The sequence below is a fragment of the Mirounga leonina genome, unplaced genomic scaffold, assembly GCF_011800145.1.
Source record: "Mirounga leonina isolate KUSES-001 unplaced genomic scaffold, KU_Mleo_1.0 Mir_129, whole genome shotgun sequence".
Lineage (NCBI taxonomy): Eukaryota > Metazoa > Chordata > Mammalia > Carnivora > Phocidae > Mirounga > Mirounga leonina.
Window position 1 is genome coordinate 38,967,242 of NW_023270323.1, and position 144,179 is coordinate 39,111,420.

A 144,179-nucleotide genomic window follows, 5' to 3' on the forward strand; every position below is an offset into this window, starting at 1 on the left:
GGGAGTTGTGGCAGGAAACTGCATCTCTGGAATCCAGAGAATGTCAGTTTTGCTTCATGGCATGACTACAGTGGGTTTTCTTATTAAAAAAAAAAAAAAGCATCATTGGCTTCATATATTGGACTATATTTAAAGGGATTATGATAAGACACAAGGTTTGAATTTGGACATGTTTTGAAAATTCCTGTATTAAAGTGGGCAAAAATATTTGCAGTGTTTCTGTTGGGCTCCCTAAATTAGGAAAGTACAGACTCTGGTTCTCATCAAGACTAAAAAACTGACAAAAAGCGAGATTCAATTATTAGATAAACAGGCAGACACGCACTATAAATTCTCTATTCCAACCAGTGTTTTTATTTTTAGTTGTTTTGATTCGAGATTACTTTAGGTGACTAAGTGCTCCACTGGACACTCCGAGCTCCATTCTCTGAGTCGGGGTCAACGCCTTCGGGCCTCTGAGACATCCCTTGCGGGACCGCAACCCACTTCGTGGAGGGCGGGACCTCGCCGGCGGGAGCGCGCTCCCAAGGCGTCGGCGGCGGCGGGGGTCGGGGCGGGCGGAGGAAGGAAGCAAGGCGCCCTGGGAGCGCGCGAGGCCTCACGTGCGCGCTCCCGCCCGCCAGCCTGCGCACACCGGCGCCCACGCACCCGCCCGCACTCCTCCCGGGAAGTCTCGCGATGCCGTAGCCGGCTGCTCCCGCTGCGGGTGGCTCTGGCTGTTGCTGTGGTTGCCTGAGTTGCTGCTGCGGCGGCGGCGGCGGCGGCGGTGCTGGTGGAGGTGTCGGCCCTTGGGCGGATGTTGACATTGTGTTGTTGTTATTGCTGATGATAATGGCGGCGGCGGTGACGGCGACGGCCGGGACCCCATCTCCTCTGTAGCCGGAGCCGAGGCAGCCAAGATCGATCTCCGCGGCCTCTGAGCCCGCGGCAGCGACTCCCCTCAGCCTCCGCCTCCTCGCCAGCCCTTATCCCGGCCCCAGCCCCTGGAGTCAGGCCCCTTTGGGCAGGGGGCCTTGGAGGCTCAGGATGGCGGATTTCGACGAGATCTATGAGGAGGAGGAGGACGAAGAGCGGGCCCTGGAGGAGCAGCTGCTCAAGTACTCGCCGGACCCAGTGGTGGTCCGCGGCTCCGGTCACGTCACCGTGTAAGGCCCGGAGGAAGGGAGGGCGAGGACGGGAAGGTGCAGGGCTGGGGTGGGCCACCCTTCCCTTCCCCCTCCCCCCGTACTCCTGGGGAGCCCTCTATACCCGGTGTCCGTCTTGTGTCGAGGCCTTCGGGAAGAGTAGGCGACCAGGAAGTGAGAACTTGCTTTAATTTAATTTGTTTCGGTCTCTGAAGTGGGGACAGACACTGCCCTTCCTCCCCCCCCCCCACCCCATACCCCCTTTAGCGGGCCCTTTAGGCCTGGGCGACGTGACGGATCCCAGGAGGGAAGGTTTTTCTTTAGGGTCTGCCCTTTGGGCCACCCCTTCAGCTTCGGGGTGGAAGTACACATATTTATGAGGTGCCTCCCCCTTGTTTTCTTACCCAGTTACCCTGTGGTTCTCTCTCCTCGTCTGTGCCTTTGAGCCTATTGACATATGGCTCTGTGGCCAGATCTGGGCCATATGAGACCCCAGTGACATTTGGCATTGAGTGGTTCACTGTCGTGCCTGTGCCTTTCACACACACTCAGAGGTCTTCCCAGTTTCTTGCGGAGTCAATTTCTGCGGACGTAATGGAGGTTCCTGTAATTGTATATGATAAAAATGTATAGATGAACCTATATTTGAGATATGCAGAACGATACATGTTTACAACCAATTTTAAAAAGGAAATCTACGTGATGGACACACACTGCTCAGGTTACTGAGGGCTCTATGTAATCTAAGTCTCCTCTGGGCATGAACTCTGGGATGGTTTCTTCATTTGATAAGGGTTCCTGTAAATCTGATTTGCAACATTTAAAAGTCCGATAATCAGACAATAAGGAATGAGAGCTTTGTAAAGAGTCATGACTAATAAAGGAATGTGAAGACTTGAACCAAATAATGAGCTGTCCGGAAGCAGGAAGTTTTGTAATGTTTCTCTGAGAAGTCCAGAGTTTTGTACAACTTGAAGTATTTATATTCTTCATTTTAGATCTCCTGTTCAAATCCTAAGTCAAACTTCAATGCTTGTCAGGTATCTCCACACTTCACCTTTTTAGTAAAATAAAAGGGCCAGCAAGTCTGAGACTGTCTGGAACAGTTTCCATTATACTTTTGGTGTAGGGTGAGTGGGATGTGCAGTGAATAACTTTTAGTGAAACGGTAAGCCTTCTCCTTTGAGATTGTCAGCAAAATCCTTGCATTTCTCACTACGTGTTATGACCAGCCATATTGTTGTTTGGGTATGCTTATGTAATGCTTTGATTTCTTTAGCACCTGTTAGTTTATGTTCAGGTGACTTATAGGGTAAAAACACTGCATAATCACTTGTCCCAGCGCCATGGGAAGACAGTGGGATTTATCACCACAATAGCAGTTACTTAGTGTTTTAACTGTCATCTCCAGCAGAATTAAGAGATATCGTGGATATTAAATCTCTCTTTAACATATATCACAGAACTTTTTTAGTCTCATAGCCTGCCATGTAATTTTTTAGTTTGACTCTTAGGACCTTTTTACCTTGTTTTAAACCTGAGGAGTATATGGATGCTTAAAGAAGGGATTTTTCAATCTCTTTCATGCTGTCTGCCTTTCCTCCTATTTTCCTCTTGTCAAAGAAAAGCTGGCAAAGTTTTGTTATTTAAAAAGGTGCTAATATAGTTGTAATGTTTCTTCTGTTTAAGGAAAAAAAAAACTAAGCACTTTGTTGGGTAAATAGAATATAGAATAGATGAAGTGCTCAGAACCAAATAGGTGATTAGTAAATTTGATTGTAGTTGGGTACTTAGGTTAACAGGGTGGAGAAGAATTATTAGTGGTTTTCAGTCTTCCTGCCCTTTAGAATTACCTGGAGAGATTAAAAAAACAAACAAAAGAACAAAAGATGGTGCCTTCTCCCCAGGCCAGGTCAGTTGAACACCAGGTATCTGAGTGAGGGCCCCAGGCAAGGATAGGTTTTTTTTTTTTTTTTTTTTAAGCAAGTCCCACAGGTGACTAATGTGTAGCCAGGGATGAAAACCACTATTCCAGAGTATGAGGAGGAATTATGTGCGTCAGTAAGCAGTATGCCTGTCTACATTGGGAGTTAATTCTGTGATCTCTCTCAGTCACTTTATCTCTCTTCCCCATTACCTTGGTTCTAGGCTCTAGGTTCAAATCTACCCTCTGCCACTTGGGTAGATTATTTATGCCTCTTCAGTTAAGACAGGGATCATTATAGTTCTTAACTTCTAAGATTATTAACGATTAGACAATATATGCCAAGAATTCATCACATTATGTGATACTGTGCTCAATATTAACCTTCATTAATTATCCTCCACACTTACAGTGCTCCACTTTGAGAAACATAAGCATAAAGCACAGTACTAAGAAATCAGAACTGCCATTTTCAGACCTAACAGTGATTGACTTTAGTCCTGTTTTTCCATTTCTAAACAATTTATATATTTAAATTGCTATGTGAAGTACTTTGATGAAAATTAGTACAAATCTTTCTTTATTGAAAACCTAAACCTGTTTTGTGGTGACATAGATAAGTAGAGTAATAGTAATACGGAACTTTTTTTTACATGACTCTGTCATGCATAATTCACAGGCATGCTATGCCAATTGGTAGCCCAGTTAGTGCCTATAAAGGTTTTTGAAATTGGTGCTTATGGGTTACTTTAACTGTTGAGCATGTTCTGTTTTTCTTACCTCTAAATATAAATGGGAAGAACTAGTAAAACAGTTACGGTAAACCTGCCACCGCTCCCACCCCCCTGTTTAAAACTAAGGAGCTCTTTAGAGCAGTCTTCCCTTACTAGTTTGGATGTAAATGATACTGCAAACTGAATCAGCTGTAAACCAGATCAATCTGAAAAGATATAGATTCATCCACTTATGTTTTTCATAGATTTCACTTTTGAGTAGACCTTTATACTTTATAGTTGAATATTTTTGCTCTTTTTTCCCCTCCCCACTTCAGTGTATTGTATTATAGTATGACATGATTTGGTATGCCGTTATAGTGATGTGAGAAAGTAAGTTACTTTCCATTTTCTACTACACAAGGTCAGTTTGGGGGCATTATCAGATTTTGGGGATATAAGGATATGAAATAATAGTTTGTCTAAACAAAGTCTGCTTTAATGTGGTTTGTAATATAAATATATTCATTTTAGTTATTTATTTTTAAAGTAGGCTCACGCCAAGCGTGGAGCCCAACATGGGGTGTGAATTTACGACCCTGAGATCAAGACCTGAGCTGAGATCTAGAGTTGGACACTTTAACCGACTGAGCTACCCAGGCGCCTTGTAAATATTTTTATATTGACTGCAAATCAGACTTATACTTTGTACTTCCATCATGATCAGTATTCTTTTTTGACATCCTTCTGGATAAATTTAATAATTTTCTTCATTGTTAGATTTGCATGTAGCAGTATGGAACAACGTGGCAGTTCCAATAGGGAGATACACAGAAGTATGTTTTGAGGAAAAGTGGTACTTGAAAGAAGAGGGAAATAAGTTCCTTAATATTTATATATATGTAATTTAAAAGACTTGAGTTCACACTTCAGTTAAGTTTGTGTGTGTGTGTGAGAGAGAGAGAGAGAGGTGGGGAAGGGAGAGAGTGTCTTCTCATTATGTATGTAATGAAGATGAGGGGAAAAGTGATTAACTTATTAGGTGGTGTAGGCCAGGTTGGTTAATATTTTAAAATTATGAAGTTTTTTACCTCTCAGTAAATTTTGCAACATATAGTGATCATTGTTGAAGACTGATTTTTCACGATGATGATAGCGCTAAAGGATGTTAACCTAAAAATTAGAATTTAAATCTAGTTTTTAGGCCAGTATTCCCTAGCTGATCTATCGTATAACTGACATTATTTACTTCTGTATCACTTCGTGCCCTCCTATATCACAATCACACTTGGGGCTTTCCTAGGGCATAATCTTTGACTTCTAACTTAAGCCCTGTCATAGAGCCAAGTTATTTTGCTAAGGTTTGTTTCTAATAATGTTATTCTCTTTTAATTTCACTAAATTATTGTATCTTCATGTACTCTCTTCTGAGGTATAATCTTCCTACCATCTCCACAAATAATTCCTCATCCTTCAGCACCAGTTTTTACCAATGGCTGTGGAACTCACTCTCTTTGCTTGTCTTCATCTCAGGTATGCTGTGGAAAATTGAAAGATTTAGAAATGTGGCTTAAAATGAAAAAAACTTGGAAACTACTTTGGGGCACAATAAGATCTTTGCATAGGAGATATCACAAGAACACCTTGACCTTTCAAATGGTAGAGTTAATAAAAAATAGTCTATCTTGAAATGTATCAGTATTTCAAGACTGCTATCAGATGCTGTACTTGGCAACAGGAGATCTGAACATGATTTGCCCAAGTAACAATCATTTTGATTAAACAGTTTTTTTTAACTTTACTGTTTTCACCTCCTTTCTCCCACCCAGCATGATATATAAGGCATATTCCATTTTTAAAGATTAAAGTTTTTGAGATTTTTGAAGACCTTATTTTGATGTTTCTCCATAAAGCTATAAAGTTCTTTGAGGGCCGGAATTATGTTTATTGGTCTTATTTCTCCACTATTTAATACAGTGTCTGGAATATTATAAGTCCTAAAATGTTCTCTAAATAAATGAGGTAATTGCATACATCTTTGGACCTTGTCATAGTTGCCAAAGGAGTAACTGTTTTCCTCCCTTCTGAACCTCCTACTGAGGTAAACAATATTTTACAATAGAACTCTTATAAAATCATATTCAGAAGATAAACGGCTTCTCTTTTTTTAAACAAAATTTGATAATTATGGGGAAGTTATAAAATTAAGACATTTTTCCCCCAGAGATTTTTCTTATTCCTTATCATTTGAAAGGAAGTTAGTTTGATTTAGAATATAGCATTGAACATATCTTTTGAGAATGCAAAGGAAAAAAAATGCTAAATAATTGGACCAACTACTAAAACTTCTCAGTGGGTAAACTTTCTTGAAGAAATGAGGAATGTGGTAGTAAACTGAAGTTTCCAAAATTTTACTGTATTTGAGTTTGAAATTTACATGGTGTTTCAGTCCAAACAGTTCAGTGTTGGATTTCTGCCTATTAACAGATGTAAAATTGACTGGTGCTTAAAATTTTATGTGACTAGCTAAGTGGAATACAGGGACTAAATGGTGAAAAATAAGTTACATGAAATTATTTATGATGGTAATTACTCAAATACTATTATTCTAAATAACATTACTCTGAATAATAATATTTCTTTAAAGAATAGTATTTTTACTTTGAGAGCTGCTCTTGAACTCAAACTTGAGTTTATATTCCTAATAGGTTAAAGGCTCAGGATATTGGACCAACTGTACTCAGAAGGGGATCTTTTATGTCTCTCTCGTATCTGTGTCTAGTTTTGCTTTCTAATCTATAAAGCTACTTAAGATTTTATTCTCAATAAAATTAGACTTTTAAGTATAACATGTAGCAACAGATAACTTTTTAGTGTCCTTTGTTATCTTCTGTGTAAGATTTTTTGTGACTTTTCATAATTTGTTTCAGAATCCATTTATAAAATCAGATCTTAAACCAGACTTTCAGTGTTCAGGTAGTCTAGCTTAATCCCAGTGCAAGATTTCTTAAACTTGCCCGATTATCAGAATCACTAAGAGCATTTTAAAAGATACACATTTTAGGTTCTTAGCTCTGACATCCCCGGTCAGAATCTTTAAGAAGAGTTTAGGAATTGTTATTTTTAATAAGAGCTTAGGCGATTCTCATATCAGACACATTTATAAGCAATTGATGGTATGTGGAAAGAGTATGGTCTTTGCTGTTAAGCAGATTAGTTTTAATTCTCAGATATTTCCTAACTGTAACCTAACTGTAACCATTAACCTTTCTGAGCTTTAGTTTTCTCATCTGCAAAAGGGATAATGTCTACCTCAGGGATTAGATGTGGGAGTCAAAAATAATTTAATGTCATGGACCCACAGTAGACATTAAGCAAATTATTACTTATTACATAATTTTGGTGTTTATCCCTTCATGCACATTTTTTGGCTAATCTTTACCATTTTCTTGGAAATCCATCTAAAAGTTAACGTTTGCTTTCCTGCTTTTAAACAAGACCCTGAGCATAAATCAGAATTACTCGATTGAGTTGAAACATTTAATCAAAAGCAGATATTATCAGGTTGGTACCCAGTGATATTCTTAGGGGTCATTGAGGTATTTTGGGGTTTGAAGACCTCTAATTGGCGCTTCCTTTTAAATTCACAAGTGTGGGCTTTTCCTTTGTGTTTTACTTCTTCTGTCTATCTAATGGATGAACTGTAGGTTGGGAATGAGACAAGCAACATTATCAGAACTACGAATAAAGAGAAGTTTGTTCTGAGTAATGGATTTAGATGCTTGAATTTTAATACTTGGGTTTTAAGATACTTGTTTCCTCAGAGAATTTTTTTGCTTAAATCCTTCCTTATCAGCTGTCTTAATTGAGGTTTCCTGGTAAGTAATATAACAAGCGTTTATTAAATTTTATGGTAGGTATTATTTGAGACACTAGGTACATCGTTATGAATAAAACAAACCTAGTTACCCTGTCCTCACAGAGCTTATAGTTAAGAGACAGATTATGTCTGAGCAAATTGCTTTGAGGGAGCCCAGTAGAGTGCTGTGACTGAAAATAATGTGATTAGGGAGAAGCTCTCTGAGGGGTAACATTTAGGAACAATGAAAGTGTTCTGTGAAGAGCATCCCAGGTGTGGAGAACAGCAAAATTAAGTCTGGCTGACCTGAGGAACTGAAAGGCTACTTGTATGCTGTGGCCAGAATATAGTGAGTAAAGGGGATGGAGCCTTGACATGAGGATGGTGAGCTCAGTGGGGGCAGGAAAGGATTGTAGAGGGATTAGAGTAAAACTGGGAAGAATAGTTACGAGCTATTGAATGGTCTAGATGAGACAAGATCATGGTGATGGTCTCTAGATAAAAGAGATGTTTTGAGTTCTGTCTCTAAGTCATCAAATTTCATATGAGGTCTGGAAAGCCAGCGGTGGCTGCATGTGCCATCTCTTTCCCCATTTCCATCTCATTCTCATTCCCATCTCCTGTTTTGTTTTGTGTTTTTTGTTTTGGCTTTGTAAGGAGTCAGGTCAGAGAACTGTGGCTGCCCTTACTGTTGACTGGAGACTGTCTCGATGATATACCTGCATTTCCTGTTCTGCTACCACAGGGCAGTTAGCACGCAAGGGAACAGCATGTGCCGGAAGGAGAAAGGGGCTTTCCCACAAGATCAAAGATTTTTGAAGTGAGGAACTTTGTAAAGTCTTACCCTTTAGATACAAGATGTGTGGTGTTTGACAATGATCTGTTTATTAGATTTGAGGAAAGGACTGTGCTTTTTAAGTCTTTACACTTAAAACTAAATTGAATACACAAGGGCTGAAATTTTCTCACAAAGACCTGGACAAATGATTTTCTCCTTAAGCTCTTCTCCATTCTGCCATCTATGTAGGATCTTACCTTCTAAGTAGACCTAAACTTATTTAGGTTAGAGTTGGTTGGACTTTGGGATAACCTACCTTTTGTTTGTTTTGTTTGTTTTTTGGGTTTTTTTTTTGATTGTGTGTGTGTGTGTGTATGCTTCCTGCAAGACTTCCTTTTTTAATTGTCTTTGATCTTGTGTTGTAGTTATAGTGGAGTCCTTGGTTAGTCTAGTAAAGGAATTCCTGTGTACCCAGCCTTCTTTTTCTACTCTTTCTAAACTATTGTAAATGTCACTTGAAACTGATATTTTTGGTAGTTTATATTATAATCCAGTTCAACCATGTATTGTTTCTTAAATGAACATAGTTTATCATTATTGTGTTGCTCATAAGATTTATGTAAGTGTGAAGAATATTCTAACGTATGTATAAATTAGATAGTGGAGTTAGATTAGTTGAATTCGTATATCATCAGAGGTTACTACCCATGAAGTTTAATCAGTATAGATTTACATAACTTCCATTGTTTAACAACATACATAATCATCTGTAAATACTTGAAGATATAATCTTAATAATTGAGTAAAATTCTAATTAGAATATTATAGAATTATATAGTGATGAGGTTTATGATAGAGTGAATTAATAAATGATTTAAATAATTAAATCTTTGATTTTACTAGTTTATTAATAAGATTATATTTTCACAGAGCTGGATGAACCCATATATTCAGAATTTGGTCACACAGTTAAAATTTTTAGACGTGTTCTGAGATTCATATACATGTCTCTCAACTCCAGGGGTTCTGTATCTTCTGGGTAAACACAGTACACTTTCAGTTCTAGCCCTTCTTCCTTGAGCCACATCGATATTCAGATGTATATTGAGGCAGCCAGATGAATTTAAAGCGTGGCTTTTATGAATTAATATCTGTTAATTTCTTCTATAGTTGACTTCATCCCCCCAAATAGTGCAAAAGCTGATTCCATTGAGCTCAGAGTTCAACATTAGGCTATCTTCACTTGTCATCTGCAGAGCTGATGTTTTCAGTTTGAATCTGAAATATCTAGTTCATGTTTATAGGTCTTGTCACATCTATAGGAAGATAAAATCCTATGAGTCTAGATTTGTACAGATTGAGTGTCTCAGGATCCAAAATATCCAAAACTCATTTCATAATCTTTTCCCCAAATCAGTTTCAACTATAGCCTTTTTATTCTCAGTTGATGGCTGATCTGGCATCCTATTTGCTTAGACTAAAAACATCTTTGACACATCCTTAAGGTCTCTCTTTCTCTTTCACTGCATCCAGGGTGTCAACAAATCATCCATTGGGGACACCTGGGTGGCTCAGTCGGTCAAGCGTCTGCCTTCGGCTCAGGTCATGATCTCAGGGCCCTGGGATCAAGTCCCGTGTCAGGCTCCTTGCTCAACAGGAAGCCTGTTTCTCCCTCTGCCTGCCACTCCCCTTGCTTGTGTACTCTCTCTCTCTGACAAATAAATAAAATCTTAAAAAAAAGAAAAAAAAATCATCCATTGGCTCTGCTTTAAAATGTATCCAAGATTTGGCCACTTTTTATCATCTCCATTACTGGTGTGAGTTGTCATCTCTCTTCTGTACACTTAATTTTCCTTTTCCCTCCTTCCTTTGCCTCTCAACCTTTACAGTCTTCTTAGTACATCTCCCATAGTGATCCTTTTAAAATATAAATCAGATCCTGTCTCTTTTTTGTATCAAGCCTCCCCAAAGCTGCCCATTCTCAGAGTTCAGGTCCCTTTTAGTGGCCTACACGACCCTATGTGATCTGACCCATTGTTACTTTTCTGACTTCTTTTCTACTTTTCTTTCTTTTTTTTTCTTAAACAATTTTATTTATTTTAGAGAGAGAGTGTGAGAGAGAGAGAGAGTGAGAGAGCAGGGGAGGGGAGGGGAGGGGCAGAAGGAGATTGAGAGAGAGAAATTCAAACAGACTCCACACTGAGTGGGGAGCCTGAGGTGGGGCTGGATCCCAGGACCCCCTGAGATCATGACCTGAGTGGAAATCAAGTCAGATGCTCAACTGACTGAGCCACCCAGGCTCCCCTCTACTATTCTTTGATTGGTTTACCCGACTGTAGTCACACTATTCTTTCTATTCTCCAGGCACACTCCTGGCTTAGGGCTTTCGCACTGGCCGGTTCCACTTTCCGGTGTATTCCCTCCAGATACCCAAATGGCCAGTTCATTCACCTTCAGATCTTTCACACTTATTTTCTTTTTTCTTTTCACAGTTGTCGTCTTAATGACCCCCCATTGAAAATTAAAACTCATTCATTTCCCCCCTACTCTAAATATTTTTTATAATTGCTTTCTCAGTCAGAAAGTTGAGATCAGGCATACTTGAAAAAGAGTACAAACTTTTGACAACCTTCTCTTGAAAGGAGAAAAAAGAAGACTTTTTGACAAGAATAAAGTTTTAAACTTTCTTCCTATTTTACAGCAGCTGTCCCACCTGTAGTGTATTCAGAAAGCCTTGCTAATTTTTTTTTTAAATTTAAATTTAAAAACTTTGGTACACCATTTCACCTTTGGGCTATATATGACCCTGAGAGGCAGTTTGTCTTACCTGAAGCAAATAAAGTCAGAAGGGAGATTTGTTTTCCTAAGACAACATACCTAGTTGCTTTCTGAACCAGGATTAGAACTTGGGCCTGTGTCTCTCCATTGTATTGTTTTTCCATCTTTACCACAATAAGTTCTTTGTGCTTTTCAGCCTTTGTCTTACCTGCCTGGATTTCTGACCTGATGCTTGCCCATATTAGCTTGTGGAGTTTGTAACTCTTTAGTTGTGCCTGGCTTTCCTAAACTATCACCTCCCTGGGTACCCTATTTCCTTTATACTGTCCCCTGACCTTGAAGAGGTTGGCAAAAAGTTGGAAAATCTTTCACAGTTAACATTAGCTGATTTGATCATTGGCTATTCTATTTGGTAAGCTGTTTGAAGGGGATATTTGTGAAGTCATTGATATTTGGGCATTCTCTAATTTATCAAGTTATCCATAGTGGCTATTAAATGATACTGCCCACTTTACTAGAAGAATGATAACCATAATAAAAGCACACCAGACATTTATGTTGTTTTATTATAATAAAAGCAGTCACAACATACAGCGTTTATGCCATCCACTGTTGGTGCTTTATTATATTATTTAATGAGTTAGGCAGTATTATTCTCCCCAGTGTATGAATAAGGAAACTGAGGCTCAGAAAAGGTAACTTAGCTTGCTCAAAGTGACACATCTAGTCAATGGCAGTGTCAAGATTTCATTCCAGGCAGTCTGGCTGGCTCCAGAGTCTGTTTGCTTAATTGCTGCTTTTATTTTATTGAACCAAATCGACAAACTTATGCATTCTTTATATTATTCAACAACACAAACATTTATAAATCCTATATATTTTAGGATTTTAGGTACAAATGTGAAAAGCTGAGCAACATTTTATTTTTCTGGATCCATATGAGAATGTTAACATTTATTTTGTACTAGTTTTAATTTTATAATTTGTTTGATGGAAAAAGAACTTTTTCCCCTTCCAATTCTTATATATTTTCTCAACCTAGAAGTTTCTAGTTCAAGGAAATAAACATTTTCTTATGCCTACAGAGAGAGTTACTATAGAGTCATTGTCCTCTAGTAGAAATTGCCCCAGGCTTGGGTTCAGGAAAGTAAGGCTCTGGACTAGAGCCTATATATTATTACTTAATTTTTTTATCTTAAAATGAAATGTTTGGACTAAATGACAACTTTTTTTCCAGCTCTCAGATTCTGAGATTCTACTGTTGTGAATTAGAAATTATTTTTTTTCTCTTAAATTTCTAAATTCTTTACAATATACTTATGTATTTAAACTTACTTTAAAAATCCTAAAGAATATACTCTACAATATATTTTATTTATTTATTTATTTATTTATTTATTTATTTATTTATTTATTAAAAGATTTTATTTATTTGAGACAGAGAGAATGAGAGACAGAGAGCATGAGAGGGAGGAGGGTCAGAGGGAGAAGCAGACTCCCTGCCAAGCAGGGAGCCCGATGCGGGACTCGATCCAGGGACTCCAGGATCATGACCTGAGCCGAAGGCAGTCGCTTAACCAACTGAGCCACCCAGGCGCCCTATAATATATTTTAAAAGTAGAATTATTTTGAAATCTAGGCATGTCGACTGCACATGTATTTCCTTAGTCTGATTTAAAAACAAAAAACCCCTTTGGGGCGCCTGGCTGGCTCCGTCAGTGGAGCATGTGATTCTTAATCTTGGGGTTGTGAGTTCAAGCCCCATGTTGGGTGTAGAGATGACTTAAAAATAAAATCTTCAAAAACAAAACAGAGCCTCTTTAATCATCTATTTTTTTCTTTAGGTTTAATCCTCTTCGTTTTTTTTTTTTTTAAAGATTTTATTTATTTATTTGTCAGAGAGAAAGAGAGAGAGCACAAGCAGGGGGAGCGTCAGGCAGAGGGAGAAGCAGGCTTCCCACCAAGCAAGGACCCCAATGGGGGGACTCAATCCCAGGACCCTGAGATCATGACCTGAGCCAAAGGCAGATGGTTAACCGACTCAGCCCCCCAGGCATCCCTCCTTTTTCTTTTTTTAAAAAAAATCCTTTTTCGGGGCACCTGGGTGGCTCAGTCGGTTAAGCATCTGCCTTCAGCTCAGGTAATGATCCTGGAGTCCCAGGATCCAGCCCTGCTCGGGCTCCCTGCTCAGCAGAGAGTCTGCTTCTCCCTCCCTCCCTCTGCCCCTCACCCCACTCTAGTCTGCTTTTCTCTCTGCTCCTTACCCTGTTTGTGCTGTCTCTCAAATAAGTAAGTAAAATCTTTTTAAAAAAATCCTTTTTCTAATTATAATGAAAAAGATTATTTAAAAACTGGGAAATAGTATGTCTCGGTGAAGCAGAAAATAAACTGTCTATAATCACCAAGAGACTAAAGTCATTTAATATTTTGGTGTATTTGTTTTAAATTTTTCTTTCTAGGAATTTTTTTTAAAGATTGATTGATTGATTGATTGATTGATTGATTTTAGAGAGCAAGCGAGAGTGAGCCAGGGTGGGAGAGTGGGGGGGAGGAGCAGAGGGAGAGGGATAAGCAGACTCTTTGGTGAGCACAGGGCTCAATCCCACAACCCCGAGATCACCACCTGAGCTGAAATCAAGAGTTGGTCACTTGACTGAGCCACCAGGAGCCCCCGTTTAGTTTAAAATAGCAATATATGTTACAGGGACTTTAGAAAACATGGAAATATAGAAAATGAAATACTACCCATAAGCTTATTGCCTATGATTAACCATGATTAATATTTTGGTGGATTAACTTTTTAAATTTTTCTCTACATATATGTAAATATTTTTATTAAAAAATCGAGACCATACTTACTTTGTATTCTGTATTTTTCATTTAATATATTGGGAACATATGCCAGTATCATTATGAGTTCTTAAAGTATGAAATATAAGGCTCTATTAGATTGCAAAGAACAGAATCACTCAGGGGACCTTAAGCAGTGGAAGTTTATTATAAGAATGCATGGACACTAAGGAAGACAGGAAGCTTTGCCATTGTACAACCAGGCTTCAAGGAACCTGGGATGATACTGTTTTTGGATATAGTGCAGTCTGGTTATGAAGTTATTCTGTTGTTTTTCTCAACTGCTTGTGTCCTTTGCTCCCTGATCTAGTGGTCTGTCACGGTGACTTACCTACTTCCAGTTCCAGCTTTTTCTGTTGCAATGTGAACTGGCTGACTGCTTTTCCCCTCTGTCTCATAGTGTCTGCTTACTATTGGTTTCAGCTTATTCTTTACTTCTACTTATTCATGGCTTTACTGTATCTTGGCTTTAGTTTAAGTTTCCTGTTATCAACTATTGTCTCCTATTTAGATACCTCAAGAAAGAGGATCAGATTGAGTTAGTTAATGTTGTAAGTTGGGTGGTATTGTTGGGCCTTGCCATCCCATATGCTGCTAGCCAGCCCAGGGATTAGCTATTCTTAGATAAGAAGCCCATTTGTAGTCTAACTCACCAGAGTATAGGGGAGCTCCTAGTCAAGCATCCAGTAACAGGCTACTCTCTAATATACTTGGTTTTGAGTTGTACAGTGTCTTTTCAAATTGATGTATTATAATTAATATAATTGTAGGACATTTCTGTAACTGAGAAGAAAAATAAACACAAAGCAAAACAAGTTGAAGGAAATTCTTGCAGTTCTGTATTTAAAAGGTAAAATTCATCATGAGAGCAAAACATAATTCCACTCAAAATAACAATGCATTAGTGAATTATAAAAGGCATTAATAGGAGGAGATACGTGGAACGTGGAAGAATTAAAAATGAAGTAAAAAGGACTGGCGATTGTATGGTCTTGAATTGTAGAAAAGGTTGAAATACATTAGAAAAACTATTGATTAGTGAAACCAAACTCCCTGTTTATTTATGATAAATTACCTAATTAATAACAAATAATAGACTCATAGAGGATTATGATGGTGGTATTGTGTATTATAAAATGCTTTTAAAATATTTATTTAGCAACTACTGTACATCTGAAAATTAGATCTTAAGAAATAGCAAATAAAATGTGTAATACTCCCTTACCAAAATAACACTGTAGAAGACTTGATTATTCATTAACATATCTGTGCCAACTGTAACTGTTATCTTCTGTGGCAATATCGTAGCCAGTGAGGTTTATCCGAGGCGCGATTATTGCTAGTTACTCCATTTCTAGAAGTAGAATTGACCCAGTAGTACCTGGGTCAAAAGGTATGAATATTTTTTTGACTCTTATATATTATCAAATTGTACTTTGAAAGTTTCTGTTAATTTGTAAGTTCTTTTTCTTTACAGTTGAGATCACAGTGTATGTGCAGTTTTTTCTTTTTTACTTAATAGTATAACATGTATTTCCTGTGTTACTGGTTTGCAAACTTCATTTTTTTAAAGATTTATTTATTTATTTATTTGAGAGAGAGATTATTTTCTTGGCTAGATTCCTGACAGAAAAATTACTATAACAAAGGTCTAAATATTTGTAATGCCAAATTGATTTCTGGAATGGTTGTAATAATTAAAAGTTCCACTGACAGTGCGTGATATTTTCCATTGTAAGACCTCTTGCCAAATTTTTTTTTTTTTTAAGATTTTATTTATTTATTTGACAGAGACACAGTGAGAGAGGGAACACAAGCAGGGGAGTGGGAGAGGGAGAAACAGGGTTCCCGCAGAGCAGGGAGCCCGATGTGGGGCTCCATCCCAGGACCCTGGGATCATGACCTGAGCCGAAGGCAGATGCTTAACGACTGAGCCATCCAGGTGCCCCTCTTGACAAATATTTTTTAGTTTTATTTATAGATTAATCTTTGTAGATAACTGAATTAAGATTCCACCCACCTTGAATCATATCTTTTGAAATTATTAAATGCTACTTGCAGCTTTTTGGATTAATACAATGTTAGATTATTAGGTCTGAAGGGAATTCAGCTTCCTACCCTTTGCTCTTCTTTCAGGCATATCAAATTGTCATTTTATACGATAAGATTTGGCTTTTTTGGTCCTGTCCAGGGCTAATTGTACTTTGATTTAGAATAAAGGAAGTTATTTTTTGCCATATTTAAAAACTTTAAACTTATAGAGCATAATAGAAAAAACTAAGTAATTTATAATGTCAAATTAAGGTGAAACATGTATCTCATTTTCATTGCTAACAGACCCCACTTCCTGCCAAACTTAAAAAACAAAACAAAACACTCCCCAAAAGTGGAACTAAGGTGGTATCAAAACTAAGTAACCTATGTCACATCAAAACATTTAAGATGATATTTTGCAGTTACATTAACAAATATGAAGTGTGCCTTTTCTTATACATTTAATAAAATAAGATGATCTTAAAACTTTATCTGTATTTCTTTGGTTGGCCTAAAATTAAACAAACAAAAGCTCTCTCAATAAAATAAATCTTTAAAAAAAATGAAGTTTGCAAACTAATAACATAGGAGATACATATACTATACAAAAAGTCTGGCAGAAATCAAAGACATTGCACAGGAGTTACTTGCTGTATCCTGTGCCAAATAAAACATTCCCCACTCTAATACTCAAGCTCTTTGCTGGGAGAAAGCCTGCTCTAAGAAGGACGACTTGCTGAAAAGAGTTGTTTTCAACTACTCTGTTGAGTGGTCTCATCAGTAAAGAAATGTAGATTAAAGTCTGGATTGTAGTAGTTTGAATAATGAATGAAAGGTGAGATAAAGATAGTTAATGTGAGGACTCTTTCAGGATACTGGATGAAAAAGGAAAAGAGGTGGATGCTGTCATACATTAAGGGATAAGAAAATAGAGGTTCAGATTCTCAGACTGGGTAGACTTATGCAAGTTTGTAGGCTATGTGTAAGGAGCCAAAAGAGAGGGAGCAATACAGTGGATTGCAGAGGAGACTGGAGGAGATACAACCAGGAGCAAATGGTTAGCTTTTGGGAAGCTTCCCTCCATTGAGAAAGATGGTAAATACACTGAAGACCTAGGTAATTCTAATTGGGATGAAGACAAGGTCTAAACTGTCCTTAGAGAGTAGGAAGGTGTAGAGAAAAGAGTTAACATAGCAGGCTCCAGACTGCTGCCCTTAGAAATACTTGTTTGCAGTGTTGGCTCTTGGCTGGTGTCTGGGCACTTAGACTTTAGGAGGGTCCCCAGTATTCCCAAAATTGATAGGAAGGGTTCACTGAGCCTAAACTGTTTTGAACAAACAATGTGGTTTATACCAAACACCTGCTTTCCTTCTGGGAATCTGGAATTTTGGTATACTAAGTAGAGGGTGTATGTTTACCAGTTCCTGATAAAAACCTTGGGCACTGAGTGTCTAATGAGCATTTCCGGTAGACAATATTGTATACATGTTGTCAAAACTAGTTGCTGCAGGCATTAAGCACATCCTTGTGTCTTCACTGAGAAGAAACTCTTAAAAGTTTGCTCTTGGTTTCCTCTGGAATTTTCCCTATGTGCCTTTTCCTTTTGCTGATTTTGCTTTGTGTCCTTTTGCTGTGGGTACAACTATATACTGAGTCATGTGAGTCCTCCTAGTGAATCATCAAACCTGAGGGTAGTTTTGTGGACCTCTAGCACAGAGGGAGTGACCTGGAAGGCTGAAAATGATGGTTGAGATTTGGAACAGTGTGATAGAAACAGAAATCATGGGCATCAGAGGAAGAGAGAACAATGGTGTGAAAATTTGCAATGAAGAGTTAGTGGAGTGTAGACATATTTTCTGTTTTGGAAATTGATTATTAAGCAAGTATTTATTGAGTATTTATTTATCAGGCATTGTGCCAGACGTTTGGGGTATAAAGATAATTAAGATACCATACCTTCCCATAAACAACTCATTATTTATCAGAGTAGGGAGTTAGGCTTGTAAACATATTATAATAAGTATGATAAGGACTGCACAAGAGAGAATGTAGTCAGGTATTACGCGAACATGGAAGATGGAGTCTGGAAAGTGGACTTCAGGGAATGAGCTATAATTGAGAATTTCTGGGAAAGAGTCATTCTAAGAATTTTGGTTACACTGAAGAAGAAAAAAAACTTTTTTTTAAAGGGAAGATATAAGGAGGTATCTAGGTAGTAGATCAACAGATTAGGGGTACCAAAGTTAAATATTAAAAGGAATTTGGAAGGGAAGTGATCTATTAGGAAATGGAAATTCTTTTTTTTTTAAGATTTTATTTATTTGAGAGAGCATGAGTGGGGAGGGGCAGAAGGGAGGGAAAAAGAATCAAGTAGACTACACACTAAGTGTGGAGCCTGACGCGTGGCTTGATCCTAGGAACCTGAGATCATGACCTGAGCGGAAATCAAGAGTTGGACGCTTAACTGGCTTGAGCCACCCAGGCACCCCGGGAAAGGGAGATTCTGAATTAGATAAAAATGAGAGTGCAGGGTAACAGATTGGAGTGGCTTACACTTTGAGTTATAGCTATAGAATTGTAGGAATTGAGGTGACAGTGAAATGGAAGAAGGTGGGAGAGGTGTAAAAGAAGCCTGTTTGAAGATTCCATTTAGATTTAGGTGTAAATTTGCTGTTTCTCTACAAAGCTTTACTAGGTATATTACATGAACTTTCAAAACTACCTCAAATTACATAAAAGCAAAATTGGCCTTGTATATGGCTTTCTTTTTAAATTTTTAAAAAAGCGATACAAGTCTTCTATTGTAGGATCTTGTTATCATGAAGTATTACGTAGAAGATGTTCAGTGGTTGTGATTTGAATGAATTCTCTTTTCTTCAAGTACTGGTAGACTTGAAAACTTGTAATAGGTAAGAGTAAAATAGGTTAAGTTTAATGTATTTTGTCATATTTGTCATTCTTGGAAAAAAGTTTCAATCTTTTATCATTTCTGAAGCCATGAGTGTTTTAACCATAATTGAGGAAAGGATCTGTTAGGTAATAGGCATAGATGTAGATACAGCACACGTCTACATGTCTCCATTTACTTTTATACCATCTAATGGATTGACAGTAGGTTTTGAATGGTAAGTGAGATAACTGTTGGTAGCACTTTGTCAGTGCTTACTTTCTTCTTTTCTTCTTCTCTCCCTCTCCTACTTCTCCCTCCCCACTTTTCCTTACATTTTTCCTTCTGCTTTTATTGCTTGTATGTACCCTGGAGACCTGTTAAAATTAACAGCCATTGCTCATCTCCACCAGTAACATTCAAAGCTAGAAAAAAAAAAACAACTATTAAAATAATATGCTGGGCGCCTGGGTGGCTCAGTTGGTTAAGCGACTGCCTTCAGCTCAGGTCATGATCGACGGTCCTGGGATCGAGTCCTGCATCGGGCTCCCTGCTCTGTGGGGAGCCTGCTTCTCCCTCTCCCACTCCCCCTGCTTGTGTTCCCTCTCTCGCTGTGTCTCTCTCTGTCAAATAAATAAATAAAATCTTAAAAAAAAAAAAATATGCTTTGAGTTAGTTTTTAAGGTATAGGCGGTAGCTCAAATATTTTTAAATGAATAATTTTTTTCTTTTGTTTATGTAGTGCTGATTAGTTCACTTTCAGTCTCTTATTATTTATTTTTTATTTATGTTTAAAAAATTTTTAAAGATTTTATTTGAGAGAGGGAGAGCATGAGCAGTGGGGGGAGGGGTAGAGGGAGAGGGAGAAGCAGACTCCCTGATGGGCAGGGAACCCGATGTGGGGCTCCATCCTGGGACCCTGGGATCATGACCTGAGCTGAAGGCAGACGCTTAACTGACTGAGCCACCCAGGTGCCCTGTTGTTTAGAGATTTTAAAAGAGAAAGCAGAGTACAGTTGGGGTTCACTCCTGTGGGCCAGGGAGACTTCAAGGACTTTAAGCACAGCATTATCTTGACACTTGTTCCAGGTATTCTTGTTCAGTGGGTGGGAAATGTGAGCAAGGAAATGGAAAAATCATTAGCACCAAATTAATGGCTGGTAGAAAAGCTAAGCACTCTAGTATAGTGATAATCTTGTCACTGGGTAATCTTTCTTGGGACATTTTTTGGGGGGTGAGATGAAGGAAGAGGAAGGTTTACTATCTGTTCCTAAGATACAACTTAACAAAAAAGTATGACTGAAGAGGAACTGAGTGAATGTACTTGGAACTATAAATTCTTACTCTGAAGAATAACTAGCCTGACTTAAAAGGAGCCCTGACCTGCAGGAACAACAGGGCAATTAATTAGCTGGTTGTGCTCCCTGGGTAAAGAATTGCATGGCCAATAAGGAAATATTCAGGCTCTAGAAAGAAAGGAAATTAGGGTTTAAGCTCATCCTGGACTGCTCCCTCCAATTTAGCATATTACATGGCAGCAAACTATAGGTATTCAATAAAATAATTTAATCTGTGTTAAATGTCTTAATGGCTGGGATGAAAGGGGAAGACTTTTCTATTTAGGAGACTTGGAGGGGGGCTCCTGGGTGGGTTAGTTAAGTGTCGGACTCTTCTTTTTGGCTCAGGTCATGATTTCAGGGTCGTGAGATGGAGCCCCAGGTTGGACTTTGCACTCGCTGGGCATGGACCCTGCTTAAGATTCTTTCCCTCTGCCCTTCCCCCTCTTTGCGTGCCTGTGTTCTCTTTCTCTCTAAAAAAAACAAAAACAAAAAACAAAGGAGACTTGGAGGTATCTGGTTGTTGCTTTTCTAAAAAATTTCAGGCAGTTGGAAGGAGATGGTTAATTGCAATAATAAACATGGTTGAGGTGCGCCTGGGTGGCTCAGTTGGTTAAATGTCTGCCTTTGGCTTAGGTCATGATCCCAGGGTCCTGGGATTGAGTCCCACATCGGGCTCCCTGCTCAGCAGGGAGCCTGCTTCTCCCTCACCCTCTGCCCTACCCCCTTCCCCCCCCCCTCATGCTCGCGGTCTCTCTCTCTCAAATAAATAAGTTCTTTAAAAAAATAAACATGGTTGAAATGGAGATGATTCATAGAGAAAACCTTCAGACCAATGGAGATAATACTTGAGGAGATGGAAATTTATAATTTATACTCAATAAACATTTGTTGATTGTCCTCTTCCCTAAGGGAAATGGATAAAAAGGAGATACATTATCTAGAGACCTCACTGAGAGCTATCACCTAGCATTTCACATCTTTTCCTCATTTCAGGAGTTTTGAGGTTGGAAGTGAGTTATCTCTTGGGGCAAGTAGAACCATATTGCAGTGAGGCGTATAGACAGAAAATGAATTTAATTGAGTCTGTCAGTCTTAGAATGGCATTAATGCCAGAATTATGTAGAAAAATAACAGTTGCAGGTACATGTTTAGTATGAAAAGAATTTTGGCTTGGACTTAGGTAGTTGCATTGTGATCTTTTCCGTAAGTAGTATCCATTATTTATAAAGACAGATTAATGTCATTCAGTGCTATAAAATAATGTATAAAATTACTTAAGATGGTGATAAAATGGTCTCCAATGCCACCATCCACATGTAGGGAAGTCTAGATAGTGATGTAGACCACAACCTGGCCACTGAAGTGTTTTGTTTGCCTTGCACAGTATTTTAAAGATGGGAAAGTTTACATAGAAATCTGGTTTCCCAGCTCCTCTTAGAGAAAGAAAATCATACAATCTCTCAGACGTGGGCCTGCATTCTAATATGATAGTAATCAGCTGAATCTGACCCATGACGCCCGCCCCCCCGCCCCATTCTGTATACCCTCCACTTGGCCAGTCTCCACCATTCCTTACTGCTTTCACACAGCCCATGTTAATTCGATTTCCCTGTTTAGCTGTACTGATGGTTGAGTTGAAAGCCCCTGACCTGGCCAGCTGTTTGAGGCAGAGTATCTCAGAAGATCCCTCTTACTAGTGTAGACTACCTAAAGTGCAGTACGGTGTATTTATAAGGGTTGTTAAGACAGTGAATCTTAAGGGTTCTCATCATAGAAAAAAAATTTGTTAACTATGTGAGGAGATGGATGTTAACCAAACTTATCATGGTAATCATTTCACAATATAGACATGTATCAAATCATTACGTTGTATACCTTAAACCAATACAGTGTTATATGTCAAGTATATCTCAATAAAACTGAAAACAATTTTGGCTTCAGGATCCAACAAAAGTCCTATTTAAATATCTCAGTTTTTATTTCTAGGTGCAATCTGCCATTACCAATATGTTCATGAGTATTTTATTCTTTCCTAATAACTTACACAAAGAAATAGTCAAGTGCCCAATCAATCCTTATGATTTTTGCAGACATTTAAAAGCTTAAAGATACTAAAATGTACTACCTCAGTTCCATTTCTTTCCCCAAAGAATAGCAAGTGTTGTATTACTTGTAAGTTTAAGTAGGCAGGCAGCTATCACATTGTTCTAGGTGTTTTTTTTAGCATTTTCTGGCTGTAACAACAGTGTGGATATGCTGGCCTCAGAAAATGCTAACTGATCAACTTGCATTCTTAGACATGCTACTGCTTTTTTGAGTGTTAACACGTGCTTTTGACCTAAAGAATAATCCATAGCAGAGATCGTAGCTTTCTAGTACTTAGTTGGAAGAATCTCAGTAATTTTTACAAATTAGATAATTGTGTTGTTTTCTATTACATTAATATTTTGCTTACAAACAGAGCCCCAAAGAAGTCATTTCTTTTCTGTATTCTCAGCCTCTTATACAAAAGTTTTGATTCAGCTGCTAAGATTGCTTGTTACATTTCATAAATTGCTGATTACAGTGTGTCTCAAACTTCCATTGTTACTCTGTATATCAAGTTGCGCATCTATTTACTTGACCTTTGATTAAGTTAAATGGCTTTTTCTCAACAATGGCATGTAATAACATATTTTTCTCCTTTTTTTAAAAATAGATTTGGACTGAGCAACAAATTTGAATCAGAATTCCCTTCTTCATTAACTGGAAAAGTGAGTGTCTATCATTTACTTAGGTACTATTTTTTCCTAACAAATTATAGAAATAATTATGCAAATGAGACATGTTTATTGACATTAATATTACGGTATTGTTATTTCTTAAAATTTTTCTTTAGGTAGCTCCTGAAGAATTTAAAGCCAGCATCAACAGAGTTAACAGTTGTCTTAAGAAGAACCTTCCTGTTAATGTACGTTGGCTACTTTGTGGCTGCCTTTGTTGCTGCTGCACGTTAGGTTGCAGTATGTGGCCAGTTATTTGCCTCAGTAAAAGAGTAAGTTGAATTAATATATTTTAATTTAAATTTAGAAGTAGACAAGCAAGTCTTGCATTTATTTAGTTTTTATTTTTTGTATTGAATGAGTCACACCATGCCGAATACTATAAAAAATGATCTGGTCCAGTAGAGGAGTGATTAAGTAAAATTATGGTATGTCCACATGCTATTATATTAAATTTAATTATAAATTTCATTCATAATTTTCATGATCTAAGATATTACCCAAGAGTAGAATAGAATACAGCATTCTCTCTGTATATACATTTATGGTGGTATAGCATAGTGATTGAGAATGCTGGGTTCAGGTCTACCACTTATCTCTGTGACTCTAGGCAGGTTTCCTAACCTCTGTCATCTCTAGTTGGCTTATCTGTAAAATGGCACTATTCACCTACCTGCTTGAGTAGGATTGTTTTAAGTATAAAGTGAAATAGTGTATATAAAGCTATTAGTTAAATAGCTCAAATAACTAATAGACATTGACTAATAGCATTAGTACTAATACCTAAGGTCGTACCCATAGAAGAAATAACATGGTTACAATGTTTATTTCTAGTTGATAAGATTATGGGGAATTCTGGTTTCTTTTTAAGAAATTTTTTCTTTTGTATTTTACAAGTTTTCTGAGATGGGTACATAGTGATTCTGTATGGCAAATTGTTATAGATGGAACACATTACATTTTTGTTTAGGTTTTAAAAAATTCTGGTAGCTATAGGTATAAAAATGAAATACTTTTGAAACTGAATGGTTTGTGTGGCTACATTTCATTTTGTCATCAAATAATGATAGGAAATATGGAAAAGCAAATGCTGTTTGTCCCTTGATTTCTGTTGTAAAATAAGCAATGTATTACTACTGAAAAAAATTTTTAACTTTTAATAATTAAAAAAATTTTATTGATAAGAAGATAATGCCTTTGTAATAGAATTGATTTTGTAATATTTACTGTAATATTTGTAATATTTTTCTCCAAGAATATTTCTTCTTCTTTTTTTCCCCTGTATTTCTGACCAGATCATCTTCAGACCACATATATTTTTTTAATTTTCATTTGTCACTTGATCCACAGTTGAATTTGCAGCTCTTGGAGTTTAGATTCTCTCACTACCTCCTACTCTTCGGGCTTTTTCATTGTTTAAATGACTGCTATCTCAGGGCGCCTGGGTGGCTCAGTTGGTTAAGCATTTGCCTTCGGCTCAGGTCATGATCTTGGGGTCTGGGATCTAACCCCGAGTTGGGCTCCCTGCTCAGCGGGGAGCCTGCTTCTCCCTCTGCCCCTCCCCTCTACTTGTGCTCTCTCTCTCTCAAGAAAATAAAATCTTTAAAAAAAATAAATAACTGCTGTATCCCACTTGGTTGGCAATTTGCTGTTACTTAACCCAAGGAATCATAAGAATTTTATTTTAGAAATCTGTGTGATCTAGTTTTTTTGAGGTTTTGAGATCTTTTGTTTTTTACTTTTTTTTTTTTTTGAAGATTTATGTATTTATTTGTTTATTTAGAGAGCGAGCAGGGGGAGCGGCAGAGGGAGAGGGAAAGCGAGAATCTCAAGCAAACTCCCCACTAAGCACAGAGCCCAATGTGGGACTTGATCCCACGACCCTGAGATCATGACCTGAGCTAAAATCAAGAGTCTGATGCTTAACCAACTGGGCCACCCAGGCGCCCCTGTTTTTTACTTTTTAAATGAGAAAACAAGATATTGCAATGTGTGCACAGCGTAGGATTTAGAAAATAAAACTCAACTTCTTACTCTTCTCCATGCATTTTTAGCAACATATGATCATTTTTCAGATGATTTCATTAAATTCCTTTTTATTTGAGTCATAGGATAGATCTCTTAGGCTTTTCTCATCTATAGTTTTGGAAAGTACATTTTATATAACAATGTAGTATTCAGTCTAAGGTCTCTCTATGTATATGATTTAATTTTATATGGACTTTACTATCTAGTGAGTGCAAACAAGTATGATTATAGTTTAAATAAAATGCTGTGCATTTCCGTGTCTTGGGTGTAAACTATTATATACCCACGGAGAGAGTGACACTTCATGCATGTATGAGGGTGTTAGAGACCCTCAAAAAAGTGGTGCTGTGTACGATGGGAGCAGGATCATTTAGAGCAGGGATTTTTAACTTTTTATTTGTCATGGATCCTTTTGGTGTTCCAGGGAAGTCTATGAACCCTCTCTTGGAATAATGTTTTATTTGTATTTTAAAAGGTATAATGTATTTTAAATGTATGAAATGAAGAACACGAGATTATAAAGGAAACCAATTATATGAAATAAACTTATCAAAGTACTAAAGCTCCTCAATTAGGAGTGCCTTGGGTGGCTCAGTAGGTTGAGCATCTGCCTTCAGCTCAGGTCATGATCTTAGGGTCCTGGGACTCCCTGCTCATCGGGGAGTCTACTTCTCCCTCTCCTCCCTGTCCCTCTGCTCTCTCTCCATCTCTTGCTCTTTCTCAAATAAATAAAAAAAATCTTAAAAAGACGCCTCAAATACATTATTTATAAATGTTTATTAATGCATACAAAATAAGATAGCAAAGAATCAATGGTAATATGATGTGACAGGAAAAATCTGATTTCTATGAGTGATAGAGATACAGTCCTATTTAGTCTACCACAGTTAGTTGTATACATTCATAATCTAAGGGAACTATACCACATTTCAATTAGAGGTTAGTGAAAATAAAGATGTTTCATCCACTTTCATGGATTCCTAGAATTTTGTCTAGGTATTCCATGTTAAGAATAAGAACCCTTGATTGAGAGGTACTAGTATAAATAAAGGCTAAAACCCTGCCTGGTTGTTAGCCTCTGAACCTTTCCTTTGCCCTCATCTGTGATGTGGAATATGGTTAGAATTGTCTCAGATACTTAAGACAAATCAGGACCAAAGGCATACCAAAGTATCAGCTCAGCATTTTCACCTTCAGGACATTATTCAATAATTTGGGTAACTAGATTTCTTCCTTAATTTTGAAATCCATCTCCAGCTGAGTGTCCCTTTTTATGAACTGACCTTGTTCTGGAGACATTGTTTTTAAATCAGTATTATTATTGTTGTTCCTTATAAATTGCCTTTCCTTTTTTAAAAAAATTGTTATGAGCTATTTTTGAAACTTATTTACTATACAGCAAAATTCACTATTTTTGGTGTATAGTTTTATGATTTTTGACAAATGCATACAGTTGTGTAACTATCACCACAACCAAAATATATTACTGTTCTCTCCAAAAACACATTTACTTGTGCTGCCTCTTTGTAGTTATATTCTTTTCAGCTCTTAAACCCTGACAACCACTGATCTGTTGCTCTCCTTACAGTTTTGCCTTTTCTAGCTTGTTATATAAATGGAATTATACAGTATATGTAGCCTTTTGAATCTAGCTTTTTTCATTTAGTTAATGCATTCGAGATTCATCTATTTTGTTGCATGTATCAGTAGTTTATTCCTTTTTTTTTTTTTTTTTGCTGAGTAGTAGTCCATTGTATGGATGTATCATAATTTGTTTATCCACTTTCCAACTGAAGGACATTGTGTGGTTTCTAGTTTTGGTGATTTTGAATAAAGATGCTATATATGGGGGTGCCTGGATGGCTCAGTCATTAAGCGTCTGCCTTTGGCTCGGGTCGTGGTCCCAGAGTCCTGGGATCGAGTCCCACGTCGGGATACTTGCTCAGTGGGGAGTCTGCTTCTCCCTCTCCTTCTGCTGCTACTCCCCCTGCTTGTGCTCTCTCTCTCTCTCTGTCAAATAAATAAAATCTTTATTAAAAAAAAGATGCAATAGGGGCGCCTGGGTGGCTCAGCCGTTAAGCGTCTGCCTTCGGCTCAGGTCATGATCCTGGGGTCCTGGGATCGAGCCCCGCATCGGGCTCTCTGCTCCACGGGAAGCCTGCTTCTCCCTCTCTCCCACTCCCCCTGCTTGTGTTCCCTCTCTCGCTGTCTCTCTCTGTCAAATAAATAAAATCTTTTAAAAAAAAAAAAAAGATGCAATAAATATTCACATGTATGTTTTTCTGTGAACATAAGTTTTTATTTTTAGGAGTCGGGTTGCTGGATCCTATAGTAACTGTACGGTTAATTTTATAGGAAACTTCCGGATTGTTTTCCCAAGTGGCTCTACCATTTTACATTCCAGCCAACAACATATGAGAGTGCCAGTTGTTCAGCATCTTTGCCAGGACTTGGTATTGTTAGTTTAAGAAATTTTAGTCATTCTGATAGATGTGGTGGTATCTCATTCTGGTTTTAATTCACATTATCCTCATGACTAATGGTATTGAGCACCTTGCCATTTGTAAAACCTCTTTGTTAGAGTTTATTCAAATATTTTGCCCATTTTTAAATAGTAATTTCTTATTGTTGAGTTTTGAGAGTTCTTTATATGTTCTGAATATAAGTCCCTTGTCAGGTTTATAACCAAATATATTTTTCCGGTCTGTAGCTTGTCTTTTTTTTCTCTTAATGTCTTTGGCAGAGCAAAATTTGATTTTGATGAAGTCTGATGTATCAATTTTTAAGAAATGGATTGTGTGTTTGGTGTTATATCTAAGGATTCTTTGCCTGAAGCAAGGTCACAGACTTTTTCTCCTCTCTCTTCTGCATTTTACTTTCAGATCTATGACCCATTTTGAGTCAGTTTTTGTATAGGTGTGAGGCACAGGTCAGAGTTCATTTTTTTGCATAGGACAATGGGTTTTCTAGCACCATATGTTGAAAAGAATGTTTTTTCCTCATTAAATTGCCATTGTACATTGACAAAAATCAGTCGACCATATTTATGTGGATCTATTTCTAAACTCTGTTCTATTGATTTCCATGTGTCTATCTTACATTTTAATACCATATAGTCTTCTTTATTAAAGCTTTATAGTAAGTCTTTTTTTTTTTTTTTTTTAAGATTTTATTTATTTATTTGACAGAGAGAGAGAGCTAGAGAGGGAACACAAGCAGGGGAGTGGGAGAGGGAGAAGCAGGCTTCCTGCTGAACAGGGAGCCCGATGCCGGGCTCGATCCCAGGACTCTGGGATCATGACCTGAGCTGAAGGCAAGGCCAGCGTTTAACGACTGAGCCACCCGGAAGCCCTATAGTAAGTCTTGAAATCAGGTAGGGTGTATTCCAAACTTGTTCTTATTTTTCAGGATTGTTTTGGCTATTCTGATTTCTTTGCCTTTCCGTGTAAATTTTAGAATCAGCATGCCAGTACTATGTCTAAAATTTTTTTTAATTGGGATTGAATCTATAGATCAATTTTGGGGAAAATTGACATCTTAAGTTTTCCGTAGCATGGACATGGCATACCTCTTCAGTTATTTAGGTTTCTTTGATTTTTTTCATCAGTGTTTTGTAGTATTTCGCATAGGATACAGATCATACACATATTTTGTTAGTATTTCTTTGTGCTTAGTGCTATTGTTAATGGCATTTTTTTTTTAAATTTTGATTTCTAGTTCATTGCTAGTACATAACAATTGATTTTTATATATTAACTTTGTATTCTGTGACCTTTCCAAATTCACTTATTAAATTCCAGGAATGTTTTTGTAAATTCCACAGGATTTTCTATGTAGATAATTACCATGTTGTCTGAGAATAGTGATAGGATAGTTTTATTTCTTAGTTTCTAATCTGCATACCTTTTATTTATTTTTCTCTTTTTTTCCACTGGGGAAGACTTCCAGTAAAATGTTGAATAGGAGTGATGAGAGTGGACTCTTTGCTTCAGTCCTGATTTTTTCTGTTTTCAATTTCATTGATTTTTGCTCTTGTTTTTATTATTTCTTCTTCTTGTTTTGGATTCCGTTTACTATTTTTTAGTTTCTTAAAATCAATGCAGAGGTTATTGATGTGAGAGTTTTCTTTTTTATATGCTGATATATGCATATAAAGCTAAAATTTTTCTCTAAAGCACTGCTTTGACTGCATTCCATATTTTACTTTCACTCAGTTCAAAATATTTTATGATTTTCCCTGAGGCTTCTTCTTTGATTATGTGTTACTAAGAAGTGTGTTATTTAACCTCTGAATATTTAGGAATTTTCCAGACACTTTTGTGTTACTGATTCCTAGTTTAATTCTGTTGTCAGGGAGCATACTTTGTGTGATTTCATTTTTTAAAATGTGTTGTTTTATTTTATGGCCTCAAATATAGTGTATTTTGTTAATAACATCTTTACAATTTTTGTTTTTATTTTTGCAGCCTTATTGAGATATAATTCACATACAATAAACTGCACATATTTAAAGTGTACCGTTTGATGAGTTTTGTCATATAATTAACACATACATGTGTACATCAAAATAGTGAACATCTTCATCACCCCCAAAAGTTTCCTTTTGTCTCTTTGTAGTCCCTCCATCCCTCCAGGCAACTGCTGATCTGCTTTCTGGCAGTATAGATTAGTTTGCATTTTCTAGAGTTTTATCTAAATGGAACTATACAATATGTGTTCTTTCTTTGTTTCTTTTATTCATAATTATTTTGAGATTCATCCATGTTGTTGGATCAATGGTATTGATGAGTAATGTTTTATTGTGTGGATATACCACATTTATTTATTTGGTTGCCATTTGTGTTTCCAGTTTTCGTCTGTGTAAATAAAGCTGCTATGACTATTCTTGTTCAAGTTTTTTTGTAAACATGTACTTTCTTTTCTCTTGAGTAAAAGTCTCTAGGAATAGAGTAGCTTGATCATGTAGTGTATATGTGTTTAACTTTTTTTTTTTTTTTTAAGATTTTATTTATTTATTTGAGAGAGAGAGACACACAGCGAGAGAGGGAACACAAGCAGGGGGAGTGGGAGAAGGAGAAGCAGGCTGGCTTCCTGCAGAGCAGGGAGCCCGACGTGGGACTCGATCCCAGGACCCTGGGACCATGACCTGAGCCGAAGGCAGTCGCTTAACCAACAGAGCCACCCAGGTGCCCCTGTGTTTAACTTTTTAAGGAACTGAGAAACTGTTTGCCAAAGTGGTGCTATTTACATTTCTACCAGCAGTGTCTCTTCTGCTGTATTCTTGTCCACATTTAGTATGGTTAGTCTTTTTAATTTTAGTCATCCTAATAGGAGTATAGTATTATCATTATGGCTTTGATTTGTATTTCCTTAATAATAAATGACATTGAGCATCTTTTCATGTTTATTTAACATTTGTGGATGTTCTTTGTTGAAATGTTCCAACTTGGGCACCTGGGTGGCTCAGTTGGTTGAGCGACTGCCTTCGGCTCAGGTCATGGTCCCGGGGTCCTGGGATCGAGTCCCGCATCAGGCTCCCTGCTCTGCGGGGAGCCTGCTTCTCCCTCTCCCACTCCCCCTGCTTGTGTTCCCTCTCTCGCTGTGTCTCTCTCTGTCAAATAAATAAATAAAATCTTAAAAAAAAAAGAAAAGAAATGTTCCAACTTTTTGCCCATTTTTTTATTGAGTTGTTTCTTTATTGTTGAGTTTTGAGAATTGTTTATATATTACACGTACAAGTATATGCTTTAAAAAGATTTCTCCCAGTTAGTGGTTCGACTTTTCATCCCCTAACGTCTTTTCAAAAGCAGAAATTTCTAATTTTAATAAAATCCAATTTGTTCATTTGTTCTTTTATGGATTGTGCTGTTAGTGTTGTATCTAATGACTCTTCCTAAGCCTAAGTACAAAGATTTTTTTTCCTGTGTTTCCTCTCGAATTTTTATAGTTCGAGGTTTTACTTTTAGGTCTAAGGTTCATTTGAGTTTAAATTTTTATATGGTGCAGTGTATCGATTGAAGTTAAAAAAATTTTTTTTTTTTTTGCATATAGATATCCTGTTGTTCCCATTCACATTTGTTATAAAGGCTCTTCTTTCTTCACTAAATTGCCTTTGTACTTCTGTTGGAAATCAGATGTCAGTGTGTGTATGTATATATATATATATATATATGTCTGTATCTGTTTCTTAGCTCTGTTGTGTTCTGTGATGTATTTGTTTATTTTGATGCCAATACCATACTGTCTTGAGTATTGTAGCTTTATAATTACATCTTATAATTAGCTTTATAATTACATCTTATAATTATAACTACATCTTAGTGTTAGTTCCCCAACTTTATACTCCTTTTTCAAAGTTGGTTGTTTGTATTCCATATGGATTTTAGAATCAGCTTGTCAGTTTCTCCAAAGGAAATGCTGTTGGAATTTTAGTTTGGATTGCATTGATCTATGCATCAATTTTGGGAAATTGACATCTTAAAAATATTTAGTCTTTTGACCCATGAAACAGTGTCTCACTCCATTTACTTCAGTCTAACATTTTTTTCTGAGCAATTAAGTTTTGAGTGGACATGTCCTGCATATCTTTATATAGATTTATACTCAAGTATTATTTTTTATACTATTTCAGATGGTATGTATTTTTATTTTTTAATTAAAAAAATTTTTTTTTAAAGATTTTACTTTGACAGAGAGAAAGAGGGAGAGAACACAAGCAAGGGGAGTGACAAGCAGAGGGAGAGGGAGAAGCAGGCTCCCAGCTGAATGCGAAGCTCAATCCCAGGACCCTGGGATCATGATCTGAGCCAAAGGCAGATGCTTAACCGACTGAGCCACCCAGGCACCCCTATTTTTAAATTTTTAAAATTTTAATTCCAGTATAGTTAACATACAGTGTTGTATTAGTTTCAGGTATACAATATATAGTGATTCACCAGTTCTGTATGTTATCATTGCTCATCATAATAAGTGTACTCTTTAACCCCATCACCTATTTCACCCACCCCACCCCCCACCACCCCTCTGGTAACCATCAGTTGCTTATCTATGGTTAAGAGTCTGTTTCTTGGTTTCATTCTCTCTCTCTTTTTTTTTTTTTTTTTTTGCCTCTGCTCATTTGTTTTGTTTCTTAAATTCCACGTATGAGTGAAATCATATGGTATTTGTCTTCTCTGACTTATTTTACTTAGCATTACATTCTCTGACTCCATCCATGTTGTTGCAAATGGCAAGATTTCATTTTTTTTATGGCTGAGTAATATTCCTGTGTGTGTGTGTGTGTGTGTGTGTGTGTGTATACCACATCTTGTTTATCCCTTCATCTATCGATGGACACTTGGGCTGCTTCCATATTTGGCTATTGTAAATAATGCTGCAGTAAACATAGGGGTGCATGTATCCCTTCGAATTAGTGTTTTGGTATTTTTTGGGTAAATACCCAGTAGTGTGATTATTGGATCATAGGGTAGTTCTATTTTTAACTTTTTGAGGAACCCCAGCTATTTTCCGGAGTGGCTGCACAGATTTGCATTCCCGCCAGTAGTGCATGAGGATTCCTTTTTCTCCACATCCTCACCAACACTTGTTGTTTGATTTTAGCCAATCTACAAGTGTGACGTGATACCTCATTTTAGTTTTGATTTGCATTTTCCTGATGCTAAGTGATGATGAGTGTCTTTTCATGTGTCTGTTGGGCATCTGTATGTATGTATTCTTTGGAGAAATGTCTGTTTATGTCTTCTGCCCATTTTTTAATTGGATATTTATTTTTTGGGTATTGAATTGTGTACGTTTTTAATATATTTTGGGTACTATCCCTTTATTGGATATGTCATTTGCAAATATCTTCTCCCATTCAGTATGTTGCCTATTAATTTTGTTGATTGTTTCCTACACTGCACAGAAACTTTTTATGTTAATATGGTCCCAATAGTTTATTTTTGCTTTTATTTTCCTTGCCGTAGAAGATGTATATAGAAAAATGTTGCTACAGCCAATGTCAGAGAAATTACTGCCTGTGCTCTCTTCTAGGGTTTTTATGGTTTCAGGTCTTATATTTAGGTCTTTAATCCATTTCAAGTTTATATTTTTGTGTATGGTAGAAGAAAGTGGTTCAGTTTCATTCTTTTGCATGTAGCCATCCAGTTTTCCCAACATCATTTGTTGAAGAGACTGTCTTTTTTCCATTGTATATCCTTTTCTTCTTTGTTGAAGATTAATTGGCCATATAATTGTGGGTTTATTTCTGGATTTTCTATTCTGTTCCATTGATCTATGTGTCTGTTTTGAGCCAGTATCATACTGTCTTGATCACTACAGCTTTGTAATATAACCTGAAGTCTGGAATTACATAAATAGTATATATTTTTAGAATTTCAATTATTTTTTCTTGCTAGGGTATAGTTTTGCTAAACTCACCTTTTCCATTAACTTACTTGTAGAGTATTGAATTTCTTTATAGACAATCATATCATCTGCAATGAAGACAGTATTGCTTTTCTTTGTAATATAGATGCTTTTTGCTGCTTTTCCTTATTGCACTGACTAGAATCTCCAGAAAAACACTGATTAGAAGTAGTGAGAACAGATATTCTTATTTTGCTCCTGAGAGAAATGAACTTACACTTTCTTCATTTCGTATCATCTTAATTGTAGGGTTTTTAAATTTTAAAGATTTTATTTATTTATTTGAAGAGAGCATGCACAAGCAGGGGGGAGGGGCAAAAGGAGAGGGAGAAGCAGACTCTCCGCTGAGCAGGGAGCCCCAGGTGGGGCTCAGTCCCAGGACCCTGGGATCATGACCTGAGCCAAAGGCAGATGCTTAACCATCTGAGCCACCCAGGCACCCCAATTGTAGGGCTTTTGTAAATGTTTTTTAATCATCTTGAGGAAGTTTTATTCTACTAGTTTGCAGAAAGTTTTTATCCGGAATACTTGTTGGATTTTGTCAAATGCCTTTCTTCTTCTTTAGAAAGATTTTTAGGGGCGCCTGGGTGGCTCAGTCGGTTAAGCGGCTGCCTTCAGCTCAGGTCATGATCCCAGGGTCCTGGGATCAAGCCCCACATCGGGCTCTCTGCTCAGCGGGAGGTCTGCTTCTCCCTCTCCCACTCCCCCTGCTTGTGTTCCTGCTCTCGCTCGCTCTCTCTGTCAAATAAATAAATAAAATCTTTAAAAAAAAAAAATTTAAAAAAAAAATAAAAAAAAAGAAAGATTTTTAGATTAGAAATACATTGAATTACATTGTTTGATGTTAAACTAACCTTGCATTCCTGGAATGAATCCCACTTCGTTGGTCATGTCTATTTCTCTTTTTATATTTCTGTTGGATTTGATAGAATATAACCTAGGGACTCCTGGCTGGCTCAGCTAGTAGAGTGTATAAGTCTTGATCTCAGGGTCATGAGTTCAAGCCTCACATTGGGTGTGGAGCCTACTTTAAATAAATAAATAAATTTTAAAAAATGTGTTCATGAGGGATATTTTTCTGTAGGCTTTTCTTGTAATATCTGATTTTAGCATCAGGGTAATGATAGCCTTATAAAATGAGTTGGAAAATATTCTTTCCTCTTCGTTTTCCTGAAGAGTTTGTGCAGAATATGCATTGTTTCATCCTTAAATTTTGGAAGAATTCACTGATGAAGCCATTTGGGCCTGGAAGTTTTTTGGTTGGAAGAGTTTAAATATAAATTCAATTTCTTTAATAGGTATGGGACTTTTCAGGATATCTATTTTATCTTGGTTGAGCTTCATAGTTTCTGTTTCTCAAGGAAATTGTCCATTTTATCATAGTTGTTTATAATAGGCATAATAATTACTAATTACGTTTTGTAAAATCACTAGTGATCATTACTTTTCTTATTCCTGAAATTGTTAATTTATTCCTTGTGTCTCTTTTTTTCCCTGGCCAGTTTGGCTGGAGGTTTATCAATTTTATTAACCAACTCAGAGACCAGCTTTTGGTTTCCTTGTCTATTTCTATTGATTTTGTTTTATATTTCATTGGATTTTAGTTTCACTTTTATGATTTCTTCTTTGAGTTTAATTTTTTTTCTTTAGTTTCTTAAGGTAGAAACAAAGGTCATTAGTTTGAGACTTTTCTTCTGGTGTTTAGTATTATAAATTTCCCTCCTGAATACTACATTCATTGTATTGCCCAAGTTTTGATATGTTGTGTTTTAATTTTCATTCAGTTCATTTTATTTTTATATTTCTCTTGATTTCTTCTGTGACCAATGCATTATTTAGAAGTATTTTATTTAGCTTTTAGATATTTGGGGGACTTCATAGAGATCTTTTTGTAAATTTAATTTCCAAATTAAATTAAAAATTAACAGTGTGGTTAGATAACACTTTGAATCCTTATAAATATATTAAGGATTATTTTCTAAAATTTGAGCTATCTTAATAAATTGTGCACTTGAAAATAATATGTATTCATCTATTATTGGGTGGAGTTTTTTATAAATATCAATCAAGTTTGTTGATATGTTTAGATCATCTGTATTCTCACTGATTTTCTGACTATTCTGTCAATTATCAAGAGAGTAGTATTAAAGTCTGACTATAATTATGTAATTGTGGATTTGTCTGTTAGAGTTTTTATTTAATGTATTGTGACACTGTAATTAGGTGCATAAACTTTTAGGTTTTGTATCTACTTTGTGGGTTGACCTCTTTATTATTATGAAATTGACCTTATTTATTTTCAATATTTTTTTGGAAAACTACTTTGTCTAATATTAATTTAGTCATTTCTACTTTCTTTTGATTAATATTCGTGTGGCATATATTCTTTCTTTCTTTCTTTTTTTTTTTTTTTTTTCTTTTAGCTTATTTTTGCCTTTATTTAAAGTTCATTTCTTGGGATGCCTGGGTGGCTCAGTGGGTTAAGCATCAGCTCAGGTCTTGATCACAGGGTCGTGACTTCAAGCCTGGCTGAACATGGAGCCTACTTAAAATAAATAAATAAATAAATAGGTAAGTAAGTAAATAAATTTATTTCTTATAGGCAGTGTTGGGTCTTGCTTTTTCATTCAATCTGTCAGTCTCTGCCTTTTAGGGATTTTGGACCATTTACATTTATTGACTAGTGATAAGGCCAAATTTAAAATTTCATTTTACTGTTTTCTTTTTTTCTCATCAATTTTTTAGTTTCCATTCTCATTTTCTGCCTTTTTATTTTTCTAAATAGTACTTTATTGAGGTGAAATTCGCATAACAGATATTAGCCATTATAAGGTGAATGATTTGGTAGCATTTAGTACATTCACAGTATTGTACAATTATCATCTCTACCTTGTTCCAAAACCTTTCCATCACTCTGAAGTAGAACTCCTCCTTAACCATTAAACAGTTTCTCTTCATTACCTTCTCCTACCAGTCCTGTCAACCATCATTCTGGGTTTTGTCTCTATGAATTTATCCATTCTGGATATTTCATATAAATGAAAACGCAATGTATGACATTTTGTGTCTGGCTTCTTTTACTTAGGATAATGTTTCTGAGATTCATCCATGTGTCAATACTTTATTCTCTTGTATGGCTGAATAATATTCCATTGTATGTATATACCACGATTTGTTTATCCATTCAACCATTGATGGACATTTAGACTATTTTCACCCAAAAGTGATTAGTGCTTCTATGAACATGAGTGTACATGTATTTGATACTTGTTTCCAGTTCTTTTGGATATATACCCAGAAGTGGGGGATCATAAGGTAATTTTATGTTTAACTTCTTTTTATTTTATATATATATTTTTTACAAAGTTGTTTTAAAGATGTTTTACTTACTTAGCGCACAAGCGGGGAGGACAGAGAGAAGCAAGTTCCCTGCTGAGTGGGGACCCCAACACGGGGTTCAATCCCAGGATCCTGAGACCATGACCTGAGCCAAAGGAGATGCTTAACCAACTGAGCCACCCAGGCACCCCATTATTTTATCTTATTTTTTTTAAAGAGGGGTGGGGAGGGGCAGAGGGAAAGTGAAAGGGAAAAATCTTTTTTTTTTTTTTAAAGATTTTATTTATTTATTTGACAGATAGATAGAGAGCACAAGTAGACAGAGAGGCAGGCAGAGGGAGAGGGAGAAGCAGACTCTCCACTGAGCAGGGAGCCCGATGCGGGTCTTGATCCCAGGACCCTGGGATCATGACCTGAGCCGAAGGCAGCCGCTTGACCGACTGAGCCACCCAGGCGCCCCGAAAGGGAAAATCTTAAGCAGGCTCCATGCCCAGTGTGGAGCCTGAGACAGGGCTTGGTCTCCAGACCCTGAGATTATGACCCGAGCTGAAATCAAGAGTCAGACACTCAACAACTGCATCACCCAGGTTCCCCTCTATGTTTAACTTCTTGGGGAACCAGAGCAGTATTTAGTCTAGGGCTAATTATTTCCCCCCAGTGAGGCCAGACTATCTTGGATAATTTTTTTTTTTTTTAAGATTTTATTTATGTATGTATTTGAGAGAGAGAGTGCAAGTGGGATTGGTGGTGGGTGGAAAGGGATGAGCAGACTCCCCACTGAGCATGGTGCAGGGCTTGATGCAGGCCCATCTCACGACCCTGAGACCAGCACCTGAAGCTAAATGAAGAGTCAGACACTCAGATGACTGAGCCACCCAGGAGCCCCTATCCTGGATAGTCCTCTTAATGGCCTGTGAATTGTGATATTTTCTAGTGTGGCTGATGGAAAGAAGCAATTTGCTGGATCTTTGTAAGCTTTGGGCATTGTTAACCTCTAATCCTTTCTAGTAGTTCTTTTTGCTCCTCGTCTGGTAGTTTCTTTACCTGAATGTATTGCTCAGTACTCACCTTAATACTCAGTAGGGACTGCCTGCAGATCTTTGGAGTTCATTCTCTGTGTAGCATTCTCCTCTCTGGTACTCTGTTCTGTGGCTTCTAGCCTCCCTGGTCTCCCCAGACTCTCAGCTCTGTCTCCTTAACTTAGGGAGTACCCAAGCTTTGTCTGGGCTCTCTCCATTTGCTGTGGTCTGGAAAGCTCTCATATCAATAAGCTTGGGAAATCATGGGGCCTGTCTCATTTTTTTCTGATGTCTCAGGAATTCAGTGTCTTTTGTTGTCTGTTGTCCATTGTCTTTGAAACAGTTTCATATGTCTTGACACCCCTCCTTTTTGTTGTGTCAGGCCAGAGGGTAAATCTGGTACCTGTTGCAGTATCTTTGCTGAAAATGAAAGTCTGAATGTTTTCTTTTTATAGAAGCATTTTTGACATGTAAGTACTGCTCTAAATGCTGGGGATAGAAAGATGTATTATTAATGTTCTACTCAGATGGCATGTAGTCGGTTTGGACAATTGGCTGAGTGCAGAGGTAGTTTAAGTTTGTAGGTACTTGTCATATTTTTCATAAAGTACCTCTGTTAACAAAGACAATAAATATGTGTCCTTAGGGCCTAGAAATATGAAATGGCCACCTATAATCATAAAACATATTTGAAGTCTTGTCTTAATCTCAAATATTCATTTGAACTTTTCTATTATATAACATATTTGTTTTATAGAAAATGTTTAAAATGACTTATTAAGTCGATAACTATTGGAAGAGGAGCATATCTGTCTTATGAAAATGCAGGTTTCAGCTGCCATTTCTTGCTGCTGGTGTGCCATTCTCTGGAAATTACTTATTCATTAATTCAGCTAATATTTCTGAAACCACATTATGGGCTTGGTACTGTTTTAGATGCTGTTTAAATACTATTTAGAGGTTATGTGGTTCCCCTTTTGCCCTTAAAGGTAGACAAAAAGCAATGAGGTGATTATAAATAATGATAAGTACTTGGGAGACAATAAACAGGAAACCTCAGCCTTTTAGTAGGTTCTTTGTAAATGCCTGAGGAGCTTCCAAGTGAATAAAACGCTTCAGCTTCATTAAATGGATTTTATGACATTTTCTTTACAAAAGCTTATTTTTGTTTATACATTTATTTATACTATACTTGATTGTGCCTTAATTATAGTATTAGAGTTTAGAAAATTAATGTCCAAGTAAGTGAACTCTTTATGACTTGTATGTGCTTTCAGCTTGGCTGATTTTTTGAGGAAACAAGTTTCATAATTTTACTGTTTGTTGTGTTAACTGTATTTTTGTTTTGATTCGTCTTTTGTATTGAAGTAACTATTGGTTTTAGTTTTCTGAGATTTTGTACATATATATATCCTATCCCAACTTTAGTGACTTTATAGACTTTGTATATGCTCTCAGCCATTATCCTTTTTGACTGAAAACCCTAAGTTGACTGTTCAATACAACAACTTCTTAAACTTGTTAGTTGTCTTACCTCCTTTTTTTAGTCCTTTATCTCTCTTACCTTTGATGATGAGAATTATGTGGGTTTCTAAAAGTGCTCTCTATATGGATTTGTTGTAAATAGTGTATATTTCCATTCCCTTTATACTCTTTTATTTGTATTTAGTCTTATACAGGGCTTCATTTGCTTAGGGATAAGGAAGTAGGCTGTAACATGGGGTACCTGGGACCTGCACTTTGGCTTTTGGAGAGTGGAACTTACTCTGAGTAAACTTCAGTTTTCACCTGTCTAGAATGGTGTTAATTTCTTACAGTGTTATTTTAAGAATTAGAGCAAGTGCATATTAAATACTTAGTATAGTATTTTGCCTGTAGTAGGTGCTTAGTTAATGGCAGTTGCTATTATTATCATTTTATTATTATTCTTCCTAGTTTTTGTCTTGCTAACTATTGTATCCCTGGTGCCTCGCATCTACTTTATGTTCAATAAATATTTGCTGAATGAACGTACTCTTTCGCTTTTGAAATCCTTGAGTGGTAAGATTGTAAGATTTCAGAAGATACAGTCCTTACTATTTAAAACAAGATTCCTAAGTAAATAAAAGCATTTTGTCTTTTAGAGTAAATAACAGACATTTTTTTCTGCAGGGACAATGTAATAAAGTGTAATAGGTAGTAAATCACTGTTTGAAGCTGGATGAACTTGAGTGAGTCATTTAAAAACCTCTCTGAGCCTAGAGTTTTTCTACCCCCTACTCTTCTTCCTTTGAATCCTTTGAATATTGAGAGCTGTGTTGGTCTGTAAAAATACTTGTATTTCTAAGCTTTAAGTAAAGACGTTTTCAACGTTGATTTTTATTTCAAATCTAAAGAATTAACATTTTAGTGAAAATTTTCACGTAGTTTTTTTTTTTTTTAAGATTTTTTTTTTTTTTTTAAAGATTTTATTTATTTATTTTGAGAGAGAGAATGAGAGAGAACACATGAGAGGGGGTAGGGTCAGAGGGCAAAGCAGACTCCCTGCTGAGCAGGGAGCCCGATGCGGGACTCGATCCAGGGACTCCAGGATCATGACCTGAGCCGAAGGCAGTTGCTTAACCAACTGAGCCACCCAGGCGCCCTTTTAAGATTTTAAAGTTAATCTCTACACCCACCATGGGACACGAACTCACAACCCTGAGATCAAGAGTTGCATGCTCCGCTGACTGAGCCAGACAGGCACTCCAACGTTTATTTTGTTTTTTTAAGATAATTGCTATTTAGTTTTTGAAACTTTGATGAAAAGGGTCTGTATCCAGTCTGACTGCATTTCTCTTTAAATTTAGTATGCTTAGATTCACTTTTGGATATCTTTTTTTCAAACACAGTTTGGTTATCTATTAATTGTGCGTTACTTTCCTTGGGATGTTGTAGGAGTTGAAAATCCAAATGGGAGAGGTTAGGAGTAGTTTTTGAGTGAGAATGTAGTCTTTAAAGACTTAAAGAAATTCAAGGGAAAGTCAACCTGGGGGAATCATGATTGGGAAGCTACAAATATTTATATGGGAGGAATTTGAAATATACTTACGCAGTTATACTGATGGTATTGAAAGTTACTCACAGCTTTCAGATTTCTAATTTACTCTGTGTTTGTAATTTGAGTATTTGTAGTTGGTAGCCGAATCATAAAATGAGAATGGCATTGAACATTTGGATAAAGAATTATTTCTTTCTTTTTTTATTAAAGATTTTATTTATTTATTTATTTGAGACAGAGAGCATGAGAGGGAGGAGGGTCAGAGGGAGAAGCAGACTCCCCACCGAGCAGGGAGCCTGATGCGGGACTCGATTCCGGGACTCCAGGATCACGACCTGAGCCGAAGGCAGTCGCTTAACCAACTGAGCCACCCAGGCGCCCCTTGGATAAAGAATTAGATAAACAAAAATGTCTTTTAACAGACTGCAGATAATGAAACAAAGCAACATAAATTTAAAAGCATCTCTTTTTAAAGTTTATTTTTTTAGTAATCTCTACACCCAATGTGGGGCTTGAACTTACGACCCTGAGATCAAGAGTCACGTGCTCTTCTGAGCTAGCCAGGCGCTCCCAAACTTCAAAGCATCTTAATGAAATTTTTTTTTTAAGATTTTATTTATTCATGAGAGACAGAGAGAGAGAGAGAGGCAGAGGCAGAGGGAGAAGCAGGCTCCCCGCGGAGCAGGGACCCCAATGTGGGACTCAATCCCAGGACCCTGGGATCAGGACCCTAGTGGAAGGCAGAGGCTTAACCAACTGAGCCACCCAGGCACCCCTTAATGAAATTTTATTAAAGGGGAATCCTGAAAAGTTTCTAGTGAACAAGGGATGATGAATGAAATGTGTTCTTATGACAGCCATTATTATTAATTGAAGATGTAGAAAATCAATGCTAACTTTTTTTTTCTTGTTTAGAATGCTATCCAATTTGCTTTGTTTCTGTAAATATTACACATATTTATAAGGGCTTTCACGTGGTCACTAATGTTCTTAGTCTTCAATATCCTTTTTTTCTTGACTTTATATGCCGTTATTTATTTATTTATTTTTAAAGATTTTATTTATTTATTTGAGAGAGAGAGAATGAGAGACAGAGAGCATGAGAGGCAGGAGGGTCAGAGGGAGAAGCAGACTCCCTGCCGAGCAGGGAGCCCGATGCGGGACTCGATCCTGGGGCTCCAGGATCATGACCTGGGCCGAAGGCAGTCGCTTAACCAACTGAGCCACCCAGGCGCCCCTTTATATGCCGTTATTACAGAGGTTTTTCAGGAAGCTGATTTTTGTTGTGAAGGAAGTTTTAATGCCGTTCTAATGCACAGTGATAGACATAGCAATATAAAATATGATTTACAGAAATTTCTATCCTACAAAGCAGGAGAAACAAACTTGAATTATACATTTATGTATTTAAATTAGAAACGTCTTAGTGTTATATTTTTAAAAAACCTTTCATATTATATTAGATATTTGACCTTTGCCCCTTTTTAAATGTAATTTAAGATATATAACATTTGGTTTATAAGTCACTCCAAATTGCTAAATTCCTGATATTTGCATAACTGAAAATATTTTGCTAACAAAGTCTATAGTGATATGTAATGGAATAATAGACCCCAAGGAGCAAATGAAGAGAAAAATAGTTGTAAGTAGCCCCTGCTTCTTGAAAGTTCACATTATGACCACTTCGAGTTTTACAAAAATCTATATTATTACCTGTTTTTGTTAACTGAAGGAAATCTGAAGAGGATTTTTGCTTTTAGGAAGAAAGGCAAAAAGCAAAAATAGCGTTTAGTGTTTGTTTTGCAGCCAGCTGTTACAGAGGCAGCATGCACCTTGAACAGCAAGAGTGGGGCCACCAGACTCCTTCTCCAGACACTACACAGTCAACATCTCAGCATCAAGCCACCATAGCTGTGAACTGTGTCTGTGAACATCTGTGTTTTATCTCTTATTTATTTTGTACATTTGTTAGCAAGATGTGTCCTAGGGTACCAGAAAAGCCTAAGAGTTATGTTTTGGGCCTGGGAAAGCTCAAACATCTTTCTATATAAATTAATTGTAATTGCTTCTTTATGCTATTTCATTTTATGAAAGGTTTTGTTAAGAACACTCTTGGATGGGGTGCCAGAATGGCTCAGTTGGTTAAGCACCTGACTCTTAATTTCCGCTCAGGTCATGATTCTCAGGGTCATGAGATAGAGCCCCGATTTGAGCTCTGTGCCTAGCGTGGAGCCTGCTTAAGATTCTCTCTCTCCTTAAGATTCTCTCTCTCCCTCTGCCCACCCCTTTCCTGCTCGTGCACACTCTCAATTTCTCTTAAAAACACACACACACACATGCACAAAAAAACACTCTTGGATAGCTGGGGAAACCTGTATTGTACACCTGCTGTTAGCAAAGCATTTTATATGCATCATTCTCTTTGGATTTTTTTGTTTCCTTTTTTATTGAAGTATGATTGACATACAGAAAAGCTGTACGTATTCATGTATACAACTTGATAAATTGGAGCTAAGTATACATCTGTGAAATTATCACCATAAACAATACCATCACCTCTAATAATTTCCTCCTTCCCTCCCTCTTTTGTGTGTGTGTATTTGTGTGTATGATAAGAACATTTAACATAAAATCTATTCCATACATTCTCTTTTTTATCCAGCTTTGAGATATAATTGACATGTATAAATTTAAGGTAAACAACATGATGATTTGATATATACATATATTTTGAAACCCATACATCCTCTTTTAATTTAATCTTTACTGTAGTCGTATGTGGTAAATATTTTAACATCTAATAATTATTGAATGCTCACTATATGCCAAGGATTGGCTTAATCAGTTTACTTGCACCATGCCATTTAATTTCCCCCAAATTCCAAGAGTAGATGCTCATATTATTTCTCCTTTAAGGATGAGAAAACTGAGGCTCAGAAATTAAGTGATCTGTTGGAAGCCCCACAGTCCTAAAGCTAAGCCACAACTAGAATCCCAGGCTTACGGCTCCAAATCTCATACTTCTTTTTTTTTTTTAATTCTCCAATAAGAATACAAAATCAAGCTTTTAAAAATTACTAATTATAATTTGATTTTATACCTAGAAGCAGGGAGATTTTAGAGGTTTGAAAGGAACTTAAAAGATCATTATTTCACAAGTTAGTAAATTAAAGCCCATAGAATGTTATAATTTACCTAATTTATCTGGAAAAAAAATTTACCTAAGTTTATATGTTTATTTATAAAAGATAATAATGTTCAAGCATTTATTTATTTTATTATGTTATGTTAATCACCATACATTACATTATTAGTTTTTGATGTAGTGTTCCATGGTTCATTCTTTACGTATAACACCCAGTGCTCTGTTCAAGCATTTATATCAGCTTTTATAATACTGTGGTTTTTCAGCAAATTTATCTTTCCAATTTTTTCCCCTAATATTTAAATAAATTTGTATTTCTTGAAGATACAGAGTCTCAGTTAAGGAAGGAGGCTGTAAAGCAGTTAAAGTGGACACAGGAGAAAAGTACATTTTAATCAAATTTTATACAGAGTTCCAGTTGGACAGCTAAGAGTTGATATAGTGCTTCTGGTTCTATTTTACTTTTATAAGAACAAATAAAAATCAACATACCTGTCTTTGAAAAATTACTTGATAGATATCAAGTAACAAGTAGATAGACATGATATCTGGTAAAGTTTTGTTTTTTTTAAAATTTTATTTTATCATGTTAATCACCATACATTACATCATTAGTATTTGATGTAGTGTTCCATGATTCATTGTTTGCGTATAACACCCAGTGCTCCATTCAAGCTCTCTTTAGTACCCATCACCAGGCTAACCCATTCCCCCACCCCCCCTCCCCTCTAAACCCTCAGTTTCTCAGAGTCCATAGTCTCTCATGGTTCGTCTCCCCCTCCCATTTCCCCCCCTTCATTTTTCCCTTCCTACTATCTTTTTCTTTTTTTTAACATATAATGTATTATTTGTTTCAGAAATACAGGTCTATGATTCATCAGTCTTACACAATTCACAGCGCTCACCATAGCACATACCCTCCCCAATGTATATCACCCAGCCACCCCATCCCTCCCACCCTCCACCACTCCAGCAACCCTCAGTTTGTTTCCTGAGATTAAGAATTCCTCATATCAGTGAGATCATATGATACATGTCATTCTCTGACTTATTTCACTTAGCATAATACCCTCTAGTTCTATCCACATTGTTGCAAATGGCAAGATTTCGTGGGGGTTTTGGGGGTGTTTTTTTTGGGTTTTTTTATGGCTGCATAATATTCCATTGTATATATACACCACATCTTCTTTATCCATTCATCAGTTGATGGACATCTTGGCTCTTTCCATAGTTTGGCTATTGTGGACATTGCTGCTATAAACATTGGGGTACATGTACCCCTTCGGATCTCTACATTTGTACCTTCGGGGTAAATACCCAGTAGTGCAATTGCTGGGTCGTAGGGTAGCTCTATTTTCAACTTTTTGAGGAACCTCCGTACTGTTTTCCAGAGTGGCTGCACCAGCTTGCATTCCCACCAACAGTGTAGGAAGGTTCCCCTTTCTCTGCATCCTCGCCAACATCTGTTGTTTCCTGACTTGTTAATTTTAGCCATTCTGACTGGTGTGAGGTGGTATCTCACTGAGGTTTTGATTTGGATTTCCCTGATGCCGAGCGATGTTGAGCACTTTTTCATGTGTCTGTTGACCATTTGGATGTCTACTTTGGAAAAACGTCTGTTCATGTCTTCTGCCCATTTCTTGATTGGATTCTTTGTTCTTTGGGTGTTGAGTTTGATAAGTTCTTTATAGATTTTGGATACTAGCCCTTTATCTGACATGTCATTTGCAAATATCTTCTTCCATTCTGTAGGTTGTCTTTTGGTTTTGTTGACTGTTTCCTTTGCTGTGCAAAAGCTTTTTATCTTGATGAAGTCCCAATAGTTCATTTTTGCCCTTGCTTCCCTTGCCTTTGGCGATGTTTCTAGGAAGAAGTTGCTTCGGCTGAGGTCGAAGAGGTTGCTGCCTGTGTTCTCCTCTAGGATTTTGATGGACTCCTGTCTCAAATTTAGGTCATTCATCCATTTTGAGTCTATTTTTGTGTATGGTGTGAGGAAATGGTCCAGTTTCATTCTTCTGCGTGTGACTGTCCAATTTTCCCAACACCATTTGTTGAAGAGACTTTTTTCCATCGGACATTCATTCCTGCTTTGTCAAAGATTTGTTGACCATAGAGTTGAGGGTCCATTTCTGGGCTCTCTATTCTGTTCCATTGATCTGTGTGTCTATTTTTGTGCCAGTACCATACTGTCTTGATGATGACAGCTTTGTAATAGAGCTGGAAGTCTGGAATTGTGATGCCACCAGCTTTGCTTTTCTTTTTCAACATTCCTCTGGCTATTCGGGGTCTTTTCTGGTTCCATACAAATTTTAGGATTATTTGTTCCATTTCTTTGAAAAAAGTTGATGGTATTTTGATAGGGTTTGCATTAAATATGTAGATTGCTCTGGGTAGCATTGACATCTTCACAATATTTGTTACTCCAATCCACGAGCATGGAACATTTTTCCATTTCTTTGTGTCTTCCTCAATTTCTTTCATGAGTATTTTATAGTTTTCTGAGTACAGATTCTTTGCCTCTTTGGTTAGATTTATTCCTAGGTATCTTACGGTTTTGGGTGCAGTTGTAAATGGGATCGACTCCTTAATTTCTCTTTCTTCTATCTTGTTGTTGGTGTATAGGAATGCCACTGATTTCTGTGCATTGATTTTATATCCTGTCACTTTACTGAATTCCTGTATGAGTTCTAGCAGTTTTGGAGTGGAGTCTTTTGGGTTTTCCACATAAAGTATCATATCATCTGCAGAGAGTGAGAGTTTGACTTCTTTTTTGCTAATTCGGATGCCTTTTATTTCCTTTTGTTGTCTGATTGCTGTGGCTAGGACTTCTAGTTGTATGTTGAATAGCAATGGTGAGAGTGGACATCCCTGCCGTGTTCCTGACCTTAGGGGAAAAGCTCTCAGTTTTTCCCCATTGAGAATGATATTCGCTGCGGGTTTTTCATAGATGGCTTTTATGATATCGAGATATGTATCCTCTGTCCCTACACTGTGAAGAGTTTTAATCAAGAAAGGATGCTGTACTTTGTCAAATGCTTTTTCTGCATCTATTGAGAGGATCATATGGTTCTTGTTCTTTCTTTTATTAATGTATTGTATCACATTGATTGATTTGCAGATGTTGAACCAACCTTGCAGCCCAGGAATAAATCCCACTTGGTTGTGGTGAATAATCCTTTTAATGTACTGTTGGATACTATTGGCTAGTATTTTGGTGAGAATTTTTGCATCCATGTTTATCAGGGATATTGGTCTGTAATTCTCCTTTTTGATGGGGTCTTTGTCTGGTTTTCGGATCAAGGTAATGCTGGCCTCATAAAATGAGTTTGGAAGTTTTCCTTCCATTTCTGTTTTTTGGAACAGTTTCAGAAGAATAGGTATTCATTCTTCTTGAAATGTTTGGTAGAATTCCCCTGGGAAACCATCTGGCCCTGGGCTCTTGTTTTTCGGGAGGTTTTTGATGACTGCTTCAATTCCCTTAGTGGTTATAGGTCTGTTCAAGTTTTCTGTTTCTTCCTGGCTCAGTTTTGGTAGTTGATACATCTCTAGGAATGCCTCCATTTCTTCCAGGTTATCTAATTTGCTGGCATAGAGTTGCTCATAATATGTTCTTATAATTGCTTGTATTTCTTTGGTGTTGGTTGTGATCTCTCCTCTTTCATTGATGATTTTATTTATTTGGGTCATTTTTCTTTTTGATAAGTCTGGCCAGGGGTTTATCAATCTTGTTAATTCTTTCAAAGAACAGCTCCTAGTTTCGTTGATCTGTTCTACTGTTCTTTTGGTTTCTATTTCATTGATTTCTGCTCTGATCTTTACTATTTCTCTTCTCCTGCTGGGTTTAGGCTTTATTTGCTGTTCTTTCTCCAGCTCCTTTAGGTATAGGGTTAGGTTGTGTATTTGAGACCAAGATTTCTTGTTTCTTGAGGAAGGCTTGTATTGCTGTATACTTTCCTCTTAGGACCGCTTTTACTGCATCCCAAAGATTTTAAATAGTTGTGTTTTCATTTTCATTTGTTTCCATGAATTTTTTAAATTCTTCTTTAATTTCCTGGTTGGCCCATTCATTCTTTAGTATGATGCTCTTTAGCCTCCATGTATTTGAGTTCTTTCCAATTTTCCTCTTATGACTGAGTTCTAGTTTCAAAGCATTGTGGTCTGAAAATAGGCAGGGAATGATCCCAATCTTTTGGTACCGGTTGAGACCTGATTTGTGACCTAGGATGTGATCTATTCTGGAGAATGTTCCATGGGCACTAGAGAAGAATGTGTATTCTATTGCTTTGGGATCGAATGTTCTGAATGTATCTGTGAAGTCCATTTGGTACTGTGTGTCATTTAAAGTCTTTATTTCCTTGCTGATCTTTTGCTTAGATGATCTGTGCATTTCAGTGAGGGGAGTGTTAAAGTCCCCTGCTATTATTGTATTGTTGTCGATGTGTTTCTTTGCTTTTGTTAGTAATTGGCTTATATAATTGGCTGCTCCCATGTTAGGGGCATAGATATTTAAAATTGTTAGATCTTCTTATTGGATAGACCCTTTAAGTATGATATAGTGCCCTTACTCATCTCTTATTACAGTCTTTGGTTTAAACTCTAATTTGTCTGATAGAAGGATTACCACCCCAGCTTTCTTTTGATGTCCATTAGCATGGTAAATTGTTTTTCCACCCCCTCACTTTGAATCTGGGGGTGTCTTTGGGTCTAAAATGAGTCTCTTGCAGACAGCATATCAATGGGTCTTGTTTTTTTTATCCAATCTGATAGCTTGTGTCTTTTGATTGGGGCATTTAGCCCATTCACATTCAGGGTCACTATTGAAAGATATGAATTTAGTGCCATTGTATTGCCTGTAAGGTGACTGTTACTGTATATTGTCTGTGTTCCTTTCTGGTCTATGTTACTTTTAGGCTCTCTCTTTGCTTAGAGGACCCCTTTCAGTATTTCTTGTAGGGCTGGTTTCGTGTTTGCAAATTCTTTTAGTTTTTGTTTGTCCTGGAAGCTTTTTATCTCTCCTTCTATTTTCAATGACAGCCTGGATGGATATAGTATTCTTGGCTGCATATTTTTCTCGTTTAGTGCTCTGAATATATCCTGCCAGTCCTTTCTGGCCTGCCAGGTCTCTGTGGATAGGTCTGTTGCCAATCTAATGTTTCTACCATTGTAGGTTACAGATCTCTTGTCCCAAGCTGCTTTCAGGGTTTTCTCTTTGTCTTTGAGACTAGTAAGTTTTACTATTGGATGTCGGGATGTTGACCTATTTTTATTGATTTTGAGGGGGGTTCTCTGTGCCTCCTGGATTTTGATGCCTGTTTCCTTCCCCAAATTAGGGAAGTTCTCTGCTGTAATTTGCTCCAATATACCTTCTGCCCCTCTCTTTCTTTCTTTCTTCTTCTTCTGGGATCCCAATTATTCTAATACTGTTTCGTCTTACGATATCACTTATCTCTCGAATTCTGCCCTCATGATCCAGTAGTTATTTATCTCTCTTTTTCTCAGCTTCTTTATTTTCCATCATTTGGTGTTCTATATCACTAATTCTCTCTTCTGCCTCATTTATCCTAGCAGTTAGAGCCTCCGTTTTTTATTGCACCTCATTAATAGCCTTTTTGATCTCGACTTGGTTAGATTTTAGTTCTTTTATTTCTCCAGAAAGGGTTTCTCTAGTATCTTCCATGCTTTTTTCAAGCCCAGCTAGTATCTTTATAATCGTCATTCTGAGCTCTAGTTCCAGCATCTTAATAATGTCCATATTGATTAGGTCCCTGGTAGTTGGTACTGCCTCTTACTCTTTTTTTTTGAGGTGAGTTTTTCTGTCTTGTCATTTTGTCCAGAGGAGAATAGATGAATGAGAGAACAAAATGCTAACAGGGTAACAATGACCCCAGAAAAATATACACTAAAGAAATCAGAAGAGACCTGAAACCAGGGGAAAAGAAAGGGAAAGAAAGAAAAAAGAAAAAAAAAAAAAGAATATGATCAGATATGATCAGGCTGGTGAATAGATCAGTGCCACACACTAGATTTTGGGTGTATTTTGGCCTGTTAGAAGAAACTGCCTCCCAAAATTTTAAAGAAAATCTTACATATGTACAAAAATAAGGGTAAGTACTATGAAGGGATGGAATATGACTGTAAAGATGAAAATTATAAAAGATTTTACAAAAGGAATTGATAAGTTGGTTGAAAAAAGAAAAGAGAAATTAAAAAAAAAAAAGGGAGAGAATGTGATCAGGCAGGAGACTAGAACAAAGCCATACACTAGAGATTTAGGTTATATTTTGGTCTGTTAGAAGAAACTGTATCCCAAAATTTTAAAGAGAGAACAACTTATATATATACCAAAAATAAGGTTAACTACAATGAAGGGATAGAATATGACTCTAAAAATGAAAAATAAAAATGTTTTTTAAAAAAGGGATTGATAAGATGTTGGTTGAAAAAGGGAAAAAGAAAAATTAAAAAAAAAAAGTTAAAAAAAAAAATTACCTTTGAAAGACTAAAGAATCATGGGAAAAAAGCCATGGATTCTATGTGCTGTATTCCCCTAGTGCTGGAGTTCTGTCGTTCTCACTGACTGGTAAACTTGGTTTTGGCTGGTGGTTCTTGCTGATCTTCTGGGGGAGGGGCCTGTTGCCATGGATCCCAAATGTCTTTGCGGGAGCGGAATTGCCCTGCCCTTGCTGGGTCCGGGCTATGTCATCTGCTCGGGTTTGCTCTTGGGAGCTTTTGTTCCCTGCAGGCTTTCCCTTCGGCTTTGGAGGACGAGAGTGAAAATGGCAGCCTCCCAGTCTCTGCCCCAGAGGAGCCGAGAACTCGGGGCCCCACTCCTCAGTGAGCCCCCAGAGAAAAGCAGTCAGTCACTCCGGTCTCCCCGATCTCCGGCCGCCCTCCGTGCTCACCCGGCCTGTGATCGAGCATTTCTATCTCTGGGACCCGACTCGGTGTGGAGTCTCCAAGCCCAGCAGATCCCTGCGGTGTGCTCCCATGCCACTTCTCCCCGGGGAGGAAGGGGAGTCTCTCCGGATCTGTCGCTTGTCCCTGCTGGAGGAGCAGTGGCCTGACTGAACCACGGATCACGGTTTATGGCAACCCCGAGCTGAGATCCCACTCCTTGGTTCCGTCTCTGCAGCCGGCTTCCCTGCTCTGATACCTGGGAGCTCTGCCGCGCTCAGGCACCCCCGGTCTTTCTGTGACCCCAAGGGTCCTGAGACCACACTGTCCCGGAGGGTTCCACCCCCCGCTTAGCCACTGGAGCGACGTCCCTCAGCGGAGCCCACTTCTAAAAGTTCCAATTTTGTGCTCCCCTGCTCTATCACTTGCCAGAAGCGGCTGACGAAGGCCCCCTCCCCCGCCATCTGTCCTCCCGAACATCGCTTTGGATTCACTTCTCTGCACATCCTACCTTCCAGAAAGTGGTCGCTTTTCTGTTCAGAGAGTTGCTGCTATTCTTTTCTTCGATCTCCGACTGGGTTGAGTTTGTAGGTGTTCAGAATGGTTTGATCGCTATCCAGCTGAATTCCTGGGACCAGACGAAATCCAGGTCTCCTACTCCTCTGCCATCTTGCTCCTTCCCCCTAAAGTTTTTTTCCCCCTAATACTACATCCTTCCTTGAGACTTGTATATTTACTCTTAGAGAGACTGAGAATTCGATGTACTGAGTTAATGCAGTGTAGGTAGGACAGGGACTCTCAGAGTTGAGTTTTCTATGTCCAACCCTGGGTGTTGGGTCTGTGGGTTACTGCCCCTTCCCCAGCATCTCCTATATTGTAAAGTGCAAGATAAAGAAATAGGTGTAACATCTTTGAAATGTTATGTGAATAGCTTTGGAAAAGGATGTAAAAGATTTCACATTATGAGGAATATACTTGTTATTACATTTTAAAGAGTACTTGAGGCTTGAAACTTAGAAAACTGATATTTACATAAACTAAACAAACTATGGCCATTAGTGTGAACAGTGCTGGTAATTAGTTTTTAATTGGAATAAAAACATGTTACTAAATTCTCATCATAAAAGACGATAGTCAAAAAAGTGTAAATTTTAAGCCTTAAACATGCAGATGTGGTGGCACTGGGACTTGAAAGAAAGATGTGTTAGACAACTTAGAAAATGTCTTTTTGCCAAGAGCTGGCTGACATTCAGTTCTCTTTGAATATTTAGGACATAGTATTGATGTGGTTTGTAGAAAAATTTGCTTTGCCTATCTTCAGTGTCCAGTCTGCTTTTAACCTTCCAGTGAGTTCTTAATTTCAGACACTGTATTTTTTAATTTTAGAATGTCCATTTGATGTTTTTAGCGAGTTCCAGTTCTCTTTGAAATCTTCTTCTTTTCATGCATATTTGTCCATCTTTGCCTTTTATTTCATTGAACATATTAACCATAGTTAAAGTCCTCTCAGCTAACACCAATACTTGGATTATTCACGGGTTTGTTTAAACTGTGGGTTTTTTTCTTTTTGGTTATTTGTCACATTTTCCCGCCTTTTATAGTTTTTTATTTTATGCTAGATATTATACACAAAATGAGAAGCTCCAGATGAAATCTTCCACAATCAAGGGTCTCACCTTTTCTCTATTAGGCAGATAGGGTGAGGACAATACTGATCAGTTTGGTCTAATCAGAGATTGAGCTGCGTTGGCGTGGGTTGCAAGTTTAGTAAGATTCAGTTCACCTTTGGAGTTTTCCCTTTTTCTTGGGTATGGCCCTTCTTAGACGTTTGATTGAGGTTTGGTAGGTCTTTTTCTCCTAAAAGTTGTACCCTTAGGATATTTTGAGTTTGGCTTTTTAGCCTTCCATCTCCTGCAGGTTCCAGTGTCTTGAGGGAGAGACCAATCAAGTGTTCGATTGCTGCAGATCCTTCTCCCTCCAGCAGATTTTTTTCTCCTATACCCTGGGAGACTGTGAGTAATTTTTCTCTGCCTTTCTGGCTTGGTCCCGACCCTTAGGCCATGCTGCCTCAGAACTCAATAATGTCTCTAGGGAGAACAGGCTTTGCATTTTAGGGCACATCTAATTTCCAATCCATTGAGTCGCATGCACAACCTGCAAAAGCTTTGTTGATTTCCCTTTTCCCCTGTTGAGTCCCGCTGGTTGTTGCCAAGTCTGATCCTCAGCCCACCCCTAGAATCAACCAGAGAAAATGGCCAGTAATCATCAAATGATTTAGGAAGGGCTTTTTCTCTTCCCTGGATTTTATTTCATCTATTCTGTGTTGTTTTCAGAACTTTCTAATGTTTTAAAAATAATGTTTTTTTCTTCTTCAATTTATCTATTTCTGTTGGTAGTGGAGTGTTGGCTTGACACCAGCTACTACATCCTACTCAGAAGTGTAAGTCTGCAGCTACTTTTACTTGATGTAAAGAATGATGCTGTTCTTTGCATGATTGAAGGAAAAGAATTAGATGATTGTTTTTATCTTGTTTTTTTTTTTTTTAAGATTTTATTTATTTATTTGAGAGAGAGAGAATGAGAGAGAGCACATGAGAGGGGGAAGGGCCAGAGGGAGAAGCAGACTCCCTGCTGAGCAGGGAGCCCGATGCGGACTCGAGCCAGGGACTCCAGGATCATGACCTGAGCCGAAGGCAGTCGCTTAACCAACTGAGCCACCCAGGGGCCCCGTTTTTATCTTGTTTTTACATTTTATTTGAAACTTTTTCAAATTCAGATGCAAGTAGAAATAGTTATCCAAAGTGGAAAGAACATTGGCTTTAGGGATGCCTGGGTGGCTCGGTTGGTTAAGCATCTGCCTTCTGTCAGGTCATGAACCCCTGGGACCTGGAATTGAGTCCCGCATCAGGCTCCTTGCCCAGTGGGGAGCCTGCTTCTCCCTCTGCCTGCTCCTGCCCCTGCTTGTGCTCTCTCTCTGACAAACAAATAAATAAATATTATCTTAAAAAAAAAAAAAGAAGAACATTGGCTTTAAAGTTTGGAGATCTGAGCTTGAATCCTGTCATTTCCCTGAATGGTATACATGACCTTGGACAAACCATTTAAATTCTGTAAGTCTGTGTACTTAATGTATAAAATAGAAATACACCTCAAGTCATGTTTTATTGCATGAGGCAAGGTATAAAAAATAAAATACATTGTGGGTGAATCTCATTGAGACTGAGGAATAGAGTAGAATGGGTGTTTTTCAGACCTTAGAATCACAGAATATTAGATTATTATTAAATTTATTATTTATTTAATTATTAAATTTAGTTTTAGAGTAAGTTGGATGGTCAAGGCCAATAGCCTCGTTAGTAGCTTCGATACTTTTTGCATGTCATAGATGTGTTATTTGACAAGTTACAGATTCTTTACAAACTTACAGCTCTGGTGTATAATGGAAAGAGCATCATACTGAAGGCCATACAATCCTGGTTTCACATCCTAGCTCTACCTGTTTCTAGTGCAGCTTTAAGTTTCTTAACCCATTTAAGCTGTAGTTTTCATATGTACAATTAAAGTAAATCAAGATGCCTTATAGATGCTTTGTGAATATTAAATAAGGTAACAAAGGGAAGACACCTAGCATTGGGTGTGAAGATCAATAGATAGTATTCCTTATCCCTTTTTGTTTCTCTAGCTGTCCATTATGATCACTTAGTAGGTGACTTTTCCCTTTACCTGTTGGTCCTAACCAGTGTTTCATTCTTGTGTAATTGCATAGTTTTTAAAAATCCCTGATACTAATACTTTGATTATACTAGCTTAGTGAAATTCATTTGTCAAAATCCCTGATAGTAATACTTTTGATTATACTAGCTTAATGAAATTCACTTGCCTTATGAACAGTTTTTCTGATCTTCTGATGTCAGTTAAAACTCAGTTTTAGCTTTTAAAAACATTTATTTGAGTATAGTGGACTCACAATGAATGCAGTTTTTGTTTTTTGACATGTTATCGGTATTTACTGAAATGTTATCAGAGGTTAGTGGATAACTCCCTTAAAATCATGTGCAACATTTTATATATTTATGTATATGTACCTTTTTCATCATTCACCAAATAGAGTAACCTAAAAAAGTTAAGAATCACTAGTCTAAGTCATAAACTCTTGATGAAATTGTATTTACGCATACTGTGTTTAATTATAGTTTTGATACACAAAATACCTGCAGTTGCTTAGCTTATCTTCATCTCAAAATATTACTTTGGACAAACAGTACTAAAAGTGTTGTTCTAATGATACTTTGGTGGATGTTTTAGTTTATCTAGGTTATTTAAAAGTTAATGTTCATACGAAGTTTTTAAAAGGAGCCTTTAAGTATAGGAAGGGAATTTGTTTAAACATCCTTTTTTTTTTTAAGATTTTATTTATTTATTTGACAGAGACACAGTGAGAGAGGGAACACAAATGGGGAGTGGGAGAGGGAGAAGCAGGCTTCTCTCGGAGCAGGGAGCCTGATATGGAGCTCCATCCCAGGACCCTGGGATCATGACCTGAGCCGAAGGCAGACGCTTAACGACTGAGCCACCCAGGCGCCCCTCTTTAAACATCCTTTTGAGGAATCTGATCATAGTCTAGTTTGTCTTTTTGTTCAATCCAGATTTTTCATGTGTCACAATACTGAGGTACGCCATTTAATTTTCTGCACATCACTGCAATATAAGACATACTAATCCAAAAGAAACAGGTAAATTATGTAATTTTCTCTTGTTAATTCATTTAAAATTTTATGTGGTTTCCTTCTGATGACTTATAACTAGAAACATTGTTGAGTCACTTATTTTAGCAATTTGAATTTGTATGGATGTCAAAAGAAAATACAGTTCTTACTTGAAAATACTTAAAATACTTTAAAAAATGAGATTATGCATGTATTTAAAGCGTTGTTCTAGTTAAAGCTTAATGCATTATAAATTTAGAAGTTTAAAATTAAAACTTGTTTTAAAAAAGAAATTGAGCATTTGAAATTGCTCTTTGGCATTGTGATATGAATAAATCTCAAATAAAGTTTGAGTTTATTGAGTTAAATTTTTAAGTTGAAATAGCTGAACTTTTATAGTTATTAGTATTAGTGAGATATTCTATTTATATATCTTGCTAACATATTTTAGCATCTTTATGTTTTCAAGACTGATAAGAATGCTGTTTCCTTGGGAAAAATTCAGAGAAATTTTGTTACAGCTTCCACATTTAACATTTTTTCCTTTGGCTTTGAAGTACTTTAAAATTCATGAGATTTCCATTGATTTTATTAGCAACTTCTAGAAAGCCACTTTTTGAAAAACCACTTTTCAAACAATTTATTGTGATGAACAAATCACTGGTAATGAGTATACTATTAAATAATAGTGTTAACAAAGTAGGGGAATAATACACTCAACGTTTTCTAAATGATTCCTTGCTGCCCTGAATGACTTATTTATGTCTAATGGCATGTAATTTGCTTATAGGGGATACTAATTTATTCCTTAGAAAGTAATGATATTTAGAAAAAAATGGCAAAAATGCTTCATAATAAGCCAAATTTGAATTTTCAAGAAACCCTAATTTTCAGTTGTGCTAACTTAAGTATTTCTAGGTGCTTTATAGGTACTTTACTATTGTAAGCTTACTTTAGATGCCTCTTGGAAGTTGGTAAGAACATGTCATACCTAATGTAAATTTTTTATTAATCATTATTTAATTAGCCATTTTGTGAATTATCCAGGCCATTTTACATCTATTAAGGTTTTCATGTTTTCATTTATTTCCACAATTCTATCAAAAAATTAAAAGGAATCAAAGGCAATAGAAATAGAAGCCAAAATTTCTATCCTTCTATTACTACTACTTGTTACTTAAAGGTCTGTTTATTTAGAAATTGAAATGGTTTTGAATCTGTTATTTTTTACTGTAACATTGCCAAATGGCTATATTATAGTTACTTCACCTGTGAGAAAAATATAATTAGCAAGGTGTTGAAATTAAGAAATGTGTGAAAAAAAGTTAAAGTGAGCTCTGTGATAAGGAAGATAGGTGGGAGTCCAGATTCTTGGGGCTGTCCCCTTCCAGACCAGGTTAATGGCATATTATTCTCTTAAAAACTTGTTTTGCTTGCATGGTGTGAGTTGGTGGTCTGGGTCCTTTTAATTAAGAATCCATGATAAACTTAGATTTCTTGTTGATCATCTTATGCTACAGGACTGAGGATTCATTGGTAAAGAACCACTAACCTGTCCTCTCACCCCCAGGGTGTGAACACTGAAAAGGATTAAGGCCCACTGTAGGGAAGCTAACATTGAAGCCTGTACTGCCCTTTCCCCTGTTCTTTTCAGTTAAATAGAAGATTTTTAGTTCCCATGACTATCAATCTGGTGCTTTTCACAAGCACCAAATTCTTTTCAGAAAATTAAGATGACTTATTTTTAGAAATCCACTGGCCTAGAATACTGAAAGATGATTTTTTGGTATTTTGTGTTGACAGGCCCTGTACGTACTAATTTTTTTCTGATGCATCTTAGTTTGCTTTAATTTATATTGAATTTGGTGATTGATACAAACTTTTAAAAATCAAGAACAGATTTTTATATGGTTAGGTTTTCTTGTCTAGTAGTAATTAATAGAGTTTGGCAGTGTTGAATCTTGTGTTTCTTTAGAAATAGCTATCTAACAACCCTGTGGACATAAACTCTTAACTTTTATTTCTAGATGACTGCAGTTATAAGGTGCTTTCTTTTCATGTTGAAAGGCTTTTAAATAGCTTTTATAAATGCTGAGGTGTCATATATTTTTTCAGTATTTGCTAAATTGGTATTGTATTTAAGCTTGAAAATATATTTTGATTTTTTTTAGCTAAAATAATTGCAGAGTATTAAACGTTCTTGGTAGTTAAAGCTTTTTTTTTTTTTCCATTTAATTTGAGCTTTTGTTGTTACTAACAAATAATTTGTGGCAGTTTCTTTCTTTCTTTCTTTCTTTCTTTCTTTCTTTCTTTCTTTTTCTTTTCTCTTTCCTTTTTTAAATGACTGCTAGAATCTATATACTTGTCACCTTAGTGTCCTAGAAATGTTCCACTTAGATCAAGGGTTCCTTTCTGGTTTTGTATGTTCTCACCTGCTCCTCACTGTAAATCATTGAGATGTCAAGTGCAATGATTAATTAAGCTGCACGTGCAAGTGCTTTTTTTTCACCTGTCAAGCAGGAAAGAAGTCTTATCGCAAGATTAGATGCTGCTAATTCACAGCTTTTTCTCCAGACTGTCAAGTATGTAGAAATATTTTATATTTAGATGCTTATTCAGAATATTGCATATCAGGGTTTGTTTTGTTTTGAGTTCTTAAATATTGTAAGATACAATTATTATACCAAACCCTATCATTAAACTCCTAATTAGAGGCGAAGAGTAAATTCAGAATTCCTACATAAATATTTTGGAATTTTAGGTTTATACTTTGTAATTACCTTTTATCCAAAAACTGCTAGTTGACTTCAGTTACTTGAAGTAACTATTTTCAAGTATCTAAATTGATTTTGTATGTACCCTGGGATCCATTTCTAATGAGATCCATTCTTATTATAATATAGCATAGGTTTAAATTTGTGATGAAATATGATGATGGTAACTACACTTTTTTCTTTGAGTAATGAATATTTGCTGAATGTAATGTTAAGCTTTTACTTTTTATATGTTGATGTAAAACCTTGGACTTGGATAGCTTGTTCTCCCCACCCTAGTTATTTCATTCTCCACCCCCCTTTTTAAACATCAGTAAAAGTAAAACCTCAAATTGTATAGTAATCTTAATCTATTATTAAAAAGTCCTAGAAAGGAAGATTACAAGGTAGATTCAGGTTTTGAATCGGTTTTGCCATTGGTTTAGCAGCGGGTGGGCAGGCAGATGCCTGCTCAGAGTAGAACCTATTGCCATTTTTCACCATTGATAGAGTAGCCTTTCAGAGTCAATGAGCTCTGTCAATGTGAGCTTGTCAAGGCTACAACTTCATAGACCTGAGAGGCGGTTTGAGAGGTCAGCCCTTTTCAGGTTCGCTGTGATGCAAATGAACTTTAATGCTTAAACAACTATTGGAATTTTTATGTCTGCTCCTTGTTCTTTTTTCTTCACAAAGTCATTGACGAGACATTCAGTGCTTTTTAAATTGGAAGTTGCATTGTGCTAAAGACCTAGTACAGATTTACGGAGGGCTGAAAGCAGTTAGATCATGTTCTTTTCATGGTGCGATTAGAATCAAATCGATTTCCCTACAGCCTTCAGCATTCAGATGGCAATTTTAACAAAGCTTGGGGGCTAGACAAGGGACAAAACGACTGAACTGAATGTTAATTACACTCTGCAGCCTTATTTTCTTTTGATTTGGGGCTGACTGGCAACTAAATTAACAAAAAGTGTGACCATAACTGCTGCCCTATTTTCATTTAAAAGGAGAGCTGCCTCTAAAAGGCTATCTTTACAAAGAAACAAGTGAGGTCTGCTGATCATTGTTAACAAGGGCACTTTTTTTCCTTTAAAATTCTTGCCCCCCCCAAAAAAACTGTTCAAAAAAAGTAATGTGATAATTTAGTCATTGGCATATTATTGCTCAGAGTTAGGGGATTTTCTGATTTTTATGACATAAGCTTGGAAAATGGTAATAGCGGGTAATTCATTGGTAGTTATGAATTATAATTGGCACCTATGTGACTAGTGTATCTTTAGTATGTACAACATGCTAAAAGGTAGTATGGTAACCTAGATTACAGTAGATACTTTAAAGAAATATTAACCATTTGTTATGTAACATTAAACTATTCAAAACCAGCTTGATCCTAACAATTTTTCACCTCATCCTTGGCTTGACATGCAAATTTTCATATTTGATTATTAGTACTCATTTAGTTGTGCACGTTAATAGTGCTAGATGCTTTTTTCCTTCCCCTGCAAGGAAGCTGCAGCTGCACCAAGTTGCAGTTGATTCTTGTGGCAACACTGTCTGTCCCTTTTGCACCTGCAGCTGTGTCAGTCTCATCCTAACACCTGGCGTCATGAATTATCCTCTCCTTTATTCATACTTCCAGGCAAGACCCATTTTATGCTGCATAAGATACTGCAAAAATCAAGTGTACTGAAACATAAATTTCTCAGTTGATTCCTTTAACAATAGTATTGATTTAAGCATTTCAGTATCATTTTTGTTGGTTTGTATATAATATTTTGCCTCTGAAAATCCTTATCTGTGGAATAATTAATAAACAGGCTTTTAAATTTGGGTGTTATTTTTAAGTATGATGTGAGAATTTGTTTTGATAGCTAATTGATTTTTTTATCTATTAATGTTTAATTATTTTCTTTTTGATTTTACCCTAAAGTCATTTGTATTTTGTTAACTAATACTTAAATAATTAGTTTTAAAATATGTATGAAGGAACTTTTATCACTAAGTACTGCAAAAATATTTTTGAAAGAAATGGGGATTAAAATTTATATCATTTGGTAGATGACATTAACTTTTTATTTATTCTTATTTTTATTTATTTTTTTGACATTAGCTTTTTAAAAGACTTTGATAGTTTCATATCAGAGGCTGATAAGTTTGAAACAGTTAAAAAAAGATACAGTGCTGAAGAATAAAACCATATCTTTATTAAAATAGAGTACTGTTTCTGTTCAGGGTACTACTTAGTACTAAAATGTTGAAAGTATTACAGACCACCATGTACTCACTCAGTCACTGTCTTCTACCTCTCTCCTTTTCACACAAAAAACAGCTGCAAAACAAAGTTTTTCTAAAACCAGTCAAGAGTAAACTTTTTTCTCATTTGTCTTCCAGACACGAAGATCGATTGAGAAGTTATTAGAATGGGAAAACAATAGGTTATACCACAAGGTGAGTACCACAGGGAGCAGCTTCGTACTGTTGGGGTCTGAATTGCACAGTATGGAAACAGATGCTTTTGTTGAACTAAAAATATGAAAGGTGGACAAATGGGTTAGTCTGTATGCTGCAATAAAATAGAGCTCATTTTTCTTCTTTTACTCTCCTACTTGTCTAGCTGTGCTTGCACTGGAGACTGAGCAAAAGGAAATGTGAAACGAATAACATGATGGAATATGTAAGTTAAAGGGCTGTTTTGTGAGTTTCTCTATTAAATGATCATTTATTTTGCTTCTGATCTTATTCTTTCCATGATTATTAATCAGCAAAGGTGTCAGGAGCTTAATCTCCTGAGCGCAGGGATTTTCTACGGTTCACAGATGCATGGTTTCATGTGCAAGACTGATTTATAAAGTTATGAATGACTTGAAAACAAGGCTTCACTGTGTTCTGAAAAATAATAAATTAATTGCCAAGATAAAATAGCCTGAACATGTGTTGATGGAGTGTGAAATTTTAGATGCTGTATAAAGAATAACCACAACTTTGGTTACGCAGCAAGTCAGATATGGCTTTTTTATATAATGCTAATCAAGTTTCCAAGTATGGAAGAAAACCTTTCAGCCAAGCCGTTGGAGCTTAAGAAACCTTTAGCCTTTATATATTTTAACTGCCCATACCTCAGTGGCCTTTAAAGAATCTTTCAAAATGTTATTAGAATATTGTTTTGTAAAAATTATCTTAAAGCAGGAGAGGAGAGGTTGCTCATCCTGTATTCTTTAAAAGATATCTAATTGGCATATGTATACAATGAATTTTAGAGTTTATTCAGTATGGGGTTTAATTTACTGACTCCTTGATTTACTTGAACAATTTTTCTCCTTTCAAGTTCAGAATACTGTAGAAAATCATGAATTTTTATTTATTCTCCCCTGAGCTTGGATGTTTTATTTTAAATATGGAAAGGTTATTATATTAAAAGAAAAAGATCTGTGGAAGAGTTAATTGTTGAAAATGAAAGTCATAGTCTTTGTGAAGTAACCAGACACACTTCTGGCAGATTTTGTCTATTCTCTGAAACAATATAGCCATCATAGATAGTATATGTATGTGTGTGCATGTGTGTGAGAGTGTGTGTGAGCAGGAGATTGATTAAAACAGTGCTTAAATAGTTGGGAATTATCATAAAATCATTTTTCTCTGTAGCATTTTCCCTTTCTTTCATTATCATACAGTCAAATCCCATTTCTAGCCTTGAACATAAAAGACATCTTAAAAATGTCTTTTTTCATAGAATAGCTCTATTCACTGAATCAAAGAATGTAGATTTTATCATTATCTATTATATCAAACATGTTAATTTATGATGATGAGAAAGATACTTGATACTTTTTTTTATTAAGAAATGCTAGTCTAGTGCTTTCATCATAGATGGTAAGAGTTTATATATTTTGGGGGGAGGGATGATTTAAAGGATTTTGTGAAAAAATACTTGCTATATTTATGAACCGAAATACTAACACATTTGTAAATTTACTTGGGAAAGGAAAACATGAAAGTTATTTCCAGTGCTGTTATTTCCAGATAGAACTATAAGAACGTCATTCATTCATAAAATGCACTCAAATATTCATGTTTATTTTTATGACATTCTTTTATTAACTAAAAATAAAATAATTTAACCATCCAGAACATTCTGAACTATGTACTTTGTAAAATAGTGTAATTTATCATGAATTTTTAGATAAACACTTTTCCTAAAGCCGTATTATTTTGTATACCATCATAGAAGATATCCAAAACAGTTGTTCAAAGGAAAAATATAGGGGTGGCTGGCTGGCTCAGTCCGTGGAGCATGTGACAGGATTGTGGGTTCGAGCCCCATGTTGGGTATAAAGATTACTTAAAAATACAATTTTTTAAAAGGAAAAATATATAAAAATTGCTACAAAAATGTGTTTTTTTCTAAGTTTTCTCAGAGTATGTATATTTGTGATAGTTGCTTGGGAGAATAACATAATTTCAAAAACTCCTTAAGAAATAATTTTCAAAAGTTAAGATAGCAAAATAGTAAGAAGAAGAGTGCTTCATTTTTCTAATGAATTGGGGCACTTTTTACCACATATTTCTCTTTGACCTCAACTTTTCTTTAACTTACAGAAGTTTCATTTGTTAGTTAAAAGAAAATGATTCTCCTTGATTATATTTTGAATATTGGGGACAATCTAGAAAAAATACCAACTTGATACCAACTTTTCTTTTATTCAGATACAGTAGAATAGTGTGATTTAGAAGAAATAAGACAAGTGGCCAGTTTCTATGTGTGGCTTCTTTCTGTGTGTGAAATGAGGTTGTAGGATATATTCTTTAAAAACTAATGATAATTCAAATATAGTCAAAGGTAGCCTTTATTTTGCATTAGATGGTAAACACTGTAAAATGTGATGCCTACACCTAAGAACTGAAATTTATGAAACTGTCTGATGAGGACATGTTTGAAATATAGAAGTGTTTATTGAATGTTGACTCATAAGTAGTTTAAACATCAAATCAGGTAGTTTAATCATCAAAATTTAGAGCTGCAATGAATTTTGTCATCTAGTCCAATCCCTTTATTTATTATATGAGGAAACTGAGAAACAGGAATCTAGCTCAAATAAAAAGCTGTAGGAAACCAGTGAACATTTTGTTGGCAAATGCCAGGTCAGAAGAGTGTCAAAGGGTGGCACCGAAGGCTTAGTACAGGATAACTAAAGTAGGAGAGAAGTATTTTTGAGCTGTGTGTAGAAGAGCCTTCTTTATTGAGACAGATCAAAAGTCAGGAGAATTGAAGAGTGAAAATGAAAGTTTCTGGCTCATTTGGCTAAATGTAGAAGAGTGTCCAAACCTGGAGGTTATATCAGGACAAGTTTCTGAAAGAAAAATGAGGAGTTCACCAAACTTGGAAGCTGTTCAAATAATGTTTTGTTTAGCATCAGTTTCATACAGAGTTGGAACAAGGGAAAGAATTAATTGATTGTCGTTTAAGGCAACTCACATTTGGAATAAATATTAGCTCTGGTCACCTTGTGTTTTTCTGTGTTAATGTGTTTTGTTTTTATTGGTTTTCCTTTAGTTTCATAGTAAAAGGTCCTTTGGAACAAATTTAGTCTTTAATATTGCTGACCTAAGAAGAAAAGAACTTTTTTCAAAAATTAAAGAGATAAAGGACCCTTTATCAAGAGATTACATATCATGGTAGGGTAAAGTGAGAGCAAATCTAGAACCCAAAGACCCATGGAATTGGGTGAGATAAAAAGGAGGAAGGCCAAAGAAATAAACATTAGGTTGGTTGTAACCACATAGTGCAGTAGAAAGGGCAAGGCTTTGGAATTAAGGTAGTCCTGTGTTCAAATATTGACCCCACAGTGCGTGGTGTTATACTTACTTGGATCATCAGTATCCTCATCTGTAAAATGAGGGTAATAATACTTGCCTCATGAAGAAGCTCTTAGGATTAAAAAGATATACAGAGTATGAGACACTTGGTATGTAGTGAGTTCTTAAGAAATGCTGGTTCTGGCTCCCTTCGTCATTTACCCCCACATGCATTCTCCTTCAGGGGCACTGTCAAAATTGCTGTAAGTGATGGCATAGAACGGAAATTTGTTTAAGATAAAAATTTATTTAAATCTTTTTAAAACTTTTTTTTCTCCTTCTACAGGTCATCCTCATAGAATTTTTACCAAAGACACCGATTTTTCGACCAGATTAGCATTTACTTTATTTATAGAGACTTTCCAAGTATGTTGTCTTTCCAATGGTGCCTTGCTTGGTGCTCTCCTGGTGGTGACATAACATTGGTTCTACAGAATCGTGTGGTGTTTTTTTCTGTTTTTGTTTTTTTTAAATAACCGCATGTTCTAAGTGTGCATTTTTGTCAAACTTTGCAAATTATTTCATACAGATGTTTAATACTTAAGTTATTGTGCTCTTTTCTGTTATGTATTCTGATTTTCAAGGATTACTTTTTTTGTATTATCGAAAAAATACATTTGAAATTAGCATAAAAAGTGGCCAGCCTTTTTTATTTTATCACCAAGGTACACACAGTCCTTTATTTATTAATTCCATAATATAGAAGAACATTTTTGTAAGGCTCTACTTACCTATTCTAGCAAGCACACTCTTTGTATTATTTTTCTTCCTTTTAAAATTTAAAACAGTTATTATTTTAAAATAGTAAGTTTTCTTTAATAGCTTTTTGGAACCTAACATATCCTTTCCCATACAATTCCTAATGCTCTGTTTACAGCAGAAATATCTGTAACATTATGAAGACCTATCAAAAATTTTTGACAGTATTTCTGTCTTCAGAGGTAGTAAGGCAGGATTAAATTATTTTTATTAGAATAGACAAATAATGAATGGTATGCATGCACCTAATGGTTACTAGACCTCAGGATCACAAAATACAGTAGCATTACAATCTGTGTATATTTTTGATCAAGATGATAATAATGGCCTTACTTGCATTATTTTTTATTGTTTATCAAATCTTATATAGCAAAGTATGGAAATACTCCTTTTAAAAATTTCTAAGGAAAATATTTCTCCCAGTCTAACATAATTGTAGAATGGATGTATGTTTCTGAAAGGTTTTTGAAAGAAAGCAAAAGTTGTAGAATTAAAAGTAAGCTGGTGTTTAATACCCCATTGATATTTAGAAGAGATTATTACTAAGAAATGGAGGACGTATTTAGTACTGTTTTTATCCACTAGTTCGCTTTCAGTCCAGTTATGTATACTTTTTTGATCGAAAATGTGACATATAAGTTTAATCAGATTAGCTTGTTTCTTTTAAATATATACAAACATACATATTTTTTCCTTCCTTTTGTTGTACATATCTCCATGCATTTTAAAACTTTCTAAATTTCTGAATGGCCTATGTGTAAATTTTTGTTTTTATAGACCTGAAATTATAAAGGTTTTAATGTGTGTCAAGAACTTGTTCCATACAACTGTGGTATCTAGCAATAATGTGAATAACTTTTGAAATTATATAAACTATGCTTACTAATTTGTATTAAGAATTGGTACCACTATACAGTATCTTTTCTCCTTGTATTAAATCTTTTAAATACCAGTTTCATTAATTTATATACCTGTATTTTTTAAAAGTATTTCTCTGTACTCCTCCAAAGTACTGTAATTCTATATAAATTGGATAGTTGGATTCTAGTATCTTAAATCTTATATCCTATATTGGACGTCAGGAACTATCTTAAAAACTAGGGTGGTTTTTTTTTTTTTCACCTGAGTATTATTTGTTTCCATTGCTCCCCAAAACACTTAACAACTTGAATTTATAAACCACTTTTCCTATGAAGAGCTCAAAGTACAAATAATTCAGACCCATCTCGCTTTATTGACCTTGTGTCCAGGGTATGTCCTACCACCTTAAAGTAGTAGAACTAAAAGGTAATGCTATTACAAAAACTAGTATTCCTATATGGTTTCAGTGTGAAAAATTATTGTCTGGAGAAGGCTAAAATCTGCCTCAGGATTCAGAAAGAGCAGAAAAATATAATTCTGTAGGCTCTGCAACACAGTGTTCTATATCTAAAATTCTGTAAATTTGTAGAGTACCGTATTGATCAGCTTTATAGGAAGAACTGTACCTATTTCAACATAATTTTTTTCTCCTGTTATTAGTTTTCTGGAAATTTTAATTTAAAAATTATTCCCATAAGAATATTTTAACGTAAGGTAATTTTCACAGTTGATAGTATTTAGGTATAGGAATCCCTTTAAAGCTTTTCTGATTTTGAGAGGCATGGCAGTTGCTTTAAGGTCCTGAGAAATGTGCACTCTTACATTTCCAATGTGTATATAGAAAAGAACCGTGAATGCTTAATATGTGGCATTACCATTAGCCAGTTATGCCTTGAGCAGTTAGATTTCCATGTTTGGGTTTTTATTGGTAGCCCCAAGTAAGCCCGCTGGCTTATTCTTTCTTGATTCATGAATCTAAGTGCCCATGTTGCTGGAAATTAGAAATGTCAGAGATGCCTATGTTGTATGAACATTAGTCCAAAGGAAGTACTTAAAATGATAATTGTTCTTCAGTTCCTGTTTTCTAACTTAAAGTTTGTGAGACATGAACCATAGGTACTTTTAAAACTGGCCAAGAAAAGGTATCATTGGCAGAAAATCTAGCATATAGATTTTGCATAGGCTAAGTGAATAACTTACGATCTTTTATATATTACTGGCATTTTACAGGTAGTCCATCATTCTTGTGTAGAAACATTTACTTTTCCAAAGCTTATTATATTTTAATACACTACTATTATATATCTGAGTTAAAATATATACTCTAGAACCTAAAGGCTATAAGTAAAATTCAAGTGACATGTTTAGCTTCTAAGGCAGATGCTGGCCCTGCTCACAAGAGGGTCACCTTACCTATATAAAATGGTCATCAGATGCTTTATTAAGACTCTTTAATGGCTAGGTTCCATTCATTTGAAATATAAACATGTAATTTTGGCCTAAAATCAAGAAGTGTTCAAACCTTTAATAGTAAGCAATAATTTCCTTTCCTTATTAGAAAAACTACTTTTATAATTGAACATTTTAAATCAGGAAGAACTACAACTTTCTCCATGGCTGTGTTTTCAGTGTTATTTGTAGACAACCTCTGATTGCTTCTTTATATTAGTAGACACAGGCAAACTATATAAAACTTTGACAACATTCCATATCAATCTTGGGTTATAAAAGAATGATATTAATAGTAACATGTACAGCTGGATCCACAGTTGCATGCGTTCAAACTACAGTAGTCTTACATAACATTATGTACATAGACTGTTTTAACTTTTATGGTATTCTGCTTCACAATTATAACGTTTAGCTGCATGCCTGATTTTCACTGTAAATATTTGGTTTGGTTCAATATTGGTCAGTAGTACTAAATCAGAAGTACAATCTGTTTAAAACTGTCTTTGACTGAATTCCAACATCTAGTCCTGGAACCCTCTTTCCTTCTCCTATCCTGCTGAAGCAGTGTGGGTCCTTTTGCTGCCCTCCTGATGTCCAGAGTCTTCATCCAGATACAGACATAGCTCACCATTGCCTTTTGTTTTCCTTCCCCAGAGCTCGCAGTACAAATGGTAATTCTTTTGCATTCTTAGCTAGGTATTTAGAAGGCCAATTAAAGTGAGTTAGTCACGTTAAGTGATTAATGGGTGACTCTCCATTCTGCTAAGGTGGTACTTGAATTTTAAAAGTTTCTAAACTCAAATTTCCCATTGGAACAGTGGTGCAATTGATATTTTCCTTTTCAACAGACCCTATTGGTCCAGACTTCGCAGGGAAAGAATAATAGGATGGTTGCATGTGGGGCTTCTCAAACCACCATTTCTGAAGAAAGCTGATTTATATCTACTATTATGGCAGAAAGGATAGGCTCAAGGCCAATCCTAAACCAAATAAACCAAACTATTAATTATCCCATAATAGTTGTGTTAAATACACTTTTAGATATAATAAGCAACTTTATGTTATTTTTAGGAACATGCCTTTTATGTAAGTTGAGATGTGAAGGTGATTTGTCTTTAAAACTTGAGTTATTATCTTGTTCTGTACTTTTACAAAGATGTTTAGATAGTAATGTAAGAGAAACCTAAATATTGTTTATATTATTAGTCATAATTCTGTGTACTAGGGAGCAATATTCCCCTTCCTCCCACAATGGTAAATTGAACAACAGAGGTTGTTTGTAGCCTTAATAGACAATACTGAAAATAGAAATTCAGAATGCCAATCCTGATTTTGAAGTTATTTCTGATGTTCTGAGAAATCATCAAATTACTTGGCTTCTTTGCATTTATCTTTTTCCACAAAAGGAAGATACTGTGACTACCTCATATTTTAAGTCATTTATTTTGCTGTTATTTACTAAGTCCTATATAAAAGTAGAAATGAATAAGTAGCTTTTTTGACTTACAGAGTCAGCAGTAACCTGAGTTACTCTCAAATTTTGCATTTAAAATTAAAGAGAGTACTCTCTATGTATGTATATATTTATAGTAATGATTTGCATGTTTAAAAATCACATAGACATTAAGTACAATACTTGAGAAAAGTTTCTTTCTAATAAGACCCTTTAAGATGTAGTTACATTTCAGATACTTAAGCAAAATCATGCCCCCCCCCCCCCGCTTTAAATAGCATCTCCTCTACTTCATAAACATGGTGCTCTGAATTTGAGAGATGACCGCTTTTTTCTCTTTATGAAGGATAGATAGTGTATCGCTTTCTCAGCTCTTTATCTCAGAAATATTTCAGTAAACTATCCATACCAGGCATTCTTAATTTTGGCAGATAAGCCAAATTGTATGTATTTGTTTTTAAAGAAAGTCAGCCAGCCTTTAAGAGAAGACAAGTAACGGATCAGTGTTTTGGCTACTCTACTGGACCGTAATACATTCTCAAACTGCAGATTTCCTCTCCTGTTGGTTCGTAATTTAGTATAACTGGTTCTAGTTCTTTCTTGACATAAATTCTGTATGGATTTAAAATGTTCAAGAAGGAACGGACATTCTGTTCCCTCAAGAAACCTTTTGCACTAATAAAAGACCACCTCCTTCTTTCTCTTCTAGTAGCAGCTTATTTAATTAGATAATTACAATAATCTCATTGCATTGCCATGAAGTCTTCATAAACAGGAGTTTGTTTTAACTGAAGTTATCAAAGCTCTTTTAAAGTCTCTCTTTCTTTTTACATTTGTTGGAGCTAATGAATGACATTTTGTCCTCTCAGAAGAGTTAAGCATTATGAAGCTGGCAGTGGAAGCAAGGTGGACCTGATTGGAAAGCATTGTGCTGAAATCTGTTGGCTGAGAGAAATAACTATATTGTTTCCCTACACTTTGGTTTACAAGGGGCAAAATTATGCAATGGTGGGGAATTGCACAGAGCTTTATGCTTCCTTTTATATATTCTTTATGTATTACAATGGAACTTTTTTTTTTTAAAGAAAAAATATTGTTCTAGATAGAGTTTTCCTCTGCTATTGTCCTTCGAGAAGATAACGGGAGACTACCTTGAATATTCTTTTATTTATCTTTTATAATGTAAGTTTGACAGTTTTTTAAAAAACACTAAATAAAGAATTTTAGGAATTTATTCCTATATCCTTAATAAGCATGGAAAGTTTTCAAATAAAATAATCAGAAACTTATGGTAGGGGAGCAGTTATGCAGACCCACGATCAGGGTCCCTATTATGTTTTCAGGTAATTCTAGTTACATTCAGGTAAGTCTAGTAACATTTTAAAAAATGAAAATAACTTCTATAAAATATATAGTTGAATCTTAAAAGGTATGTATCATATTTTTCTTTCATTATTAAGAAATTGGCACCATTGTCAAACATCTGTTTGTGTTAAAACAAGATGGGGGGTTTAGATAAAAATTTGTTGGCCTTCATAATTGTGAAGAAATACGTAGATGGGTTATATTTAAAGTGGTTTGGTTTTTGGTCCCATGTTGGTTGCAGTATATTTAGTCTTATAAAATCAAGTCCTAATTGACAGGGTTTTTCTAGTAAACAAATGGATTTCTAATTTGAGCTAGGGGACTTTTTTTTTCTTATTTTGCTTGCTTGCTTTGGCTAGTTGAGTTTTTGTTGTTAAGTGAGTTGGTTGTAATGTGTGACTTCAATATGTGATTCTGTGCTTGAAACTAAAATGTGGGCTAATTTACAGCATTTGGTCTTTAAAGACTATACTACATTAAATAAAATTTTAAGCCACTTTAGGTGAAGTGGGAAAAGAGAGCCTGGCGCTTAGAGATCAAATCACTTTAAAAGAAATTGGCCAAACTAATTATGTCTGTTGAAATGACCGTATGAATGAATACACACACAAATACTTCTTCTGTAGATATGATCTTTACAAATACCTGGGAATAAAATAATTGACATTATGAATATGAGTTTAGGAACCATGCATAATAAACTTTTGTATTTATGTGTTCATAAACGTGCACATAGAAAAAAGAGAAAAGGTACAACTTATATATTATCTTTTTTCGCCAAAGATCTTATTTAAGTTGTTTAAAAGGCAATACAGCTTTTAAAATAGGGTTCTCAATTATCTTATTTAGGTTTAGCATTGGTTTTTAAGCTTTCAGGGGGAGGCGGAAATAATTCTAATCCCTACTCCTATAAATACACATATTTAGCAGTATTTAAAGTTTATCTGTTGTATTGTTTCAAATAAATACTTGTCATACACACTTTTACTTTTTTGTTTTACTTGGTTGACCCAGATTCTAGTGCAAACCTTTAAGAAATAATTCCACACATATGGGAGAAAAAATACATGTATGTGCATACACACACACATGCACACACACTTCATTCTAAGATAAATTGTAACTCAGTTGATGTTAGGCAGCAAAGATGCTTTCATCTCCGTCACCTGGATTGCTTTAGTTAAAATACAAAAGGACAATTCTGTTTGAAACATTTAAAAACTAAGAGGGAAATTTTGTGTTTGTGGATTGTTTCCTCGAATCATCTAAATATTGTAGTTTTGAAAGAATTGATTCCTTATTTTCTGAATTCCTGTTCTTTCAGTCACTCCTTATTTTCATTCTGACGAGAAAAATATGAGAGTTCTCAGAAGTGTATTCAGTTTTCTTTTTCACAAATGGAGACCTAAGCAAAAATGCCATTACCGCTGGCAGGCATTACTATCTTAGAACCCAGCACAGAAAGCCTAAAAGGATAGCTCAACCTTTTGTACCTACAGTCTTAGATATTGTTAGATAGCCATTCAATTTTCTTTGCATTGTGTGTGAGATGAATATTTCTTGAGACTTTTTTGTTTGCTTTACTAAAGAAATCAAGAAAGAAAGAAAAAAAAAACCTCAAAAAACAAAACAAACAAAAAACACCCTGTAACTCATGTGAAGCATGCAGGGTGTTGTAATTTCAGTTTGCAAAGTGGTGTGATACAATGTTGCTGAGCCAAAAGCACACGATAGATTTAATGTAGCCAATTGTGTACTTTTGAAAAAAAGAGTAACTGTTCCCTGTGAGTTAATTTTGGATTTTTTCAAAATCTCTCTTTTAGGCTTTGTGCTGGATTCTTCCAGACAAATGCGTATTCCATGTGGGCCACTGTTCTGCTAAATGCTCTCAGTTCTCCTTTTGCAATCAAGATTATGTTGCTAAGGAGATTTTGCTTTTATTGGTGCCATTGATTTGTGTTAATACGTTTTGAATACCTCTCCGTATTCTTCCGTAGACAAGGCCAAAAGAAAAACTTCCCCGAGTTTCCCAATTTACATTACAAATGGAGCGGTGGTGTAATGAAGCCGATATAAAGTGGGCAGTTGAAAGGGAACTAAAGAAGGGCACTCAAGTGAGAAATGAAGAAATGTGCCGAGTGTAGTCTGTGGGCTGCCTTCGGTCCAGCTGCAGGAACTGGCTCTGGCCAGAGGTAGAGTGAGTGAGCACCTCCCTCTGCAAAGACCACCCACTTTTTGGACCCCAGGCTGCATACCATAGATTACCTCATTGACTAATATAGGGCCCTTAAAAAAGTGAGAAACTCTTTCTCAAGTGGCAAAAACATGGTTCCCTCTCACCCCCAAATCTCTTTTTGAATTCTTCGTAGCGCATGACTGAGGCTATACTTTCTACACCTTAGGACCTTAGGTTGTGACGTCCTCGTCCCTTAAAGGAAGCCCTATGGATGAACCAGTTCTTTTGGTTGTGAGGATTAGCATATTCAAATTTTGTTGTTGGTATGTCACTAGGTGCTAAGGATGTTAACTAGATTATCAGATTGAAGGTTTTAGTTGCATGCTCCTTACTTGGTGTCCTATTCTAGACTTCAAAGACTCTCTTCACTATAAAACTCAAATACTCTAAGGGGAGGGAGAATGCAAGTAGACATGTCTTGAACCAGTGAAGTGATTTGCTTGGGTGGCAGGACCTTGAAGGAGCTGAGGAATACCTTTGTGGCTCAACCCGTGGTTTACATTATTCTGACAGTCTGCTCTTAATGCATATGGCTTTGCTCTGTTTTTTAATCAGCACAAATACTGCACTGATACAAGTTGAAGAACATTTAGGCATTCTAAATTAGAAATGTCAAAAATAATATGGAAACTATGAAGAAAAGTTGCTACATAAGTCTGAGCAAATTTAAAATTGATCACAAGGGAAGTATCTCAAGTGTTAAAAGGACAAGCCTGCATTATTTGGAGACAAGAAATGACTGTTTCTGTCAAAACAATTACATCAGTAAAAACTCTAATAGTTCTTTAATGTTGAATGATCTGGGCAAGAAGCATAAATTCCAAAGGCATTCTGCTACCAGTGGGAAATAGGAAATTTATAAGGAACATCTGAAAAGGAAATCCTTAATTCCTGTGTTTATAGTACCTTTTCATTAGATGGTTTTCCTAAAAGATGCTTATCAACTACTGTGCTTCATAGATAAAATCTTAATTTCCAGACTAAATCTGGTAAGAATTTTTGTCTTCCATTCCAAAATCTTGGTATACCCATATTCCTGAGTGTGTTTTTTGCCCTGTAATATTTTTAAAGCTTTTAAAATTAATTACCTATAGCTTAAAGACTAAAGCTGGAAAGAACAGAGATGAATGAACTTATATCTTCAGCCTGGCATATCTGACTGTATTTGTCAATGGTTTCTATATTAATGCTACCATTCTTCCATGCTGTAATCCTAAAATTGAGAATTTGTAAGAATGAGGAAAGCAGGTAAGACTTAATTATAGGTGAAAGGTAGTGAGAAGTGAGAAACATAGTATTTTTGTATTATATATTGAGAGCTCCCCCCCAAATTGATATTAATCCATTGAAAGTGACTTTTACATTACTTTAAACTTTAGAATTCATATACTTGGACAGCCTGACCTGAAGAGGTAGACAAACCTGTTCTGTTCATGTAGGCAAAAAATAAGCAGTATAGTTTGAGCATCCAACATGTACCAAAAACTTTTGTGAAATTATTTTGCATATATAGGTAAAATTTACCAGAAGTATTCTAAGATTTATAAACTGATAAACCAGCTCTTCATAGTTAGTCTTCTGTATGTAATATACTACTACCTGCTGGAGGGTAGTTTTGTAAAAGAATGCAAGTGTAAGAAATCAGCCACTCTGCCTTGATCGGTATTTGTTCTGTATTACAGCTTAGGGCAAAGATAAGTTAGGGTATTTATAAATGCATGGCATGCTTGTAAATACTATCAAAATCATCAACACTGAGGCTGGAAAAAGAGCTTTGAAGAAAGGATGTGTGTAGAAAAGCACTATCATCTTTTCCAATTCTGCCAGTAGTGGGTCTTGCTCTTCAGCCATAGTCCACATCCATTGTTTAAAAGTGTGGGATTTCAGAGCTGGAAGAAACCCCAAACGTGCCCTATGGGAGTGTGCATTAGAATCAACTGGGGAGTGTTTTTGTTTGTTTTTTTTTTTTTCAAATATACATGACTATACTCCCACCCCCGTTAGAATTGGGAGGAGAGGAAAGGAGAGCTTGTGTATTGTGAAAAATATTCTCAATTACGGTAAGACACTGTCCCTTCCCATTCTAACCTTATGACCTAGGAAGTCTGTCACTTGTCTGCACTCCTAGATGGTTAGTGACAGCACCAGGACTAAAACCCCAGTCATATGCTCTCTGGTTCACAAATGTGGGGTCTTTCCGAGTCTTTTTTGCAAACTTAGCAATTAAAAAAAACCCCTAAAAGTAATTATTTGAAATCCAGAAAGCATTATCAAAATTGATTGTGTAACTGAAAGAGGATCACCTAAAGCAAATTGTTGGACCAAAAAAAAAATTCCCCAAATTTCTTATCTCTGGAAGTGAGGAACTTTTAGCTTTATCTACTGCCCAACCTGAGAACTGTGACTTAGACGTTTAATTATTTATTGCTGGTCCGTGTGAAAACATTTAGAATGGCTGGCAGCCTACCAGGCCCTGAGTTAAACATTCTACGGCCTGACTAGACTGCTGGGTAGCCAACTTCACATCAAATTAAACACATTCTCTCCATGATGAATAGCTTGGAACCCAAAAACTTGATTTTGTTACAAAAAATGCAAGGGGTGTGTTGTTTTCTAAATTAAAATTATTTTATGTTTTACTGCCACCATTCTGGTTGTGATTTGATGTCAAGTGTATTTTCTTTGGTGGTGGTGAGATGGAAGAGAAATAGACAATGAGGGACTTTTCGGTACTAATAAAAAAAGGACTCCAACAAGGTTGGACACAATGTAGCCTAGAGATGAACATTCATGAATTTTGTATTGAAAAAATTTACATTTCATTAACATTTTAAATTACAAAGGCAGGTCTACAAATACTGATTTGTATGTGTGTGTTCTCATTGCATTTTCCAAGCAAACACTGAATAACGTAATGCTAACTTAACTATATCCTGTTTCCTTACCGTTAATTTCCCTTTTTATTTTAAAGTGTGAGCTAACTGTAATGTGTAGCAACATTAATTTCAGTGAACCCCACTTTACATTTTCTATAGATCTGTGCACATAAACTCCATGTAATGTTCCCTTATGTAACAAATGCCTGGGGATAATGAAGTGTAGTCCGAGCATCTTTGCTCAGCTATGTAGTAAAGCAATTCTCCACAGACTTGCCACTCTAGTTCTGCATCCACATGGATAGCAATCAACTGTCTTGATAATGAGTGACAATATAAAAATGGAATGTTTGACGATTAATATTCCCTAGAGATTAGAATTATTCAACTTCAGTTTGTCATTCTTTTAAACATGTTGTACTCTGGGAAGTTCTGTGAAGTTACAAGGAATTTGAAAGGGTTGAGGAAATAGTGGCTGGCTGATGTAATGAATGGGAATGTTGGAACTAAGAACTCTGCTCAAGGAGCCGGCTGTCCAGCAGGCTGCCGGTTGAGGGTGATTGACAGGCAGGTGCCTGAGAAATGATAGGAAAGGCCCTAGTTTTAGTTATTGGCATCAGTAATAATGGCATTATGGCTCTAGGCTGTGATTGAAGAAGAAAATCGTGTATCATACGAATTTAAAGTGTGTTAACTATTCAGTTGCAGGAAGTTACAGCATCTAAAACCTGAAAGCCCTTTAACCAGAATCTCTCATTTAAGAACTTGTTCTTGTGTAGTTTGAAAATTTAGCAACTTGAGAAAAACTTAGCAGTTTTAGATATATTTTTGATAAAACTATAAACTTTAAAAATCACAGAATTAAGATTTACTTTTATGAATGTGCTTTTCCTTTGAATCCTTGGAGCATTCTCAGAAACTTAACATAGTTTGGAGTTCTCTGCTTGAAGAAGCGGCCATCAGTGAAGAATACAGCCTTTTGATGTGGTAGGATTACTGAGCTCTGACAGTTGTCTTTCTTAACTCTGTCTCCTTCCAGTGGTACGGAGCCCCTATCACTGGGCTTTCCATGTGTTGTAACTGAATGCCACGTTTTCAGACATGAATGGGTAAACTTGAAGAGTTTCTTGGTTATCTCTGTCGTTCCTCCATTAAACTACTCTGATTTACTCATCACAGTTGCATTCTTGGGGTGAATTTGTATTAAGATCACAAATGAAATTCATTAACTCATTCTAAATCAACCAGAGAACGTTTTTAATTAAACAGGAAGATGACGTACAGGAGCTGGCAATGTTGAAACCTAGATACTTAAATAGTATGTTAAAATTTGTCTGAAGTACGCTTTTGGGTGATGTCTAAAATTAATTGGGGGACTATTGATATAGTTTAAAACAGAAGGAATAAAATAAAAAATGATTTTTGTTTTTAAATAATTCGAAGTGTTGACCAAAGATAGTAGTCGTTCTGCCTTGGAATAACATTTAGATTTCAGAATTTGAGTTTTATTTTCATGTTTGTTTTGACAAAATGCTTATTTTGCTTTCTTCAACATGAAAAGGTTTAAGGCTTTGAACTTTTTGAAACTGCTAGATCTAATTGTTGAAGTTTTGAAAATAAATCCAAGGGAATGTCAAAAATAAATGTTAGAATTTACTGTTGCAGCAAATCCATCTACTCACAAAATTGCCTTTCTCAAAAACAAAAGAGGGAAACATATTTTACAAATTTATTATTGTCATTTTAATGCCACTTTAAGCGTGTTTTCTTTGACTCCAATTTTAACAGTTTAAAAATAGATGATTACCGAATCTTTTTTCTTAAAGCAAAGGAGTCCAGCTCAATATGTTAAATCTACTATTAAAAGCTGCCCTGTTAGTATACTTTTCTTCATAGGATTGTCCATTACACTTAAGTAAACAAAATAACTTGTCTCATTTATCTCACCCTATCTATATGACTTTGTTTCTTCCAACTATAGCTTCAGCTTTAAAGAATACCTTCATCATTTTTTTTTTGCATCATTTTTTTTTGCATCAGCTCAGAATTCAGAAGGCATAAAAGAAGTTGCTAGTTTTCATTCTCTTCAGTTTGCTTCCATAAAGTAATCCTTACGTGATGTGAATTTTGTTTTGTTTTTGTTATTAGTATTTCTTTTCCTACTAGTTACCAAAGAGATTTATTATTACAGTGCCCCCAAATCATGTAAGTTGTGGGCTGGAATAGCAGATGACAACTTCCTTAAAAAAGGTGTATTGAAGGGCGCCTGCGTGACTCAGTTGGTTAAGCATTTGCCTTCGGCTTAGGTCATCATCCATTCTCAGCTGGGAGTCTGCTTCTCCCTCTCCCTCTGTCCTTCCCCTTGTCCGCACGTGCGCTCTCTCAAAATCTTAAAAAAAAAAAAAAAAATGGATTTAAAAAAAAAGTGTATTGAAGGGTATTTCTAAGAGATGACACTGCTGTAACCTAAAGACCTGTTGAACTTCCCTTCCTGATTGAGACAAATCAAGCTAACAAGTTATCTTCCAATCCACAGTAGATCTTCGGAAAGTAGTCTGAAAACCAATTGCCCCTCACTGTGGCTAATCCACAGTTTACTAAATGATTAATGTAGATTTGCAGGTAACAGAGCTAAAAATATGTTACTAATGAAAATTGTTCTCCTTAATAGAGTCCTACTTTAAATTGGTTTGGTGAAGAAAGGGTTCAAATGATGTATTAAGCTTGGCCCGTTCCCAGACATTGTACCAAGGGCAAAGGATATTAACGGAAATAACATCTCTCTGCTTCTGAAGAGTTGAGGCTGGAGGAGTAAGCATGTAATGTGATACGGTAACAACCAAGGCAATCACATGGCATGGCAAGGGCTACCAAAGGGCAATACACTTTGTATTGGGTGGGAAGTTCAGTGAAGTCTGCAGGAGAGATCGTAAAGGTGATTTTGAAGGATCAGTGGAAACTTAATGGGCATGCGCAGAGACGGATATAAATATGGTGCATTAAAAAACTGAGGGGTTGGTCTGAGAAATACAGGGAACAAATAGTTGCCAGAGGGGACGGAGGTGGGGGAATGGGCACAATCGGTGAAGGGGAGTGGGAGGTACAGGCTTCCAGTTAAGGAATGAATAAGTCACTGGGATGAAAGGTCCAGCACAGAAAATGAAGTTAGTGGTATTGTAGTAACATTGTATGGTGACAGATGGTAGCTGCACTTGTGAACATAGCATCACATACAGAGTTGTAGAATCACAACGTTGTACAGCCAGAATTCATACAACATTGTGTGCCAACTACAAACACACACACTGCCAACAACAAAAATGGCGTTCGCCATGACGGGAAAATAGGGGAAAATGGTATGTAGTAATTATATGTTAAATTAATAAATTATGAGGAAGCATCAAGGGAAGGCCAGAAGGGAACGATGAAACGTATATCATGCTGAAATTTATCTCCAACCTGAAGCCGTTGAGAGAGATTTTTGGAAAATGAATGGACCCGATCAATCTGTCATTGATAATACTCATTCTGACTGTGAAATCAGCCAAAATAAGCTCCATTGTTAATGTCTTAACTTGTAAAGCTAACAGGTCATAATTCCTTTGTTCCATAGCTCATTATTCTAGCAGTAAGGCTAAATAATAGGTAAGATAGAAGGAATGGAGGTGTAGAAAAATGGTTTTGCCCTTTAACGGAAAGACTAGCTTTCTAACAATTGAGGGCAATTATCTGGGAATTTATCAAGGAATCTCTGGAATCAAACCTGGAATCTAATTCTGGTACCACTTTGTAGCTGTGTGATCTTGGGGATGTTACTTAACAGCTCTGTCTCGTGTGTAAAATAGATGTATAATACCACCTGTTCCAAGAAATATCTGTGAGGATTAAATAACATAATGCACATGTTCCGCTGGTAATGCCACCCAACCCAAAACCACAAGGACGAGTAGGAGTTGAACAAAATGGGGTTTGTTGCTTGTTTAAACCAGAGCACACACAATGGGGAATCAGTGAGGGTATTGCAATCGGCACTGAAAGGACTTCATTATAGGGTTTGGACTCAGGTAATTTGGAAGAGTTCAAGGAAGCAAGAGTTTGCTTTGGATTTAGATTCTCTCAGGAAGTGGGGTAATTTTATGATTGGATCTTGTTTAGAAGGTGGGAAGAATGAAGCAAAGTTAAAGCTGTAACTGGTAAAAAGCAGCAGTGACTAGTATTGGGGGGAGAAGGGGGATGTTTGGAATTTGTGCTTTGCACTGTGGCTTTTTGTCCGTCCTTAGACAAAATTATGAAGAGGTCTTATCTGTTTGCCTCATTTCATCAGGGTCACAGAGCGACCTTGCCTGGTAGTGGTGTTCTGTGAGATTCAGTTTATGTTCAGCAGGAGAACACCAAGGCCTCGCTGGTGGTAGCAGGCCAGCCTCCCCATGCTAGGGGCTGCTTTTCCCTTTTTCATCACTTAGCACAATGCCTGGCCTAAAGTTCAAGCTTAAGAAATATTTCTTAAGGAATTGTAACATTGAGCCCAACTCTCAGAAATGCATTCTGAATCTAGCAGAGTGGACAGTTCGGCCTATTTTTGGAATGAATGTAACTGTTTTCCAACTCTGTTGGCCTCTTCTATGTGAATAGATTTTTCTTATGTTTTAGATTTTTACTTTGAGTTAGTATTTTTCATACTCAGAAAGGATAAATCAGAATGTTAAACTTCTGATTCTTGGAACATTTTTACAAAAGTTTAAGTGAAAGTCTAAAAATCGAATTCCAACATCTCTACTTTAAGTATAACACTTTATAGTGTTTATCATGACTGAACTTAAGTGTAGTTATTTGTATGATATCTGTGTTCCCAGATATGCTGCCAGAGCAAGTCCCAGTTTGCCTTGTTATTTTATCTCTAGCCCTCTGTACAGTGTCTGGCACAGACTGTCGAAGAAATGGTTGTTGAGTCACTGAAGGAGGAAAAGAAACTGCTTGGAAAGCGGAACTGAAACTAACATGCATTGAGTGGTTGGTTCCTCATCACCAGGGGTGGTTTTAGACACTCTACAAAAGTTACAGTGAAATCCTGGACATAAAGGATAATTTCTCTGTTCCGCCAAGGACGCTTTGACACACGCCGAAGAAACCTGCTCTTCTAGGAAGCGATTAAGCTCTATTTCAGATCTGTGTTATTCATCAAACATTTAATAAACACTCCTATTGCACGGGGAATTCAACTTCTCAGAGCCCGTCATTAGCATCTGCTGCCTTGTAATTACAGCAGCTCCTTCATCTGCTCTCCCTCTGTCGTAGTCACCCCGGAGTCTCCGTGTGTCTTAAACATAGCTGTCCCCGGCTGTGCTTCCACGTAGCCGCTGAATGCGGCGCGAGAAAAACCTACAATCGGTGCTAATTTCATTTTTAGCTCATTCCCACAAATGTCAAATAGTTACTACCGAGAGTTGTTACTCTACTTCACAAATAACCTGTGTCCCTTGCTTTCCAAAATTGCTTTGCCCTACCTTCACTTCCCTCCTAAGTGTCCAGCACTGGCCGCCTCTTACTGGATCTTTTCATCAGCGTACAAACATTCTCCCCCCATCTTTAAACAAAACAAAACCCTCCCCGGACCTCAGATCCCTTTCTGGCGCTTCTCTCACCCCTCACGGAGCGCTTCTCAGAAGCTTCCTCACATCCCAGCTGACGTGTGCTGACCCTAACAAGGTTTTGGTTGCCCTCTCCCCTGAAAGGTGACCGACACCACTTTGCCCATTCAGCGGTTGACTCTCTGTTACTCTGGAGTTGACCATTCCATCCTCTTCTGTGCTGTCCTTTCCCGCTTCTCTGACAGCATGCTCTCCCAGTCACTTGCTCCTCACTCCATCCGTTGGCTCCAGCTCCCCAGATGCTGGAGGGCTTTAAGGGTTCAGGTCCAGGACTTGACTTGTGCCCTTCTCTTTTCGTACCCGATCCTCTCTAATCCCATGGTTTAGATGCACGTTTCTATAGCCAGCCCTGACCTTTCCACTGAACTGTAACTTTAGATAGCCTGATGCCAGTTTAACACTTCTCTGCTGGAATCACTAAAAGGCATTTCGCGCTGGGAATGGCCAAAGCAGGACTCCTGGTTTTCTCCCTGTGAAAACTAATCTTTCTTCAGTCTCCTTCCACAGGTCAGTATGTGACTTCTCCTTTCACTTGGATATTTGAGACAAGAACCCAGGAGTTGTCGTTGACCCTCCATTCCCCTACTCCCCGTATGCTCCCTCAGAAATACATCCTCCGTACTTGAATCTCTCTCCATCTCATTGCTTTCACTGTTGTCTAAGCTTCCATTACCTTCTGTCACTTCTTAGTGGAATTGTTGCTCTTAACCGGTTTTCCAACTTCCTTTGTAATCTGGTCCTTGCCTACCTTTCGCCTTCATCTCCTTCCCAGCACCTGACCTCACTTAACTGCAGTCTGGACACGTGGTCTTTTCTGAGTAGAATGACTAGCTTTTCTTGTCATTCAGGCCTCGGCACCAACATCTCCATCAGTGAAACCCATCCCAACCACTCAATCTGAATTAGCCCCACTACCTGGTCTGTACCCTGCTGTATTTTCTTTCTTTTTTATTTTTTTAAGATTTTATTTATTTATTTGACAGAGAGAGACACAGCAAGAGAGGGAACACAAGCAGGGGGAGCGGGAGAGGGAGAAGCAGGCTTCCCGCGGAGCAGGGAGCCCGATGTGGGGCTCGATCCCAGGACCCTGGGATCATGACCTGAGCCGAAGGCAGACACTTAACGACTGAACCACCCAGGCACCCCTGTATTTTCTTGATTATACTTTGCAGTGTCTGCATTCATCTTATTTAATTTTTGTCATGTGGTATGTCTTCTATGAGATTTTCAGCCCCATGAAATTGAGGACATTGGCCAATTTGAATCCCAGCACTATATTCCCAGCACCAAGAACATTGCCTGTCCCGTGATAAGTGCTCAAGAAATATTTGTTGAATGAATAAGTAAATTTTGTAGCTATATTTGTTTTCATATATAGCTGGCATTACCCCACAACTTTGACCCTAGGAAATGTGCCTTGTTTCTCCCACGGCTCTGTGTGTCCGTGGCATCATTATCTCCTTCCTTCCTTTGAGAAGCGTGGCCACTCTTAACCAGCCACTGTTAAGAAATTATAATCTCCAAAAAAAAAAAGAAGAAAAATTACAGTCTCCAAACCCCTTCAAAATGAAAAGAAAGGCAATAGGATCTTTGAACAGACATCCATGAGGAAACTAATCAGTAGACTACCAACATAGGCCAAAACGAAAAATAGAGACACTGTCATAAAAATCTCTCACACAAGTGTTGGGCTTGACCCTTGGTTTCAGTAAAGTAGTGTACTTCCCTGATGGGGCTGATAAAAGGTAATAGTATTATGTAATATGAAGAGAGATGAGACAAAGGCCAGAGTCTACTTTGAAAATATGTAAATCTCTGACAGGTCATGACTTTAGACCACACACAGTCTGTCCTCTGAGAAGAAAAACAGTATCAACATTTCTATCCTTTTTGTGTTTGCCCAAAATAGAGTTTAGAGGGTAGTCCTGAGAGTGCAATGCTCTTTTCCAACCACAGACTATTCTTTCCTGGAATTACAGGTTTTTTGTTTTTTGTTTTTCATTTTTCAAGGGAGTGAAACAATGAAACTTAGTCTTCCATTATCCAAATTTATGTCCTAATGTAAGGATGTATGTGTGCTGAGTAAAATTTACTAGGCATTTACAAATGGAAAGCAGAGTATGATTACCAATCTTACATATTTACCTCATCTCTTTTTCTCTTATGCAGAACTTGTTTTCAAATATGGGAACTTGTCTGTGTCCTAAGAGAGGTAATCTTAGAAAACAGGAAGCATACCGGCTAAATTAAAGTTTAGCAGCTCATGAATTAAGGTTTGTCTCAATGTGATCTGCGACCATGCTCCCTTTTACTGTTGAGTTGTACTAGATTTCTGCTTCCTTACCTGTAAAAGGGGATAGTGTTCTAGTCATTATTGTTAGGGTATGAAGCAAATGGTACCAAGGCAGATTAGAAAAACATTGGCCATTTGCAATTGGTCTACTCCCTTGATTGTTATCTGTATGCAAATGATGTTAAAAAGATTTGGAATTTTACTGTGCATTCAAAGAAAGGTTTTACTAAATAGGTTAGAAGTCAGAGTCATAGATGTTGGTGAGGATGCAGAGAGAGGGGAACCCTCCTACACTGTTGGTGGGAATGCAAGCTGGTGCAGCCACTCTGGAAAACAGTATGGAGGTTCCTCAAAAAGTTGGAAATAGAGCTACCATACGACCTAGCAATTGCACTACTGGGTGTTTACCCCAAAAATACAAATGTAGTGATCCGAAGGGGTACATGCACCCCGATGTTTATAGCAGCAATGTCCACAATAGCCAAACTGTGGAAAGAGCCAAGATGTCCATCGACAGAAGAATGGTTAAAGAAGATGTGGTATATATACACAATGGAATATTATGCAGCCACCAAAAAAACCAAAATCTTGCCATTTGCAACGAACGTGGATGGAGCTGGAGGGTATTATGCTAAGCGAAATAAATCAATCAGAGAAAGACATGTATCATATGATCTCACTGATATGAGGAATTCTTAATCTCAGGAAACAAACTGAGCGTTGCTGGAGTGGTGGGGGTGGGAGGGATGGGGTACCTGGTTGATAGACATTGGGGAGGGTACGTGCTGTGGTGAGCGCTGTGAATTGTGTAAGACTGATGAATCACAGACCTGTACCTCTGAAACAATTAAAAAAAAAAAAAGATAATAGGAAGGGAAAAATGAAGGGGGGGAATCGGAGGGGGAGACGAACCATAGAGACTATGGACTCTGAGAAACAAACTGAGGGTTCTAGAGGGGAGGGGGATGGGGGAATGGGTTAGCCTGGTGATGGGTATTAAAGAGGGCACGTACTGCATGGAGCACTGGGTGTTATACGCAAACAATGAATCATGGAACACTGCATCCAAAAAAAAATTAATTTTTAAAAAGCTGGGTGAAAGGTATAGGAAGGTTCATTATACTGGGTTTTTTTTTCTTTTTCTGTTTTTGTTTATATTTGAAAATTCCCAAAATAAAAAGCTTAACTTCAAAAAAAAGTAGGGGTCATTCCAGGAAAAAAAAAGGGGGGGGGACAGACATTAACACTTTGTCATGAGATTTTAATTAAAACGAAACCTTTTTTCTTAAATAACTATGTAACATAAAATCGATCTGTTTTCCTTCTTTTCTCTGTTGCCTGTTAGTAATGATTAGAATATACCAAAGGGAAATTTAAAATTTAAAATAACCCTGAGTGTCATTATTACCTATCACTGTAGTTCATGAGTGGAGTTAGCACTATTTACCACGTCCTGCTTGCTAAATGATGCCTCCAGTCGGAGCTGCGTGGGACCTGTTTTTGCCTGTGGCCTGGGCTGTTGCCGTTTCTTCCAGCGCCAGTTGCACACCATCCTTATGTGAAGCTAATTCGACAAGTTCTGGTCCTCATTTTGCACTCATTCCGGCAAACCCAGCCCCTATGGCACTTAATAGCGTCATTGTCCATCAGTCTGTCAGAGTGACTGCCTTTAGGGCTCTCTGCTATGTGCCATGTCCAGTGGGCACTTCGAGAGCCACCAAAGAGGCCATTTATGGTTCTGTTGAGGGTAAGTCAAACTCAGAGGAATGGCTCATGGCACAGCACAGAAAGGTTTTAAATATTCTCCCTTTCAGTAATGAAAACAAACAAACGCACGCATGGTGTCAAGGCTTTCCCCCAAAGGAGTGATGCACACTGAAAGATAATACACAGGTCTGAAGAGTGAATTTTGAGGGGTGAGGGAACCCCCAGCCCTGTACTCCTTTTTCTAGTGACAAGTTGCAGGGTATTGCTGGATGTGAGGAACAGGGGTGACACTGGGGGATGGGGGAGGTGTTGACTTATTTTACTTCCTTGCACTGCAATTTTTAAATGGAACAGATAGAATGGAACAAATGAGCCAGAGCAAATCTTTTTTGTTTTTCTTTTTTGCAATGAGGCAGGTATACATTTAAAAAAAAAAAAAAATCAACCTGGAGTTCTTGAAAACAAACATTAGGAGGAAATGAGGCGGGAGAACATAAGAGAAAAGGGGCGACACCTTTTCCTTTAGGGTAACAACAAGGGCCACTAGGGATGGGCCCATTTTTCCTGGAAAAAAATGCAGACTATCCAGGCAAGGCGGTGTGACTCGGGGTCCACGATTGATGTGCAAGACGCAGAGGAATGTGGAAAGTCAGGGAAGCCAGTGAGCGCATTTAGGTAGATTCTGGACACTTCCATTTTGCCAGCTTCTGCGTCCCTCCTCCCTGAAAACCTCTTCGCTGTGGGTGCAGAGAGAGCAAGGGAGAAGGAGGGGGAGCAGGAGGGGAGGGCCTGCCTTCAGTGTCTGCTTGTGGCATTTTCCTCAGCTCACCAACAGAACTCTGCACAAGGCGATCCTATTAGAAGTGAGAACAAGTACCTATTGTTTAGGCTTAAATAGCTCTAAGTGTTTCTTCTAGAGATAATTAATTTAATTAAAATAGTCCCTGAAGCCAAACTGAGCTTCATCTTGAGCACTACACAATTTCCTTCCAAATTCCAGCACAAGGCTATTCAGAATAAGCAAGCTATCAACCATGTAACTTGGTAGACGCACTTGGCCCGGCCCCCGCAGACTTGCCTTTTTGACTCTGCTGAGAATGGAGGCCTTAGGACAGGGGCTAGACGGGAGGCTCTTCCTGGGCTCAGGAGAGTGCCATTAGTTCTGATGGATTTAAAGGAAAGATCATCTTTCATCTGTGGATTTAGTTCCAAAAAATGATGGTGGCATTTTCTCCTTCCTGGTGACTTTTTTTTTTTTTTTTAAAGATTTTTTTATTTTTATTTATTTGACAGAGAGACAGCGAGAGCAGGAATACAAGCAGGGGGAGTGGGAGAGGGAGAAGCAGGCTTCCTGCCGAGCAGGGAGCCCGATGTGGGACTCGATCCCAGGACCCTGGGATCATGACCCGAGCCGAAGGCAGACGCTTAACGACTGAGCCACCCAGGCGCCCTTTCCTTCCTGGTGACTTAAGGGAGAAATTTGGTCTCCTGATTGCATCCCCATCACCAGTGCTCAGTATAGCCTCTGTAGGTTGGTGCTCAATAAATATACCTTGAATGAATACATAAATGAATGAAAACCGGTCCCTTTGGTTGGCTTTTTGGCCTGTTGTCTTCTGGAGTATGGAAGTAAACTGAGTAGCATTTGATCTTAGATTGAAAACTACCAACTGTCGTGTGCCCCAAGGGGACATAAGATGGTGGCTCTGGATGGTGGTTTATTTATGGTAGATGTAATTCAACATGTGTATTCCAAACCCTGAGGCAGGCACAATGGAGGAAGGCCACATGGTAGGGCCGTTTAGCAATCAGACCATGGAGTCAGAAAGACTGGGTTCCTCGCTGTCTCCGTTTTTGTGGTGTGACCGTGGGCACATTTTTAAAACCTCTCTCAGCCTGTTTCTTCACCCATAAAATAAGGATAATATAAAACCTGGCTCCAGGCGCCTGGGTGGCTCAGTCGTTAAGCATCTGCCTTCGGCTCAGGTCATGATCCTGGGGTCCTGGGATCGAGTCCCACATCGGGCTCCCTGCTCGGCAGGAAGCCTGCCTCTCCCTCTCCCACTCCCCCTGCTTGTGTTCCTGCTCTAGCTATCTCTCTCTCTGTCAAATAAATAAATAAATAAAACAAAAACAAACAAAAAAACAAAAAAAAACCTGGCTCCTAAGGTTATTGTGAAGCTTAAGTAAAATACTGTGTTCATTCAACATGTACTAAACACCTACTATGTGCCAGGCATTGTTGTAGGTGTTCCGGATACATCAGTGAATGGAATAATGCTCCTTGTCTTTGTGACGCTTGTAGTCTAGCAAGGGCAGAGGGGAGGGAGGCAAACAAAACACCATCAACACAATAAAATCAATCTATGCCATGTTAGGGTTCTATGTGCTAACAGGAGTACAGGGTAAGAGTTCCAAAGGCAGAGCTAGGGGATCTGGGAGGTGGGAGTGGGTTGCAATTCTGTGTAGCGTAGACAAAGGTAGACAGGGTAAGCCTCGTTGAAAAGGTGATGCTTGAGCAAAGTTTTGAAGTTAGTGAGGAAGTAAACCACGTGGGTATCAGGAGACGAAATGTTCTGGGCAAAGGGAACGGCCGGTACAAAGGCCAGAGGGCAGGAGTGTGCCAGGCATGTTTGAGAGCGAAGAGCAAAGAAGCTAGTGTGGCTGGGAGGGTGAGAAGTGACTGCAGCAGGTAGGACCATTAGGCTAACGCCAGCACCCACAGTGAAATGAGGAGCCTGTCTGACCAATATTTTAAAGGATCACCAGTGGTGGTTGGAGGAGGGACGTGGCTGTAGAGGGGTAATAGGTTTGTGTTCTGACGATCCAGTTGTGTAATGATCCAGATGAGTGAACACTGCCGATGCCCGAAAGAGGAGAGAAGTTGCCGGAAGGATGTGCTTGAGTAGCAAGAGGGATCGGCTCTGGGAGGGTGCCCAGGGATTCTATGGCAATAAGGTAAAGGGCAGAGCTGTGGGTGCAGATGCTGGTAGTGGGTAGGTAGGGGGGTGGGAGTCTGTGGACATTTGCCTCTGGTTCCCTCAAATTTCTTAGAGAAGTAGGAAGCACAGTAACCAGCCGAGAGGAGGTGGGGAGAAGAGAGTAAGAACTTGTCGAGGAGAACAGGAAAGTGAATGGACTTGGTAACATACTGTGAAATGGCAGGCGATAGGAAGGGTCCACTTAAGGGTTAATGATCATGAACTCAGAACGAGGCCAGTCAGCACAGGTGAGTTTGTCACCAGACACATTCAACCGTTCTGATACAGGCAGAGGCTTGGGTTTTGCCAGGCTTGTGGTTTTGCTAAGCAAGTGTGACAAAGCGAGACAGGCAAGGGATTGCAGGGGTTCTGAAGTGAGTAATTACAACATGATAATTAAAGAAGCTGGGTAGGGAGAGAAGCGGGGGCCTCAAGTAAAAAGGGGGGAAGGATCAATGGATTGGAGGAATTGGGTACTAGAAAGAGTGAGCTGGAAAGACAGGAGGTGGGGTCAGCATGGAACCTAACAAATTAAAATGATGAAAATGCATCTACAATCTCAGGACCATATCTGGTGCAAAGCAGATGCTCAATAATTGATAGCTGTTGCTAGGAGTTTATAATACCTTATCCAAAACCTTTGAGGCCAGATATGTTTTATAATCCAGAATTCTCCAGATCGTATAAAGGCTGTGGATTTACATCTCCTTTGAGGTATTGGGAAGCTTTCCATAATCAAACACATTGGTATTTCTTCAGTGACATGTATGAATATTCACATTCAGTGAGATATATAGCCTCAGGTTAGCTTAGACCAGGTTTCGCTACTTAATAAGTTTTGGCACTAAAGGGCACCTGGGTGGCTCAGTCGATTAAGCATCCCACTCTTGATTTCGGCACAGGTCATGATCTCAGGGTCGTGAGATTGAGCCCCACATCGGGCTCCACACTCAGCACGAAGTCTGCATGAGAGTCTCTCCATCTCCCTCTACCCCCACCTCTAAAATAAATAAATAAATCTTAAAAAAAAAAAAAAACTTTTTCCTTGTTTTGTTTTGTTTTAAAACTTTTGTTTTTTTAAGAGCCTTTGAGATTTCAGACAAGAGACGGTGAACCTTTGGTGCTATTTTACTAAGAGTTGTGAATTTAGGAGAAATCATTCATTTCTCTAGACATTAATTCTTTCAGTGTAAAAAGAGGACTTTGAGTTTGAAAAATTTCTGAGCTACTCTCTAGCTCGACATTTTATGATTTTTTGATACCCTTTGCTGAACATTAAAAAAATGATCTTACTAATAAATTCTCCATGAGACAATTAGATAAAGAGGCTGGGTCCAAGTTTTGTATTAATAAATAAACATGTATCAGTTGGTTATTATAGTCCTGCTTAAACTGTTCATATCAGGAGGATTTGGAAACTCTCCTTTCCATAATGCAAGGCTAAGAAAAATGTAAGTCAGGAACAGGCAATCGAGCATCTATCAAATTTGGTGAAACCTCACTAGTCAGATAAGCTAGAAGATCAGGCTGAATTCATACGAAGTTTTAATAAAAGTACTTATGAAATGCTGCATTGTGTAATTAAATTCAAGTTTATTTTTATAATGGCTAAGTGTATCCCAGGAGATATTAAGCCACGGCTTGCTTTGATGACTAGATGAGGCTGATTTTTAATTTAATGCATAACATCATTTGCATATAGTGTACTTAACAAAATGCTGAAAGAAAAAGATGTGCCCTTGAAGTACATTAAGTACATTCTCTGCTTTCAGACCTTCTACTCATTAACTTAGCAAATTCTTCCTTTGTAGGTGCAGCAAAGGTAAATGTCAGCCCAGCATTGTCCAATTATCACACATTCCCTGGGGAAGCATTCCAAGATGGAATTCACTTTCTAGAAGTAAGCACAATTGCCAAGAATGGAGCAACACTCCAAATGCTAAGAAATAGAATGTTTTGCATTTCTTTCCTTTCCGTAAATAGTTCTTTTCTATAAATAATGATAACATATACCTGTTTTAAACTAAAGAGTCCCCAGGGACTGGCTCAAGTGTATTTTCAGCCCAGATGGTGCTGCTGAGAGTTTCTCCATGTATCCAGTAGCGTTGCCACTTGGATGTGAGTTTGATTCAACAGTTTGTTCAAACTTCTCTTACACAATGGCTTTCCTCCTTCAGGATGCTCTTACCACCCTTTGCTTCCTTTTTGCTTAGCTCAGTTGCTACTCATTCTCTAATACTCAGCTTCGGTGATAATTTCTTAGGGCCATCTTTCCTGCCCCCACCACCAGCCCCATTCCCAAGACTAAGTGCTCCTATGGGAACACCAGATGCTGCTTATTCTGGTGTGGATCTGCTTTATGCCCAAATGCCTGTGTCGGTCTCTCACCAGGCCATTGAGAGGGGAAGGACTGTGTCTATCTGCTACCGCATGGCTTCTTCAGTCCCGTCTTAGGCTAACTAAAGGTTACGTTTATAGTTCCAGACGTAGGCCTCTGACCTGCAAACCCAGGAATGGATAAAACAAAGCAAGCTTTGGAGTGCAGTCGGTTAAGCATCTGACTCTTGGTCTCAGCTCAGGTCATGATCTCAGGGCCGTAAGATCGAGCCCCACATCTGGCTCTGCACTCAGCGTGGAGTCTGCTTAACACTCTCTCTCCCTCTGCCCCTACCCCCCCCCCCAGCCCGCTCTGTCTCTCAAATAAATACATAAATCTTAAAACAACAACAACAACAACAAAGCAAGCTTTAATCCCATTCTGCTCATCTAGAGGAAAAGAAAGGAGCTGGATCCCTGGCTGGAGAGAGAAGTTAAGAATTACATTTCCTCCCCATGCCAGGCAGGGGCATGCATGTTGCTATCAGAGGAAGGTGGGGATGTTCTTGCAGGTGATCGGTCCCTAGGGAAACGAGGTCCTTCATCTGGTCAGAGAGATAGCACTTGTCCTAGGAAGCCTCAACAGATAAAAGAGGAAAATAAATAAAAGATTCAAATTTCAAGGCATTAATTAATTCATTCATTCATATAACAAATATTTTCCAAGTACCTATGCCAAACATTATGGGGTAGTACCTCTCTAGGGAGACCCAGGACATCCTCTTCAGGGACTCAGATCAAATAAGACAACTACCTGGCCTTATTTATGGGGTCACTTGTGTATATCCTTGATTCTTATTAAGAAAGGGGTTGGTCTGCCCACGCACACACTTTTTTAAGAGTTTTTATTTATTCATTTGAGAGGCAGAGCATGAACAGGGGGGGAGGGTCAGAGGGAGAGGGAGAAGCAGACTCCCTGCTGAGCAGGGAGCCCGACGAGGGGCTCGATCCCAGGACCCCGCGATCATGACCTGAGCCGAAGGCAGACGCTTAACCGACTGAGCCCCCCAGGCGCCCCCCACGCACACACTTTTAAAGACACATCGTTCCTCAGACACATCATTCCTCTACACACAGATAGCTAAACACTAACTGCACTCTGACATTGCAAACGTCACGTTAACTCCTAAACTCACACCACTGGATCACAATGAAATTGCATCAGACAGCGTTCTCGGCAAAGCCCACTGGCTTCACCTAGTTCAGAGGACTGTCTGGTGACTAGAGAAAGAAAGTGTCATTATAAAATGTTATTTGCTTAGGGGGTCTGGGCCCCCAGAAGAGGATGTCCTGGGGTACCCCGCCTAGAGACTATCACATCGTGTTTGCAGTAGGTGCTGGGTAAACACTTGTACTAATGAGTAGATGCTGTGAAAACAGAATCTATCTTTTTTCTGTTCTTGTACATTATTCCCTGGGTCAGGCATGATGAGTTCATAGCAGCACCTGACTCCAGATTCCTCTGTGTGCGGACTGAAGGCGGTAGGCAAGTGCCCAGCAGAGGCTCCCTATTTGGCTGGAGAGTCCACCCCGCCCCTGCCCCCCCAGCAGCTCTGGTCATTATTCCTGTGAATGGTGGAGCTGGGCCGCCCATTGCTTCACAGAGTAGCCTGGAGCCTTGCTACTCAAAGTCATGTGATCCTCGCCTGGGAACAGAATCTCAGAGCACCAGACCAGAGTGCGCATTTTAATAAATCCTCAGATTTTTTTTTTATTTGAGTGTAATTGGCACTCAGTGTTAGTTAGTTTCAGGTGCACACATCATGATTGGACAAGTCCACATATGGTGCTGCGCTCCCCACAAGTGGAGCTCCTAGCCAGGGTCCGTCCTATTGCATCACTATGACGTATCACCACTGTGTTCCCTGTGCTGGGCCTAATCCTCAGAGCACTTTTAAGCAGACCCACATTTAAGAAACACTGGCCTAGAACGTCCAAGGAGGACCAGAACTTAAACCTCACATGAAGATTACAGGAAGAGAGCTCAGAGAAGAGCAGGAAGGGCGTTGTTGAAGGGGACTTGGAACCGAGGGAGAAGGAAGGGAAGGCAGTCCGTCCAAGACAGGAAAACCCGTAGTGACACGCGGGCTATGCTAGGCCTGAGGTGGGACTCAGAATAAGCAGGACCAAGACCGTTATGGAGCGGCAAGTTAGGGTTTGATGGGTTCCGGCTTTGGGCCCAGAACAGGTTTAGACTCCAACATCCTTGGAACTCAAATCTTGGCTCACTTATCTACTGTCACAGAACAAACCACCGTGTGTTTCTGTGGCTTAAAACAGCAACTCTTTATTTCCTCATGTAGGCTGGGCTCAGCCGGGCTGGCTCATCTCTGCCCCACGAGGTGCTGGCTGGGCTCACTCACGCGTCTGCGGTCAGCCGGCAGATCGGCGGGGGGTGTCCCGGGTGGCCTTGCTGGCCTCCTGTGTCTGTTTGCTGCAACAACCGGGATAACTGGGCCTCACTCTCCGTGAAGTCTCTCATCCCCAAGGAGGGGAGACCGATTTTGTTCACCAGGCAGCAGCGTTCTAAAAAGGCGAGAGCGGAAGTTTCAAGCCTCCTGAGGTCAAAGCTTGGAAGTCACTTCTGCTACACAAAGTTAGTCACAAGGCCACCTGGTAGAATGAGCTTTGAAGAGTGTCTGACTAGCTACCAGACCACCTGTACCAGTTCTCTGAGCCAGGGCAAGTTACTGTGACTTTCCTGAGCCTCAGAGTCCTCATCCCTTAAAAGGTAAGTAGTGATACCTTTTTCATAGGATTGTATTATATGAGAGAAATAGCTCTTGTCACTGGCATGTAATTACACATGGTAAATGGTGACTATTATTATTAATACAGAGCTGAAATCTGTGTCCTTTCTCTATAAAGCCTTCTTTCCAACTCCACATAGCGAGTACTTTTAAGGTGACTAACGTATTAGATTCTTACTGGCATATTGGGAAAGGGGCAGAGAAAAGACATAGGGTGTGTGTGGGTGTGTGTGGGTGTGTCCATGTGGGTCTGCGTGTGTGTGTGTGTGTGTGAGAGAGAGAGAGAGAGAGAGAGAGAGAGAGAGAGAAATAGAAAATGAGCTGAGGACTCCTGATTGATAAGAGAGAAGGATTTAGTGAGGGGAAACTGGATGTTCCTGTGCATAATTTATAGAAATTGGGGGCCAGATGGACCATTCTGCTGAAATACCATCAACTATCAAACTCCGTATGCAAGATGTGGCCTGAAGACGCACAGCACCAGTATGACCAGAGGTTGTTAGAGACATGAGGAGTCTCGGGCCTCAACCCAAGCATCAGAATCTGAATGAGATCCTAGTTTGTCATCACCTGCACACTCAGGGTTGAGAGGCAGTGTTGTTAACAAGAGCCACTTTTCACCTGGCTTGGTCTGCCATGGCTGAGCTTGGGTGGAGCCCTGGGGGGACAAAGGGACAATTTCTGTTTCAGGTGGCCTAATGAGGAGAGGAAAAGAGCCCACGTCAACCTTCCTGCATCTCGTGAGATGAAGTGGCTCATGGGAAGGGAAACACTTCGGTGTGGGGTCGTCACTTTGATCAAGTTATAGGCAGAGCCAGACGAAGGCAAGGGAGATATGCAGAATTTTATAAATATGTCATTTAGATATTTGTAAGAGTCACAGCCTGGTCAGACTGGAAGAATAAGAAAAACATTCAGAATAGAATCAGGCATGAATCAGTTATTCTAGCCAATAAAGTGATGAGCAAATGGGCAGGATCTGGAGTGCAGATACACCAGGTAATGATATATCTTTTTTAAAAATTTATTTATTTATTTTTAGAGAGAGAGTGCAAGAGGGGTGGGGGTGGAGGGGCAGAGGGAGGTGGAGTGAGAGAATCTTAAGCAGGCTCCATGCCCAGGATAGAGTCCAATGTAGGGCTTGATCTCACGACCCTCAGATCATGACCTGAGCCGAAATCAAGAGTTGGATGCTTAACCAACTGAGCCCACCCAGGCACCCCAGGTAATGAATGATACATCTTAAAATTGGGAGAGACCAACACCCTCTAAAGGGCATGGACTTGAGTTGCTTTTGCTACGGTAATCATAACAAGAGAACACTATGTTGTTGGCCATTGTCAACGGGAGAATAAAATCTCATACCTCGGCCGGAAACCTCCTGCCAATATGAATGCTCATTCCACTAATGGCGTGACTTTCATTTGTTTGGGATGGTGTAATTGTTTTGTTAATGGATTTTTTTTTTTTTTTTTTTTGAGAAACAGAGAGAGTGCAAGCAGGGGGAGGAGCAGAGGGAGAGGAAGAGAGAGAATCTCAAGCACACTCCCTGCTGAGCTCGGCACAGATGCAGGGCTCGATCTCACCACCCTGACATCATAACCTGAGCCAAAACCCAGAGTCAGATGCCCAACTGACTGACCCACCCAGGCACCCCCTTAATGAAATTTTTAATGCTGTTAAGATTTAGAGTTAACTAGAGACATGGTGAACTTGATCAGATCAGTTATCATTTTTGTGTAAGTTCAGGAAGAGAGGGGTTTTTTTGTTTTGTTTTTGGTTTTCTTTTTTTTTTTTTTAGGAAGAGAGTTTTAGAATCTTAAGTATGATGTGCGTTGTTTGGTATTTCAAGTATTTATAAGGGAGGATTTGGCCTGTTGAAGAATTGCAATCCCAACTTGAAGAGTGTAATTTCTGTTAGTTGAAACGTGTAAAGAGACCTTTCTAAACCATTTTGGGATGCTTAAGAGACCTTGAGATTCACTATGGTTATATTTCGCTACAGTCAGGTAAGCACTTGAGAACATTTTGCTTGTTAGAAGCATTTGGAGGCTAAAAATGATCCAATATATTAAATATATAGTAGAGCTTGAATTTCTGATGGAATTGAGTTTGTAAATGAGACGGCTTAGGAGAATTTAGTTTCTGTAACTTTCGTTGACAGAGTTTAAATTGCCTTGAAACTGCTGGTTAAAATTTTCTCCATCTATAAATAGAATCATAAGGTTTCTACACTGAGCTTTATGGTCTAAGGAAAATTAGGTTTCAGAATTAGTTAAAATTTGTTCCTCTAATAAATTTCGTATTAATTAAAAAACTCAAGGTTTCTAGCAAATAGTCTTCATTATGCTCTAAAGCTTCTATTAAGAACATCAAAAACTCATGTTGACATAAATAATTCACAACTACCACCAGCACATGGTGAGTTTAGATATTTTAAAGCCAAGGACATTTTGTGTGTGTGTGTTTTGTGTGTGTATCCTAGTGTCTCCTCCAAGACCTTTTATATCGCAGAACACGGTATTTGGTGTGTTCTTATTTATGTTCCCCCCACCCCAGAACACCTCAGAGCCAAGCTCGTGTTTTATTCACCCCGTATTCCCTTGTGGCTCCTTCCAGAGCAATCTGCACATTAGAAGTACTCGCAAGTTGTTTGTGTAGTGAACAAAATGAATGAGCTATAACAGCCCGCAATGACATTAGAAATGTTTACGGAAAGAAATATGGGAGGGTTGTTTTCTCAGGTTGCTTCAAGTTCTGACTTCTTTTTTCTACTTTAAATTTCAAGTATAGGATTAGCCCTAACTTCATGGCTATAGTGCATTATTAAATATGGGCATTTTATAGGTATGGTTTACTTTTAATTATCTGTACTAGGGGAGAAAGAATCATAGAACATAGCCGCAATAGGTCTCAGAGATTGTGTAGTTGGCTAATAATAATAATATCTATTATTTATTGAGCAATTACTGTATGCAAGATGTGCTAAGTACTGAATATGCATTGTCTCATTTAATGATTGAAACAGCACTAAAAGGAGGTTTTATTATTCTTCTCACTTTACTGATTGAGGAACTATCCTCCAAGAGGTTACATAACTTGCCCTGGGTGGCAAAGATCATTCAGATATTTTTATATGTGACTTTGATCACAGCACATTTATTTTTCCAATAAATTTTATTTAGGAGTTCAAGCTAAAATGGAAATCATTTTATATTTTTATATTTTTATTTTTTATTTTTTAAAAGATTTTATTTATTTGACAGAGACACAGTGAGAGAGGGAACACAAGCAGGGGGAGCGGGAGAGGGAGAAGCAGGCTTCCCGCGGAGCAGGGAGCCCGAGACACGGGGCTCGATCCCAGGACCCTGGGATCATGACCTGAGCCGAAGGCAGATGCTTAACGCCTGAGCCACCCGGGCGCCCCAGAAATCATTTTATATTTTTAGAAAAGAGAAATTGATGATGGCAGGAAGTGGATCAGAAGTAGTTGAAGCGAGGGGCGCCTGGGTGGCTCAGTCGTTGAGCGTCTGCCTTTGGCTCGGGTCATGATCCCGGGGTCCTGGGATCGAGTCCCACATCGGGCTCCCTGCTCCACAGGGAGCCTGCTTCTCCCTCTCCCACTCCCCCTGCTTGTGTTCCCTCTCTCACTGTCTCTCTCTCTGTCAAATAAATAAAATCTTTGGAAAAAAAAAAAAGTAGTTGAAGCCAGTAGGGAGTAAATACAGTTTCAGGTTATGCATTCGATCTTTTGAAGTATATCATTGAATGCCCCATGGGTGCAGCATGCTGTTTGGGCTATGTGAACGGATGGGGGGAGCTCAAAAGTGACTCAGGGTATGATTCTGCCTTTCAAAGAGCCAAATAACCAATAGTGGGAACTCCTGATTCCCGACAACAGCAACACAGGGTGAGCAGGTTGAGCCACGAGAAAAGAACAGATGGAATGCCAAGGTTGCCATCAAGGGAGACATCACTGGCGGCCAGAGGCATTGGGGGACTTCAGAGAAAGGGGCACATAAGGGAGCCTGGAAGGGTGCGGATTCTGGTTCGGAGCTGATGGGGGCGGAGGGACAAAGAGACGCCCTCCCAATGGAGAGAAGAGCACCAGCAGATGCAAGCATGAGACAAGGCAGCAAGTCTTTCAGCTACCCTTCCCAGACAATGGGAGTTTGTACCCCTGTGCTCCCCATTACCACCCTTTTTCCTCTCGCTCTTCACTGCCGCCCTGCCTCTAGCTCATATGCAAGCTCAGGGCGAGACAAAAGTCTTCCCTTCATCCTGCATTGCCGTGTGGGTCTTTCTTTCCTACCCCAGTCTTTAGAAAGTCTCTCTGTAGTCCCCATGCTCTAGGGCGCCGCTCATCTTCAGGATCCGACACTCCTGCTCCTTGCCCTCGATCTTCCCCACCGGGAGCCCCACCTCCACCCCCAGAAAGAGGGAGCTCTGGCTACGATGCAGCCTCAGCATTGTCCACTCCAGGAATGCGAGACCTGCCTGGCAGGTGGCACTGTTGCTAATGTCCTTCCTGAAAACTGGACTCTCCACCGGTTTCTGGAAAATTGATCGCTCTTCTTTGCTGCCTCTTCTTTCTGGCTTTAAAGAGTGGCAGCTTAGTCCATTTGAGCTGCTGTAAAGGAAACACCAGAGACTGGGCGGTTTAAACAACAAACGTTTCTTTCTCGCAGTTCTGGAGGCTGGGAAGTCCAAGATCAAGGCTCCGGCAGACTCAGAGTCTGGTGAGGGCCTTCTTCTTGGTGCATGGATGGCCATCTTCCACCCAGCATCCTCTCGTGGGGAGGGAGCCCTCCGGGGGTTCTCTTCCCTAAGGGCCTCCTGACCTGATCACCTCCTAAAGGCCCCTCCTCCCTCTCGTAAAATCATCACCTTGGAGATTAGCATTTCAACATATGAATTTGGGGGTGGGGGGGACCCAAACATTCAGTCCATAACCAGTGGTATTCTTTTACCTTTGTTTTAAAACTGTGTTTAGTCTCACAATCCATGGTCCCTGGAGTGATTTTCCTGAATCCTGTGGATACAACCACTACCTCTTTTCACATAAGAGCAGAAGAGCTCTCCTGCTAACTACCAGATCTGTAGCACTAGGCACCTGCATGCTCATAACACTCTCTCCCGACAGACACCTCCACGTGGGCTACCCCACGGTACCGGGACCCAGCACGCCCAAATGGCACCAATCAACTCTTCCCTCATCCCCTAGTCCATCCTTCTACTGAATTCCCCATCTTTGCCAATGGTACCATTCTTCACTGCGGGTGCAAGAAGGCAGTCCAGCCCCTCTCCCCTATGTCCAGCTGCTGTCTCGTCAAAGCTTTGTCTGGAAGCTCCGCGGGGCCCGTTTCTCGTCCACGCTCACTGCCAGGCAGCCTCAGCATCTCCGACTCGGACGACCTCTCCAACAGCCTCCCAAGATTTCCCCTCTCAGCTTCTTCAAGTTCATGCTGGAGGAGTACATTACCCCAACTTCACCGGTGCTGTCTCTTCTCCATCAGGTGGAGGACGAAGGCCGGGCCCATCAGAAGGGCCTTCGAGGCCCTCTCTTCTCTGGCTCCGGCCTCCTCCGCGGCCACAAGTCTAGTTCTATCTGACTTCTTGCAGTTGCCTCTCAGCCCTCTGGTGTGTTCTTTTTAAAGATTTTATGTATTTATTTGACAGAGACACAGCAAGAGAGGCATCACAAGCAGGGGGAGAGGGAGAGGGAGAAGCAGGCTTCCCGCCGGGCAGGGAGCCCGATGCGAGGCTCGATCCCAGGACCTGGGATCATGACCTGAGCCAAAGGCAGACGCTTAATGACTGAGCCACCCAGGCGCCCCTGGTGTGTTCTTTTACGGTTGCCTCCATCTGCCTCCTGTCTTCCGGGAGAACCTAAACATGCCTGAGGCCTCCAGGCAGAGGGGTGCTCTCAGACCGCGAAGAGCTCCTGCAGGGCCCACATTGAGCTCACTCTTCTTTATATGAAGGGTTGGCCAGAGAGACCCTAAGGACTGTCAACAGAGGAACGAAGAGTTAAAACTCTCGGGTCTCTTCCCTAACCTTCCAAGCTACAAGCCTCCAGGATGAAGTTGCTTTTCTATTCATTCCAAGATTCATTCCTACCCAAGGGTAGGTTTCCTGGGATCTAAGACTCACGTTTTCCTCCTGCTGGATTCCTCCCTGGGGCTTGGCGTGAGGGAAGTGAGTTCACTCCTGGTGGGAACAAGGAGGCCATTTAGGGTGGCCCGCCCTCCTCCTGCAGCCTCTTCAGACTCAGGATCTCCGTGGTGCTATGTGGCTCAGGGAGCAGACTCCTCTATGTGGCCCCCACCACCTCCCACCCGGCATCAGAAAAAGAAGCTAGGAAGCAAATTATTGATTTTCTTTGAAATGTCATGTCTGTAGGTGATCTGCCACCTTGCGAAGAGATCGCTATTGTTACACAACATCATTCATGAGCGAAGCCTGCTGGAGGATTAAACTGTTATCGATCTTCCATTTTTAAGAATACTTTTGACTTGCAACATAAAATAGCAAATTTATAACATGACAGAAGCCAAATAAAAGATTAGCGTGATTAAATGAAAACCACCACCAATTAATTTAATCTAGGCTTAAAACTGCAAAATAGTTACTAATACTTATCATAATTACAATGACATTAAGGCGCCTTTTTTGGGTTCTCTTTGTTTCTTGCTAAATGGGATTTAAGTAACATACCCTACGAAGATGATAAATCTAACTGCATGACGACCAGGTGCAAGAATTCTATTTGTGTGGCATGAGCAGGGCTGCTAATCCCTCACTCGTTCTTTTCTGTTTGGCAGCTAAACATTTCCTGGTGTGCCCTGTAATAACAGGCAGCTGTCCTGTCAGCTCCGCTGAAAAATGAGATAATAAGGCAGGCAAATGATGTCCTTTATATCCTGAATCTACCACTTCCTGCAGTTTGCTTCTCAAATGCTTTAAGTGGCAAGGATCTGTGCAATTTTCACACTGTTTCTTCTTCTAAAAAAGTTTGTCCAAATTCTTGGTGAATGTCATTTCCCTTTGGGACATTGGGTGGAAAAAGAGGCAGCCTGCTTCACTGCACCCAGACAGAAGGCTTCCCAAAAGCCTCTGAATGGGGTTTGTGGATGGAAATCCCGCAGAAGCCAGTGAGGTGATCAGAGCTGTAACGGTGTCTGGAGGGGTGGCGTGGCTCCCCGAGAAGACAACCGCTGGGGACCTTTCTGTCGCACCACTGGGATAACTGGTCCTTTTAGAAGTGGCAGCAAGAGGGACACCTGGGTGGCTCAGTTGGTTGAGCGTCTGCCTTCAGCTCGGGTCATGATCCCAGGGTCCTGGGATCGAGTCCCATATCCGGCTCCTTGCTTAGCGGAGAGCCTGCTTCTCCCTCTGCCCCTCCCCCTGCTTGTGCTCTCTCTCTCTCTCAAATAAATAAAATCTTAAAAAAAATTATTTATATAGAAGTGGCAGCAAGAACCAGCACTGCCCGGCAGCTCTTGAATAAGGCTTCCCAGGGCCTCCTGGCACAGAAAATTGCCACTGGGTGGGTAGGATCGGCTCACCTTGAGGAGCCCAGGCAGTGTCCAGTGTGTGAGCTTTGAGGCATCCTGGATGTATCTCCCCCACATTTGGCAGAAAAAGGAAGTCGAGGCTCTAGGCCAGAGGGCAGAGTTGGAACTTGAACCCAGGCTTTCTGATGGCCAGTCTGGTGCTGGTGTCTTTTCCTAAGATGAGGGAGTGTTTCTTGATGTTCTTGACAATCCACACTGACCCAAGATAGAGGGTAAATTCTATTAATGGTGCAGAAGGTTAATGTTCAGAGAATGTGTATTTTAGAATATGGGTTTTCAGGGCCTCGCTCAATTATCATTCATTCATTTATGCATTCATTCACTCATCACTCACTGGGTAGGGATGAGAGAGACAGATCGGTCTCTTGCTGGTCTGCCGCCTGCAGTCATGTTTCAGGAGGTGGCAATAGCCAGAGAGACACATTCCAGACATCCTGGACACGAGTTGTGTGCTCATGTTGGAGGGAGGGCTAATGGTCTGAATGAATCCGTAGTAAACTCCTCTTACAGCCTGAGAGAAAAATACTTGCTTCACTCCATCAATTTATTCCAACTGTACAGACTCTGTTTGCCCTGTGGGAGAAGGATCCCACTTCTTGGACAAAGTTAGATTCTACTTTTGCTGCCCTTTACTGGAATTAGCCTTAAAGGCCGCAGGGTGAGAACTGCTCTGGGGGCTGGGAACAGCGAGCCCACTGTTGGCCACGGAGGCCTATGCAGCCACCCGGATTGGGAGGCTGAGCAGGCAGGGCGGCTGCGGGGCAGGCCTTTGTCTTGTGGGGGCCCCAGGCTGGGCGCAGGCAGGCCCTGGTTGTGGTTGTGAACCGCTCTGCAGGGGAGGCACCCTCGGTGGGGGAAGGAGGAATTCCAAAGGTAGCCGAAGAAGTTCTGCTGGTTTCCAGATGGTACTTTTTGCTAACTGCCCTATCTCTGACAGTCTGTGGTCAAGGTAAGTTCTCTGCAACGGAGAACCTATTGTGATTTTTTTTTTTTAAAGATTTTATTTATTTATTTGATAGAGAGAGAGACAGCGAGAGAGGGAACACAAGCAGGGGGAGTGGGAGAGGGAGAAGCAGGCTTCCCGCTGAGCAGAGAGCCCGATGCGGGGCTCGATGCGGGGCTCGATCCCAGGGCCCTGGGATCATGACCTGAACCGAAGGCAGACGCTTAACGACTGAGCCACCCAGGCGCCCCGAACCTATTGTGATTTGTTAGCACTGCTGACCCACCATTCCTGACAGAAAAAAGCACCCTTTTATTCATTTGAAAGTACTTCTCTCTAGCCTCCTCCCCTCCCCCAATGTTTTCCCAATCCATTCCTATTCTTGGGAAGGAATTATATCTCCAATAGTTATTGCACACTTATGTGTTCAACTGCTTTATAAGTATTAACGCATGGAGTCCCCATAACAACACAAGAAGGTATTTCTACTATTATCCTCATTTTACAAATGAGCAGACTGAGGCTCAGAGGGCTTGAGTGACTTATCCAAAGTCACACTAGTGGTGACTGGAAGGAACTGTGGTTCAAATTGAGGAAGTCTGGCTTCAAAGTTTCTTCCTATAACTCCTCTAGGAGTAGATGATGGAATCATCTGAAATCTCCTAGAAATGTGCTGGCCGATACAGTAGCCACTAGCTGCATGTAGCTATTTAAATTAGCATCTAAATTAAAATTAAATGGACATTTATTTCCTCAGTAGCACTAGTCACACGTCAAGAGCTCAACAGCCACTGTAGTGGCTGCCATATTGGATGGCACAGATAGAGAGCATTTCCATCGTTGCTGGAAGTGCTGATAGACTGTGCTGCTCTGGAAAGTCTGACTTCCTCTAATTTTGTTCTGCTTAACAAAGACCACGGGCAATAACAAAAGCAAAGGTCATCTGTTAAATGTGCAGTAAATGAAATGTAACTTTTGAAGATTTTTCATGTAACTTTTATAGACTGAAAAAAATGTCTTCTTGGAAAGACGATTCTAATTCAGTAAGTGAAAAAGAAACTGAATCCTTGGGAATATGTTTTTGTTAAAACACACACACACACACACACACTCAGAAACACCTGGGAAGGACACACCACACTCTGGGGACAGTGGTTATACTTCCTGCAAAGTATGGGAGGGGATGATGTATGGGTAGGTTGGGTTAGATTTCCTTTTAGAGTTTTATTAAAAAAATTTTTTTTACATTATTTGTTTTGATGACAGAAAAGATTTCTAGAAAAAAAATTCATTGAATGAAAGAAAGATAGGGAAAGCACTTTGTAAAATATTCTGATTTGATGTTTGGACAATGTGGTCTCCATGGTCACAATCTTAAAAGTGCTATCCCACCCTGAGGACATTCGCGTTTTGAGAGAAGAGAAATTCTTTTTTTTTTTTTTTTTAAGATTTTATTTATTTATTTGAGACAGAGAGAATGAGAGAGAGCACATGAGAGGGGGGAGGGTGAGAGGGAGAAGCAGACTCCCTGCCGAGCAGGGAGCCCGATGCGGGACTCGATCCAGGGACTCCAGGATCATGACCTGAGCCGAAGGCAGTCGCTTAACCAACTGAGCCACCCAGGCGCCCGAGAGAAGAGAAATTCTATGGCCAAAGACAGCAGCTATGAGGAGAGAACATCAGGTCAGTTGGGAACTAAGCAGAACCCAGGAGAGAACAGGAGTCCCTTCCTCATGCCCCGGACCCCAGCGCTTGGCCCCCTGCCCTGTTCTCTAGAATCCAGCTGCACCTTTGGATCCCCTGTGACCATCCAGAGCACCCTTGGTCACAGGCTCCTTCGGCCTGTCTTGGGAAGTGCAGGAGCCCAGAGGGTGAAAGGCAAGTCGGGAGCAGCGAACGCAGCGGGGGGGTGTGGGGGGAAGGCCCCGGTGCTGCTTCAGACCCAGCAGCAGAGCAGGCGACGCTCCGTCCGGACCCGCGCTGCCCCTGGCCACCCCACCCTTGTCATCCCTCGGAGGCCAGAGCCCCTCGGCACTGAGCTGCCCCGGGGGACAGGGACGGCCCTCACCGGCTCAGCTGAGCGCCCGGCCTCACCCTCCCCTCCGCTCACCCCCCTGCCCTTTCTGTGGGCTTTTCTCTTTTCCAAAATGAAGAAAACCCCAACGCCCCCGCCCCCCACACAGATTCTATTATTTGCTAAACATTGTTGCAAACCAATGAAAAAAGAAAAGGAAGAAGGAGGGAAACCTGCGCGGTGCTCAATTGTCTTCAGCCGGCGCCCGCGGCTTTGGGTGGAGCACGGGCGTGGCCGCGCTCCTGGGCGTGGCCTCGCTCCGGGGGGCGGGGACCGGGCCCTTCGCGGCTGCGCATGCGCCGCTGGCTCCCCGGGGAGCGGCGGCCGGCCTCTTTGTGTCGCGGCGAGGGCCGCGTGAGGCTCCTCGGAAAGGCGCCTGGGAGGACGAGGACGCGTCGCACACGGAGGCCGTCCGCAAACCCGCAGAGAGTGGAGCGCCTGTCCTGTGGGCAGAGGTCTGGGAACAGGCGCCAGAGCCGGCCTGCGGAGTTGCCTTGGTCCTGACGGCTCCCTGGTGGCCGAGGAAGCCGTGTCCCCCCTTCTCCCCCCAGCCCGTGTGGCAGACTGCCCAACGCTCGGCTGAGGGGAAGACCAAGGGCTGGTCACTTGCGCATCCTTTCAGCGTGCAGCACACTTGTGGCTTATGGCGTCTGTCGAGGGATTGAAAGGTCTGAGGTTCAAACTCTCAGGGTCTCGAGGGAAAAGAAAAGGACTCTTATTAAGAAAACATTGCTCGCAGCTCATCTCCAAGGACGCTTTTGTGAGGCCCGAACTCTCGACCTTTGTGTGAGAAAGCGTGTCACTAAGTAGAAAACTGGACGGCGTCTGACCCCCCGGCCCCCAGTTACAAATTCCTCCCTGGACTCAGCCGCACAAGCTGCTCAGCTGGGAGCTGCTGAGGGACATGAGGAGGCCCCTGAGGGAGGCCAGGCCCAGAGGGCGCCTGGCTTGGGGCAGCCGCACTCAGAGGCCTGTCAGTGCTTTTCTGTGAGAAACGGGGGTCCAGTTCAGAATACGTGGCGTTGAAGAGCAGTGTATGATGATAAAAAGCCTCCTTTTTATCCCATGAATTTAAATGCAAAGAAAAGAAATTGACCGCCACTTAACAGAGAAATACAGTGAAAGGAGACTCCATGTCACCTTGAAATGCCTTTCCCTCCAGGAGAGCAAAACTTTGAGCTAACATTTGAGCTCCTCAAATCCTCACAATACACTTAAACAGTCTTGGGAAGTGAATTACCTGGTATCGCTGCTTAAAAAGAAACACAGGATTCTTGTCTTAGGCTGTGTGCATTAAGGATTAAGAAGAACCTTTGCCAGGCATCTGTATTAACAGCAGGCTCCCAGTGTCATTCGCATTTGTTCTTGCCAGTGTTACCAGGCTCCAGGTCCGGTCAGGAGGATTCTGGAAGAGTAGAAACAGTGCAGAACTGAGGGCCAAAGAAAGATTTCCGTCCGTTGGTGACTGAATCAAACCCTCTACCATCTGCTAGAGTAGGAGTAAGGACTCCGTATAAACCTCTGCTCACCCAACTCTGCCCCAGACCAAGCTTGCTGCTTAAGACTCCATGTAGAAACTCTGCGTGAACGCTTTTTAGTGAAATTATTCATCATAGGAGCCCCTTTCAAGAGTTTCATATTCATCAGGAATCTGTTGCGGTGGGGGGATCCCCTTAAGCTATAGGACAGTTAAAAAAAATTTCAGGTGGAATTACTACAGAGCTTCTTTTTTTCTCTTAGTTTCTGGAACATCACATCCAATCCTAAAGGGGCCATCAAATTCAAGGCTCGTCAATGAGAATTTTTGGCCATGTCCATACAAAGGTTAAGAAGTAAAGATCCTAAAAAATGTTTCCGCATACTTTCATTGTAATTCTTTGCAAGAATCATGCAGGAGGCCTCTGCAAGCAGTTCCTAGTCACAGTGTTAGGGTGAGGAAGTGTTTGGAGGTAGACCTAAGGGCAGCCCATTTTATTCCAGGTAGTTATGTCTTATAAAATCACTGTAAGCAATGCTTAGCGAATACTATTGCTCCTGGAGAAATGCAGAGTTAGCTTCCTTCGAGCTTCTGGTCCCAACATCTTCATCAGTCCCTCAGTGCATAACCTTGGAGCATGTGTGTCTCCATTTAAGAGCGCCTTACTTAGTATATAGTGTTGATTCCTTCAGCTTGCACGCATGGCCAACAGCGCTATAACTCATGCCTGAAGGAAGCTTCTCTAACACATGTGTTTGCTCCCTAAGGCACATTTCGGCCAGCTTGCATTTAAGGCCATGAGGCAGCACGTCATCGGCACCATGTTTGGGGCCATTAAACAGTGAAATCACCAACCAACAAAAAGCACACAAAACAGGGAACTACGTAGACCAGGAAAAGGACAATTGTTTATAGTCTGAGAGCTGAAACAAGAAGGCAGAGAGTTGTTCGGCCTCAGCTGGGAACGTGTCTTGCTGAGTGGCTCAAGATTTTCTCCAGCATGTCTGGGAGTGACCGCAAAATTCCTGCGAAGTCTTGGTTTTGGGGTCACCAGTGAATTTTAGCGGGTAGACAAACTCATAAGTGCAGAATCGGTGAATAATGCAGATTAACTATATGTCCTTCAGGGTAAGATTTCATTAACCTGGTTCCTGTCTGACTGTCTTCCCCTGATATTCTAAATTCATCATCAGCTAGTTTGCCTAGAAAAAGGCAACAACCTCTGGGAAGGGAAACAAATTATGCTATTTTAGTCATTTGTATGTTACGAATTTGTTTGTCAGCTTCCTTGCTGGGAAGGACCTGAGAGCAAATTGTTTAGGGAGTTGATGTGGGTAGAGGGGGTGGGGCAGAACCCTAAGCATGGGGAGAGCAACTGTGAAGGTGCATGTGCTAAAGTGAGAATGGGTCTTCACCCTCCCTGAAGGACGTGAGACCCTAGAAGTCCACTCTTCCACGGCTAGAGCACACCCCACCCCCTCGACATTTTTGCCAGAATTCAACTGCACCTAGTTTTGTCTCCCGTCAGCCAGAACCATTCTCCCCAAATGCAGCTGATCTGCTTACTTATGAAAACACTTCCTGCTTATCCCTGGGGCTGGAAACATCTGTTCTGAGACAGCATGTGCTCTGGTATGATCCCTGAGGTCTTCCCCCATTCAAGTCAATCAGAGCTTCCCTACCACGCAGGTTGCTGGTTCAGTTAGATCTGAGCAAGCAAGTGGAGGATGGGCGTGCCCCCCCACCCCGCCGACTCACAGCCTGAACCTTGAATCCTTTGTCCTCACTGGTGAGGACTGACTGCCTTCCTCATCCTTGCTTGGACCGCAGCTTGTCGAACTGTTGACTCCTTGGCCTCCGGCTAGACTTCTTGGCTTCCATCCCTGACTTGTGACTGACCTCTGCCCTCAGAATTCTCCGTGGTCCTGTCCTGATTTTCCAGTTTCCTGACCTTTTGCTTGGCTTTGCAACTCTCAGCTTGTCTGCTTGGCAGCTTCCTCATGAAGCTGAGTCCTGCTGGTGTTACACCCTCCCCACCTTCATTGTGGGGCTCCAAAGGTTCAAGTCCCTCCCTGGGGAGGGGTCTGGATCCTAGGCCCACCACGGAGCATTTTGCCACATGGGTTAGCTGGAGGAAGAGCCAACACTTGGGCACTAAAAATCACCTTGCTAGAGGCGGGTGTGGAATCGGCTTCCTGTGACCTGCTGAGCAGGCAGTCTGAGTTCCAGGTGTTTCATGTTCTTCTGGGTCAACAATAATCCTGGAATGTGAGAGCCGGAAGTGACGCTGTATTGCCTCCTGTCAAAGATGAAAAAACAACAACAACAGAACCTGAGACGTGGACTCGCCCAGAGTATGCAGCCGTTAAAGAGCAAGGATGGGCCTAGAACCCAGGTCACTGATCCAAATTCATTAGACTATGTGGCTTCTCCTATTTAGCTGAAGGAGGCACACGAGAAAAGGAAGATTAATTACATGGCTTATAATGATCCAAGGTCAAGGGCAGATAATAGAAATTACTTTAGCTGGTTTAAGAAGAAAGGGATTTGGGGGCACCTCCGTGGCTCAGATGGTTAAACATCTGCCTTTGGCTCAGGTCATGATCTCAGGGTCCTGGGATTGAGCCCCACATCAGGCTCCCTGCTCAGGGGGGGAGTCTGCTTCTCCCTCTCCTTCTGCCCCTCTCCCTCACACATGTGCTCGTGCGAGTGCTCTCTCAAATGAATAAATAAAATCTTAGAAAAGAAGAAAGGGATTTCATAAGGGGACGGGGTGCTTTCAGCGTTGCTGGGAAGGCTGGAGGGGTGGCCAGACACTGGCCTCTGGGAATGGCTTCCACAAGGGCACTGTGGAAGGAAATGACTTCTCTGCCTCAATCTGGAGATTCAGGAACTTGCCATCCCAGCCAGGAGGGCCAGGACCCCCTGTCCTGACTGTGATCTGGGGATTAGGAAGCCACGCCCACAACTGCAGGCAAAGGAGCCTCAAGGATCTGCAAAACACAGCCGGGCATTCTGCCTCTCTCCCTGCCTGACTCCGTTTCAAAATCCAGCCTCTGGCCAGGGCAGGTGATGGATGAAAGCAAAATCAAATCCTGAATCTTACTTGCAAGGGAGACTGGGAACTGTGGACTTGAGTTTCCCAGGCTATGTGAACAGGAAGGAGGGTGCACTGAAAGGAAACTGGATGGGGTGCTGGGTGAGCTAATCCCCACCACTCTGTTTCCTCAGCTGTAAAATGGGAATCATGATTGTCCCTACTTCGTAGAGCTGTTTATAAGCAATTACTAGGCTACAGTATAAGTAAAACACGTATTCCTGGACACAGTAAATGCTCAATAAGTAGTAGTTATTATTTTAAAACTTTAGCCATGGGGCACCTGGCTGGCTTGGTCAGTAGAGCATGCAACTCTTGATCTCCGGGTTGTGAGTTCAACCTCCATGATGGGTGTAGAGATTACTTAAAATAAATAAATAAAAGCACCTTAAAAAATTTTTTTTTAGCCATGAACTTCATGTAGGTTTACAGTCTGCTTATTTTGAATTATTTTCAGTTCAGTTTCCTATATACTCAACCTAAGCATTTAATCCTCTTCAGCCTTGTCAAATTATGGGGTGTGGTTACCTCCGTAAAATTGTTAGACTAAAAAAATAGAGGTTTCTAAAGTAGGGCTTCAATTATTTTTTTTCTTTTCTTTTCTTTTTTTAAGTAGGCTCCACACCCAGCATGGAGCCCAGTGGGGGGCTTGAACTCATGGCCCTGAGATCAAGACCCAGGCTGAGATTAGGAGATGGAGGCTCAACTGACTGAGCCACCCAGGCACCCCAGTAGGGCTTCAATTATTAACAGATTGAAATAAATTTTAGAAATGATCTTATCCTCCTCCATTTTACAGGGGGGAAGCTGAGGGCCAGAGAAGTAAGAGGACTTGCCCCAAATGAAACCATTAACTAGGCTCAGAAGCCTGAACTAGAAAAAGTCTCATGCTTTTTCCCACACAACTAACTGAAAAGAGAGCTGATGAGGGTTGAATCTTCAATTTTGCGAAATATTACCAAAAAAATGAAGTGAGTTCCAATTTCTTTTTAATCCACTCTGCTTTGTAAATACTTACAGATTGGGGGGGAAAGCCTCTCATTATTGTAAAGGAAAAAACGATAACGTGATAAAGCTGTCTCAAACAGCTGTTGACATTCTATAAAAAAGTGCAGTATTGGAGGCACTCCTCTTAAGAAAAGAGACAAGGTGGAGATACCTCACTGGATATGATATAATAGACGTCGCCAAAGTATTTTAACATTGTTCTGGAAGTCTTAGCTAACTCACTGAGTAAGAAAACAAAACAAAAAAAGATGGAGTGTGACTGTCAGTAGGAAACAAACGAAATTATCATTATTTGCAAATTTCTACTATTATGTATACCCTATAACTGTCTGCCAAGAAAACACAGAAGAATCCGTTGAAAAACTACAGTATGAAATATAATAAGAATAGTGAAACGGACAGTTACCAAACACGTATTTAAAAAATTAACTTCTTCCTTTTATATCAGTAAGAATGAATTAGCAATTATAATACAAAAATAAAATCCTATTCTTAACATCAACACAAATCGTAAATTACCCAGACATAACAAGTAATGTGCCCTACCGACAAGAAGGAAAATAGATATTTTACGAAGGGACTTGTTGGAGGCTTGAATAAATGAAAAACATACTTCGTCCCTAGAGGGGAAAACTCATAATGTAAAGATGTCAGTTCTCTCCAAAGTAATAAATGCCTTTAATGCATCTCCAATAAAAATCCAGGAAAAGTAGTCTACAGGGATTTAGACAAGATGATTCTAAAATTCACCTGGAAGAATAAATAAGTGAAAACCCACAAAAACAATATGGCATTTTTCTTGTGGGTAGATACAAATTAAGTTAAAGTTTTAAAACATGTCCTGAAGGCTCCATGTCAAGTTCATGTTGTTGGTTCCCTCTAGGGCGGGAGGAAGGCGAGTGGGCCAGGGACTTTGAATCAATCTGCTACATTTTATACCTTTTTCTTTTCTTTTTTCTTTTTTAAAGATTCTATGCATTTATTTGACAGAGAGAGACACAGCGAGAGAGGGAACACAAGCAGGAGGAGTGGGAGAGAGAGGAGAAGCAGGTTTCCCGCCTAGCAGGGAGCCGGATGCAGGGCTCGATACCAGGACCCTGGGACCAGGACCCGAGCCGAAGGCAGCTGCCTAACCGACTGAGCTACCCAGGTGCCTTTTTCTTAAGACACATGTCTGAAGCAGCTATGCTAAAATATTAATATTTGTTAATAATATGTGTTAGGTGTTGTTATATTATTTCCTGCAATTTTGTTTTTATTTTATTTTTTCAAAAAAAAAAAAAAAGAATGAGGGGGATATGGAGTCTGCCACTGCAAGATATTTTGAATTCTCAATAATTAAAAGAGTATAGTTTTGGGGCACCTGGGCAGCTCAGTGGGTTAAGCCTCTGCCTTCGACTCAGGTCATGATCCTGGGGTCCTGAGATCAAGCCCCGCGTCGGGCTCCTTGCTCAGTGGGAAGCCTGCTTCTTCCTCTCCCTCTGCTGCTCCCCCCAGCTTGTGCTCTTGCTCTCTCTCTCTGTCAAATAAATAAATAAATAAATCTTAAAAATAAAAAAAAAGAGTATTTGCACACAAGTAAGTCAATGACACTGAAAAGAAACAGATGCAAGAGGAGGAGGTGTCTCAAATCAGTGAGGGAACCAACAGACATTCTTAGTGATGTTCAAACCATCGTTCATCAGACTTGTTTTCCAGAGAGGTTTAAAAAAAGTAAAAAACTGAGGGGCGCCTGGCTAGCTCAGTCAGTAGAGTATGTGACTCTTGATCTCAGGGTTGTGAGTTCGAGTCCCACATTGGGTATAGAGATTACTTAAAAATAAAATCTTTTTATTTATTTATTTATTTATTTATTTAAAGATTGTATTTATTTATTTGAGACAGAGAGAATGAGAGAGAGCACATGAGAGTGGGGAGGGTCAGAGGGAGAAGCAGACTCCCTGCTGAGCAGGGAGCCCGATGCGGGACTCGATCCAGGGACTCCAGGATCATGACCTGAGCCGAAGGCAGTCGCTTAACCAACTGAGCCACACAGGCGCCCTTAAAAATAAAATCTTAAAGAAAAAAAAGTAAAAAATGAAACTACAAAAGAGCAAGAAGAAAATACTGTTGTCTATTTATCTGATTTCAGGATAGAGAAGGTCAAAATCGCCTCCTCGTGAACTTTTCCCACCCCTGGGCCTTTGCACAAGCTCTTTCCTATACCTGGAAACCTCTTTCCTCTTCTCTTCACTCTTTTTTTTTTTTTTTTTTTAAGATTTTATTTATTTATTTGACAGAGAGAGAGAGAGAACATAAGCAGGGGGAGTGGGAGAAGGAGAAGCAGGCTCCCTGCTGAGCAGGGAGCCCGATGTGGGGCTCGATCCCAGGACCCTGGGATCATGACCTGAGCTGAAGGCAGACGCTTAACCAACTGAGCCACCCAGGTGCCCCCCTTCTCTTCACTTACATCTGCTCCCTAGAAAGCCTACCCTGTCCTCCCTCATTAGCTGACACCCTGCATTATGGCTCTCTTGGCACCATGAACTTCTCCTTTATATCATTGTCACTTTTGCAATTTTGCATTTGTTTGTGTGACTGACAAGTAGTCTGTCTCCCAGTAGAAAGCCAGCTTCATGAAGATATGCTTTGCCTGTTTTGCTTTTTCAGAGTAGAATGCTTAGCCTATGGTGTGTGACACATTGTGGGGTCTGATACATATTTGTTGAATGAATGAATGAATGAATGAATGAGTTGGAGCCGAGAAAAGCTGTTTCTTCCTGATGGTTTTCCTGCATGCCATACACATGAAGATCTTTGTAATCTGTCATTTTGGGCCCCACACCTTTCACATGTTTGGAGTATCAGTGGTCTTGCTGATTTGTGTGGCTGCATGTTGGGGACAAGGAGCAAACAACTTTTTGGCCTACCTTTATAGACATCAGATTCTAGACCTGACAACCTCCAGAGCCACTCAAAAGCCAATTTTGCCCTAATGTCTGGAAGAGGGAACCAGCTCATGTGCAAGGCTGTGAACTTGCTGCTGGGTTTGTCTTCCTTCCCCAGTGAGTCCTTCCTACGGGTGGGGATGTCGTCTCCGGAGATGGTGAAATTAAATCTCATAGGCAGAGAGGATGACAGTGTCTCTCCAGATGGGCCTCCCTGGGCTTTGGGACCACAGCCAGAATCACAGTTCTGACCATTCAGTCTCAGGACAGTCTTTCCTGTGGAAGTGACCGGATGTCCCGCTCTCCAACTTCTGCCTCTGTGTGGTCTCCCTAGGTTTTTATCTTTTGGCAAATGCATTCAGAAATATAGTTTTGAGAACGAGATGATGATTCATAATCACGTATTCATACTGGAGTGTATACGGGAGCTGAGCACATGACTGACGTTCACGGAAGGGCAGCCCCTCCAGAGGAGGTGACCGAGGGAAGTCTCAGGTCACTGCGCACCTGCCTGGGCAGGGCCGCATTGTCGGAAGCCTGAGAAGGAAGTGCAACTACTGCAAGCTCCCAAGGAGGAAAAGGTGGTGGTTCTCTCTGACTTGCACAGTCACTTAACCAACTCAGTGTCTTTCATCCCACTGTGCCTCAGACCCCCACTGTGCCTAAGCCCCGGAGTTAAGACTGTGGGGTTTTGAACCCAGGTGTCCACTAACTATGGTCTCTAGATTGAATCACACATAATGCCCTACTATTTTTTTAAATTTTATTTTATTATGTTATGTTAGTCACCATACATTACATCATTAGTTTTTGATGTAGTGTTCCATGATTCATTGTTTGCATATAACACCGAGTGCTCCATTCAATATGTGCCCTCCTTAATACCCGTCACCGGCTAACCCATCTCCCCGCCCCCTCCCCTCTAAAACCCTCAGTTTGTTTCTCAGAGTCCATAGTCTCTCATGGTTCGTCTCCCCCTCCGATTCCCCCCCCTTCATTTTTCCCTTCCTACTATGTTCTTTTTTTGTTGTTGTTGTTTTTAAACATATAATGTATTATTTGTTTCAGAGGTACAAGTGTGTGATTCATCAGTCTTACACAATTCACGGCGCTCACCATAGCACGTACCCTCCCCAATGCCCTACTATTTTTAAGACACATGGTAGTCCCTCCAATCCACGATTTTACTCTCTGTGGTCTCAGTTACTTGCAGTCAGCCGTGGTCCAAAGCAGATGCTCCTCCTTCTGACTTATTGGGAGAAGGTAAGTGGTAGCCTCACACTACGTCACCAGGCCTACTCCGTCATTCACCTCACTTCATCTCATCACATAAGCATTGTATCATCTCACATCATCCCCAGAAGAAGGATGAGTACCGTACAATAAGATACTGTACGGGGGAGAGAGGGGGAGAGAGAGACCATATTTATATAACTTTTATTATAGTTCATTGTTATAATTGTCTATTTTATTGGTAGTTGTTGTTAATCTCTTCCTGTGACTAATTTATAAATTGAGCTTTATCCTCGTTATGTGTGCGTAGGGAAAAACAGTGCACATAGGGTTAGGGACTCTCTGTGGTTTCAGGCATCTAGTAGGGGTCTTGGAAGGAATCTCCTGCAAATAAGAGGAGACTACTGTGTGTGGCTGCTTTTGAGGCCCAAATGTAGAGAAGCTTTGTGGTTTCATATGTTTTCTTCATGTTTTAAATCAAGGATTTAAAAATATACAATTATTATTGTGTTTGAAGGGGGGTCTCACAATTTTTTGAGGTACATAAAAGCTGTTTGCTAACACCAAAAAGTACAAGGAGTCATTGATCGAGATGCCACGATTTAAGTGACTGAACTTTCTTTCCCACTACCTATCATAATTAATGAGTCAGAGGCAATTCCTGCAGGAAGAGACCACCCACCAGTTTCAAGGTGTGATACCCAACAAGAGCCACCATTACTGAATGCTTACCACGCACCAGGCACTGTGCTGTACATAACTTATCCTATTTAATCCTCATGACAATGCTGTGAGGTGTTATCATTCCTTTTACAGATGGAAAAACTGAGGATGGAGTTACTTGCCCAAGGTCAAGCCGTTTGTAGTTGATGGGTCTGAGATATTATGCCCCTAACTATCACATTTCTAACTGTCCCATTTCATTTGGTCTGCAGGCACTGTGCCTGGCCCTAGGGACTTGCCTGCTTGGAAGTGGACTTGCCGGGCCAAAGAATATGCCCATTTTCATCTTGAATAGGAGTGGCTCAGGACCCAGGAGGAGCTGATATTTCAGTGGGAGTCTGAAGACAGGGGAAAAGCTGATGTCACAGTTCAAAGACCCTCAGGCGGGAAGAATTCTCTTACTTGTGTGAGAGTCAGCCTTTCTGTTCTATTCAGGCCTTGAACTGATGGAATAAAATCCTCATTTTGATCTCACATTTGTACTTATTAGGGCTGATCACCAGATATAATGTTTCTGCTTTTGGGGCACATAGTAAGACTGTAATTCTTGGCCCCCTCCCACCCCTCGGGGTTGGTTGGGGGCCATGTGACCAGTTCAAGGTCATGTTTTTATTTGCTGTTTTGAGACCCTCCAGAGCTCTTTTCCCCTCTCCCACTATTCCAGATAGTAGGTGCTTCATTATCTATCTTCTAAGAGAACTCATGACAGATATATAGCCCTGTCATGAACATAAAGTACAAGCAAGAGACAGATCGGTGCCATTTAAACCCCTGGAATCTTGGGGGTTTATTTGTTATTGCAAAATAACATTGACTGTCCTGCCTGTCCATGCATACTCTTTGGAGAGGGAGCCTGGGGAGACTGCTTTCCAAAAAGTCTCCTAGTCCCTCTAGGGAGAGCCATGTGTGTTCGTGGAAACTCCCTGTCCTAAACCCATTGCATGTCATTTTCTGGGAGTAATTATGGAGACAGTCTACCTTACTCTTTCTGTTTTTCAAATGGCCAATTCAAAGTCAGAATCTTGCAAAGTAAGCTTTGAATCACAAGTTTTAATGACCATATTCTGTGAAACATTTAAGATTGTTCTAGAAAAGCCAACCTCACCTAACCCAGAATGACACGTACTCACATGGCTGTTGCAACTAGTTACCAAAAAGAAAAAAAAAATTGAATCATGAAACATCTCTGAACAGTTATTAAATAGTATCTAGTCCCTAATGGCAAATTCATTTTCATTTAATAACAAGTTATTGTGAAGTATAATGAAAAATAGAGTGGCATGCAAAATAAGCTGGCCTCTGTTTTCATTGACATTGTGCCAGTTTCTTGGGTGCAGTGTTACAATACTATCCATCTTCATAAAGCACTCCTTGGAAAGCATTATTGAACAGCGGGAAGGATCAGTGGATGACAGCTTCATTAGTCATGACTAGGTAATCCTGGCCAGTTTCTCCTGGGAATTATTAACACATTCCTAAACACCCCTTGGTTGATGGCATCCAAAGAAGAAGAGGAGATCAGTTGTAAGATCTTGGATGTTATCCAAATCCAGCTACACATGACCCCACGAAGGTCACGGAGCAGTCACTCTTCCCCCAGAGCTCTCTGGAATGCTTCTGGGAAATGGGACCTTCCTAGCCAGTAGGGACGAGACCTGAAAACTCTTGCCCATTGCTGAAGACCTAGTGGAGAGAAAATATTGGAATGCCGTCCGCTTGGTAGACAAATTTAAGTGGTCTCATTTGGTAAATGGATGAATTAACTCCAAGTTTATTCTTGTCTCTGGCTAAAAAATAGGAGCTCCAAGAGGGCATCTTTGTGAGCTCGGTAAATGCCCAATAAACACCAGAATCCAACAGGTTCCTGTGAATCCTGGCAGCCAAGTATCCCGCATTTGCCAAAGATTACCTAATCTCCCCAGAGCTTGATCACTTAGCCTGGAGGCTTGAAGGACAACATGGCGGCTGCCAGTCAAGATCTCCCATGTTTTTTTGTTTTTTTTTAAAGATTTTATTTATTTATTTGAGAGAGAGAGAATGAGAGACAGAGAGCATGAAAAGGAGGAGGGTCAGAGGGAGAAGCAGACTCCCCGCTGAGCAGGGAGCCCGATGCGGGACTTGATCCCAGGACTCCAGGATCATGACCTGAGCTGAAGGCAGACGCTTAACCAACTGAGCCACCCAGGCACCCTCCCATGTTTTTGTGACTTCTCTAGTGACACTGCCTTTTCAGTTGCTTGGTGAGTCAGCTGGGTGGGGTTTTGAGGGGTGTTAGCAGAAAAGTGGTTTCTTCTGCAGGTCGACAGTTTTAACTCTAGGTGAAAACTTTAGGATAATGGCGCTTCTCAAACTCTCTGGTTGCTCCATGGTGTGACGCAAGGGCTTACGGATTGGGAGGAGACCAGAGTTCACATCTTTGCCTGGCCACTTACTAGCTGTGAGACCTTGGGCAACTTGATGACCCCTCTCAGGCTTAAGTTTCCTCATCTGCAAAATCGGGGTGATGATATGTGCCTTGGTAAATATGTCTTCCACTATATGTATAGATGTAAGCTATGTCCTGCTTAAGAACAAAACCAGAAATCATGGGAAAAGGAAAACCAGTATGAGTTGTTCATATTATCCTGCCCACTACCCCAACTAAATCATAAGCTTTTGTTTCTATTTACTTTGAAAAGAAAAGCAGTGATGGCCAAAAAATCATGACTAATATCTGTAGGTCATCAGACCCTTGTTGAATTTTTATGTCATCTCTATTGTTGTCCCCCTTTCCCACATGAGGAAACTGAGGTGTAGAAAAGTAAGTTGTCCAAGGTCACACAGGCAGTAAGTTTTGGAGTTGGGTTTGGAAACAAGATCATCTGCCTGCAGACACTGTGTCCTTCACCGTCACTGCTGTGTCCTTCACCGTCACTGCTGTGTCCATGAATCTTTGTTGATTTGGATTGAATCTAGTGTAGAACTCCCACTTAAACAACAAGCTTCCTAAGTCATGCACGTGTTTACAAATTGCTATCCTGGGATGTACCCCCTGCTACTCTCTGCAAAGCTGAAGCCTATCTATACCCAAGCTCTGGATCCTTCAGGAGGTCTCCCTGGATCCATTCTCTCTCCTCTCTCAACAGTGCTGGCCTGAGCCTTTCCACCACCCACTCAGAGCACAACTCATTCATTAATGGCTCCAGAGAAGATGAGAGCGAGAGACAAGCAGAGAGAACAGTGAGTCAAGGAAGAGAAAGAGCTGGGGACAAAAAAGGAAAAGAACAAGACAAGGAAGAACTGAAGTGTGGTCACAATCTCAAGGTGGATTTTATTTTTAAGTATTCTATATCATAAAGTCTGACTGTTTATTGTCTGAGCTCCCTTCACCCCCACTTCTGGCTTTTGTGAAACAGAGTGATGTGTTTTTTTTTGCTTTAGCCAGCATGGAAAAATCTTGGTTTTTTTTTTTTTTTTTTTATATACACTCAAATATATGTTTATTCATCCATATTCTTTTTTTTTTTCAATACATGCCCTCTTTAATACCCATCACTGGGCTAACCCATCCCCCATCCCCTTCCCTCTAGAACCCTCAGTTTGTTTCTCAGAGTCCACAGTCTTTCATCGTTCTTCTCCCCCTTCGATTTCCCCTCCTTCATTTTTCCCTTCCTACTTTTTTTTTTTTTTTTAACATATAATGTATTATTTGTTTCAGAGGTACAGGTCTGTGATTCATCAGTCTTCCACAATTCACAGCGCTCACCATGGCACATACCCTCCCCAATGTCTATCACCCAGGCACCCCATCCCTCCCACCCGCCACCACTCCAGCAACGCTCAGTTTGTTTCCTGTGATTAAGAATTCCTCATATCAGTGAGATCATATGATACATGTCTTTCTCTGATTGACTTATTTTGCTTAGCATAATACCCTCTAGTTCCATCCACATCGTTGCAAATGGTAAGATTTCATTCTTTTTGATGGCTGCATAATATTCCATTATATACACACACACATACACACACACACACGCCACATCTTCTTTATCCATTCATCTGTCGATGGACATCTTGGCTCTTGGCTCTTTCCATAGTTTGGCTATTGTGGACATTGCTGCTATAAACATCAGGTACATGTACCCCTCTGGATCACGACATTTGTATCTTCGGGATAAATACCCAGTAGTGCAATTGCTGGGTCGTATAGTAGCTCTATTTTCAACTTTTTGAGGAATCTCCATACTGTTTTCCAGAGTGGCTGCACCAGGTTGCATTCCCACCAACATTGTAGGAGGGTTCCCCTTTCTCTGCATCCTCACCAATATCTGTCATTTCTAGAAAAATCTTGTTTTTAGTGATCCCTGACACCAGCTGATTTTGTAGCAATGACAACTGTTGAAGTTAAATTAAAAAGTTTAAATATCTTTTTGTGTTTTCTTTAAAATCAAGTTAAGAGTATCTTTTGTTTTTGCTTTGACATTTGGAGGCTGTTCCGATTATCTATTATCCGTAAAAAAAAAAAAAGTTAAAAATTTTAAATCCAACTAGAATTTAGTACCAATTATGATCAATTTGGTAAATACTTATAAAGTGCTTCCTACTTGCCTGGTACTGTGCCAGGCCATGGACACAGGAGTGAATAAAAGATCTCCTCTGTCTTGGAGAGCCTCTAGTCTTGTGGGGGCTCCCAGGACTTGGGGGGAGCCTGTTGGAGAATCTCCTGGGGAGTCTGGTGGAAGTCGCCTGCCTGGGCCCCACTCTAGGACAGCCTGACTCAGTAGATGATTCTAACGCATCCCATTGTTCAAGACACACTGGTTGAGAGCAGGTATCATCTGTACCAATCACAAAACCTAGCTTTAGAGAATTAGACCTTTGAGGGATCCAGAGACCACTCAGCTCCTCAAAGTCCAGGCAGGCTCCACCCTAACTGGGGTGACACGGATGAGCTGGGCTAGAGACAGATTGATTTTATATCATGGCTGATGAAGAGCTGAGTATTCCTGTTAAAAATTCTGAAAGCCCAGAATTAACTTTGGGTCATTGGAAAACATCCTAATTTTAGAGTTTTTAAAATCAGAAAAATATGATTGCAAAAAACACTTTTTAATTTTTTGTCCATCTTGCCTCCTGATTTGCATAAGAATGGGACAAGTCTTGTCTTCTTAAATCAGCCTTTTACATTTCTCTGGAAATGCCAAATATAAGTTCATAAGTGATCTGATAACTCAGAATACATTCTTGTGCTTCTAAAGCAGCAAAGTGCCAATGGAGAAATATTCCCTAAATTCCAGTTGTTTCCCCGTCCACGGCTTTACATTTCTATAAACTGTTTATCTGATAATATTCCTGTTCCAACTTATTTATTTTTCCCCTCGAAAAGAAAACAAAAAGAATGATTCAGATAACTGGCTCTTTATTTCTAAGTGAGTTGGGTGAAGTCACCACGCTGAGTTTTACTTTATACAATTTAAATTGGACGAATCTGAAAAACAAGAGCAAGATTGTGCACCAGTAGAGATTCACTGGTATTGGGATGATTGGAACCCCCCCTTTTTTTTTTAAAGATTTTATTTATTTATTTGAGAGAGAGAATGAGAGAGAGAGAGCACATGAGAGTGGGGAGGGTCAGAGGGAGAAGCAGACCTGATCATGACCTGAGCCGAAGGCAGTCGCTCAACCAAATGAGCCACCCAGGCGCCCGATTGGAACCCTTTTTATAGAGTACTGAGTAATTTATAGAGAAGCTGGTTAGTGATGTCTTCACACTGTACTTGAACTTACCTCTTCCAACCAGCCATGTTGAGTGCTGACTGTGAGCAATTCACTTACTGCACAGGCATAAAGGTTGTTTTCCTCCATAGAATACAAGCTCCTCGAGGGAGGATACAGATTATGTCTTTTTCTTATCTCCCTAGAAAAAAGGGGCAAGGGAGGTGGGAAGTGATGAGAGGGAAGGAGGTGAGGTATAGAAATGGATTGAGCCCTCCAGGTTAACGCAGTGTGCTTTTAGCTCGATACAGATGCAGCCACGTGAACCTGGCTGGAGAGCTGGCAGGGATCTAAAGGCACAAAAGAATGAAATACAGAAGATGTGAGCATCCCAAAGGGAAGGCAAGAATTATTCAATAAATGGTTTTGTATACAAAGATTAAAACCAGGGGGCGCCTGGGTGGCTCAGTCGTTAAGCGTCTGCCTTCAGCTCAGGTCATGATCCCAGGGTCCTGGGATCGAGCCCCGCATTGGGCTCCCTGCTCCGCGGGAAGCCTGCTTCTTCCTCTCCCACTCCCCCTGCTTGTGTTCCCTCTCTCGCTGTCTCTCTCTGTCAAATAAATAAATAAAATCTTTAAAAAATAAAAATAAAACCAGGGAAAATGCGCTTTGGATTCATACTTTGAACCACATCCTGAAATGAATCTGACCTGGCCCTTAATTGTTCCTTAAGCTTCTCTCTTTCCATGTGTGCCAGTGTTCAGAATTGCACTCAGGCCCCAAGCTGAAATAATGGGTCCACGGTATGGCTGCTTTATTACCAGGGGACAAGCCCCAGGGCCACCACCCTGAGGCTGACCTGGGGAACAACCCAGCCGACTTCTAGAGTTGATGTGATATTTGGGCAAAGGACACATTGCAAATCTACTAGACATCAATTTATGGGAAACCAAAAGAGGGTCATCACATTTGTGATCTTTAAGGAGGGGGAATTTGGGAACCCTAAGCTACTCTGTTTCTGTAGTTTCTAAGAGAGTACCCGGCATAGAGTAGATGCTGAGTAAATGTCTGTGGATTACATGACCCTCGTGTCTTTGTGCTTTACTGGGCAGACTGGAGTGCTGATGGTTGTGGCTATGGTTGCCTGAGCCCAGAGCTCCTTTAAGTATAAAGAATCCTCGCACTCGAGGTCTTCCTGGAAGCATTTCTTCCATGTTCCAGAGTAGAACCTGGATCAAGAGGAGCACAATGGAGGCTTCAACACAGCATATGCCCATGGCTAAATGTTAACTCTCAGGGGACGGTTGGGGTTGGACCTTCCTGCCTCACACTGGTTGATCAGGCATTTGCCGGGCTTTGCTTCCTGTGTCTACCCAGAAAACTCTGTTTCCAGCCAGTTCCCCACTTGCTCCCCTCCCCCTCCCCTGGAGCGTAAACCCAGCGTTCTTGGATCCTTGTGTTGGAGCGAGGTGGACACATGTGTGCCAAATGCCTGAAGCTTTGGTCGATCCTGGCTCGGAGTCTTTATTTGCTGGTTGGAACAGGGAGAGGGGGCTGAAAAGAAAGTTCAGTTCTCATTCTTTAGTGATGTGTAAATGTATTGCCATTGGCTCCTACTAGATAGCTCTAAGCCAGTGGTGAAAAAAAATGTTTTCATTGGCGGGGGAGCACATTTTGTGTCCACATATATGCGTGTCTACTTTTGGCAGACTGAGAAGCTCGTGGCCGAGATGCTTCCTATTCCTCTGGCTAGCGAATCCTACCTCCTATGTGAAGTTTTCTCGACCACTCCAGTCCACGCTGATTTATCCACCGTCTCAGCTCTTGTCGCAATTATATCGTCCTTGCTGCAGTTGTGGCAGACTTTCTGTCAAGCAAAAGAAGCTTAGGCTTCAAGACTTGTTCATTGTAAGGGCAACTGCCAACAATGTGGTCCTTGCATGGGTTCACACGGTCACATGCTTTGGTTGAAGTTGCAAAAGTAAGATATTTTAACTGCAATAGGCTAGGGATGTGGTCTCATCCCGCTTGGCTTCCTCTCTATCAGTTTTTCCTTGAGGAGTTTGGGTCAGTAGACGGACCCTGAACATATGGGGGACTCTAGCTAAGGAGAAGTTGAGTTGGAGATTCATCTGTTTTGGGTTCAATGGATCTATTCGTATGGTTCACACTTACCTCTATGTCAGCCATTCTAGGGTAAGAATGACTTCCAGGAATATTCCTGATGGCCTCAGAACATACTCATCCATGGCATCATGGCATCATCGTATTATACTGCAGTACAAAAGTGTCCCACTCTGCCTGAAACTGGAAGTGTGTGAGAGTGAGAAGAAAAAGAGTCAAAATGTGCAGAAACAGAAGCTCGTCTGAGGAATGCTCTTTTAATCACCAGATGCACAAAATTAGAAGTGGAATATGCGGGTCTCATTGATGACTAGTCAAGACAGAAACTACCCGTCAGGAAAATCACAATCCTATGCAATCAGCACGCACCGTACTACCATGTTTTTAAAATGAGAATCAATGTAGGGCGCCTGGGTGGCTCAGTTGGTTAAGCGACTGCCTTCGGCTCAGGTCATGATCCTGGAGTCCCTGGATCGAGTCCCGCATCGGGCTCCCTGCTCGGCAGGGAGTCTGCTTCTCCCTCTGACCCTCCCCCCTCTCATGTGCTTGCTCTCTCTCATTCTCTCTCTCTCAAATAAATAAATAAAATCTTAAAAAAAAAAAAAGTTTAAAATGAGAATCAATGTAAAATAGAATTGACCAGAGTTCTTGTGTCAGGAAGGCCCAAAACTGTAGCAAGACTGTGAACTGTGCAGTATTATGCATGTCAAATTGCACTTTTATACCCCCAATATACTGAAGTAGTCTTAGCATCTGAGACAGCTTGGCCTGATGAAGCCTGGCAATTAGAGAAAAAATGACATTCAAAAGCACTAAAATCACAGCGAAGCAACCTAAGTGCTCCTGTGATGAAACTCCCACACATATTCACCCATAAGTGATTGTACATAGTTTAAGGGTAATTTGATTAAACAATTATGGGGCTCAATCCGATATAATGACATTTTAAGATGCATTTAAATTACTTTCTCTTCTCTCCATGAAGATGATATTTGCAAAATTGTTGTCATATGAAGAGATGATTATACAAAGAGTATGCAACCAAAAAAGAAAAAAACCAGGAGAAAGAGTATAATAGAGGTATAGTATAGAATTTTTTCATGGTTTTGTTATGTTTGTGGTGTTTGTCACCTTCTAAAAATGTGTAATTTGTTGTGATTTCTTTTTTCATTTGAAATACCTGAATCTGCCCTTAACCACAGTTGAGCAACTATGCCTGGCTCTTTGGGGGCCTGGGGGAAGAGTTTAGGGCTTAGAATAGCATCTGACATGCTATACTCATTATATATGTCTTATACTTATAAAATTATTGAATTTTAAAGATTTTTTATTTATTCACTTGAGAGAGAGAGGGAGAGAGAGCACACAAGCAGGGGGAGCAGCAGAGGGAGAGGGAGAAGCAGGCTCCCCGCTGAGCAGGGAGCCCGATGCGGGGCTCAATCCTAGGACCCTGGGATCGTGACCTGAGCCAAAGGCAGATGCTTAATGACCGGGCCACCCAGGCGCCCCCCAAATTATTGAATTTTAAAAGTAACCATAATAACTTATGCATGAGAAAATAACTTTTGACAATACAGAGCTCCGTGTCAAAAGTAAATAATGTGCTTCCCCAATACCCCTTGTTGCTCAGGGCTAACCACTGTTACTTTGACATCCCTCTTCAAATGCCTTTTTCTTGAGCCAGTTCCTGGTGATTAAGTGTGGGCTTTGGAACAAGCTGCCTGGGTCTGACTCCCACCTCTGCCCCTGTGACTTCGGGGAAACTACAAATCTCTCAGTGCCTCAACTGTAAAGGGAGGGTTTCACTGTACTGTACCTGGCTCTTTGCGGGGCTGGGGGAAGAGTTTTAGGGCTTAGAACAGCATCTGATGGGCTGCACTCATTATATGTCAGTTTTATCTGGAAAACGAATATATTGCCCTTTTATTTCAGTTATTTCATGTGCCCTAGTATATTGCTCCCCCTTCCCCGCAAGACTGTAAGCTTGTCGAGTTTGGGTGGTAAGAGAAAACATGACGATTTCACAGCTTCTCCCAATTCCTCAGAAATGTGAGAACGTGAGCGCCCTCTAGCTGCCTTAGGTGTGGTTCCACCCACCACCGGGCACAGTTCAGCTGATGTGGCTATTCTGGCTCAACCAATGTTACTAGATTTGTCAGAAACCAGGGGCGGCTGTGGTGTGACAGAAATTCAGAATCAACACGTCAGGAGACACCCCTGAGAAGCTAGAGATCCGTCAGAAATGGAGATACATTCTGAAAGGGGCTGGGATGATGTCCACGGGAAAATAGGAGAGTGTTGGATTGATACAAAGCCTCCAAGAGCGAGTCAATGCTGTCTCTGCATTCCACTGAAAGCAGCCAGAAGTGTTGCTAAAATGGTCCTCGACGAAGGCCTGCTGATAATGGGGAAAAGGGAGTGGATCTCCCCAGATAGCACAGCACCACAATTACCTACAAGAGGAGAGGCAAAAAAAAAAAAAAAAAAAAGACAAGATAATAAAAGATCAAAGGAGGAAGAGATTTTTTTCAAGGAAGATTGTTTGGGTGTACACCTTATTATCTTAAAAGATTCTCCCTAGGAAACAAATACTGATAGATTAATCAATCCCAGGCTGTGGAATGGAGTACACAATAGTTACCCAGACCTCCCCCTGAATTCACAACCTGATATTGAGTGAAAAAAGCCCGTTTCAGAGGAGTATGAGCCCAATTTTGTTAAAAAAAAATTTGTAAGTGCCCAAGACAAGAAGAAGGCAGAATGAAAAATAGTAAAATATAAACTACTAATTTGGGAGAATGCAGTTATGAGAAAGCTTTTGTTCCTTTGTGCTCTTACGGAATCCTTTCCCCCAGTTATGATAAATATGAATCATTTCTTTCTTTTTTTTTGTTTTTAAGATTTTATTTATTTATTTGACAGAGAGAGAGACAGTGAGAGAGGGACCACAAGCAGGGGGAATGGGAGAGGGAGAAGCAGGCTTCCCGCAGAGCAGGGAGCCCGATGTGAGGCTCGATCCCAGGACCCCTGGGATCATGACCTGAGCCGAAGGCAGACGCTTAATGACTGAGCCACCCAGGCGCCCCAAATATGTATCATTTCTATAATTAGAAAAATATCTGTTTAAAAACAATTCATTATTCACTTTTAATTTAATGTAGTTCTTTGCATTCTTATTCCTACAATTAAAAAATTATTTGGTCTAGTATTAAATTATAATTACAGGAGTTTAAAAACAACTTGTCTCCCAAAAGTATTTATATGCTTCCAAAATGCAGTATAATGCTTCACATATACTAGAATCAATTCCTGTAAATCAAAACTCCTGACTGGCCTGTTAGCCCATGAATAAAGTGTCTTTCTAGCATATGAAAACCAAAAACCGCAAAAGATAAGATAGATAAAATTTGACAATGTAAAAATTTAAACTTCTGTTCCAGAAAGCCTACCATAAAGAAGATTGCAAAATAATCCAATGGGGAAAAATATTTGCGACATACATGACAAAGGAATTGAGGTCCATTACTTAAAAGGAGCTTCAACAAATCAATGAGAAACCTTTTTCTAACAGGTAGATGAGTGTAGAGCAGGCAATTCACTAAAGAAGAAATTCATGTAGCTATTGAACATATGAAAAATACCAATCATAAAAGTAATTTTAAAATGAAAATTTAAAAAATACGATGTAAATTTTTATCTAGCAGATTGGCAAAGAATAAAAAGAGTGATACTTATTATTGGCTAAGATGTGGGTAAATATATATCTCATACATTGCTGGTGAAAACATAAATTATCATGAATTTTTTTTTGAGAACAAATGGACAAAAACTTTCAATTGTATAATAAGCATTTGATGCATTGATTTCCTACAGAATTTCCTATAGAAATTCTTGAACAAATACTCAAAGGTATACGTAAAAAGATGTTTATAGTTTGGTTTGTTAGAGCAAGAAATAAAAAAAAAAAAAAAGGAAAGGAAACTACACTAAAGGTCTACCAACATGGAACTGCCTTATCTCCAGTGCCTAGCATGTTATTTGGTACATAGCAGGTGCACAAAAAATATTTACTGAATGGTTACATCAGTTTTTCAGATGTTAAACAGAATGCGATACTAACAGGAGAAATATCTGAAAGAGGAGAAAAGAATAGGGGAAAAGTGGCAGATCTGTCTGTATTTTATCTGTCTGTCCATCTGACGTGGCTATTAGAAATGGAAGAATATTCAAACTCTTCGTAGTAGCTGTTACTGAGGGTGGGAGGGAATACCGGACGCTAGTAATATCTGTTTTATGCACTTACTGTTTTCTTTGAATTCTTTATAAATATATGCTACTTTTGTAATTACCAAAAAAAAATTCTTTCACATAAAAAAAAAAAAAGAACTCCTACACCATGCCCTGTGAAGCTGTTCTACCAACCCCTTTCCCCATCGGAATATTCACCTAATTACATCGACTGTCTTTAAACTCCTCACCTGGAGTATATTTTCCTTTTCCTCATCAGTTTTAGCTCAGACTTTGGGGCGGGACATGACTTCATCAGTCCCAGCAGCTGGGTGGCTGTGAAATAAAGGGCTGCTCCCAGCCCCCACTCCTAAAAGAAAGTGTGGTAATGAGCCCCACCCCACCCCACTGCAGCCACATAGCAAGCAAGTGTCTGTGGCTTTCCTTCCCTCCTCCTCCCTGGTGCAGCAGTCACCCTGTGGGGCAGGGCAGAGATCCATGGCCAAGACCCGGTGGGTTAGAGTGACAGTGTGGCCAGAACGAGGGCAGACTTTGATAACCGCCCCGGGGCCATCAGGCAATCGTGGAGACGATGTGCAGCTGGGGTGGGGGCGCACCATGTGTTCTCAGTGCAGGTGAGAGTGGGGAGGTGCGTCAGGCCCTGGAGGGAGCTGATGACCTGAGGGTAAGGCCAAGGCCAGCAGGAACAGGGCCTTGCTTCCACTTTACCCCGCCTACGTGCTGTGCTGGCCTGAGGGCCCCCCTGTTGGCCTATGCCCCTCGGCTGGCTCTTAGCCCAGGATATCTGGTCTCAACAGAGGCTGCCCCGCCTTCCCTCAACGTCCCTCCCTCACCCCCCCCAAGGCTGGGATTTTCTGCACCTAACTCAGGTACCACAGGCTTTTTGTTGTTTTTCTAGCTCACCCTTAGTTAATTCATTTGGTTGTTGTTAGAAATAATTCCTTGTCTCACATTGTGAGACAGGAATCCATCAAAATCCTACAGGAGAACATAGGCAGTAACCTCTTTGACATCGGCCACAGCAACTTCTTTCAAGATACATCTCCAAAAGCTAGTGAAACAAAAGCAAAAATGAACTTTTGGGACTTCATCAGGATAAAAAGCTTCTGCACAGCAAAGGAAACAGTCAACAAAACAAAGAGGCAACCCACAGAATGGGAGAAGATATTTGCAAATGACACTACAGAGAAAGGGCTGGTATCCAAGATCTATAAAGAACTTCTCAAACTCGACACCCAAAAAACAAAAAAAGTCAAAAAATGGGCAGAAGACATAAAAAGACACTTCTCTGAAGAAGACATACAAATGGCTAACAGACACATGAAAAAATGTTCATCATCATTAGCCATCAGGGAAATTCAAATCAAAACCACATTGAGATACCACCTTACACCAGTTAGAATGGCAAAAATAGACAGGTAAAGAAACAAACGTTGGAGAGGTTGTGGAGAAAGGGGAACCCTCTTACACTGTTGGTGGGAATGCAAGTTGGTACAGCCACTCTGGAAAACAGTGTGGAGGTGCCTCAAAAAATTAAAAATAGAGCTACCCTATGACCCAGCAATTGCACTCCTGGGTATTTACCCCAAAGACACAGATGTAGTGAAAAGAAGGGCCATATGCACCCCAATGTTCATAGGAGCAATGTCCGCAATAGCCAAACTGGAAAGAGCCGAGATGCCCTTCAACAGATGAATGGATAAAGAAGATGTGGTCCATATCTACAATGGAATATTACTCAGCCATCAGAAAGGATGAATACCCAACTTTTACATCAACATGGGTGGGACCGGAGGAGATAATGCTAAGTGAAATAAGTCAAGCAGAGAAAGTCAATTACCCTATGGTTTCGTTTATTTGTGGAACATGAGGAATAGCATGGAGGACATTAGGAGAAGGAAGGGAAAAATGAAGGGGGGGAAATCTGAGGGAGAGATGAACCATGAGAGACTATGGACCTGAGAAACAAACACGGTTTTAGAGGGGAGGGGGGAGGGGGGATTGGTTAGCCCGGTGATGGCTATTAAGGAGGGCACGTACTGCATGGAGCACTGGGTGTTATATGAAAACAATGGATCGTGGATCACTACATCAAAAACTAATGATGTATTGTATGGTGACTAACATAACACAATAAAATTTAAAACATTTAAAAAAGAATTCCGTGGGGGCTCAGAAACCTGTACCCCTCTAAAATAACTACCTCTGATTAATCCATCAGCCTGCCTGCCAGTTGGCTCTGTTCCTAACCCTGGGACTTGGATAAATCAAGCCGCCGCTCTGGGTCTGTATCCCCCTCTCTGATGATAATGGTGGTAACGATGATGGTGTAGATCAAGCTCCCTAGAAGCTGAGCCTGAGGTGCGGATTCTTGTATAAGGGATGTTTTGGGGGTGCCCTCAGGAGAAAGGGGGTGTGGAAGCAGGACAGGGAGACAGAATATGCTCCGTTGGATTCCAGCTCAGTCCACTCCTATGGGGAGCTCTGGAGCAGAGATTGCACCTTGAAGTCTATCCTACCTTAAGGTAGGGTGCAGCCTTCTGGCCTCCTGTCAATCAGGTGTGGCTGATGAGTTGCGGAGGAGCAGCTCAGACACAGGCTACCTAGAGGGGGACCGTCTACATGAGGCTGCTCCCTTTGGCTGTGGGCAAGTGTGCAAAGAAAGGAGGCAGGGAGGGCCATTCATAGCCAGCTCTCGCAGCTGGGGGACAGGTGTGGGGTGGGGGGAGCAGGTGCAGGGCAGGATGTTCATGCTGTCACTGCAATGAAAGCGGTAAACTCTGACATGGCTGGAGCACTCACTGTGTGCCAGGCATTGTTCGGAGTCCCTTATATACACAACATTTGATGCTCATGGCTACCCTGGGAAATCGATACTTCATTCTATTATCTGCATTTTATAGATCAAGACACTGAGTCCCAGAGAGGTTAAGTAACTTACCCAAGGCCACATAGGAAGAAGTAGAACTGGGTTGGGAAAAATGATCTCTACAGTCTTTCTGTGACCCTACAGAAGAGTAACTTTAGTTACAGTTTGAAACCAGTGCCATGAATTTATTCAATTAGTTATCCATTCATTCCACATTTACTGAGAGCCTCCCATGTACCAGAAATTACAAAAATCAGCTCAGCCCCTACCCAGCCCTCCATGAACGTACGCTACTGGGAGAAACACTGTGTGCACGTGTTTGTATATGGGATGTTTTGGGGGGTGCCCTCAGGAGAGGGAAGTACGGAAGGCTGCCAAGGGGCAGTAGGAAAGGCGGCAAGGAATAGAGGAGGCTCCAGCATGATCTGGAAGGATCGGCAGATGGAGTTTGAAGGAAGGAGACGGGCCTTCCTGGCAGCGGGAACACCACAGGCAAAGGCAAGGAGGGACAAAGGCGTGGGGTGGCGGGTAGAGGGTGACAAGTGTCTGGAGACAGGCCGGGAGGCCTGCAGGGTTGGCGGAGACAGGAGGGAGGCCCCACAGCATCCATCAGACCACACTGGCCCCTAGACCAGCCCATGGTTGCTCTTCAGCCAGAACAAGCTGGTTCAGTGGAGATGGCAAGGGGTGGCTGTCTTGTCCCTGAACATCTCACGACCCGAACACGGGATGAGGGGATGCTCCGCCTGAGCGGGGACCATCTCTTTGAGCCAATTGTAGCCTGGGAAAGTTACGCTGAGCAACGTCGATAGGCAGGGAGGGCTTACGTTCCAGAGAGGATGGCCCCGGGGAAATCTCCGGGCCTGGCTCGATAAGAAAACTGAATTGTATAGTCACAAAAGGCATTATGGTACAGATCCACTGTCACGTGCCTCTGTGTAGCTATCTTGGATACTTCTTTAGAAAAACACGCAAAACAAACCAAGGAGCACAATGCATTGCTCTTATCTCTGCTCATCCCGTCGAAATCCTAATGGTGATCTCTGCAGGTCTAGCGCACTCCCACCTTTATCAAAGCATCTGCTTGCTGCTAGATAACCACCTCTGGGGGTCCTGGGAGGGGAGGCCAAGCCAGTGACGTTCACAGTTCACTTCCAGTTAACCGGGTAATGCTGTGGTGATTCAACTCTGTAGGTTGTAACCAAGGCTAAGGGAAAACATTACTAAGAACTAGAACACCTCCTTTATTTCATCACTGAAGAGTCGACACAATTAAATTTTCAGAGGGGGGTGTGTGACCCTACAATTCCTAAGAACCACTGAGAAAGCAGGAGCTTTTGCTAACTTACCATTGTGTCTTCAGTGCCTTACACAGTACCTGGCAAACAGTGGGTGCCTAATAAATGTTTCTTGCTTCTTTTGAAAATATGAGCTTTTGTTTTTCCCTACTTCTCTTTCTAATGATTATACTCTGGATGATCTGAGCATCTCAGGGTTTTACAAGATCACCTAAGAGTTTCAAGTCGACCCTAGGCGTGAGTTGTAATAGTTAATATTTACTGAGCGTCTCTGATGTGCCAGGCTCTTGCTAAAGCTATAATAATAGCAATAGCAATTATGAAATTTTACATAATCCTTATATAAAGTACTGTTGTGAGTGCCTGACATATAACAGCTCATTTAATCCAGAACTCTCTGAAGTAGGTATTTACCAAGGAGAACAATGAGGCTCGTCAAGGTTGTGTGACTTTCCCAAGGTAACTTAACCTGGGACTCTAACCTCTGATTCCACATCTGTAGTGGGGAAGGAAACTGTTTAGGCTTGTCCTGGGTCCAGCTCACTCCCTGGGGGCAGGATCACAAAGGTTCCTAGAGCGTGGTTTGCTGTCTGGCTTCATGCTCCCACTGAGCGGGGTCTTCAGGTGTGGGGCAGATATGGAAACACCCCCCTTAGTCATCCTGGTACCACCGGAGTCGTTGCTCTGGGTCCAGAAGGCAGAGTTGCACCTTGAATCATTTCCTGGGATGGCCTGTCTTATGGCCTCAAGCCTCTTTGTGTTTCCTTTTTGGGGTGACTGCTTAAAAAAGCTTCTCCATAGATTACTAGGAGCCCCTAAACACAGTGGACAAGATGTGGACTGAAACTGCCCTGTGCCTTTCTCAGAAAAGAAAAACCGTGTCTCTAGAGCACTTGGCTCCCCTTTCATGGCATGGCCTTTGTGCTCATGTGGGAGCTTCTCTCTAGAGTTGAACAATGGTGTCACCTGCAGGAGAGGTGAAGGTCTTTTGAGAGGTCAGTGGCAGGCAGCCCTCAGCGGGACTTACGATTTCTGGGAGCTTGTTGAAATAATCTCTCTTCTCCTCCCGACACATTGTGCTATGTATAGACTGTAGGCAACCCAAAGACAAGGATTGAGGCAGGCTCCAACTGCTCCCCACTCTCCATTCCCCCAACCTACCCCTCCAGCCTGGCTCCTAATAAAGACCTGGGCATTGAGCCTGCCTGGAATTTCCTTTTTGGTTGGCTTTCTTTTCACTTTATGCCATTAAATGTTTATCTTTAAACTTTACTTCATTTGGCATTTTTGCAAAATCTTTTAAACACCTTTAAGTGAATTGCCCATTGGTGCTTAACTGTGGTTGTGTGAAAGTTTGCAAAGTTTGAGAAGCTGGGAGGCTTTACAAAGTTCCAGTGAAGGCTGATATGGTTGTTGAGCACTTGGTGGTCTCCCCATAATCATTTAGTGATTGAATGAATGAATGGATATCGTAATGAATTCATCAAGCCACTGCAAGGGTTGAAGTACGAGTCGAGTATCACAGAATCAATGCTTTTTCTAATAGTGACAGCTAAAATTTATGTGTAAAAAGGGGTGAGCAAAGGGACAAATCAGGGCAAACTCTTAGGCTTGGGGCCTGAGCTCCTTGGGAGCAATGTTGCCTTTCCCAGAGAATTGGGCAGACTGCAGGAGTGATGGATTTGGGGCTCAGAAATCAAGAGTTGTGTTTTCAGAGTTTCACAAGCTCGGCGCTATTGACCTTTGGGCCCAGATAATTCTTGGTTGTGGGGGGCAGTCCTGTGCATAGTGGGTTGTCTAGCAGCCCGTCTGGCCTCCGCCCACTAGCTACCTATTAACACATCCCCTCCCCTAGAAATATCTGGAGCCAAGGCTAACTCTCCCCAGGGGGGGGCAAAACTTCCCTGGTTGAGAACCAGGGGATTAAAGTGAATGACTCATGAGGTCACCATGGCTGGGAGGGGTGTCCAGGACTCAGGGAGAAGCCCAAGAGAGGCATAAATTGTAGCAGATGAGATTTATAGTAGATACTGAGAAGAACTTTCTGTCAGATGCTAAGATCCAGAAATGTATTGCTTTTGGTCTCAGAAATAATAGGGAAAAGACCAAGAGCTGGTTGGACACCCTGTGGATTGGAAGGAATGCTGACTCTGAAGCCAGATGTGTCTGGCTCAAACCAGCTTCAGGCACTTAGTGGCACTTAGCGGCTCTGGGTCCATCCTCATCTGCCAAACGGGGCTAATAGCATCTGCCTCCTGGAGCTGAAAAGAACATTTGAGGCATATACAGAAGTATGTGTAGGAGATACCCAGCATGGTGCCTGGCGTACAGCAGGGCACTCAGAAATAGTAGTAATCGCTGTGACTGTTGTTTCTGCCAGGTCTTACGTTGGTGCTTCTCCCGGGGCTTGGGAACTAACGGTAGACCACCTAGAGCCTTTTGGAACCTATCATCCTCACTGGAACCTGTGCAAACCTTCCTGTGGCAGTATTTGGAATGCAAAATGCAATTGTATAGAAAGCAATTCCCATTTAAACAGTCACGGAAGAGGTTAGAACAACATTGTGGATATTTTTATATTTCAGCCCCAATATATTTGAAGTGGTTACCTGTTCCCGGCGGAGAACACTACATATGTATTTAACAGCAGAAAGGGCCTACTTAGGTAGGCTTCTCAAGGGTTCTAGAAAGGTTCTAGAAACAACCTTTCTGTATGGAAATGCTTCCTTTATGATTTTTCATATTTTTAACACGAGGGACATGTGGTGTAGCAAGCCCTCTGTTGGCTGTGTCCATGCATTCACAGCGTTCATAACAAGTCGTAGCGGCCCCTTTGCACCAAGGAGAAGATCAGGACACAGAGAGACAGGTGCGTGCCCAAAATCACACTGCTGATAAGTGAGCAGGGATTTGAACCTAGATATTCGGCCTTCACAGCCTGAAATTTTAACCACTATGCTGTGTGGCTCACTCAAAGGTTGAAGGGAACCCTTCTGGAGACATTGACAACATCTAGAGGACCATTTTGTCATTTCTTATTCGCTGGTCCACATTCCCTATTATATTTCCTTCCACATATATCTGTTGGCATTCCATTTAATTTTGATTCATTTCATCTTTTTTTCCCAAGAAATATTTTACACTCATATTTTAATACTATATTTAAAACATCAGGCACAAGAGAGCCCTTCAAAAGAAAAAGCACTGCGAGTGTCTGAAGAAAATCCTTACGCAATGGTCTTTATCTCATGCAGCTGAATATAATTTCCCTCCAGATGTGACTTTAGTAACTTGGTAAATTAATCCTTAGCGAATCAAACCCAATAGAAACACCACCAAGATCTGAGCTAACCAAGAGGACCTGCAAACCTGGACAGCTGATAAATTTGTAGGCAGTCTCTTTGGCCTGTTTGATCTCCACCAACAACCTCCTTAATTAACCTGACTGAGGACAATGCAGTTGGGTCCTTTGCATATTCAAATCTTCCAGCTTCCTCTTCCTTGGTGTGAATGAGTGGGACAGCTGAGGGACTGAACGGACTCAGTGGGGTTGATCCTTTTCTGGGGTAAACATGGGGGACGGAGTCAACCCTCTTGGCACTTGATTGGAGGCTCTTGACTGAGTGTCCATCCTGGCTGCAGCTCAAGCCCGGAAGGAAGTCTGTACCAGTTGGGCAAATGGCTGCTTTGGGATATTTGGAGCAAAAATGGAGACACGTTGCTTGCTTCCTGTAGGGCCCTTTAACAACTTTGTGGACTAAAGCTTCCTGATTTTTCAAAAGGAAAAGCCACTGCCCAGGCGGAGTTCCAGGAGAAGAATCTGCTAGTCTTGTGATTTCAGGGCTCATCTTCCTGAAATTCTGTTCTGCTTGGAAGGAGGTGTGGATTGAGTCCCTGCTCATCTCCAGTCATACCTTGGCCCTTCTGCATTCGCCAAGGTCACCAGTACTCGCTTCTTTCTATGCATTAGTCTTTTGCTTTCTTAAGGGGTCTCAGAGGAAATGATGGCTGAAGACTCTGGTTATGGCACCAAAAAAGGGTCTCCGGGGATCTTCTGCCCTTTCTGTCCTCCCCACCCCCACTGCTATAAACAAACTCACATTGAATTGTCAACAGCCCTGGCCCTGGCTGGGGGCTGGGTCCCCTGGAACCAGGCCTCATTACTCTCCTAAGGTGGCCGAAGTCTCCCCAATGGGAGGTGCTAACAAGCTTTGAAGAGGAAACAAACAGGAGAAGCTCAAAAAAGTGCAGAAACTGTCAAAGTGGATTTTTTTTTTTTTAAAGCCTCCCACTGGCGCTTTTCTCTGGTGTTCACTAAGAGCTGTTAAACTTTTTAAATGTTGAGATCATTAGCCCTATTATTGTGTCATTCTGCCACACTCACTTTCATCCTTCCATCTCTGTCCGCCCACCAGCCACCTCTGCGCCTTCCCACAAGCTGAATTCCACCACATTCAAATCTTCTGAGATGGAACGCCCTAAAATATGCTCTTCTTTCCAAATATGTTTACATTCAAGTCACTCAAGTGCTCCGTTACTTAGTCAAAGACGTCAGACTTTTTTTTTTTTTTTAACGATTTTATTTATTTATTTGACAGAGAGAGAGACAGCGAGAGCAGGAACACAAGCAGGGGGAGTGGGAGAGGGAGAAGCAGGCTTCTTGCTGAGCAGGGACCCCGATGTGGGACTCGATCCCAGGACCCTGGGATCATGACCTGAGCCGAAGGCAGACGCTTAACGACTGAGCCACCCAGGCGCTCAAGACGTCAGACATTTTAAGAAGGATAGAGACGTTGTTAATAGGGCCTTTGGTCTAGGGTTCTGGGGTATTCTTCTAATTCTTCACTCAACCCTGCCCATCCCCCATCTCACCTTTTCCACGGTTCTTGGCTGTTCCCCGAGCCAAGGAGCTCAGCTGTACCACGGGACAAAAGTAACAGGAGCCGAAATGTTCAAGACTCTGAGTTTTGCTGGTACTAAGTTGGGATCCTAGAGACCTCAGAGCCTTTCTGCTTTGACCTTTTCTTTGCCCCAGTGCTTCTCCCCTTTGCCAGTCTCCCGACTAGCCATCTGTTCTCCCAGGTCCACACCTGACTCTGAGGGGTGGAGGGGCCAGTGGTTCAGGAGAGCCAAGGCTTTGGAGTCAATCAGACCCTGGCTTCAAGTCTAATGTCTGTGTGACCTTGACCAGGTCCCTTACCCTCTCTAGGCTCAGTTTTCTCATGGGAATAATAGTATCTAATTTATAGGGTTTTTGTAAGGACCGCATGAACAAATTTATGCCTGTGCTTTTTGTTTTTACAAAAAAAATTGAGATGGGGGCGCCTGGGTGGCTCAGTCGGTTAAGCGTCAGACCCTCAATTTCTGCTCAGGTCATGATCTCAGGGTTGTGTGATCAAACCCCACATCAGGCTCCACGCTTAAGATTTCTCTCCCTCTCCCTCTGCCCCTCCCCACCTCTCTCTCCCTCTCTGAAAAAAAAAAAAATGACCTGAAATTTATATAGTATAAAATTAACCATTTAAAGTGAATAATTCAGTGATATTTAGTACATTCACAAGGTTGTGCCATCAGTACATTTATCTATATTTGAAAACATTTTCCTCGCTCCAAAATAAAATACCATACTCACTGAGCAGTCACTTGTCCTAGCCCCTGGCAACCACCAATTTGCTTTCTATCTCTATGGAGGTACAGACCTTTCCTATAAGTGGAATCATACCATATGTGACCTTTTGTGTCTGGCTTCTTCCATTCAGCATGCTGTTTTTGAGGTTCATCCATGCGGGGGCATGGATCATGACTCCATCCTGCTTTATGGCTGAATGAGATTCTGTTGTGTGTGTGTACATATATATATATATATATGACCACATTTGTTTATCCCTTTGCCTGTTCATGGACATTTGGGTTGTTTCTACATTTGGCTATTATAAATAGCGCTGTCATGAGTATTTGTGTGTATGTGCCTTCTTTAGTATGTCATAAGTACTTAATAAATATCAAAGAAGCAAAACCAAAGCCCAGGGTTTTGTATTGATGACCGAAGATCTCTTGCCTTCCCAGGATCCCACACAGAGGTTACTCACAGCTTTATCTTTCATAAATGGCAGGGCTTTTCAAATCTGTGCTCATCCGAGATCTAACCTGTCCTCACTGACAGTACAAATGAGCAGGGGTTTGAGAAAAACGTGCTGGGTCTTGCTCAGGTATACTTGTTTGGCTGGATGATCTAAACAGGCCCGTGCAAGGCTCATGTTTCTAAGGCACTAGAAAAATCAGAATCTCACTAAGCCTCACTAACCCTCAGAATCTCAGCAAGCCTCAGTTTTCTTTACTGTAAAATGGGGTGATAGTGGAGATGACCGATTGTCGTGGTTTACCTGGGAAACTAGTCAGCAGTCCAGGATAGGACCTTGGACGTGGACTTCCTCTTCCTTCCTTCCTACTAAAAACAAGTAAATATTGAAACAATAATTTCCTGATGAAAGAAAGAGAACATAATGCCCTTTAATTTACATAGCATATAGTTTTTGAGCTCCCAGTAATGTGCCAGGGACTGTTCTAGGCTCTGGGGATATAACAGTGAACAAAGGAGACAAAACCCTTGTCCTAATGAAGTTTATACTCAAGTGGGAGGGGACAGACAATATGGAAATAAAATAAATTAAAAAGATGCTGGTCTATTTGAATGTAGTAAGTTCCCTGGAAGAAAATAATGTTGGTGAGAGGGGGAGGGTCTGTTGACAAGAGGGGAAGAATAGTTTTGCAGTTTTCCACAGAGTGGTATGGCTGGGACCGATTCCCTCGAGAAGGTGACATTTGTCCAAAGAGTTGAAGAAGGTGGAGGGAGAGGCAGGTGCATGTCTGGGGTTGAGCGGGCCGCTCTGAGAGAACGGCAAGGACACATGCCCTGAGGCAGGAGCGAGACGGGAGGTATTGAGACATGGCAAGATGGCCACCAGGGAGCAAGTAGGAGCCCTGTTGGGGGAAATCAGAGAGGCAGCGGGAGCGAGGGGGTGTAGGGTCGTGCAGTGGGGACTTTGACCGTTGGATGGAGAGAGCCGGCAGGGCTTGGGGAAGGGGTGGCAAAGCCCTGCTGAGGCTCTCCAGCTCATCTGGAGGAAAGCCAAGTCTGTACAATGGCTGCCAATAGCTTCCATTACACAGAAATGGGAACTTGTGTTCCAACCCCAGCCCAAACATGTCCCTCCTTTCCCATGTCCCATCTTCTTCATCCCAGTGGGTGATGCCACCACCCGCCCAGCTGCTTGAGGCGCACATTTCAGACTTCTGCCTTGATTATGCTCATTCTCGCACGTCTTTGTCCATTCTGTCAGCAAGTTTCGCCAATCCTACCTCCCAAACAGATCCCAAATGTGACTGCTTCTCTGTCCCACTGTTGCCAGCCTCGTCCAAGCATCAGCTCTCTGACCTGTTGTGCTGCTCCACTGAGGTCCCCTCCGTCCACCTGCCACAGAGCAGCCAGAGGGCTCGCTTTAAAACATGAATCGGACTGTGCCAGCCCCCCTTCTTAGAGACCTCTAGTGGCTCCCAACACACTCAGAGAAATGGAAACTCCTTACTGTGGCTGACAAGGAGAGCGGGTCCAGCCCCGCTATCCCTCTGACATTGTCTGCATATGCAATCACGCTAGCCACCTTGACCTTCATCCCTCATCAGGGCTTCTGCACCAACACTTGCCTTTGCCCTCCACATAACGTGTTCTTCTCCCAGTTTCTGCATCACTCTGGTCCCAGCTTCAGTGTCACCGGGGTTCCCAGGATCACAGTCTAAAGTAGGCACCCCTCCTCAACCAAGCTGTTACCCTTTATTAAATAACCCATTTTATGGTCTCTGTAGCACTGAATCCTCTTAGAATTCATCTTATTTATTAGACATAAGAATCATTTATTTGTTTATAAGGCATGTAAGCTCCTTGAAAGCTAGGACCCTATCTGTCTTGTCCACCATTGTGCTCCCACATCTAGGGCAGTGCCTAGTCCATAATAGGTGTTCAACAAGCATGTGAATGAATGAAAGTACAGTGAGTTGTAGGGCTTACTAAGCATCTGTACTTTCCTCTGGGGTTCCAAGGTACCCTGGCTTTCCCTCATAAAGCTCTTACTACCTTACGTTGCAATGACTGGTATATGCCATGTCTCCCCTCTAGTTTTCCCGTAAGGAGAGGAACTATTTTTGTATCTGCCTCAGCACTTAATATTTACCTGGCACACAATAGGTACTCAACCCAAGTCTTTTTGTATCAATGGATGAGTGAAGATATACCCAAAATAACAGTGGCTTAAAAAAAAATGTTACTTATTTCTCATACACAAGTCTAAGCTGATATACCGCCTTTGACGTATGAAGCGTTTAAGAGCCCAGTTTGTGCCTTACTCATGGCCTGAGATAGCTCACTACCTTCTCTGCTTTGCCATCCTTGGGAAGGGGAGAGGGGAGGAGGACACGTCCCTCTCTCTAAGGGCAGAACCTTGGAATTGCCGTACCTCAGCTCTTATCCCATTGGGCAGAACTAAGTCACACGGCCACTTACAGCAAGGGAGGCTGGGAAATGTAGTCTTTTTCTGGAAGGAAAGCCATACCCAGCTCACAAGTGTATTATTGTGGAAGAAGGGGAGATTGGCCATTGGGGGAAGACTTAGCATCTCTGCCACTTAAATCCATTACTGCACTTGACCCTCATCACAGCCCTATTATACTAACAGTGTACACATTACGATCTCCATTTTGCTGGTGAGAGAATTGACACTTTGAGGTATTTTTTTTCCCCCCAGCTAGGTCAATAGTTTGCATTTATTTATTTAGTTGTTGTTTCAAGTTTTTATTTAAATTCCAGTTCATTAACATGTAGTGTAATATTAGTTTCAGGAGTAGAATTTAATTTAGTGATTCATCACTTACATATCATACCCGATGCTCATCACAACAGGTGCCCTCCTTAATCCCCATCACCCATTTAACCCACCCCCTTCCCCGACACTTGGAGATGTTAAGTGACTGAGCTGGCAAAGAACGAGTGAGAAGCAGACTGCGACCTTGAAATCAGGCCTTCTGATCCCGTGCTGGAGAGAGAACCATCTTGTCTGCTCTGTGGCCGGCAGCTCAGTTCAACAACAGGAGGATGTGGCCAATCATTCCAATGTCCACCGAACACCTCCTCCAAGCCAAGGCTTCCTGCAGGACTCCTGGCTGGATGTACAGCTTCTCTGGGCCTGGTGCCTCTCTGGGGAGTGCTAGCCCCAAGCCCGAGCCTTGGTGAGGCCGCGCATTCCATCCCTCTGTGTCCAGGGCAGCAATCATACAGCTATGTCTCAGTACTTCAGGTAAAAGCTGGTGCTGCTCAGGCTGCTGAGAAGGAGGCAGGAGATAGGAGCCAAGGTTTTCTTGGCTGTTGGGCTTGTCTTCAGGATGATCATTTCTGTACCTGATATCTACTGAGCTCCTACTATGTGCCAGACCCTGGAGATACGGCCGTGAGCAACAGTAAAAATGTTCTGTCCTTGTGTAACTTATAGTCCAGTGAAGGGAAGAAGAACATAAAATAAATAAAATTATCAGAGATAGAGTATGCTGAGTGGTGATAGGTGCTACGGAGGTTATAAAACAGGGATGGGGAATGAGGGGGTGCTAGGGGGACGAGTATCCCAATTTTAAATATGGAAGTAGGTGAAGAGCCCCCGGAAAGATGATATTAGAGCAGAGACTGGGAATGAAGTGAGAGAGCAAGGTAGAGAATAGAGAGGGGATGAGACTCCCAGACAGTGGGGACAGAAAGTACCAAGGTTATGAGGCAGAAGCATGCTTGGGGGTGTTCAGAGAACTTCAAGTGCAGCTGGATCAGAGACGGTGAGGAGATGGGTAATAGACGAAGTGAGAAGTGATGTGACCATGTAGAGAGACTGTGAGTAGCACCGCAGGGTACAATTGTGCAGGTTGTTTACTGCACAAGGATGCCTGAACTCACCAAGCTTTGTGCCCTGATGCAAAACTACTATGTCTGCCTGGAGGAAGGAGAATATTTTGGGGCTAGCAACAAACTTTCTTTTTAGTAACTATGGCTTATTCTGCAAGAGTTAGATACTCTTTGAGGATTTGGTGCAGAGGAATGATATAATCTGACTTAGGCATTGGAGACTGTGTTAAAAATAGACTCAATAGCAAAACACACACACAAAACAATTCAATTAAAAAATGGGCAGAAGATCAGAATAGACATTTTTCTAAAGAAGACATACAGATGGCCCACAGGCGCATGAACAGATGCTCAACATCGTTAATCATCAGGGAAATGCAAAAGAGAGCCACAACAATATGGCACCTCAAACCTGTCGGAATGGCTAGTATCAAAAAGGCAAGAAATTACAAGTGTTGGCGAGGATGTGGAGAAAAGGGAACCCTCATGCACTGTGGGTGGGAAGGCAAGCTGGTGCAGCCACTGTGGAGAACAGTATGGAGGTTCCTCAAAAACTTAAAAATAGAGCTACCTTATGATCCAGCAATTCTGTTTCTGGTTATTTATCCAAAGAAAACAAAAACACTAACTTGAAAAGATATATTCATCCCCATGTTTACTGCAGTACTATTTATAATAGCCAAGATATGGAAAACAAACTGTTTCCATTGATGGATAAGGAAGGTGTGTGTGTGTGTGTGCGTGCGTGTGTGTGCAATGGAATGTTATTCAGCTATGAAAAAGAAGGAAATCCTGTCCTTTGTGACAACATGGATAAACTTTGAGGGCATTATGCTAAGTCAAATAAGTCAGAAAGAGAAAGACAAATACTCTATGATGTCTCTTATGTGTGGAATCTTAAAAAAAAACAAAAATCGAAGCACAAACAAAACCAAAAAACCAAGTTCATAGATACAGAGAACAGCTTGGTGGTTGCTAGAAGTGGGGATGAGGGTGGGAGAGATGGGTGAAGGGGGTCAAAACATAAAAAAAAGTCACCCTAATTCTCCATTTTGCCTGTGTAGACACAGCCTTAATATTCTATCCACACGAGTATGTTTCGATCTAGAAATAGGTTTGTCAAGGGTCCACGGCAAGGTGGGGACTAGAGAAAGAAGATAAAGGGGAAAACAGAAAAATACCAATGAAAGGGAAAATGAAGAGCAAAGCCCTAAAAAAGAAACAGAATGAAATCCATTTAAAACAGCAACATTCAACTTAAGCGATGTGATTTTTGTGGCACTGAAGCTGTGAGGCTGAAGATCTGGGTGGATGAGATCAAGTCCAGTGCGTGTTTGGGTGCTGAAGAACATCTGCAAATGTGGATTCTCAGGGAATGAGAAACCCGAGGGATAGGACAGAAAACTTCATAAAGAGAAGAATCAGTCCTACAGTCTAAAAATTTGTATGTGAGTGGCTGAGTTGGAAGTCTAAAAAAATAAAAAGATATATGACCTCATTGTTAATCCTAGATAAGCAAATTAAGGCCATAATGAATTATTGGTTCATATCCACCAGATTAGCAGAAATTTTAAAGCTGGATAATAAAACCGTGTGGAGGGGCGCCTGGGTGGCTCAGTCGGTGAAGGGTCTGCCTTCGGCTCAGGCCATGATCCCTGGGTCCTGGGATTGAGCTTCGGCTCTCTGCTCAGTGGGGAACCTGCTTCCCCCTCTACCTGCCGCTCCCCCTGCTTGTGCGCTCTCTCTCTCTCACCCTCTCTCTCTCTCAAATAAATAAATAAAATCTTAAAAAAAAATAAAACCATGTGGCACTAATACAGCTGAATATGCACATATATCCTGCTAATTTAGCTCCTGTAAGTCTACACCTCAGATAAACCGAATGTGTCTAACAGGCAGCTCTATTCATAATATCAAAAACCTCAACATTGTAAATAGATAATTTGTGAATATAAAAGTACTCCACGGGAGTAGAAGTGAATAAACTACAAGTTCCCACAATAATGTGGTTGCATCGTAAAAGAAAAAAAAAAAAAGGGAAAAAATAAGAAAAAAAAGAAAAAAGAAGGGGGCAACGATGGAAGCAGGGGGACAAAGTAGAAGCTTTTACCAAGGCCGGTGACGTGGGCCCTGGACAGCGTTAGCATCCTGGTACCAATCTCGAGGTGGGCAGCCTGGTCCACCACTTAGCAGTCACGAGCCTGGCTCAGACTTGTCCGGAACGCAGCCCTCTTTCGAAGGACAATCTATGAAGGCTTGGCCTGTTAGATAACGTTATAAGTCACTGTTTGTTGAGCACCTACCATGTGTCAAGCCCTGTGGTGAGCACTGTGCACATTCCTCTCCCTTATGCCTCACGTGAGGAGCCTTACAAGGAAGCCATGATGGAGAGCCCAGGAACGTGCCCGAGGTGGCACCATTGGGTAAGTGGCACCGTGGGGATGCAAATCACACTGATTCTTCCCAGGCTTGGACTCTTCACCGCCTTGGGATTCACTGCCCTCCCTGGAAGCCACCCTAGGGGAGGAGGACAGAACTCTTCAGCTCTGCTCTGAGCTGTTAGTCAAACTGCGAGGAACAAGCCCTCCCCTGCTCTTGATATGAATCTCTCCCAGGCCTTTGCTCTCTCGTGCTCCAGAGAAGTTAGCCAGACAGGCAGCTGATGAAGAGACTCTCCTATTTTTAAAGAGAAGAACATACCATAATTTCCTTTGGTTACTCCATTGCTTCTGGTAAACAGTGACTCCACGGGCACCTAATGGGGTAGGACCGTATCTTTTCATCTAATGCTCAATAGGATGCTGACTCAATTAGTATTTGCTAAATGGATGAATGGAAATCACGAGGCTAGCAGAGCATTGGATTGAAGGCTGGTGAGCCCCACAGAGCAGACAGGCTCAGGAGGGAGAGAGCCTAAACCTCGGGCTGATCCCAATACACAAAGTTTCTGTAGAACCTGACCTTTCATCTTCTGGGGGATGGGGAGAAAGGGGAGAAGGCGAGGAAGGAGCAGGGCAGAGGTAGCTCTAACAGCGAAATTCTTAATACAAGAGGAGGGACTAACGAGGCCTTTATTTTGCTTTCTCTTGGTCAAATTATGTGTGGTTGTGTTTTTTGAGAGTTCTGAGTGTGAACTCCAGCTTCGTCATTTAAGGCATGTAGTGTCGAGCGGGGGCCTGACCTTTTGGGGCCTCAGTTTTCTCCCTGAGAGAGTGTGGGTAATAAGGCCCTCTTGGAGGACTTGCTATGGCAGCTCCTGGTCTAGGAGCTCTCCCAGCTGTACTATCTTCCTTCCACTCCCTGATAACAAACGTGCACTTTTACTTCCATTGGCCCTATTTTGCAGAGGGGTCGCTGAGGCACAGAGAGGGTAACCCCTGTCCAGGGTCACACAGCTACTGAGTAGTAGAACAGGGACTTGACTCCACTTGGTCTGTGATCGTAACACTGATTTCTCACAACCTCGTTGTGGGGTCCAAAGGGGGCACTGGCCACCAAAATCGCATTCCCATCTGTTTTTGCAATAATAGTGCCTTCTCTCCACTTTCTGTCCCTGCCTCCCCAAGTCGCCCCCTCCCCTCCCCCGCCCCCAATCTGCTCGGCTTCTCCATGTCAGAATTTTTTTTTTTTAAAGATTTTATTTATTTATTTGACACAGAGAGAATGAGAGAGAGAGAGCACATGAGAGGGGGGAGGGTCAGAGGCAGAAGCAGGCTCCCTGCGGAGCAGGGAGCCTGATGCGGGACTCGATCTAGGGACTCCAGGATCATGACCTGAGCCGAAGGCAGTCGCTTAACCAACTGAGCCACCCAGGCGCCCTCCATGTCAGAATTTTTAAATTTCCTAAAAGTAGCTCCAGTCATGGTCTTGCTTGCCTCAAAAATGGTTTCCTCTTATTGCTCTTGGAATCCCCTCCTCTGGCCTGATCAGTTGAGAAGTTCTCCAAAATGTGGCTTTAACCAGCTTTCCCAGCCGTTCCTTC

General features: G+C 40.3%; 1 protein-coding gene and 1 non-coding gene across 3 annotated transcripts; both read left to right on the plus strand.

Moving 5' to 3' along the window:
* The first annotated feature begins 612 nt into the window (after positions 1 to 612).
* CHIC2 (cysteine rich hydrophobic domain 2) lies at positions 613 to 74,915 on the plus strand. 2 transcript variants are annotated; one of them, XM_035004990.1, is made up of 6 exons: positions 613 to 1,145; positions 22,986 to 23,040; positions 23,166 to 23,321; positions 60,750 to 60,806; positions 60,973 to 61,032; positions 64,498 to 74,915. In XM_035004990.1, the coding sequence occupies exons 1-6, from the start codon at positions 1,027 to 1,029 to the stop codon at positions 64,546 to 64,548; spliced, it is 498 nt and encodes a 165-aa protein (XP_034860881.1). In that variant the 5' UTR covers positions 613 to 1,026; the 3' UTR covers positions 64,549 to 74,915. The 2 variants fall into 2 exon arrangements, with proteins under 2 accessions (XP_034860881.1, XP_034860882.1); XM_035004991.1 differs by lacking the exon at positions 613 to 1,145 and adding an exon at positions 4,352 to 5,294.
* LOC118010998 lies at positions 15,313 to 15,451 on the plus strand. Its single transcript, XR_004679392.1, has one exon. It is a non-coding gene; the product is annotated as a U4 spliceosomal RNA (small nuclear RNA).
* Positions 74,916 to 144,179: the final 69,264 nt, after the last annotated feature.

Excerpts from the sequence above, each read along its gene's own strand:
- CHIC2 (XM_035004990.1), top strand. The coding sequence starts at position 1,027 with ATGGCGGATTTCGACGAGATCTATGAGGAGGAGGAGGACGAAGAGCGG. Across the intron at positions 1,146-22,985 it reads GGCTCCGGTCACGTCACCGT|ATTTGGACTGAGCAACAAAT; the intron begins GTAAGGCCCGGA and ends TTTTAAAAATAG. Across the intron at positions 23,041-23,165 it reads CTTCTTCATTAACTGGAAAA|GTAGCTCCTGAAGAATTTAA; the intron begins GTGAGTGTCTAT and ends ATTTTTCTTTAG.